At 32.7% G+C, this 144,179-nt stretch overlaps 6 protein-coding genes and 1 long non-coding RNA gene across 7 annotated transcripts; 3 read left to right on the forward strand and 4 right to left on the reverse strand.

Annotated features, from left to right (window-relative positions):
• Positions 1 to 2,839: 2,839 nt before the first annotated feature.
• LOC127724668 (transcription intermediary factor 1-beta-like) lies at positions 2,840 to 4,806 on the reverse strand. The gene has a single exon (XM_052231705.1). It carries the CDS (start codon positions 4,770 to 4,772, stop codon positions 2,853 to 2,855), a length of 1,920 nt encoding a protein of 639 aa, XP_052087665.1. The 5' UTR covers positions 4,773 to 4,806; the 3' UTR covers positions 2,840 to 2,852.
• Positions 4,807 to 6,564: 1,758 nt separating this feature from the next.
• Positions 6,565 to 25,152, forward strand: LOC127724720 (retinol dehydrogenase 12-like). Its single transcript, XM_052231812.1, has 8 exons — positions 6,565 to 6,920; positions 15,800 to 15,885; positions 16,367 to 16,574; positions 17,740 to 17,774; positions 21,131 to 21,334; positions 22,281 to 22,431; positions 23,706 to 23,832; positions 24,790 to 25,152. The coding sequence occupies exons 1-8, from the start codon at positions 6,845 to 6,847 to the stop codon at positions 24,893 to 24,895; spliced, it is 993 nt and encodes a 330-aa protein (XP_052087772.1). The 5' UTR covers positions 6,565 to 6,844; the 3' UTR covers positions 24,896 to 25,152.
• A 2,963-nt stretch (positions 25,153 to 28,115) lies between these two features.
• On the reverse strand, positions 28,116 to 50,916 carry LOC127724718 (WW domain-containing oxidoreductase-like). The gene is made up of 8 exons (XM_052231810.1): positions 50,646 to 50,916; positions 39,450 to 39,535; positions 36,466 to 36,673; positions 35,701 to 35,735; positions 34,536 to 34,733; positions 31,648 to 31,798; positions 30,469 to 30,601; positions 28,116 to 28,441 (listed from the first exon to the last, which is right to left on the reverse strand). Exons 1-8 carry the CDS (start codon positions 50,719 to 50,721, stop codon positions 28,321 to 28,323), a joined length of 1,008 nt encoding a protein of 335 aa, XP_052087770.1. The 5' UTR covers positions 50,722 to 50,916; the 3' UTR covers positions 28,116 to 28,320.
• A 12,873-nt stretch (positions 50,917 to 63,789) lies between these two features.
• LOC127724729 (microfibril-associated glycoprotein 4-like) lies at positions 63,790 to 70,102 on the reverse strand. Its single transcript, XM_052231825.1, has 6 exons — positions 70,016 to 70,102; positions 68,799 to 68,882; positions 68,186 to 68,322; positions 67,504 to 67,600; positions 65,621 to 65,785; positions 63,790 to 64,086 (listed from the first exon to the last, which is right to left on the reverse strand). The coding sequence occupies exons 1-6, from the start codon at positions 70,086 to 70,088 to the stop codon at positions 63,845 to 63,847; spliced, it is 798 nt and encodes a 265-aa protein (XP_052087785.1). The 5' UTR covers positions 70,089 to 70,102; the 3' UTR covers positions 63,790 to 63,844.
• Positions 70,103 to 81,190: 11,088 nt separating this feature from the next.
• On the reverse strand, positions 81,191 to 87,975 carry LOC127724744 (fibroleukin-like). The gene is made up of 6 exons (XM_052231839.1): positions 87,864 to 87,975; positions 87,273 to 87,356; positions 86,432 to 86,568; positions 84,994 to 85,090; positions 83,381 to 83,545; positions 81,191 to 81,486 (listed from the first exon to the last, which is right to left on the reverse strand). The coding sequence occupies exons 1-6, from the start codon at positions 87,934 to 87,936 to the stop codon at positions 81,476 to 81,478; spliced, it is 567 nt and encodes a 188-aa protein (XP_052087799.1). The 5' UTR covers positions 87,937 to 87,975; the 3' UTR covers positions 81,191 to 81,475.
• Positions 87,976 to 94,611: 6,636 nt separating this feature from the next.
• LOC127724717 (uncharacterized) lies at positions 94,612 to 106,870 on the forward strand. Its single transcript, XM_052231809.1, has 2 exons — positions 94,612 to 96,648; positions 106,731 to 106,870. The coding sequence occupies exon 1, from the start codon at positions 94,764 to 94,766 to the stop codon at positions 95,790 to 95,792; it is 1,029 nt and encodes a 342-aa protein (XP_052087769.1). The 5' UTR covers positions 94,612 to 94,763; the 3' UTR covers positions 95,793 to 96,648; positions 106,731 to 106,870.
• An 8,685-nt stretch (positions 106,871 to 115,555) lies between these two features.
• Positions 115,556 to 119,620, forward strand: LOC127724826 (uncharacterized). Its single transcript, XR_007992739.1, has 2 exons — positions 115,556 to 115,861; positions 119,546 to 119,620. It is a non-coding gene; the product is annotated as an uncharacterized LOC127724826 (long non-coding RNA).
• The last annotated feature ends 24,559 nt before the right edge of the window (positions 119,621 to 144,179 follow it).

A 144,179-nucleotide genomic window follows, 5' to 3' on the forward strand; every position in this document is an offset into this window, starting at 1 on the left:
CGTTGAGCCGCAACTCCTCTGAAACTATACAAGGTCGGAAATATTTGTGATATGACGTATAAATGTAGTGTTTTGTACTTCCTAAGTTTGTCTTTGAAACAATCTTTTTTCCACAGAAAACGCCAATTTTTGAGAAAATATCCAAATTCGGAGAGACCGTTATCGATCCGTGTCTTATACCTACGCGCATGCTCAGTCGACGTACTGCCCGACAACTCGGTCCAACTTGCATCACTCAAACACTCTCACTAATTATTACAACTTGCTTCACTTTATCAAACTCGCACCACACAAAAAAAAAAAGAAGTATAACAAACTCGAAGAAATGTGTTTAATCATTAGATTGTTTTCTTCGTCTCTTAGTAAATTCCTCCTTTCTTGGAGCACCCGCATCACTCGACAAAAAATAATACAACAAACTCGCACCACTGAAGAAATATTTTATATCATCAGAGAGTTCTAGATTGTATTCTTCTTCTCGGAGTTATTTCTTCCATTCAAGGAACACCGGTGTAACACCGAGACAGAAGCTACTAATTGGACATTCAAACTCCTATGGAAGAACTGACAAACTAATAAAAACATAATGCATCAGTGCATAAAAAGAGTTTTTCATTTACCTGTGTATAATATGACTCAGGTTTCTTCAAAAGTGATGATTTTCTATAAATTGTTTGAAATTTCACAATGATATCATACTTTAACCTTTGTTTAAACCTGTTTATTTACTTTTGACTTTAATTATTTATCCCTTGTAATTTTTATTAACTGTGTATTTGCATTCAGGTGTCACAGGTCAAATTTATTCGTTCATTGTGTGTTAATTTACGTTTTTTGATTGAGTTAAGCCTTCCAAATTGATATTTTATAGTGTGTTTTTCTATGTTGTGATGTTAAACTATTGTTTCAGAAAAGGGAGAAGGTTTGGTACCATTAAAACGTTTAATCCCGCTGCAAATGTTTGCACCTGTCCTAAGTCAGGAATCTGATTACAGTAGTTGTCGTCTGTTTATGTAGTTCATACGTGTTTCTCGTTTCTCGTTTTTATATAGATTAGACCGTTGGTTTTTCCGTTTGAATGGTTTTACACTAGTAATTTTTTGGGGCCCTTTATAGCTTGCTGTTCGGTGTGAGCCAATGCTCCGTGTTGAAGGCCGTACCTTGACCTATAATGGTTTACTTTTATAAATTGTAACTTGGATGGAGAGTTGTCTCATTGGCACTCATACCACATCTTCCTATATCTATTTGAGAAACACCAACCCAAGCTGTGTATCACCATAAACATTTCAAGTAGTCTCCAAGCCGCTTGCGCGGGTTTTTTTCTAGGAAAGGACAAATTAAACACATGAAATAGATAAACATGAATACAGCCGATCGAGCCATTCGTAATATTTTCTCATTTTTTGTTCAAATGAATTAACCAGTATATAATTCTAATAATAATAAAAATAAACAAGCATTCTGAGAGTATTGCATGGCAATACATAGTCCCCTACCGGTTAAAAATTCATTGTTCTGGAACAAAATGCTATCGTGATCTATAACTTGTCATGGTGTAAACTATATACCAATTATCAAATCAATATCTTCAAACATGACGAAATAAAGTGCGGAAAAATGATTATTTGAGTGAATTTTCTAAGTCCAAGGACCATAACTCTGCACAAAATCATCAGACCGGAACAAAATTTGACCTTGATCTGTAACGTCATGATAAAACTATATACCAATTATCAAATCAATATCTTCAAGCATGAAGAAAAAAAGTGTGGAAAACTGATTTGTCGGACTGACGGATGGACAGACAGACAGACAGACAGACAGACGGAATGCAAACCTAAAGTCCCCTTCGACTTCGTCGGTAGGGGACTAAAAACCATCGTTAGCGTTTGTTAATTACCATTGAAAGATCGAAATATTTTTTTCGGCCAGTCCACAATATTTGTAAGAACCTTGGTCGATACAAAGGGACACAACACCAATAATATTAGGTATTGAAATTTGTTTTAAATTGTTTATAAAATGTATTGATTACACGGAATACAAACAGTTTGCCGACTAAACAAAGGCAGAACACAACTGGATACGTATTAACAACTAAATAGCTAGTATTGATACTTGTGACATCAAGAATTCTAGCATTTGTTAACTAATGCAAAAAAGGTTAATTCTTGAAAGAATATATACTAATGCGAGAGCAACCTGTACTATATAAATTTATGTTGATCAGTTGTTGTTGGCTTCGAACTAACTTTCAGTAATTGCGAGTACTCTCAAAGTCTGTACTTTGTGTCTTTTGTGTTTTTGTTAGTTATGTTTGTGCTTTGTATATCGATCTATTAAATGAGTTATGCCAGTTTTAACTTTTTAAGGTTGTGAAGTTACACCACTGTCCCTGTTTAAGGGAGGGTTGGTGCGACGCAAACATGTTAACCCAGCCGCATTCTGTAAGTGCCTGTCCCAAGTCAGTAGCCTGTAATTCAGTGGTTGTCGTTTGTTGCCGTTTATCCTTTTGTTTTTCGTTTATTATTTGTACATAAATCCGGTTAGTTTAGTTTTCTGGTTTGAATTGTTTAACATTTGTTATTTCGGGGCCTTTTAAAGCTTGCTATGCGGTCTGGGGTTTGCTCATTGTTGAAGGCCGTACGGTAGCCTATAGTTGATAACCATCTACGTCATCTGGTGGAGCCTTAGTTGTCTCATTGACACTGGATCATACCACATCTTCTTATTTTTATATCATCTCTTTTAATTCAAGCTACGCGTTTTCATCTGAAGGCTCAGCAAATTCGTTCTTTTAGTATTATAGATGAATGAATACACGACTGACATTGTCTCAATTGGTTTATTCAATCAATCTCATAAATCTCTATATATCCGTTACCACCAACAAAAAGTCTGTTTTTAGCCGCATTCGTCCAGATGCAATCAATGTCTTGAATCTTTTCAAACTTAGATAGAATGGTTCGAAATCTCTTCTCATCTTGTGAGATGACATATACAACAGACTTCCCCGCGACGAATAACTTCCCCGATAAACCAAAGGTTATACTTCTCGGTTCCCATATTTTATCGTTTTGCAGGAACGTTCGCGGTTTTGCTTCTTGAAAAGTCATAAAATTAAGTTGCTTGCTTTGGTAGTTTATGATTGCAAACCGAGCAGATTTCGTGTGAACAGCAATGTCATCTCTATAACCATCTATAATATGATTTGAGATCAGCACTCTGTGATTTTCAAATGTTTCTGATTGAAGAATGCCCCCGCTCATTGCAATATATATAACGTCATCACTTTTATCAATACCGCAAACCTTATTTTGAAAAGTATGACTTTGAACATTTTTTATTACGTCATTTTGAAGGTTGCATGTATATCCAATTTTTGAATTACATGTTATAAAAAATGTTGTAATGGATGATTTGAAACATACTTTCTTCGGATTATTCTCTATGGCAGCATATGCAAGTTTTATACCGCTGACGATACTGAAAAGTTCAAGTCTTCCATGAACTAGTATAGCGCATCGGTTCTCATCAATACTTACACCACATTTTATCGGTCCACATTTCAATTCTTTAAAAGAGAGATTCTTCAAATTAATTGATTCAAAACTATTTTCTAGCTTAAAGATTTTGCTCAATGCTCTAAAGCAAATAGATTCTTTTCCCCGTCGTGAAATCGATATTCTCCCGAAAGCGTCTATCTGACATAGTGTATCTGTAAGTTTTTCGAATCCAGCTTGTAATTTAACATCTGGAGCCTCATCCAAAGTAGATTCAATATGTTTAAAATTCTCGTCAGCGTTTGTTTTAATTTTCTGAATCGCTAAGAAAGTTTGTTGCTTAGAACCAAAGTTTTTCATTAACTGTAAATGTTCCAGCCATTTGTCAATGGCTTCCGATTCTTCATCTATTTGTTTAATGGTAGTACCGAATTCTTGCAGCATATCGCTTTGCATTAGTTTTGAATTTTTGATAAATTCCTGATGTAAATCATCTATTCTTTTCTTAACACTTGTCAAAACCGAATCTGCTTCCTCTTGAATTGCTTCAAACGAGGATAACAACTTCTGTCTACTTTCCCGTTTTTTCTCTGCTATTTTTTTCAATTTATTTCTCAAGGTTAGCAGTTCCGATTCTAAATTTTCTATATTTTCCGGCTCTAAATCCTCAATGTCGTCAATGTTTTGCACGTTTTCACATTTTCTGTGATCTAAATTAAGACATGATACACAGCAAGGTTTTGAATGATCAAAACAATACACTTCCAAACGCTTAGTCTCGTGAATCGAGCAATAATCGTCAGTTTCTTGCAACAAACTGAAACTTGCGTAGTTTTGTTCTTCTATAGCCACGGTTTTATGCGTCAAAGATTGTTTCAACCGACTATGCGCACTAGAACAATTCTGACAAAGAGCTTCAAGGCATTCGCAGCACCAGACAATAGCCTCTTTGTTGCTACCAAATCGTTTACATGCATGACAATCTTGTGTTCTAGTTGTGTTTTGTGTGTTTGATCCTGTCAAACATTCTGGAAAATCATATACCCAGTATGACTTGTTTTTTGTTGAATTCTTTGTTTGAATACACATCCTACAGACTGGACAATTGAATGTCTTTTGTTCTGGGTCGTCAACAGTTGAAACGATATATTCGGAAATGCATACTTCACAGAATATATGAGAACAAGGAAGTCTTCGAGGCGATTTTATGATTTCTAAACAAATAGCACAATCCGACAGAGTATTGGAATTGTCAGCCTCTGCCATGGTGTCGAAATGGAAAACGAAAGTAAAAAGTCAAGTTTAGGTAATATGGGAAACATAAATTGGTTTCGACTTAAACATGTTAAATTTCCGGAAATTTTATTTACATTTAAGGATCATATAAATACAGAATAAATACAATATTCTTTTTTAGTTAGAAATATAAACTAACGGTGCTGTGAATTGCTATTTTATCCGTAACTTTAAAACCACGTTCAAACCTATGATTGCGTTGGATAAAAACCGCAATTTTTATACGTGTGCTTGCAAAACAAATTTCTTGATAGAGGGGTCTAAATACAGCACTAACAACATTTTCCAAAAGACCAAACAAGTGAAACAGTATATCTTAACAAAACGCATTTGACTAACAGGTCGAACAACAGATGTTCTTAAACCCTGCTGACCGATTGCCAAATAAACGGATCACAAGATGTTACAAAATGGATCTTTTAAAATTATTAATTTAATACCAAACAGAAAACAATAAATTTGTAGATATATATATATTTATATATATGCAACTGGAAAATCATTTATTCATCGCAGAAAAAGAGAACAAAATACAAATCTTAAATGTCTTTGGGCTGACGAGACCAGAGATATACCCACAACTCTTCAACTTCGTACTTTATTTGGCATTTTTAACTTTTTGATTTGAGCGTCCTGATGAGTCTTTTGTTGACTAAACACGCGTCTGGCGTACACAATTTTAATCCTGGTATCTACGATGAGTTTATCAACAACCTCCAAATCTTGAAGCGAGCACACTATCGAGGGACTACAGAGGCGATACCCACAAAAGGAGTCAAGAGGTCAACACACAGTCTTGACTGAATAATAAAATGAGTTTTACTGTGCGTTTTGCTGTGTGTTTGTTTATTCCACATTGGCTGTAGGTATTAGGGAGGATTAAGATCTAAAAAAAAACATGTTTAACCCCACCGCAATTTTGCGCCTGTCCCAAGTCAGGAAACTCTAGCCTTTGTTAGTCCGGTTTGTGTGTTTTTTTTTTTTAAATTTTGGTTCATTTGAAGGTTTCGGAGCTAAGTGTGGGGTTCATTGCGCTGAACTAGTATAAATTATTGTTTATATAGGGGCTAGCTGAAGCCCGCCTCCGGTTGAGTTGCTTTGAAGACCCATTGATGGCCTTGGGCTGTTATCTGCTCTTTGGTATGGTTGTATTCTCTTTGAAACATTCCCCATTTCCATTCTATTGAACAATACACAGTTGTTTAAATAATATTGCAAGTTGGTCATCGTCCCGAGTATAGAATTGAACAGAGACTATGAAAGATCTGCCATTAACATCAAGTTCCCCAAAATAACACACATATAACAAATACAATCAAATTATTATATGTGAAAAAAAACCAATAACGCGGTTCTGGACTTGGGACAGGCACATAGACATGATAAACGTGATGGAGTAACGAGTTTTTTGTTATAGGTCTCTACACCCAACCCCACCCCTACCACCATTTAATTTTGAACAGATATAACAAATGTACATAAGAAATTATACAATATAAATGATACTTTCTCTTTTTATCATGATTTTTAACATTTTTTTTTTGTATCTAAAAGTTCCTATCAGCTCGCCGATGATTGATTATGATTTACTGTCATACTGATCAGATTTGTTTTAAGTATTTATTCATTCGTCATCTTTTTTCTGTTGACTAATAAATTAACACGATTTTCAGTTAAAAAAAATGAAATGTTTATTTCAAACAAAATGGTCTTTCTCATAAAATGTCAGAAATGAATAGTTAAAGGGAGGTAATACAAAAACACAAAATGAAGACAAGAAAAACTTCCTCGTCAAAACGTAACTCAAATAAAATGAGAAGTAGATTTGATCCATTACAAAGTGCGGCTTTTTACAATACTTGTATAACATATAGTCCTAAAATAAACAACCGTCAATGAGGATTTACCAAAGTACACACTGCCATGGATTTAAAGCTTAATTTAATATAATATACACATCATCCGTTGCGTAAGTCACGCGACATCTGTTATCTCCCTTTGATATAGAAATGTAAGCAAACAGGGAGAAAACATTTTCTACCATGGGAGGAAAAGTATCATTCCCAAGGATAAACCTTGACAGGGATAAAACGGTTGTGGTGACCGGCGGTAATACAGGTAAGCAGTCAAAAGTTCATTATTTAGAACATATATGTTTACGGTGCAGAGATCACAGGAAAACATGCATAGGGTTTTGTCATGGACAAAACAATAATGATAAATTAAATATTATTAGATAACAATAATGAAACCATGTTTTCCTAGTAATCATTTCAAGCTACACTCCCTGAAGTTAGCAACGGGTCGTTATAATGAAATTTATTTCCCATACAAGACCATTTCAATTTCTATTTTTAAATAATTACACACATATATATATTGAGCTAAACAGACGAGCATAGTAAATCTAGTCTTGAAAAATCATCGTTAGAGCAAAAAACTCTATTAAAATTTACGATGCCATTTTTTATTAATTTATTTTACTATGTCAGTTTTGAAAACAACGTGCCGTACAATTTGTCAAATATCATATCCACACACTAAACGCACAAGTAACTGTAGAAATGTTATGGAAAACTAAGTATTATTTGAAACAGGAATTTATCCTCGCTCTCAGTCCTCGCTAAATCGCTTAGTTCTTGGTCGTGCAGTTAAAGTCTTCCTTTGATTACATTTATGGGTGGTAGGTGTTCCAGAGGACAGGTAATGTTCGACAAAAGAGATGATTTCAGCTTCTCAGTTGCGAACTTTATTTTTCTATGTACCAACATTCCAGCAGCGCCTGCATATGGAGTATATATATCTCCTAGTTGATACGATATTCAAAAACTTGCTTTTCCTACCATGATTTCCTTGCTCACAAGGAAGCTATCAAACCAAGAGTTCCAAGAGATGAAATTAAAACCATTCCTTCGAAAATTTTACATACGCCACCAATAGTTTTGAAATATCTGTTTCACAAATGACGACGGATGTGTCGTAGCCACAATCCCGTCCTCTTTCCTCGAATTTGACCTACCGAATTATATTTATCACCGGGTTTGTACTTACATGAGCAACACGACATGCGCCACATGTGGAAAAGGATCTGCTTATCCTTTGGGAACACTAAGATCACATGTAGTTTTGTTTAAAAGAGGTCTGTGTTGCTCTTGGCTTTAGTTTTTAGTGTTGGTTTTCAGGTTTAAATGCTTTATACTTTTTGAATGTATGTCATGTTTATACCGGTATCTTGTCTATCTTTTGTTATGGAAAAGTCGTTTCAATTTCAAAATTTCACTTTCGGTCAAGTTCCAGAGTTAGAAAATTTACACGACCGATGGTTTATGAATTTGGTGATGTCTTGGTGTAAGATAAGAATAAACTACCAATCCGCTATTGCGTGATGCCTAATCACTTTATATAACGAGCACCTGGGATCACACTCTGTTTTTGGTGGGGTTCGTGTTCTTCGTGGGGCTTAGTCTTTAGTTTTCTATGTTGTGTTTTTGTCTCGCCTTGACGGAGTCAAAAAGCGAGACATAGGTATGCTGTTTCTGGCGTCGACGGCTGCGGCGGCGTCATCAATGTATTAGTTTGTGATTAGGTCTAGTTCATGGTTGGTAGGTCAATGATATTTGGTATGCAGTTGTATTAGCATTGGCCCATCTCATTACCATGGAAATTATTTGGCCCCGCCCCCTCAGTCAAGGTCAATTGACTTTGAAACTTTGCTTAGTTTACATGTATTAGTTTGTGATTAGGTTAGTTTATGGGGAACCACAAGTGGTAAGTCAATGATACTTGGTATGCAGTTTTATAAGCATTGGCATATCTCATTTCCATGGAGATTATTTGGCCCCGCCCCCTCATTCATGGTCAATTGACTTTGAAACTTTTGCTTAGTTTTCATATATTAGTTTGTGAGTAGGTCAATTTAAGGGGAACCGTTAGTGGTAGGTCAATGATAATTGGTATGCAGTTGTATAAGCATTAACGCATCTCATTTTCATGGAGAATATTTGGTCCTTACCCCTCAGTCATGGTCTATTGACTTTGAAACTTTTGCTTAGTTTACATGTATTAGTTTGTGATTAGGTCAGTTTAAGATGAACCACTAATGTTAAGTCAATGATATTCGGTATGCAAATGTATTTGTATTTGCAAGTTCCATTTCCATGGAGATTATATAACCCCACCCCCTAATTATGGTTCATTGACTTTAAAACTTTTACATAATGAAAAATTTACAAGCTAATGTTTGTGTTTAAGTTTGTTTAAAGGGAACGACTTATGAAAAGTCAATGGTATTTGGTTTGCAGTTGTATTAGCATTGGCACATCTCATTTCCATGGAGATTGTTTAGCCCTGTACCTTCAGTCATGGTTCATTGACTTTGAATATTTGCATAACTTACATGTTAAAGTATTGCTATTTTAATTTCAACATTTGCATTATCAAAATAACAAATAGGCGAGACATATCTCTGTGTTAACAGTTTATTTATACTGTTGTTGTCTTTTTGTCTTATTTCGTTTTTTGCCGTGCATTGCATTGTCAGTGTGTTGTCGACTTATGAGTTTGAATGTCCCTTTGGTATCTTTTCCGCATCTCTTTTAATAAGTAATATATCAGACATAATAGATATTCTGAAATATAACAATTACCTCGTTATGATAAATGCAACATCGTGTTTTACCTTAAATATGGAAAAATCATAATTCCCTCTTCCGAATTGGCATATAATTATTCCTTGGCTATGTAAATGTATCTGCTTTCTCTGTATCCTTCTGTGTGTCTTTTTATCTTATGCATGCACAATTTTTTTAATAAGAATAAACTACAGCAGACATTATACTTTACCGTTTTTTTTTTCGTCATGTCATTTCTGTCTAACCATTTTGATGCCCTTAAAATGTCTCCAATAATTTTCAAATACGATTTTCATTACTTATATGTAGATTTTTCGATGCATATATAATTTTATTGAAGTATTGTATACTTGACTTTGATGAGATCAGAGATTGTATTATTTTAAACTCTTCATTTTTAGCTCACCTGGCCCAAAGGGCCAAGTGAGCTTTTCTCATCACTTGGCGTCCGTCGTCCGTCGTCCGGCGTCGTCCGGCGTCGTCCGTCGTCGTCCGTCGTCGGCGTAAACTTTTTACATTTTGAACTTCTTCTAGAGAACCACTGAATGGAATGAAACCAAACATGGAATGAATGTTCCTTATGAGGTGCTGACCAAGTGTTGTTACTTTGTAGCCGATCCATCATCCAAGATGGCCGCCAGCGGGGAACTTAGTTTAACATAGGACCCTATGGGAAATGCATACAAATGACTTCTTTTAGAGAACCACTGAATGGAATGAAACCAAACATGGCATGAATGTTCCTTATGAGGTGCTGACCAAGTGTTGTTACTTTGTAGCCGATCCATCATCCAAGATGGCCGCCAGCGGGGGACTTAGTTTAACATAGGACCCTATGGGAAATGCATACAAATGACTTCTTTTAGAGAACCACTGAATGGAATAAAACCAAACATGGCATGAATGTTCCTTATGAGGTGCTGACCATGTGTTGTTACTTTGTAGCCGATCCATCATCCAATATGGCCGCCATCGGGGAACTTAGTTTAACATAGGACCCTATGGGAAATACATACAAATGTCTTCTTTTAGAAAACCACTGAATGGAATGAAACCAAACATGGCATGAATGTTCCTTATGAGGTGCTGACCAAGTGTTGTTACTTTGTAGCCGATCCATTATCCAAGATGGCCGCCAGAAGGGGACTTAGTTTAACATAGGACCCTATGGGAAATACATACAAATGTCTTCTTTTAGAGAACCACTGAATGGAATGAAACCAAACATGGCATGAATGTTCCTTATGAGGTGCTCACCAAGTGTTGTTACTTTGTAGCCGATCCATCATCCAAGATGGCCGCCAGCGGGGGACTTAGTTTAACAACGGACCCTATGGGAAATGCATACAAATGACTTCTTTTAGAGAACCACTGAATGGAATAAAACCAAACATGGCATAAGTGTTCCTTATGAGGTGCTGACCATGTGTTGTTACTTTGTAGCCGATCCATCATCCAAGATGGCCGCCATCGGGGAACTTAGTTTAACATAGGACCCTATGGGAAATACATACAAATGTCTTCTTTTAGAAAACCACTGAATGGAATGAAACCAAACATGGCATGAATGTTCCTTATGAGGTGCTGACCAAGTGTTGTTACTTTGTAGCCGATCCATTATCCAAGATGGCCGCCAGCGGGGGACTTAGTTTAACATAGGACCCTATGGGAAATACATACAAATGTCTTCTTTTAGAGAACCACTGAATGGAATGAAACCAAACATGGCATGAATGTTTCTTATGAGGTTTTGACCAAGTGTTGTTACTTTGTAGCCGATCCATCATCCAAGATGGCCGCCAGCGGGGAACTTAGTTTAACATAGGACCCTATGGGAAATACATACAAATGTCTTCTTTTAGAGAACCACTGAATGGAATGAAACCAAACATGGCATGAATGTTCCTTATGAGGTGCTGACCAAGTGTTGTTACTTTGCAGTCGGTCCATCATCCAAGATGGCCGACAGCAGGGGACTTAGTTTAACATAGGACCTATGGGAAATACATATAAATGTCTTCTTTTAAAGAACCACTGAATGGAATGAAACCAAACATGGCATGAATGTTCCTTATGAGATGCTGACCAAGTGTTGTTACTTTGTAGCCAATCCATCATCCAAGATGGCCGCCAGCGGGGGACTTAGTTTTACATAGGACCCTTTGGGAAATACATAAAAATGTCTTCTTTTAGAGAACCAATAAATTGAATGGAACCAAACATGGCATGAATGTTCCTTATGAGATGTTGACCAAGTGTTGTTACTTTGCAGTCGGTCCATCATCCAAGATGGCCGCCAGCGGGGGACTTAGTTTAACATAGGACCCTATGGGAAATACATAGAAATGTCTTCTTTTAGAGAACAACTGAATGGAATGAAACAAAACATGGCATGAATGTTCCTTATAAGGTGCTGACCAAGTGTTGTAACTTTGCAGTCACTCCATCATCCAGGATGGCCGACAGCGGGTTACTTAGTTTAACATTGGACCCTATGGGAAATACATACAAATGTCTTCTCTTAGAGAACCAGTGAATGGAATGAAACCAAACATGGCATGAATGTTCCTTATAAGGTGCTGACCAAGTGTTGTTACTTTGCAGCCGATCCATCATCCAAGATGGCTGCCAGTGGGTGACTTAGTTTAACATAGGACCCTACTGGAAATACATACAAAATGTCTTCTTTTAGAGAACCTATGAATGGAATGGAACCAAACATGGCATGAATGTTCCTTATGAGGTGTTGACCAAGTGATGTTTCTTTGCAGCCAATCCATCATCCAAGATGGCCGCCAGCGAGGGACTTAGTTTAACATAGGACCCTATGGGAAATACATACAAATGTCTTCTTTTAGAGAACCACTGAATGGAATAAAACCAAACATGGCATGAATGTTCCTAATGAGGTGCTGACCAAGTGTTGTTACTTTGCAGTCGGTCCATCATCCAAGATGGCCGCCAGCGGGGGACTTAGTTTAACATAGGACCCTATGGGAAATACATACATTTGTCTTCTTTTAGAGAACCACTGAATGGAATGGAACCAAACATGGCATGAATGTTCCTTATGAGTTGCTGACCAAGTGTTGTTACTTTGCAGTCGATTTACTGTTCAAGATGGCCACCAGGATATTTTATTAAATAACGGGACCAATATTAATCAAAATTTGGCCTCAATCATTATTTGGGTATCTGTTATGATTTTTATCTATCTTTACATGATTTCTTAAACCAAAGTAGAGTCAGGTGAGCGACACAGGCTCTTGAGAGCCTCTAGTTTATATGTAAATATAAGAAGATGTGGTATGAGTGCCAATGAGACAACTCTCCATCCAAGTCAAAATTTATAAAAGTAAACCATTATAGGTCAAAGCACGGTCTTCAACACCGAACAGCAAGCTATAACGGGCCCCAAAAATTACTAGTGTAAAACCATTCAAAGGTCTAATCTATATAAAAAACGAGAAACGAGAAACACTTATGAACCACATCAACAAACGACAACTACTGAACATCAGATTCCTGACTGTGTGTATAGCATCAACTTTTCTTTTTTTGTACAACTAGCATGTTATTTATTTTGTTTATGATGCTTATAAAAAGCCAGTTTGACCATTTCTCTTTTATTCTTTTTTGATTTTTGGGTATTATTTCTTTTTTATCATCTCCCGAAGTTTTTGCAAGTGTTCTTATTGATGGTTCTTCCATCAAAAACATTTACATTAGACATTTAACTCTAAAGGTTCTGCTAGAGTATGCAACGATACTTTTAATTTGCTAATGTCATTTAAGGTTGTATCATCAAGGTTCTAAAATGAATACAGGGCCGGGTTTGCATCGATTTTTGTAAGAATCATCTGTTATTACAAAGATAACTATGATTAAGCACAACAAAAAACTAAAGGAAATACCAATAGAGACCAACAAGTTTATAGGCTGCATATTGTGAGGGGACAACAAAATAGAAACATTTGTAAATCATTAGCTTAGGTAGTTGACCGATATCTTTAAAAATATGGGAAATCGGTCATAAAGTAAAGTAAATTTGTTCTTCTGAAAAGGTGTCAGACTTCTTTTCATAGATTGACATTTTTATCAAAGACCAAAGAAACATATCAGGCAAAATGTTTACACAATAAATATATGTATTCAAAGGTCCGGTCCATATAGGACTAATAATGTAAAAATGTTAAAGATCATTACACGACATAAAAAGGTCACCTATCCTCTAGAGATCATTACATGACATAGAAGGTCCCTATCCTCGCAATACACAATTTTAATAATTACCAATTGGAAGCTGCAGCTGGTTAATGCGACTTCATTTCAACACTGATTCTGACAATTTGCATGCTCATTGTGTATCGAACTAAGGAGTCAGGAAAGATGAGAATGCATATTTCATATCCATGTATCCGCAACCACCAGAAGACGCCAGTTTGTAATCGCAGGCACGTGATTTGGAATATCAAGTCACCTTTTGAACGGATAAAGAATATGTATTATTTTGCTAATGTTGAAAGAATGAGGTGAACTTCTTTTTGTCAAGTATGATTGCTATATTTCGTTTGGAATGAATTTAATTTTGCCAGTCAAAATAAAAATAAGGAGATGATGTATGATTGCCAATGAGAGAACTATCAACCAGAGTTCAAATAAAGTGGATGCAAGCAATTATTGGCAACCGTACGGCCTTCAACAATGAGAAAAAACCCATACCGTATAGTCGTTTATAAAGGACCCCGACATGAAAAATATGAAACAATTCAATTGAGAAAACTAACGGCCCAATTTATAACAAAACAATTAACGAAGAACAAATATGACAGACATGAACCAACGACAACCACTGAACTACAGGCTCCTGACTTGGGACAGGCACATAAAGAATGTGGCGGGATTAAACATGTTTGTGAGCGCTCAACCCCCCTCCTAACCTGGGACAGTGGTGTAACAGCACAAAATAAGAACCAACTATAAAAATCAGTTGAAAAAGGCTTAACTCATCAGATCGATACAAAGCAGAAAAACATCAAACATAAACGCAGACTGGACGTGGCAGGGTATTTATCCATCCCTCATCCCTAACAACAAAAAGGACACTAAGTACAGATCTGTGATTACTCGCAGTTACTGACAGCTAGTTCAAAGCCAATAACAACTAATAAAAGAAATCGTGTATCTAAGACTAATATATCTATCAGTACACATCCAACATCCAATGGATTTAATGTAAAGACGTCATTATCAGTCAGAGAAAAACATGACCTTGTGCAATGCCAAAATAAAGGTATCGACAGATTGTAGTACCGTTAAAGTGCATATGTGTTTAACAGAACTATTTAGTATGATTTTAATTTACTGATAACAAAAACAATATTTATACCAATAAAAACAATGTTCAAAGATATAATTACAGTGTTGAATTAGTAACCTTTTAGAATAAGTTTATTTAAAGGATTGATAAGTTTACCCGGATCGTATATAAATTTCCTGGCTCGGTAAACAATATCACCGTAAAATTTAGGATGTGCTATTCCGTCTGACATAAGTTTTTTTTCAGGTACCGCCAAACTTGCAAACCAAATCTTTGTATCTATTGAAGAATTTCGTAAAGGTTTTAAGTAATTTAAGTAATAATTTACCAGTAATACATATATTACGCTCATTGAAATCCAAAACGCCACTACAGACACGGGCATAACGAACGAGTTGGGATATATAAACATCGCAAGAAGGTGCCAGAGGAACATCACCGTCCAGAAAGACCACTTCTATTTTCATCCACGATGCGTTATTGATTGAATGTTTTATTTGTCTTTTTGACCAATATTGTTTCATTTAAGAACGTTGTGATGTGTTCTTGCTTGGTTATGTTGATGTTTTTTTGTCATATCATTTCTGACTATATGCTGACATGGGAAATGGAAATATTGACATAAATGCGAATTAGAAGACAAGAAGCAAATTCAGAAATAATTTCTTTTTCAAACTATAATCCATTTAAATAATTAAAATTGAGGATAACAAACCAACTTACTCTAGCTACCTGCAAGACACAGAGTTATGCTGACTTATCTAATCTGGTAGTTAAAGAAATGAAAATAACATTTGATAACTTTTGTGCGTCCGAAGCGATGTTCTGGATTTAAATTCATTAGGACCACTCAAAACCAAACACACAAAACCAGGGTTGTATATTATTTAAAATACGTAGAATCATTAGGACTTTAGAGAACAGTAACATACACACCCAATGTCTCCTCATTTAGCACTAACGTGAATTGTGATATATGACCTCTAGAAAATTCATGTTTGATGTAACGAAAAGGATCATCAATAAATTGTCTTTTAATTATACAGGTATTGGATATGAAACAGCCAAATGGATAGCTTTTCTTGGTGCCAAAGTTATCATTGCTTGTCGTTCTGAAGAAAGAGCAAACGAGGTAGACATAACATAAACTAGTTCTCTGATACATATTTAAATTTTTTTTTGCAGTATTCATGGTAAAATGTTTATAATTAATTAAATAAAGTCCTAAACACTTCTCAAAGTGAATGAAGGATACACAATATACAAATGTTAATTGATTTGGTTTTGTTGAAGTGAGAAACCATAGTAAATTCAAAGCGTCATTAAATTTGTGTTTGTGATACAAAAATATTTGCCTAAAATATTGTGTAAATAACCTCGTCGTAGGTAATTATATTAAAATTTTGTACGCTAGACGAGCGTTTAGTCTACAAAAGACTCTTCACTGACGCTCGAGTCAAAAACGTTCAAAAGTCCAAATAAAGTATGAAGTTGATGAGCATTGAGGACCCAAAATTCCGAATGGTTTTGCTTAATACAGTTGAGAAAATCTAATCCTGGGGTAGAGTAAAGTTAACACTGTTTCGATGACCGCTTGTTACTTTGATTTCTAGGCCATTAAACAAATTAAAGCAGAATATCAAGCAGAGAAAGACAGAGGAACAGATGGAATAATCAAAGATGGGGATCTGAGTATAGAATTTATGCAGCTTGATCTTAGTTCATTAAAATCGACCAAACGTTTCATTGACGAGTACAAATCGTCAGGGAGAAAACTTCATGTTCTCATCTGTAATGCCGGTATAGCAATGCATGAGCAAGGTATGAACATGTAGCCTAAGAAATAACTTTGGAAACAAACAAATCATCAAGGTATAATAAACTAAAGAGCTTTATATCAAGCGAAAAGAACCTTAACAAAAATAGCAGAAAAAAACGAGTGAATGGGTTGAAGAAAAGAATATCCAGTGGATTTTCACAGTGACCTTATGATAATAGAAATATAGATTCCACCATTGTAACAAGTGTGTTACGATATTTCTCCACTCGAGACAGATAAATTTTAATATTTAAAGCGCGAGGCTTGCCGAGCTCTTTAAATATTAAAATTTAACTGTTGAGAGTGGAGAAATATCGTAATACACGAGTTATAGTGGTGGAATCTGTTTCTCTAATGATTTTTATCCTTCCTTTTCAAAGATTTGCAGAAAATTGTGTTCTTTATGTGTGACGTCATCAGGCATGGTCGCCTTTTTTAATGACGTCACAATCGGGAATTCAGAAGAAATCAAGAAAATTTAACGTCATAATTAAATTTCGACCAATCATTTGCCGAGAACAGATATTTCAGTAGTGAGGAGAACAATTTTTTCACAATCGATTGGGAAATGTGAAAATAGTGACAAAATTAGAGAAATAAGAGGAAACAGTAGTTTACCGATGTTCATATCTTGTAAATCCATTTTGAATATATGCAAATTAGAAGAACAAAAATCTGAGAGAATCATAATTCCACACGGTGCGAGACCGGGTGTGTCGAAAGAGTGAACGTCCTCTGCTAAACATGAACCACAGGACTGACATTGCCATATATTCATCATTCATTTCTTATATCTTTATATATTGTAAGGTAATTTTGTAAAGTTAACAACAACGGATTGATTATCAATTCCTCATGCAAATGTAATCTTTGTTCGGTTTGTCTTTTGGTTGAAAACTACTTTAAATAATATGGAAGTCGTGTATTTGGCTCTCTTTTCCTAACTGTTTCGATGTTAACGTTTCAAATAAAGGTTGTTACATAAATGAACAACAACATTCAGTTAAGCAATCATATCTGTTTTAATTAATAGTTTTTGAAGTTAAATGAAGTATAACAGTTTGCTACTTTATTTATTTGTTCATGACGTATTGTAGCCATTTTGTCACTGTATGCGCTATAATAAAAAAAAAATAGTTTTAAAAGGAATATTTTTTATTATTCCAGCATATACAGAAGATGAAAATGAACTTATGTTCCAGGTAATATTTTCTTGTGTACATTTAATTTGTACTTACAAAAAGGGGAGAAGATACTACAGGGGAAATAAAAAAAAACTGTACGTCGAAGAAAAAAAAGGAAAACAACACGTTTTAAATGTCGTGCGTCCGAAGCGCTTTTCTGGATATACCTTCACCAGATCAAGAACGCTAAAAACCGAATATTTGAAAGCCAAGGATCTAAAAGAACCGAAACAGTTGAAGAAAAATACAGACAAAAAATAACATCGACTAGACATAGATAAATACAACAATTTACAAAAAAATACACAGAAAACCAAATATTGAAAAAAAACGAAACGCCTCAAAAACCGGTGTGAACTAATTTGCCTAAAATGCTCATCAGATTTTGATCAGCTAGTCAAGCTACTATTTTCATAACCCGTAGTAATTGGTTACTGCCTAATAATTACCAAATGATTATAATTACACCATCGGTACAAGTAAATTCTGCATTCCTAGTACATAACAGGAAATGTATTTTTATAGACAAGACAAGCCAAAACAGACATTGAAAAATCAAATACAACAAATACAACAAATAAAACCAATGCAAATGCAACACGACATGTCAAGACATAGAAGTTGAAATGAAGTTTTGAAATACCTTGGTTGACTTCTAGATTCAAGAAGAAATATTTGACTAAAGTGTATCTTCAGTTTTAAACAGATTTTAACGAACGTAATCAATGCATCACGGGTAAATTATTAAGTCAGGGATTTCGTTACCATAAATTACGTAAAACTTTTACTAAATTCTTTCATAGATACAAAGATATGATTAGTAAATTTGACTGTACCTGTAGAAAACTGATTAAAACGGTATCTCACATCCTAAATTTTACGGTAATATTGTACTTAAAGCGCGGAAATCACTATGTGATCCGTGTAAACTCATCAAACCTTTAAACAAACTTATTAGTAAAGGTTATCTTACCAATGTTGTAATTAGATCTTTGAATATAGTTTACATTGGCACTGATATCGATTTTGTCATCAGCAAATTAAAACATAACTAAATTTGTATTCTTTTCAAACGGGATGTATAAAGACACACCCGCGTTCATTTTGATCTATAAAGAGGTTAACTCCTAACTAGCCTACTACCTGTCGATACATTTATTTTTGGCATTGCACAAGTCATGTCTTCTTTGACTGTCCATGACGTTAAAATACTAAATCCCTGGGATGTGTTTTGGTTGATTTTATTCTCTGATGCATGATTTTTTTATTATTAATTGTTTTTGGCTTTTAACTAGCTGTCAGTAACTGAGAGTACTCTCAAATTGTACTTTCTTGTTTATGACCTGTTAATACTAATTGTAATACTTTTTTGTTATTTAATGTTATTCAGGGTTATATCTGGTCTATATACCAGCTTTGATAAGTGTTTGGTATTACTATAATTTTTCACTTATTCGTACTATGAACATCAAAATTATTTATTTTGTAAAAATATTTCCTTTCTCTACTTGAACTGTACACGTATACCTAACAACAAAATTATTTTTATTTACCTGTGTTTAAAGTAATTGCAAATGGCTGATATTTTTGTTCAAGTATATTGGTTTTCTTAAATTGTTTAATATTGCACAGCGGTATTACATGTTACTTTAATTATTCTTCCCTTAGTTTATTTATTTTGTATTTGCATTGTATCATAGGTCAAATTTATTTGTTCAGTGTATGTTCACTGGTGTTAATATGTCTTTTGATTGAGTTAAGCTATTTCAATTGATATTTTATAGTGTGTTTTTCTATGTTGTGATGTTACACTATTGTTTCAGATAAGGGTGAAGGTTTGGTACCATTAAAACGCTTAAACCCGCTGCAGTTGTTTGCACCTGTCCTAAGTCAGGAATCTGATGTTCAGTTGTTGTCGTTTGTTGATGTGGTTCATAAGTGTTTCTCGTTTCTCGTTTTTTATATAGATTAGACCGTTGGTTTTCTCGTTTGAATGGTTTTACACTAGTAATTTTTGGGGCCCTTTATAGCTTGCTGTTCGGTGTGAGCCAAGGCTCCATGTTGAAGACCGTACTTTGACCTATAATGGTTTACTTTTATAAATTTTGACTTGAATGGAGAGTTGTCTCATTGGCACTCATACCACATCTTCTTATATCTATAAAACGATTTCTGTAATATCATAAACGGTACAAATATTACTTCACCAGATGCGCATTTCGACAAATTTTGTCTCTTCAGTGATACTCTCGGCCAAAATATTTGAAAATCCAAAACTTATACAATCGTTGAAGAGCTGATCAAACTTAAAAGGACCTAAGTATAGCAAAATCTGGACAAAGAATCAGAGTTTTGCGTGAGGGAGATATATTTCTGAATCTATAATAATTTCTAATTTTTTTAACGGCAAATTTCAATCAAACAACATCCATATTTAAATTATCATTAATATTTAACTTATTAGGTAACTGTGTTGCTGTATGAGGTAAGCTCTATAGTTTATCGTAGAGACCGCAGCAACTTTATGGATAAAAACCGCAATAATACCATATTTCCCTTGAAATATTTGATATTTCCTAAAATGTTCATTGGATTACTATCTAAAGGAGTACACCATATCCCTAAATCATAAATGGATATTGCAGTTTTATAACAAAAGCAAAATGATACACAGCGATTTCTTTTCCGATTTTTTTGAGAATTTTATGCCAGTATTAGAACTGTCAAAACAGAACATCAATGACTAAATGATAACCAACATGTGCTTTTAAAGAAGATTGAAATTTCTTAACAGTAGATTACATATTTATAAACTTCACAATGTGAGTTGCACATTAAGTAGTTTGTTTTTGTAGAGATTTATCATTCAAAACGACCAGTTGTCAGTATGGTAGATGTTTTGTTTTAAAGAATACCCATCTTTGATGTTTACCCTCGTATAAAAACAAGTTTGTATTCCGCATTAAAACCTCTGCTGGTAGACTGTTAGTCCCCGATGGTATCAGCAGCCCAGTAGGAATTACTTCCGTACTGGCATGAAGATACGGATATTGTTTGATTAAAATTTGCTGTTAAAAATTTTTTGAAAATCATTTTAAGGAAAATATCTCCCTCATGTAGAGCTCTGATTCCTTGTTCGGATTTGGCTATACATTAGGTCCTTTTTGGTTTGATCTGTTTTTCGACATTTGTATTAGATTTTGGATATTCAAATATTTTGGCCTCGATCATCACTGAAGATACATTAGTTGTCGAAATGCGCATCTGGTACCGTTTATGTTATAACATGAGTTTTAAAATTCAATGTAAGTAACCAAAATCAGTATGCCACGAAAAACAATGAACTCAATGGATTTCTTTTTATTTCGTTTTAGGTAAACTACTTAAGTCATCTTCTTATAGCTTTACATTTGATACCAATAATGAAAGAGAGCGGAAGTGACGATTGTCGGATTATTATGGTATCCAGTTCAGCCCACTTAATGGCAGCTTTTGATGTAGCTAAAATTCAGGGAAATCATTTGACTAAGGACACATTTGACAGACTTAAATACTATGGAAATTCCAAACTTTATCAGGTATGACATGTTTTATATCATGATTCCTAACAAGTGTATATACTCAGGATGATTCACCAGCACGACCTTTTCATGATTTACCTTTATACTGGCTTCTACAAAAAAATGTTATACCTTTTCAAAAAATTTATATAATAACCGGATGAACTGACAGAAAAAATATGAAAGATATTCCATTATTGATTCTTTATCGGCTATCGAATGTGATAACGGAAGGGTAGATAAACCAGAGCCTTGTTGGTCTAACTTTTTATTTACTCAACACCTTTATGATTCACAAATGATTAATTTCTATATGGAATTTATGCTAGTTCATACGTTAAGATAACATTGAGAATGGAAACGGGGAATACGTCAAAGAGACAACAACCCGATCAAAGAGCAGAAAACAGCCCAAGGCCACCAATGGGTCTTTAACACAGTGAGAAAATACCGCACCCGTAGGCGGGCTTCAGCTGGCCCCTAAACTAAAATAACCTAAAGAAACTGTTTACATCAATACTAAAATGATTAAAAATACGATAAATCTTGATTGATTGTCTACATAGTGATTTTTTTTAAATACTTGAGAAAGAATATGGGTCATTGGTGTTGGTGGTAGTCTACATTTTTCACTCAAAAAGTGAGGTAAAATACGATTTCATTGTAAAGAAATATGAATCCACAAATAAAGCAACTTTGCGCGTCAAAGAATGCGGAAAAAATAAATTCAAACACAATTTTCAAAGCACCCAAAACTAATTACCTCGCTCAAAATTCAATTCCGATCAGATATGTATTCATTTTAAGCGGCGCACACACATTCCTCGAATACTGATAGACTTTCTAACAATGCGATTAAGTTGAACGCATTTTGTTATTTAATGTATGAAGTACGAATTTTGCAAGGAACATGTTTTAATTTGACTTCATATACAGATGTTTTTGCATTGCTATAATGTTGCAGTTAATGCAGATGTACTACATGAACCGAAGATTAAAAGACACCAATGTTTCAGTTTTGAGTATACATCCTGGCATCGTAGAAACAGAAATTAATAGAAGTTTTCAAGATCTTGGTCGATGGAAAGTTTTCTTTAGAATGTCTAAATTGTTTGGTAAGATTTTAAGGTTTAATTTGTGTCTTGTGAACAATTTTTCCTTAAAAGGACCTTTTCATTTTCGAATAGCGATTTTGTGTAATCATAACAGTTGTCTTCAGTAATGAAAATCAATTCATTGTTGCCTGATGAACATTGTCACAAGACATTTCGGCACCCAGACAAATCGGCACCCAAGTCCGAAGACATTTCGGCATCAATTTTGGACATATCGGGATCCGGACATTTCGGGACCAAGACAATTCGGCACCTCATTTTTTTTAAATATATATATTAGGAAAAATAAAAGAATTGTTACAGTAATATTATAATTCGTATATAAAATATGCAATACAAAATTTGAAATCATCATGCTCCCTTAAAGTCAAGTTGCAAATTGAATGTTCATGTGTTATCAGGACGAGAACTAGTTAACAATTAATACAATAGGACGATTTGGAGAGGTTGGTCAGTCAGGATGAAATGCGGGAAATTTGAACAGCCACTGAGAAATGGTGGTTTGTTGCATATAGGCCAAAATTTCGACTTGCTATAAGCCAAAACAAAAATAGAAACGATGTTTTTTTACATGCTACAAGATTGTACACATTATGTTTCCAATGATGGTTTCTGCAGGTTGAAATGCAGACAACTTTGGCATGTTTCTAAAGACTTTATAAGATTTAAGAATAGTAATCAAAATCTTATAAATTTGTAAAATGTTTGTCACTTTATGGACAAACAAGTGAAATTTCAGAATTTTTATTTGGTGAAATTTTAATTAAGATATCATTAAATTCACCTTTCATCTGCACAAGGATATGTTCCGTCTATGTGAATTCATCAGGCATGATCAACTTTTTGGGTGACAAGAAATGAAGATGACAACAAGAAAATTTTACGTCATTTATAATTAAATTCTGACAAATGAAGACCTTAGATCAAACAAACCATACACGTCGATTATAAAAAAAAAATATATATCGGTTAAAAATAGAAAAATGTAGAGTCAAACACTGCATCCGTAGTGATACGATATTTCTCCACTCGATACAGTGAAATTTTCAAAATTTATAACGCGAGGCTTGCGTTAATTGCCTCCCGATTGGAGAAATATCGTATTGGACACGATTCGGATGATGGACTTTGTTTCTCAAATGATTTTTAGATGATATGTTTGCAAAGTTCATTTTTCTTTTCAATGATCTACAAAATGATGTATTCTTACTATGTGAGGTCATCGGGCATGATTGCCTTTTTCGTTGCGTGTTGTTAATAATCGATATTTGCAGGTGTTACAAAGAACCCCATAGAGGGGGCAGAGTCATCAATTAACGCAGCAATCAATCCAGATCTCAAAGGAACAAGAGATGTTTATTTTCAAAATTGTAAAGCATCATCAACAAATTCAACTGCTAGGTAAAATATCTAAAATTTGTAGTAAATAAAAACACTTTTATTCAGACAAAGCAGATAATGGAATACCGACAACCTTGAACAAGAAGAGACAAACCTGACACGAAACAACAACAAGAAAAGACAAACCTGTAATAAAACACCCTTAACAAAAAAAGACAAACCTGACACAAAACCTTCAAACTTCGAGTTTGTTGTCCGTTGCAGAAAAAAATATATTCATGTCTCATTTGTCATAATAGTCCAACATAACTGTTTTACAAATGGCACCAGATAAACCAGTCGTGGTCAATTTTTATGTCATATACTAGTAACCATTAGATTAGTAATTTGAATTGTATTTTGATAAAATGAATCAATGGTTTGTTGGGTTTATTGACATTTTCGATCCTTTGTATTATATAACAATTCTAGTTGTAATTGACCTCTCATTGCAACTTTTTCAATCAAGATTTAAATAAATGTTTTTGCCTTCTCTATTTTCATTATAAGATTCTTGTATTGCGTTTTTTCATTCTGGGGTGAAATGATATGCGTGACTTCTTACAGACTGTTACTTTTAAACTAAATGTTTCCATGTCAGTCTAGTTCATAGCAAAGTCCATATTCCTATCACATTACATGTAACATGTTTATTTTCTGAGTATTGGTTTGAATCGTAACCACTGAACGTTAAAAATCAATCACAATTCATAATTCCAGGAATTGGCAAATGTTAAACTTTTTTTTTGTCTTTCAAACCATTTTGAGATTTTTTTTGTTATACTTATAATAAATCGGAGGTATTTAGTTGATGGCTTTTCTTTTTCAATATTCTCCTTTTGAAATAAGATATGTATGGTAGATCTGTAGATTCGCAATTTATTTTTATGATATAGTTACACCTGGGACTATTATGCTATTAGAATAATAGTCCCAGGTTACACCAACATTTTAATCGGCATAATTATTTTTAAACAGGAATATTGTTAACCAGGAGACATTGCTGAAGTTTTCACTTGAACGTTTAAAAGATTATCTTACAGAAGATATAGCAAAAGATTGGATGCCAGAAATTCAGATTTGAGCATGAAGTAACACGTATTAACAATGATGCAAAGTGTATATTTTAGTCAAGATATGCGTTTCATTGAACTGTGAAGATATCATTCAATTTTCATTCTTTCTTTTCTTTTCTTTTCTTTTATTTGCAACATTTAAAAATATTTGTATTGTCTGATAGACTGATATCTTATGTGTCCATTGTCAGTTTTGTATATTTTTGATACCTGCCTCCAATTAATGTATACATTGTTCTTATTATATTAAAACTCATCAGAGATACCAGGCTTATATTTGTACGCCAGACGCGCATTTCGTCTACATAAGACTCATCACTGTCGCTCGAATAAAAATAGTTGGAAAGCAAAATCAAATGCGAAGTTGTAGAGCTTTAAAGTGCCAGTCTTTGTAAGAATCAGGCAATTTAGAACAATTTCAAAACATGGCCGAAAAAACCCACTGACCTAACCACCCTAATTCGAAGGTACCCTCATCCTGAGTTAACAATGGTAGGTCTTTCGTTTCTGCGTGTTAGGTAATTCGAAAAATATCTAGATAAATTTTTGTTAGAATGATAGCAAATTATGGAGTTATCTCCCCTTAATTGTTAATTTCTAGTGCATTTCAACCAAATGATATCTTGAATTACCAGGACAGGGAAGGAAAATGAATGTTATATTCATATACCATTATGCATTCTGAACTTAAATTAATGTAAAGCTGAGTGGGTTTTTGTTTGTCATGTGTTCACCACTGCCTGATTCTTAGGCAGATTGGCACTTAAAACTGAAAACTACAGCAAATGAACTTTAGTGTTTCGGATAATTCAACATTTTATATAAACAATATAAACCTATCAATGATATACTAGTATGTCAACATGAAAGTGCTGACTACTGGGTTTGGTGATACCCTCACGGACGAAACGTCCACCAGCAGTGTCATCGACCATGTGTTTAAACTCATCAAAGATACCAGGCTTATAATTTTGTTCCCCAAACACTACATTAGACTCATCAATTCCCCTCGAAAAAAGCCAAAGGCTGTTGTTCAGTGGTTGCGTTGGTTTCCTGTTTAAATTGATTTACACTATCATTTTGGACCCTTTATAGCTTGCTAAGTATTTATATTGGAAGATAAATCAAATACGAATTAGTAGAGCTTTGTAAACCTCATTTAATGATGACCTCCGAAAACTGCCACTTAATCCGATGGAAAAATAATACAAATACAAATAGACAGACAAGCACATGCATCGGAAACTGATGATTTTTCTAGGTCTTCTAGATTTTTATTTCATGTCATGGATTTAAAAAAAGGGTAAATCATAGTTTTTACCTGTGCAAGAAAGAATTTGTGTAGGCCTAATCATTCAACAGAATGGTTCTTCCTGATCACACCCTCGATTCACTTTTCAATGTTGACATTCTTTCCTTTATAATAACTGAAAATGCTTAGCATCTGCGTAACCTATCTACAGCTGCCAAGGGTAAAATTAAAGTTCGCATGCATACGGATTCAAATGAGGGTAAATAATTAACTATCAGCCATTTTTAAAAGCTTTTTTGATCAAATTGAACCAAACTGATTGATGATTGCAACATATTATTTCAATATTCCGCTTTTATAAATTTTTGAAAAAAAAAATAAACAAAAAAAAAAAAAAAACGTATATTGTGTTTTGGTCCAAACATATCTAATGCTTGTCACATAATTTTAAACGATCCTTCAATCACACAAGGACAAATCAAATCCATATCAGCAGCTATTTATTTAGGACGGTTCACTAAGTCAAATTCCATTCAGTATAGCCTGTGATTAATTTCAGTTAGAGGATATTTTGTATAAAGAGTAACAAAGCTTATTTTGGTTTCCTTGATGTTCTGAAATACTTCACTAAACTCATATCCAGGGCGGTATTGCGCATTATTGGACGGAACATGTATCAACTCACCGCTATATATTGAAATAAAATCGCATTATGTTAACCAATCGGCGCGTTTTATTGACGTACAATGAATGTAAAGCACAGACTCTGAGGGTGTAGAGACATGCAAGATAACAGTTCATTGAATTGCAATGATATATTCCAGTAGACCTTAATCAAAGGTTAGCAAAAATCATTTTTGCTATCATTGTAATAGTGCAATATCGCTTACAATGGAAAGTTAGACATGGTTTTATTTTTCATTTCTAAAGTTTTACCGAACAGTAGAGTTATTTTTTTGCAGAAGTTGGTGCATATTATCCCTCGAAAACATTTAACATGAGTTTGCTTCTTTTAAAGTATAATATTTGTTTTGCAACAATATAATCAATTATTAGTGAAATATCCCCAAAGGACGTTATTATATACAAACGACAATATATAAACAGCATAAGTACAATCCCATTGGCGGAACAGCTGCATTTATATCAACAGGGCAACACCATTGTTATCCCCATTCCGATCTAACCGTATGAGCATCGATTTGATCATATTTTTTTTTTATTAAAAATTGATGAAAACCAAATGGAACAATCTATGTTTCTCGAATAACATTCAAGTATAGATTTGAGACCAAAAATTTAAAAAGGCAAAAAATTTAAATTAAAGAAAGCACAAACAGAACAACCAAAACCATGTTCACGAGTTTTGCTCATTGTCGATAGGTCGTACAGTGGCATATACAATGTAGTTCCTTAAATCCATGCCATTTGGACTCTGGTGGGTATTTGTTTCATTTGCAAGCGTACCACAACTCCATATTCTTACAATGTCACTTTTTCCCCTAGTGAGCTGCAACCTTAATTTTGCACAATACCATACTTTTCATAAACTGGAAATTTTCAGACTAACTGTATCACTTAAATCATGCAATTACCGATGCATTGTCGACTGGGCGGATGATTCTACCGGTGACTGACAGCCCATTGTCGACTGGGCGGAAGATACTATCGGTGACTGACAGCCCACTGTCTACTGGGCGGATGATACTATCGGTGACTGACAGCCCACTGTCGACTGGGCGGATGATACTATCGGTAACTGACAGCCCAGTCGACTGGGCGCAAGATACTACCTGTGACTGACAGCCCACTGTCGACTGGACTGAATGTTCCCTCGGAGAATGACAGCCCACATCAGTGGTACCTATCAAGTGCATGGTATCTTTTTCTCTACCTGTCATAACGGTAAGTTTACTACACTGTTAGAAAAAAACAGAAATATGACTTAAAACCAGTCTTGCTGTAACAAAGCGACAGACAGTGGATATTGTTTGCTTTATTTTGGAGTTTTTGGCTAATCTATTGTCACGTTTAATTAACGATACTGTACAAAGAAACAAAGGGCAATAATCATGATAGAATAATACACTGAGCAGTTATCACAGGGCATTCAAATAAAAGTCAGGATTATTTAATATGAAAGAACCTTTAAAGTTAGGAGGATGACTATTTATTAATATTTTAATGTTCTGTTTTTGTAATTTTTGGCGTAAGTTCTAGTTCTCGCAAAATATCTGATGTGAGATAAGATTTTAAAAGTTCTTTTGTTGATTCAAACAAATAGGTTTGCATATCTTCGCTCCTGAAATAAATAAATAAAATATATTAAACATAATCAACATCATCTTCATCTTACTAATGTTTATTGTTGGATATGTATACTGATTTATATTTTATTCCTTAATACATGATTTTTTTATTAGTTGATATTGGCTTTGAACTAACTGTCGGTAACTGCGAGGACTCTCAGATCTGTACTTTGTGTCTTTTTTGTTGTGGTGGGGGTGTATAAACTCCCTGCCACATCCGGTCTGTGTTTTTGTTAGTTTTGTTTCTTTTGTGTATCAATCTGATGAGTTAAGCACTTTTCAACTGATTCTAATAGTTTGTTCTTATGTTGTACTGTTACACCACTATCCCATGTTAGAGGGAAGGTTTGGCGCAAACGAAATACGTTTAACCCCGCCACATTTTTTTATGTGGCTGTCCCAATTCAGGAACCTATAATTCAGTGCTTGCCATTTGTTGCTGTATATCATACTTGCTTTTCGTTAATATTTTTGTACATATATCAGGCCGATAGTTTTTTCGATTGAATTGTTTTACATTTGTCATTCCGGGGCCTTTTATAGCTTTCTATGCGTTATGGGTGTTGGACATTGTTGAAGACGCGTACGGTGACCTATAGTTGTTAACTCTACGTCATTTGGTCTCATTCGAAATCATACCACATCTTCTTATTTTTATTTTATAACAATGAATAAGCAATTGCAGAAACAGCTCATTGGTTCATTGTTACTGGTCGATAAATGAATGTTACAGTCACAATCATCCTTCTGCGGACGATATGTTGTTCAGAATGTATTTAAATGCCCTGAACATCCTTCTGCGGACGGTCTGTAGTTCAGAATGTATTTAAATGCTCTTAACATCCTTCTGCGGACGGTCTCTAGTTCAGAATGTATTTAATTGCTTTGAACATCCTTCTGCGGATGATATGTTGTTCAGAATGTATTTAAATGCCCTGAACATCCTTCTGCGGACGGTCTGTAGTTCAGAATGTATTTAAATGCTTTGAACATCCTTCTGCGGACGGTCTGTAGTTCAGAATTTATTTAAATGCTTTGAACATCCTTCTGCGGACGGTCTGTAGTTCAGAATGTATTTAAATGCTTTGAACATCCTTCTGCGGACGGTCTGTAGTTCAGAATGTATTTAAATGCTTTGAACATCCTTCTGCGGACGGCCTGTAGTTCAGAATGTATTTAAATGCTCTGAACATCCTTCGGCGGATGGTCTGTAGTTCAGAATGTATTTAAAAGCTTTGTGTTATCCTTGCAGTTCTGATTCCTTGTCTGATTTTGTCATTACTTTTGGGTGTTTTATGTTTTATCAGCTTTTAATTGTTCGAATTAAGACTCGGAACAGCATTTTCATATAGTTTGGCCTCGAGACATTGAAGAGACAAAAATTGTCCAAACGGTATATGGTGCAGTAAAATTTGTATCTTGAATATTATATTTTTATACCATTTTTAAAAATCAGATTTTCATTTGCAATAAAGTTTATAAAATTTCATGCAACTTTATAGCATAACAGCCTCTGGGTGGCTAATGCAAATCTCTAAGATTATATTGATTGATATTAACATTTATAAAATAAAAAGATTGCCCAAAGACGCAATTTTGAAATTGGTTTACCCTACTTCAAATTTTTATGGAGTGTTTGTGAAATGATAAGTTTTTTTTATATAATTACCTATTTGTCCACACAAAATATATAAGTAAATACATATGAATTGTGTTATTGTTGGTTAACAGCAAGTAGTTTTTAATTTGTTTTATTGATGTTGAATATAAAGAAGCAATAACGTTAACTTATGTGTGTTGGCATTATTCGATTTAAATGTTGTATATTTAATTTTACTTGGAAATTATTTCACCAATTTTCATTCAGTCTGATTATGGTTTATTTTGTTTTCTCAATTTAATTTTGTAGTATCAGTAATTATTTATTTTATAAAACGGTTAGCGCAAACATTTATTCTAAAAGTCTTAATTCCAGTCTCTTAAAGGTAAATAATAACATTTATTGAAAAATATTACGAACCTGGAATCAGAACTTGGCCATCTTGGAGCTGATTTTGACTGTGTATAATATGCTCTACTTATCCCTTCTAAATCAGGAGTAATTGCAGCATAAATAGAGGTTGCGGCTCCATCATGAGGTGCCTTCACTTGGCCTATAATTTATAAATGAGCAATAAATATTAACGTAATATTAAAAACATATCTCATTTTTAAAATCAACCTTCACGATTCATCTAACAGTGAGCAACTAACAAGCGATCAATCAAGTTACTGTTTTCAAATCCTCCTCCTCGTCGTGATCCTAATTTTTCTTTGGGCTTTCTTAGGTTTTAGGACGTTTAAATAAAATAATTGTTTCCAAACAGATCAATACGAATAAGAACAAATGTGTCAAGTGTTCAACTTTATATAAAAAACGTTTTTCAAATTTAAGAAGTAATATACGACATAAAAACAATTGCCTTATATAAAAACTGTATTTTATAAATTGTCATTTTTTGTTTAAAAATATGGTAACATTAATAGCACTCATATGGTAGCGCTACACATATCTCTGCATTAACATCCAGACACAGTCACAGTTTTTAATTTGACTTATCTCCTATGTTTCTCATATATTTAAACCGTTTGTTGAGAACTTTTTGTAAAAACAACAAACAGGAGCAACACAAATTGGACTGTGCATTTTACTGTTGTCTGGTTGTACATATGTATCCACGTTGCAGACGTTGTATAGGTTTCCAACTACGACAAAGTATAAATTATTTCTTTTAGGGAGCAACCATTTTTTTTAATAGTTTTTCGACGCTATCAATCATTTTTTTTTCAAAATTTAACACTATAAGGTATGGGGAAAATCTGGATTCAGAATATTTTTTGTCATCTGCTTGACAACAATATATTTTTTCATCAAATTTGGGATCAGAATAATTTTTTAGGAAAAAACCATATCCCCCACCTTTTGGAAGTTAAATGGTCGTTCCCTTAGTGAAAACAGCCGTCAGCCGATACGCAGATTACGTCTTCCCTCATACGCAAGCTGGTGTTTTTAAACATTGATAGATTTGTTCATTTAATCACGGTAATTTCAAATTTTAATCTAGAAACGCATCGAAACGTTGGGCATGTATATGAATAGATATTTGTGACTATGATTATTTATTCTTTTAATGGAAAGAAAAAACGTGGTATAACTTACACAAGCAGGTATAGCAGCATTTCAGACAACAAAAAGCACAGCTATCTTCCTCTTCCCAGAATTTAGTATTTACTAAAGAACCCGGATGAACGCAACAAATTTCAATTGATGTCTTCTCTATCACTTTGTCTATAGAATACATTTGCATAATCTATAACAAAAATTAATGGAAGAAAAGTTTAATAATAAAATTTAATATCACGACCTATAGTAAACTGAACAAAAAATAAACTGTATAAAATGACTACATGTAACACTGTCATAGTTAAAGTTCAATGGTTGAGATGATGTCATACATTGTGTTTTATGTTTTTTGTACTGATTAAAACAATCTTAAACTGCCACAATTCCATTGGTTGAAAATAATCGTAAATAGGTCCACTTTATGTCACCATCCTGACGCTGTGTGGGTCATATAAACGACATTGAAAAACAAACTTTGTGATGTTGAATGTTCAAATGTTCAATGAACGTTTTTTATATTGAGGTCTACTTTATGACAATATTCTAACACAAGAAGGGCTCTAGAAGAGATTAGCAAAATACTCAAATAGTCAATATACTTTTGAACTTGAACAACATATAAAAAAGGCTGTAGGTTAACCACCAAACGTACTGCTTTTTTTTTTTTATAATAATTCAATTTGATGCACCATTATTATTTAAATAATTATTTTGTTTGCAAAAATTTCCAAACATGTTCAAGTGAATTATTTCATTCTGTGGCAGAACAGACGTAAGACGATACTTTGACACCAAAAATTTCACCGACGGGATAAATTGTGTTGACAAAATAATTGATTGGCATTTGTACATAAACTATGATATTCATTGATATATATTGGTTCATACATTATGTTTGTTAACATTTGTGGATTGCCATCGTACCAAGGTTCTGGATCCGTTAATATTATTGGTCTTATTATATAAATGTATGTATAATATCATGTGTGAGAATAGTGAGAGTTTGTCATATTGCTATCATTTTGAATCATTCTATCTCGTTATATTTATATCATCCGTTTGCCCACAACGGCTCTGAATTTGAAAGAAGATGCTTAATGTTTAAAGGTACCCTAAAAAAAATCAGTAAACTATAGTATGAAAGCTGTGTGAACTACTAACGTTACTCTCGCAATGCAAAAGTATTCTCAACCAGAACTTAGTGTTTTGGGTATTATTTTTGGTTTAGTTTTGGTCCTACAACTGTTGATTTTTGGATTAGAATATTAACTTTGGTTTCGAACACTATTCGAACACCACTATTATAGAATTATTTTTTTAAATGCGCCTTTTGGTGCACGAAATTAAAACTCGGTATATCATGTACTAAAAGGTCATTAAAGATGTCATTTTTTTTTTAATTAATATTGATTCACTCATAGGGTCTTTGCATCGGAAATAAACACATTTATTCTAAAACCAGTTGTTGGCATGATACGGGCTTGATTTTCATATGATGAAGAAATAATCTTTCAATCAGTTTAATTGAGGTCTAGAGCTGCCATGTCAGTAACTGCTAGTAGTCCTTTGTTAATTTATGCTATCATTGTCATTTTGCTTAGTTTCTTCTGTTACCTATTCTAACATCGGACTCGGACTTCCTTTAAACTAAGTTTTACTGTGCGTATTAATATGTGTTTGTTTATTCTACATTGGATAGAGGTATAAGGGGAGGGTTGAGATCTCACAAAATGTTTAACCCCGCAGCATTTTTGCGCCTGTCCAAAGTGGGGAACCTCTGGCCTTTGTTAGTCTTGTATGTTTTTATTTTATTTTGGTTCATCTATATGTTCCGGAGTTTAGTGTGACGTCCATTTTCTCTGAACTAGTACACATTTTTATTAAGGGGTCAGCTGAAGCCTGCCTCCAGGTGCGGAATTTTCTCGTTCCTTGGGGTGTTTCCTGCTGTTTGGTCGGATTGCTGTCCCGTTTCCGATCTCAATTTTAATTGTTTAAAACATGATTCATATGTGAAATAATCAGTCCATATTGACCTCTTCAAGTCTTAAAAACAGGTTTTCACCTAGTAGCCTGTTGGAATAGACATACATACTTGATATTCAAAGGAAGATCAAGACTATTTTAATTTACATATGTGCCTAGTTTAAGATACATTTAATATTAAACATTTATATTTCCAATATTTGTTTTTTAGACCACTTACGAGTAATTAATTTTTAAAATGTGCGTATGTATAAAATGAGATTTGGGTTATACCTCAATGAAACAGCAACCCAACGATACGAATAACCAAATGACAAAATGGATTTTATAACCTATCCAAGGCTACTCGTTATTATTATTTTCTTAAAAACGTACAAAAAAGTCATGCATGGTAATATTTTCTAACTGGCGTAATTTTGGATTTCGTGAGGTGTGATACAAGCATGGGAGAAACTTCTTGTCTTGAATAATCAGGTCACTCTACATAACTGTCAATGTATAGACAATAACTGTTTAGTGTCTTTAAATATCAGCTGTATGTGTACTCGTCTCGAAACAGGAGTAATAGCTCGCTGAGGCGCACATTACACCTGTTTCTTAGCCTCGTACACATACAGCTGATATTTAAAGACACTAAACAGTTATTGTCTTTATCCTGCCATTAATTTTGTACATTTTTTTCCATCCCAATCGTTGAATTTGTTTTTGAAAGAAATCGACATGACTTAAACGCGGACCGCAATGAGGACCCCAAATTGAACTGTGACGTAAACAGTAATTTGACATAACCGTTCGGTCGCAACAGAAGCAGGATACCAAGAGACTATATACGTCTAGTATACGTATATCGCTTCGTGTTATCTGTACACCTGTATTAGAATAGTAGAAAGGTCGAATACAGGATAAAAAGTATTGTTTTTATTTTTTTAATGAATACTTACTTGATATAATTTTGTTTTTGCAAACATTCTATAACCATCGTAATGATGAGGAATTTTCCCAGCGGCATAGTCAGGATCGAAGCCTTTAGCTTTTTTGTGAGCCTCACCAGATACAAGTATAATACGACAGTCGTTTCCAGAGACTTTCATAATAGGAAGAAGATGCGCAACAATGAGGAAATGGGATAAATAATTAACCTATAAAATATAGATATTCAATACGTAATAAAACATATATAAAATTAGGAAGGGTTAACTAAAATTCATTATAAATGTTAAATATATATATATATATATATATATAATCTTTAGTTCTTATCCTTAAGATTATTTGGTCATTTTTAAACAAGCATTGCTAAAGTCTGACTGTTTTCCTTGATTGCACCAGTCAAAAACTTTTTGAAATTTTGAAAATGAAATGATTTGCTTACATACCGAACCTATTATGTAAGCGGAAACACTGGTATTTTTTCAGGCTTAAGGTGTTTCTAAGTCATTTAACCCTTCCGAAACACACTAATTCAATCCGAGGTTTGCATTGTGTTTTCATATGCTTGATATGTCTTTCTGTAATGCACTTTGCTATCATGTTTTATCGCTGTATAATTGCAGCCATTGTCTATTGTTTTGTCCATATATGATAATTGATTGTCTCATTCGCATTGTTAAACTTGTCGTCTCTTTTAATTCCAACCTTGGATTTGCGATGGATGTAAATCGTTACATACTTTTAACCATTAGTGGGGGAGTAACTGCTTACTGTCCTGGAGCATACTATTTCTTTGGTCGGGTTGTTGTCTCTTTGACATATTCCCCATTTCCATTCTCAATTTTATATTTCACCAAACGCTGGTTTTATCTTGCTCAGTCTGAAATGTCCGGTGTTGTGTTTTTAGACTTGCTCGTCATTTTTCATTCGTCTTTTTGTAATTAGTGGCTTGGTCATGGCGTTGTCTATTTGTCTTACTCTTATAGTTTTTGATAGGCCCTTGGCATCTTTCCCCTATTTTACTCACTGTCTCACAATAAACGACCTTGAAGTAATGGAAATGGTATTTTTGTTGTTCTACGTAACCATATGTAAAAAATCTTTCCGAAATTACTATCCATGAATGTTTGTTTTTTGATAAATTAACTGAAATAAAATTTGGAAAACATTAATTACCTGATAAGTCAAATCTAAATTATCTTCTGTTGTGACTGAAAACAAAGATATTCGAAATTATAGTTCATTAAAACGAATGTACAAGCAATAATGATTTTATTTATGAGATCAGTACAGATAGACCAGATTACAAGTAGAAACATAGGGATTTGCACAACTTTCAAAAGTGATAAAGGACGTGTGTGCGTAGACAGAGTAAACGTCTCCTGCTACAAACTCCTCAATTGTCGAACAATTTTAAACTCCTCTCCAGGAGTAAGGTTGAAGACGCGGCATCATAACATAAAGCCCTTCACCTGTTTCGGTTCTTATAAATCCTTGGCTTTCAAATGCTCGGCTTTGAAAGTTCCAGATGAAGGTAAATCTAGAATAGCTAAAGGCTCATTTTCATTTTTGTAATTAACCAATGTTGGCACTATAATAAGTTGGTATATAGGGAGTAAATATGTCTCAAGTAAACTTGTTTTCACTGAAACACATTACGATCAGCCAATTCGTTAGTTAAACTATATAATTTTAAAGTTGCGATGTCCGGAATAAGACAGCTGTCTCTCACCTGTAGTTTGAGATGTTACTATATGATTGATTGCTCTGTTTTTTTAAACGTAGACAAGCAAATGCAAGTTTTACATGAATAACATTGTTCTCTCTTTTTTAACGTAGCTTCCTCATTGATCGACCTATGAACACACGATCCTTATGTTGCTGTTTATAAATAGGAAGCATCATGCCACGAAGGTTCTTACATCTCATATCAATACGTACCTTGATGTGGAGAATAAATTCCGGCATTACATATCAGCAAATTCAACTTTTTATGTTTTGCTTTGAAATTGTCTATAAATGCTTTGGTTGACTTCAGAGATGCTAAATCTAGTTTCATAAATTCTATATCTAACTCATCATCGGTTATTACATTGTCTATCCGTAATTGTTTTTCTGTTTGAAATTCGTCATTCATTCTTCTCATTGCCTGAAGGAAAAGTAATTTTTTCAATAAAGTCAAATCATACGTATAAACTCACTTGCATACTTTAAGCAGGGATTTCGCGATAAAGATCAAATCGGAAAAATACTCCTTCGCATAAATTTAATCTAAGAAAGATAAGTAAAGGTATGGTCATAGAAGTCGCTAAAAAAACATCTGCGAGAATATAACACTTACAGTAAAACTTTTCCACTACCGCGAAATACGACGGGTGTCACAAAAAACTGTGATGAAACAGGATATGGTTATCCTTCCGAAAACCTGATATCACTTCCGGTTTTAATTGGAGTTGTTACCACCTTTTGTAGTTCTAAGTGTTTGCAGTTTATGAACGTTCTTTCTTGTGTTTTCTATCCGAACAGAGTTGAGCGTGACTGTTTTCTTTTTCTTTTTATCATTTTTTGCATGTTACGCGCAACATTCAAATATTTAAATGGCATGCTGAACCTTCATCCTTCCGGCCAAAAAGGTGTGGGTTGTTACATTAATTTGTACAAAATGTTTTCCTAATATATAAATATAAGAAGATAAGACTTGAGGTCAATGAGACAGCAACAAAACGACACAAGTTAATCAAATTTTATATCTAGAGGTCATCATACGGTCTCTCACTATAGACAGGCCAAAATAAAACGACAAACTCTGAATTAACCAGAGTGTCGTCTATTATGCCTGTGTAACATTAACTATATAGATAAGATGTGGTATGAGTGCCAATGAGACAACTCTCCATCCAAGTCACAATTTGTAAAAGTAAACCATTATAGGTCAAAGTACGGCCTTCAACACGGAGCTTTGGAGTACGGAAATAATTTTTACAAAATAAATAATTTTGCTGTTCCTAGTATACCCATATATCTGATAAAAAAGATACAAGACTGTCCATACATAAAATCAGCAATAACCATTGACATTTCCGGCTTGAAATATGCACATCGCCTTTTTTTTTATACATACAATATGATACGGGTTGCTTATCATTGAAGACCTAACGGTAACATGTGTCAATAACAATCATACCCCAACTCTTTATTTTTTTTTAAATAATCATACGTGTTGTGGGTGGATTTAACTTAAATCTTAAGTTATAGATTCTGTGTCAAATGGTGAGAGGGTGTGGGTTTACCAAAATAGTCTGCCCCGTAACTTTCGTGATAATTTTTAGTCCTACAGTGAAAACAAATATTCCTCAAAATTTTACTCATTACTTCACTCAATATACTTTTTACAAAGCAGTTTTACAAAATATATTTTAACGCAAGATTGCAAAAAAAAAAAAAAATAATAATTACGCCTGAGATTTCAGCACTTCTTTCATTTGAATGGTGCTTAAAATGATAGGAGTTATTAAACAACTATCAGAGTAAATTGATAAAATAATAGCACAATCTATTTGGAACGTGCGAACCTGCAATAAATCATTTAATGCAAGTACTAAATAGAATTATAAGAAAAGCATGCACAAAACTACAAACAATATGTCCTTTGCTTAAATGTTAGCATCTGTAATATGTTCATGTGATCTGTTTTGTTTATCTGTATCTAACAAATAGTGACCTTTTTTTATAAAAATCATACTAAAACTTCTTAAACCAGGCTATTTTGTTTACCAACAGCGGACTGTACAAGCTGGTACAAAGACAAATTATGAACTACATTGTTTTAATATTTAGCTATGGAAGCCAATTCCGAACGTTACATAGATTTATTAATCTTCTGCTTGCGTGTTCCTTTTAAATAAATCTAAATCTATTCAATCTTTTAATAAATAAAAAAGATTACGAATAGTACTAGACGTGTGAAATTATCATGACATTATTTTTAAATAGCAAACTAAACAAATAATTTTGAGATCTGATATTGCGTCAGGTTCGTAACCATTGCAATTAGATATTATCTCCAAAGACTGTAGGTTGATATTAACATCAAATATGGAATAATGCTTTGTGTTTTATTACCCGCTGTGGTATGACCGACGACCTTTCATCTTAATTGAATTTTCGAATCAATTTGACTGAACATTTACGAGTTTTAAATGTGCTCCTAAAACATACTGCTGTTAGTATACGCATCATTCGTCTACGCAGTGATGGATAAATAATTCGGAATCTTGCTCTCCTGGAAAAATAACTTTAAAATGACGTAGACTGGTAATAATTTTACGGTCTTCATTGTGAAATATTTTACTTTAAGTAGCAACTCAACATTTTCAATGAAATTACGCAATTAACAAAGTTTCTATTTTTGATGGAAAACGTTTTTACTTCCTTTTTCAGCTAAAAATGGGAATAAACAAGAGGTATTTAAAGTACGTTAGGATATACCGAATCGACTTTGTTAAAAAAAAGATAAGAAAGTCTGCCCATGTGGTCAATACAAAAAAGAAAAAAATAATAATAGCAATAACACATGTGAACAGGTCTTCATTTATGTCGCGAAAAACGAGAAATACACTTAGCGATCCTAGATTATGTCGTCGTCTGCATCAACATTTAGTTACAGTCCAAGATTAAAGTTTTTCAGTCATCAATTACTTTATCAAATCCTTATTTATGAGATTCGGACAGAACTTTTTTTATAACCAAAGACAGTATCTTGAGCAAAATGCTTAAAATAGTTATTTTCTTTATTCCGCCAGTAAGCTCAATTTGCGACAATCAAATCGCCAACTGATGCCTGCAAATCTTCAAGTATAATATGTTATCTCCTAAATATTTTGACAAAATGATAACGATTGTAAACAAGAGTAATATGCACTCACATCTCTAGCCTTTTCTTCTGATCTACATGCTAAAACAACATGGGCTCCCATCATTGCTATAAATTTGGCAGTTTCATATCCAACACCTACAATAAAAATGACAATGCGATTTGAATTGTGTACGAACCAATTAGTGTATCAAATATTGAGTTACAACTTGCTTATATACAATACTTGTACACAATATATGTAAAGGAGAAGGAACCAACACTACAGTGTGGATGAAAAGAAAGACACACTTGCAAAACAGTAGGTCACACTAAAAACTATCGCTTAGACCAATTCGAAAGTTCACCAGACTTGAAGAGTAACGTATGTTTGCTGTTCAACATCATATTCCAAATCCACGCATTAAATAATAATTTTACTCATTTTGTATAGGGGCCCTCGGTGTCCGGGTGGTCCGGGATTTCCAGCTTCCTCCACAAATACAAACTGGTCGCCATGATATAGCCAAGTGAACAGAAAGTTGCGTATAACACCAACGATCAATCTATCATTATTTGGATAGTGTTTTGGCGATTATTCTTATCACAGATTTTTAAATAAGCTTAGACTGATATGTACTGGAAAAATGACATAGAACGTTGCTGAACTTCAAGAAAATTAGCAAACGGATAATTGATTTAACAAGAATTTACAATTACCTTAATCTATAATGAATTCGTTTCAGGTATGTATGTTATCAACATGAAATGCATACCAGCAGGAAAATCCTTATAAAACAACGAAGGATCAATAAAAACCGAATGGATATCAATAGTGTTATACGTAAAGTTGACACAGAGAAAGCATATCGATACATGAGGGTCTGGAAAGGGGAGGGGGGGGGTCTTCATTTCTGTATTCTTTAAAAATGGTAAAGCTATTTTTGTCTATTCTTTACTTTTTGGCTATGCTCACAATCCCTCTATTCATTATATTTTAGTTCCCCATTATTCTCTGTTTTGTTACTTTGAGTCCGTTTTTCTCTATTCGTTTTTCTACCATTATGCCTTATTCGATAATTCCCATGCACACATCCTCATCAAAGGAGAAATGAAGCTCACTTTTTACTCAATTCCAGTTGAGAAGGAAGTGATTTGTGCGTATTACAACATAAGCACAACCTATAAGGAAACATTTTTTTGTAGTTAAGGCGATCAATCACATAAAAATGTCATGAGTATTCTTTTAATAATGGTTAAGTAAAGATAAAGTCTGGTAATTATTATAACATTGTTAAACTAGACCAATGAATAATGCAAGCAGATTACTTTTTTTTTATCAAAGAATATAGACCAATTATCAATATTGCTTTTGATAATATTCTTGTTTGTGTAATGGTTTTCTTTGTGTATAGGAATGTACATATGTTATTACCACCTAAATAGTTATTATATACAATACTTTACGTCATCTTTTAAAACAGTACATACTACCATACGGTATGGGTTTTTCTCATTGCTGAAGGTCGTACGGTTGCCTATAATTGCTTACATCCACTTCATTTGAACTTTGGTGGATAGCTGTCTCATTGGCAATCATACCACGTCTCCTTATTTTTTTACTAGATATATTTAAGATTCAAATTATATCATCAGATATATATCAATAAGAAATGTATTCTTCGACATAAAGTATTAAAGCAGGTTTTAGCGGCAACTAACTGACAAAGTTTTTCATTTCTAAATGAAGATACAAACTTTTTGTCATTACACAAGTTATAAAATTAATCCTATGTTTTACTGCTACAATGTACAATATATATATTTCGATGGTGCGTGAAATATTTGCCGCTTGACGTTAAGCAAAATGCAATCAATTAATCATATGATTTTAGTTAAAATTTGAAATTTTTATTCATATGAACTTATGTACGTACATTTACTCTCTTATTAAAAAAATCATTATTGTTTACTTATATAAAAATTAAGTGGTATGATTGCCAAAGAGATATCTATCCATTAGAGTTCAAATAACTTGTATATAAGCAAATATAGGCCACCTTACGGCCTTCAACAACGAGAAACCCCATACCGAATAGTCAGTTTTAAAAGGCCCCGATATGTGTAATGTGAAACAATTCAAACGAGAAATATAACAGCCTAATTTATACAGGCGGAAACCCAGTTGAAATAGAACAAAAGAATCGAAGCTCTTTGTTAGAGAAGGCGATAAATGCTTACTGTAATGTTTACTGTAGTAACACAAATTTTAAAAGTTAATAGAAACAAATAAAATGACAGTTTTTTGCTAAATTACGAAATATTTTATCATAAAAACACAATTTGCATAAGTTTTCAATTTATCTATTACATAATTAAGCAGAACAATTAGATATCAAGTCGACGACATGGGTGTCTATTAAGTTGGATCTAAAAAATGCATAACCTCCGATTTTTCAAAAAATTTTACCACGGACGGAAAACATATCAATCTATTTGTTCCTTAATTTTCGTTTCTGCCCTTCCATTATGTGACTCAAGAAAAAATTCCAAAAAATGGGCAACAATTGCATCGAAAAGAGAAAATCGAGTGCACCTTTTTATGTTAGGGCGTGTTTGAGTTGAATATTTTGTCTTGAAAACGTAAAAAGCAAAAGTATTTGATACATCATCTCGCTTCAGATTCTATCATTTTTATATATCAAGGCTACAGGTTGACTTTATAACATCGAAAATTCACAGTACTAAAAAAATGAAATATATAGGTCAAGTGAAATACCTTTCTAATGAATCATAATAGCAGAGTAGGTGTGTTCGAATAGCAAATTTTTACTAAAAGTACTTGACGACAGACTTTTAAGTTGGATCTTAAAAATGCATATCTTCGAAAAAACTTCATTTTTTGTGTGTGATATCTAGGGTTTATAGTCTTCAACCACTGAAAATTTTTAGTCTGCCCTTCCACGAAATATTGAATTAGAATTTTTTTAAATGTTTATGAATTTTCGAAAATTCCACCTGACAACCGATCAGACAATAGTTATAAGTAGACTGAATGCAGACACTAACTGATGTTCGTTAGCTAGTAGATACATTTGTCTTTTAAAATACAACTGGCATATAAGGATCGTAATGGTGCTATGCGGATAAATTTATCGGTTTTCAAGAGCTAAATTGGCAGCGCGTCATCCCTACAATGGCTTCCATTTTTACGATTGTAAAAATGAACTGGCGTAATGGGGAGATAATTTTGACGAAGTAGAATCCTGACTGTATAACAGTACAATATACAAAAACTATTATGATAGGCATTCAACAACGACAACCATTGAATAACAGGCTCCTGACATAAAGAATGTGGCGGATTTAAACATGTCTGTGAGCCTTCAACCCCCATCCCCACTAGCCTAGGACAGTAGTGTACATGTAACAGCACATCATAAGAACAATCTGTAAATTTTTTTTAGTTACAAATGGATTTTTATGTCTTGTTTTATTCTTATAAGACATAGAGAAATATTTCAGAAAAATAGGACAGAGTCGTGTTCGCGTGTATTTTTAATGTTAATATAATATTTATTTTCTACCAGATATTTAATTACCATCACGTGGTATTTAAAATCCAGAAGGCAAAGATAACAAATGTTATGAATTTAGCATTTATGACGTTTATAAGGGATAATTAAATATTTTATAGTCATTGAAACTTCTCATCTTAATGGATTGTATAAAACCCTAGAACCATGCCAATCAGGACTCTAATGATTTTTTAATCCAGTTCTAACAGGATTCCCAATACATTTACATTACAGTTGATAAGTCTTATACTGAACATTCACAAGAAAACGAAACTTTTTTTTAGAATTATCAAGAATTTCTTTTTGGAACTTTTTCAAGAATGAAAAAGAATTTCCTTTCGGAACTTTTTGAGAATGAAAAAAAATTCTGCACAAGATTTTTTACCAGAAAAAATTATCCTAGTGTGTATGTACCACCTTTAATAAGTTGAATCAAGTTTAAATTTCATAACTGGTGTGATTTTTAATGACCCCTCTGTGATCCGTCGTCAACAATCAGTAGTTAAAACATTTTAATATTTATACTATTACAGGTTCAAAAGTGGGATGAATAATTGAAAGATTTTAAATGTCTACATTGATGTAAAGGTTAACTACCATTTTATTTGTATAAACTACATATTTGGATGGATATAACTTTCATTTAATTTTAAATTTGATTTAATAATAGGAAGACGTAATTCAATCGTGCATATATATATATATATATATAAAACTCAATATAAAAGAAGCCCCCTGGCCATTGAATACATAAAACGTATCTGCAACATGCTTTTGGTGGGGTTTATGTCGCTAAATCTTTAGTTTCTATAGCCATACTGTAGTGTTTTGTGGATATGTTCGTCTTTTCGTCGTTTTTCATTGTTAGCCATGGCGTTTTCTGCTTCCGAATGTCCCCTTGGTATCGTCCGCCTCTTTTTTACGAGGAATACATAGAAAGAATAAGAATACAATGAAAGCTGATTCGGCATATTCCGAAACTCAAACAGCTGTTTCTCATGTCAACGTTTTTATTTAACAGAATAGGTGCTGTCCTTGCAATCCGATATGCAAATTGATACCATTCACTTTTATAAAATCGATTTGACAAAGTGTGTCAAATTCGAAAGTGACAGGTAAAAATACTAATCCAAGATACCAAGCTTATAATTTTGTCCGCCAGACGCGCGTTTCGTCTATACAAATGACTCATCAGTGACGCTCGAATAAAAAAAGTTAAAAGAACAGACAACCAAACATTGAATCAACCGTGTGCTTCCTCAACATTTCACACAAGACAAACTTTCTGAGACTAATACTAGTAGCCTACTGTCTTTGATTCTGTGGGTTGAGGAGCATTAAATCATTAGTTTGATATAAAATACTATCGTTGAAATTCCATATTAAACTACTTAGGGGCGATCCTCTTAAAGTTAGCCCTCTTAGAGAGACCGTTGCAGACATACTTACAGAGCTTCTTATAACATTTAATTGACCTTTCTTGAGTTTTTCGAAATAAACATACGCTCTTTGTCATTTGATTGATTTTACTGATAATTAGTATATTTATCTTGATTTGAATTCCTTGCAAAAAAATTTAGTTACAATATTAAAAATAAGTTTTTTTTTTCTTTTTTGTTTTTTTTTTTCAATACATGTTATGGAGTTATGATTTTTTTAAATTAGTTACGGTTATCTTTGATAGCTGATCTAATTTATTAATGATCATGTACGGCATATTTGATAGCCATCTTAAAAATATACTATAAATCAATTTCTGTTGAATAAATTAATCTGTTAAGTTCAGAAAAATATTTAAAAGGTGTGACGTCATTAACATTGTTAGCTCAAGTGTCGGACAATGATTTAGTTGCTAGCCCCAAAGTTAAAATCTGTGATTGGTATTTTGAAGTCAATATTAGAAATAAAGATTAACACAATCCATTCGATCCTCCTTGAATGGTTTTAACGTATAAGACTCTAAGACATATGAAGATCTAAGGCATGCCATGTTTATTGATATATTGTGTTAAAATTATCAGTTTTAAGCTTGTTTAGTGAAAAAAAATTTATATATTTATTTTGTAATACCAATGTTTGAAATATTGTTGCAAAAACATGCCATACCAGTTTAACAAGAAGAAACAGTATTTTACATCCTTAATGGCAATCATGTTTTATATGTTTATTGATTGATATACATTCTCATTGTTGAGTTGCTATAACAGTGAAAGCTGATTCGGCATGTTCTACGGTTGCCTATAATTGCTTACATCTATGACCACTTAATATGAACTCTGGTGGATAGTTGTCTCACTGGCAATAATTCCACATATTTTTATATATATATTTAGGGAGCAACCATTTAACTTCAAGGGGGGGGGGGGGGGGGTATGGTTTTTTTTTGAGTCAGAAAATTTTCGATGCTATCAATCAAATTATTTTTTTTTTCAAAATTGAACACTATAAGGTATGGGGAAAATCTGGATTCAGAATATTTTTTTTTTGTCATCTGCTTGACCAGAATATTTTTTTCATCAAATTGGGGATCAGAATATTTTTTTAGGAAAAACCATACCCCCCCCCCCCCCCCCCTCCCCTTTTGAAGTTAAATGGTCGTTCCCTTATAGTCTTTCATAGTTCTTTAAAGAATGGCACCTTCAAATATTTTACATGTTTTATATATGATTGCTGTATATATAAGTATCTTGTTATAAATGTTTGTTGAAAGTGGTGAGACTTTAATAAACTATTGAATCTGAATCTATTGAATCTATAAATTGTAATGAAACTGGTCTGTCAATTGAAACGTCACAAATGACAAGATAATTTATTTTCCTATTTAACTAAATGAAAAAAGAAGAATTATTGTATAAAGCATTAAAAAGTTTTTAAAACATACTTGTGCACATGATAAAATTAATAAATAATTTTTTCATGTCAGGCTATACATTTTAACATGGGTTGGCATATAATGAAAAAAATATTTCGTTTCTAATAGGAAAATTCAGAACCTTTTTCTTTCGAAGCGGTCCTATACATTCGTAGCGACCCTATACGACACGTTTGAAGAGACCCTAAGACACTTTCGTGGCGGCTATACGTATAAGACACTTTCGAGGCGGCCCTGTAAGACACTTTCGTAGCGGACCTATAAGACACTTTCGAAGCTGCTCTATAAGACATTTTGATAGGGGCCCGATAAGACACTTTCGAAAGGCAGTCATTTTAATTTGATAAAGCGAAAACTAACCGTTTCACAATAAAAAATGTACAAACACACAAAGATTTACTTTTTAGAAGTATTATTGAAACTAGCGAGCAACATCCACACCGATGCTCATTTGATTTTCCCGTGTCGTTCAAATACAACAGATGTATCAATTTTCAACTGGGACGCAACTCACGCGTACCAAGATTGTTATTGCAATTAAAACTTGAATATCTATACTACATTTGTACTAAAAGAAGAGACCGATTTCATTGAGCCGCAACTCCTCTGAAACCATACAAAGTCGGAAAAATTTGTGATATGACGTATAAATGTAGTGTTTTGTACTTCTTAAATTTGTCGTTCAAACAAAAATATTGTCCTGCCTATTTATTTTTCCCTCTATTCGGTCCTGCCTTTTTATTTTCCCCTCTATTCGGTCCTGCCTTTTTATTTTTCACTCTATTCGGTCCTGCTTTTTTTTTTAAAGTTCATCCTGACTTTTTTTTTACATACATTGTCATCCTGCCTTTTTTTTTTGCAAATAATCCCATCCTGCCTTTTTTTTACTCAAAACTCCTGTCCTGCCTATTTTTTTCAAATTTCATCCTAGCCCCCCCCCCCCCCCCCCTAAAAATCAAATGGTAGCTCCCTTATACGCTTTCGCGCATGATCAGTTGATCCCTTTCGGTAATGTCAACGGATTTTTATGAGTTAAAAGGGTAAAAAACTACTGAAAATCACACTTTGCCACACTTTTCTTAGGGTATTTAATATTTTTATTTTCCAACCGAGAGGAATGGGGTCTTTGCATTATGTTCTTCATTTTCATCTCTTTAAAGAAATAGAATTAACTGCATTAACCGTGTCCAAATCCTTACTGTGTCTACCTTATTACTAAGTCCACACTCTTTGTTTCAACACTTGCCCAATTGTACCGCGATTTCGCGGGCATCTTCTAGTGTTTACTACGCTAAAGAAATCGTCATATTAGAATATAATATAAAAGGAAGATAGATTTATTCGTATGACGTGTTTTTGCAATGTACCTTTTCAATATAAGTATAAAAGACATTTTCGATCTCTTCAATATTTATTTTATCCGATTTTGAAGTAATAATTATCATGAATAATCTTTGTAACAACTCTTTGGAAATTCCTATTTCATCGATTAAACAATGGCCTTTCAACGTTACTCGCTTTAAACATACTGTAAACATGGAAGTCTTTTGTCTAAAATTGATATCAAATATGCATACCGTCTAGAGTAAACTAGCGTAAAAATTAGAAAGTATAATTTTAAGTACAATTTAAATTTTACAACAATCTAGGATAATAAGGTTTGCAGAAACTTTAAAATGGCGTTTAGATGTCAACTCTTTGTAGGAGAAGGCAATAACAAAAGAAATTTTTGTTTTTAGATGTTTTGCGTTTCTATATTTTTATGTTCGACGGGCGATGATAAAGCGAAGCTAAATTCGAAGAATTAAGGAAGAATAAAATTGAGAATGGAAATGGGGAATATGTCAAAGAGACAACAACCCGACCAAAGAGCAGACAACAGCCGAAGGCCACCAATGGGTCTTCAATGCAGCGAGAAAATCCCGCATCCGGAGGTGGTCCTCAGCTAGCCCCTAAATAAAATTGTGTGCTATCTAAGTCTATCTAAATGAATAATAGTAATAAAAAAACCAATACAAGATTACACAGAAAGTTCAAAAGATTTCTTGCAAATGATATATTCCTCACCACTATGGATGTTTTGTGGCATATTTTTGTGGGAAAAAAATTATACTGTCATCACCCTGAAATCTTTCGATATCAAGATAAAACAAACAAAACCTTAAGTCTAAAATTTCAATGACAATAGAGGAAATATGTGTGTTAGAGTTGTGTGAACACTTAACAACAATATCATGCTTAATGAAGTTATTGTCTTGTCTTACCTACCAAACAAAACAATAATTTCAAAAGAACGATGATTTCGTTTCATTTCTTCATGTAGAACCGGATCTGCTTACCCTTCCGCAGCACCTGAGATCACTCCGGTTTTTGGTGGGGTTCGTGTTGCTTAGTCTTTAGTTTTCTATGTTGTGTTTTGCATACTGTTGTTTGCCTTTCGTTCATTTTTTGTTTTTTTGGCTACGGCATTGTCAGTTTGTTTTCGACTTATGACTTACAACAAGGTCAACTCAACACCTAATGTCGACGTATGAAGGTAGACAATCGTGACAAGGGGTTTTCTGACTTTATCTGCCAGTAAGTAAATTATGCTTAGTTCTGCTAACGCCTGACAACACTGAAACTCCAACCTGTTTCAATGTACAGCAGCTGACCTATGATGAGATCCGTAATACTGTTTTCAATCTAAGTCAATTGTCTATAAATTCCACAATAAATACACCTGTTGCCAGGATACAAACCCAATACATTTAGCGATGTTATCTTAATTAATGCAGCAATAGAGTTCAATCGAACAGGTTGTGTCATTGTACGATGCAGGCTTTAACTCAAGACCCAAACTTCAGTACACAATCTAATAATTGATATTGTTTTGATTATTGTTTCTTAAGATAATAAACTCCGTGCTGAAGGTTGTACTTTGACCTATAATTGTTTACTTTTTACACATTGTGACTTGGATGGATTGTTGTTTCATTGGCACTCATACCACATCTTATTTATATATATATAGAATGCTAATAGTACTGTTATATATTGAATGTTTGATTTTAAAGCCACTTTCAGGACTCTTGGCATAACGTGTTCGTCAGTTTTTATTGGTGTGGGAAACCAGTGTGAACCACTCACCTTCGGCGACTGTTATATAGATAATCACTTAAAATAGGATTTAATTCATTTTCCAAACAGATGATTTATTATCACACTTCTTGTCAATTCTTAAAAGAAGATTTTGCAAAAACACGTAACCTAAACATTTAAATTTACCACTTAGTATGATTAGTGTAATAAATATAAACTTTTAAGTTACGAATGTCAAATATTAAATTGACTTCTAAATCAGTATAAACTACAAATTAGAAATGTTAGCTCTGTCAAACATCGATAAGGGACATTATACATTTATTTCCCGTGCCTGATGGATATATGAGAATTTGTTCACCATAAAAAAATTCTTATTTCCCGAGGGTTTTGCTGTACCTACTTTTTAACCCAATGGTACGTTAGTGCCATTTTAAAAACATATTCTTAACAGATTATTTTCATTGTGCGTCACACTACTGATTTACCGAGTTGTCTCCCTTAACCATATTCTTTCCCACCAAAGTAACCCGAATAATGTCAGTCGTTATATTCCGCCGATCTCCGTCTAATCTCCGATTGCTACATTAACGATAGGCTATAGGCCGCTAGAGGGCGCAGAATTATTCGAGTTACCACCAAAGAAGACATATATATATAAAATACAATCTTCATCGATAATCGCTACGTATGTAAAAACATATATATGCGAGACAATAACTAATAACAAAAACGGTTCGTTGTATTGCATGAATAATTTTGATTGATTTATTAATATAAAAATAAGGAGATGTGATATGACTGCCAATGAGACAACTATCCACCCAAGTTCAAATGAAGTGCATAGTGGAGTTCAGAAAAATGACAGTTATCGATAGATTTATATGAAAATGTATATGGTTGCTTATGTAGAGATTGAGTGTCTTATTAAATGGTTTATTGTTTCATAGCATGTTTAATATTTCAGACCCTGGTCTCAATAGAGTTATTTATGTCAATAGTTACTTTAAAATTCAAAACTTTTGAATAATGTAGGTAAACAAGTAAATTTAAATCTCTGATGAAGAGACGTAAACACGTTAATATGATAGATATATATACCAAAGTTGAACATTTTTCATATTCGATTTCGCATCGGTGTCATTGTTCCGTTTCAGTGTTTAAAGTTCTCTTGTTTCCAGGTAGTTATTTATTTTTGACCCCCGTATCTTTTGAAAGAAACATCTTTAATTCACGTTATTACAATTAAATTTTGATTGTACACCCCTATATATATATATATATATATATATATATACAGCACAAACAACATTTTCCAAAAGACCAAAAAGTGAAAAAGTATATTTTAACAAAACGCATTTGACTAGCAGGTCGAACAACGGATGTTCTTAAACCCTGCTGACTGTCATGGCGATTGCCAAATAATTTCACTTTTTGGTCTTTTGGAAAATGTTGTTTGTGCTGTAATTAGACCCCTCTACCAAGAAATTTGTTTTGCATGCACACGTATAAAAATTGCGGTTTTTATCCAACGCAATCATAGGTTTGAACGTTGTTTTCAATTTAGACTTGTATATATATATATATATATATATATGTAATTATGCATTTCATTAAAGTTGAATGAAAGAAGATATTCATATGATATATAATTTTAAGATTTGACTGAATACTTCGACCTATTTTAATTGTATATTTCTTCACGTGTTATCTATACTAATATCGTAAAGGAACTTACCTGAATTTGAACCTGTAACGATAACAATTTTGTCGCGTGGTTGACTAACCATTGGAATACTCTTCGAAGTTCCCATATTAGAAGAAAATTTTGTATAACAACATTAGTAAAATAAACTACGTGCACTTGATCTTAATCCACTGCATATTACTACAGGTTTCTAAGTCAAATATATTAGACAATTCCGAATAAACCTATCAATTCTTTAAGAGAAAAACATTCTGTCAAAACACTACAATCGATCTGAACACCAGAATAAAAATGCTATAATTAGCTTTAAATAGCTAACCGCCTGAATGGCTATTTTCAATACCAAATATGATTACAAGTATGTATATAGATTTTAAATTCCTTTGACTGTTGTTCGAGCATGTTTGACTGACATGCTGGAAAGAATCTGATAAATCACTTGGATATTTTAATTAATTTGTAATATTGATTAGGTATTGTTTCCGTATTACGGATATTTCACAGAATGTCGTTTGCAATAATTTATTGCAGGTGTATGAAGCTGTATATATGGTGTCTAAGATATATATAAGAATTCAATACTAAACTGCAGGTGTTACGTGTAAACGGAAACTAAGATAATAAACACTTTCAATGCAATCAAATTGCATTTCTCTAAGAGTGCTACTTTTTAATCTAAGGAAACATCATATTATGTATCTGAAAGAATTTTAGTTGATATACCAGCTAAAGGTCCGCTTAACCAAAAACTCTTTTTAAAGCATTATCTACTCACCTTGATAGATGAGAGAGGGTTGCCTCCCCTGACTTACTGCGACATAAGATGATGCATAATTGAATTAGTAAATTATTATTTAACCCATCTTGTATGGTCAAGGATTTATATAATCAAATCCCTTAAACTTGATTAAAAATAAAAATTGAATTGAAGAAAAATACCTGTTTACTGTATATTTGTTGTAAAATAATCATAACTGAAAATTTTTGGATACATGATGTAATTTCAAAATTTTTTATTTTTGTTTGTCACAAGCAGTACTTCATATACTTTACGACAATAAAGATTGCTATTAATATAATCATAATAACCTATTACTAATTGACAGGAATCATTTTGTGAAAACTTCATGCTATCATTATTATCAAAATAAAATAAAAAAAACATGCGTTAATTCATCTATGAATGAATACATTGTTTTACCTAACAATGAATAAAGTCAAAAGAATAAAGTAATTTGAGCAATATGTTCTATTCGTTCTCTTTCAAAGAAATCAGTCACAATAAAAAGTAATTTTACTCTTGTGTAAGTCATAGTTCTAGGAATTCAAGTTCCGACAACATGCTTGTAGAATATGTATGAAAACTTTAATATCGATCAAAGATCAGACAACGTAGATATCTTGAATTCACCATACAGATCTTAGAAAAAGATTAGGCATACACTCCTTTATTAGATTTCGGACGTTTGGGAAATATTTATCTAAGGAAATTCCCATCATTGTTTAATTTCAAAAGTGCTTTATATTTATTCAGATTAATGTACAAACATTCCATCTGTTATTTTTATCGACAAGTGCCGAGAAAGGGAGAACAAACATTGTTTTGTATATTTTTGCTGGTTTCCCCGTCTTAATCTCCTCTTTTCAACAAACAGTTAAAGCATCTTGTTCACGATGAACACAAACAACGAAATCTTCGTTTTATTTGATTATGATAGGTACGAATACTGTATGGACTGATTACTAATAGCTCAATAATATATGTTTTAAATTTGCTGGTTGGTCTTTTTCATATCAAGTGAGGAAAACGCAAAATAGATATTATAAGTTCAAACAAAAATTGATTAGATAAATGAGCTACAAAACAGTGGATCGCATTCGTTAGACACCAAATCTCTTGAAAAGATTAAATGACATAAAATTGAGAATGGAAATGGGGAATGTGTCAAAGAGACAACGACCCGACCATAGAGCAGACAACAGCCGAAGGCCACCAATGGGTCTTCAATGCAGCGAGAAACTCCGCACCCGGAGGCGTCCTTCAGCTGGCCCCTAAACAAATATGTATACTAGTTCAGTGATAATGGACGTCATACTAAACTCCAAATTATACACAGGAAACTAAAATTAAAAATGATACAAGACTAACAAAGGCCAGAGGCTCCTGACTTGGGACAGGCGCAAAAATGCGGCGGGGTTAAACATGTTTTTTGAGATCTCAACCCTCCCCCTATACCTCTAGCCAATGTAGTAAAAACAAACGCACAACAGTACGCACAGTAAAACTCAGTATAAGAGAAGTCCGAGACCGATGTCAGAATAGGAAACAAAAGAAAATAAACAAAATGACAATAATACATAAATAACAACAGACTACTAGCAGTTACTGACATGCCAGCTCCAGACCTCAATTAAACTGATTGAAAGATTATGTCTTCATCATATGAATATCAGGCACAATCCCTCCTGTTAGGGGTTTAGTGTTATACCGTCATAAAATATACGAGAAGAACATAACCCGTGTCATGCCAACAACTGGTTTTAGAACAAATGTGTTTAATTCCGATGCAAAGACCCTATAAGTGAATCAATGTTAAAGCCAAAATATGCAATCTTTAATGACCTGACAACAGTTTCGTAACTATATCCCCTCTTAATAAGTCTGTTTAAAGGTTTTGTTAGCTTTTGAGGTGAATACTGACATTTTTGTGCTTTGTAAAGAATATTACCATAAAAGATTGGATGTGAAATACCCGAACGTATAAGATGTCTGCATGTTGAGTTATATTTACGAATGATGTCCTTGTACCGATGATAAAATTTAGTAAATGTTTTGACTAGTTTATGATATCGAAAACTCTGGTGTAATAATTTTTCAGTAATACATAAATTTCTCTCGCTAAAATCTAATACGTTGTTACATACACGAGCGAATCGTACAAGTTGAGATATATAAACACCATAAGATGGTGACAAGGGAACGTCACCATCTAAAAATGGATAATTAACGATAGGAAATGAAAAATCATCTCTTTTATCATAAATTTTTGTATTAAGCTTCCCGTTAATGATATAGATATCAAGATCGAGGAAAGGACAGTGGTCATTGTTAGTATTAGCTTTATTTAAAGTAAGTTCAACAGGATAAATTTCTTTAGTATACATACTGAAGTCGTCATTATTGAGAGCCAATATATCATCCAAATATCTAAAAGTATTGTTAAATTTTTGTATCAGATGTTGTTTCGATGGGTCTTTGCTGATTTTAGTCATAAATTGTAACTCATAACAATACAAAAACAGGTCCGCATACTTGTATTGATCATGACGTCTGTTTGAGAGAGGGGCCAATATCCTTTTAATGTACCTCAAAGTGAACTTGAAATATCATTGATATTTAATAAAATAATTGACTTAGCTTAATCATTTGTGCTGTTTTGAACCACAGAGGACCATAGAATAAAGATGTGAAAACTATGGAGTTATTAAATGTTTCCAAAAAACTTAATTTCCAGCATGATGTCAAAATAGGGATTTTTCATTCGAAGAAGCACCTTCATAAAGAGCCCGACATTATGTAATGTATGTAAAAACGGTGCTGTAGAAAATAGAAGTAAAGCTATGTTCGCATTACTTTTTTCCTGTTTCGTAGCGAGTACAAAAACATCTTAAACATTCAGAGATCGACATTGCTGGAACGAAGATTGCGGAAAGGATATCTACACAGTCATATAAATACATCATTCTATCATATCATGTTGCTTATGAATGTAATAGAAAATGATTCTATTTGCAGGTTAATCTTAGAAAAACATAGAAATTATAACACTAATCTAGAAAACTGTAGACATTTAGTCTTTTCACATTGTCTTAATACACATACTACATCTCTAAATATTCAGATTTTGGACTCATGTTGTGCTACTATACAATGTCTAATGTATTTATAGTTGTAATTCTTGTAGAATTTGTTTTTATCAAACGGCATGGTAATATTGTAGCTACATTCAAGTAATCAAAATTAATATTTAAATATTAAGTAGGTTTTTAATTTCACGGACAACTTAACATTTGCGATGATGGAATAATTGATGAAAAAAGAAAAATGAACAAATTAAATACTGTTTATAAATTAGGAGATAACTGTATTGTATTTCAAAGCTTGGTCTATATAAAACGTAGGTTTTACTGTCGCAAATTGAGACGTCCTGGCGTGGCCTATGCAAATGCCACATTGCAAACTGCACATACACATACATCATACAAAGCCTATGATATTGCGTTGACAGAACTAGAACCTAGTACAATCTAAACTAAAAAGATGTATAAAGAATCTAAAGAATCAAGGAAATGAATTCAATGTAAATGTGATTATAATGAGAGAAAAAGGTGTTTTTGCAAAGGACGTTGAACAACTGGAACCCTATTCTTTGTAACTCTTTCACAAAATAAATTCTAGCAGCTTAACTAATTTGATTTGGTTTGATGACTTAACCTAAAAGAAAAATAAATTAAAAAAGAGATCATCGCTCTTAATATTTATGAAATACTTGTCACTGAACGTTGAGCAAAAACCTATAATCAATCAACCCAAATCTTATGATAATAATGTAACATAAAATATTTGGAAATTCTGAAAGCTTTAACCAATGACGGGCATATATGGCTAGTCTACGCTACTAAAAGGGCAAATCATATGAAACGGTCAACCAATATTCGACTCATGTGTCTTTGAAGAAAGATCCAGTGAATAATTCGCGATGTATCGGAATGGTGTTTTGAATTAAATACAGTGTAATGTTACAAATGCCACCGAAGGCACAAGAGGGGGCCGGGATACATGGATATGTAAAGTTTATAGAGCATCAGTATATACATTTCATGGTTTATTTGAATTCACACTTCCTGAGTTTCCGTTCCCAGTTTTGTATGCTTGTGTACGTCGCATTTGCGCATGGTTTCGGAATTTTAATAATTGCAGGCCTTTGGAATTTTCGAAAAAAAAATATTTGGTAAAAGGTGGGAAAGGGGGTTGCCTCGACGTTTTATGAACCATAGATTTTTTAATTTTCAATTTTTTCTCATGAAATCTCATGAAAAAAAAAACCTTAAAAAAGTTTTTGTAACTTTTTGAAATAGTGAATTTTACCTTGATAAATGTCACAGTCTACGGTATTGCAAAAATAAATGTAGAAAAGAGCATTATATTTCAGGGAAATTAAATCAATTACAAAGGTTGAATGAACTAAACTTGGGCATTGTTTCATATTGCTTCATCCGAATAATTCAGTCTTTTTATACAACTGCTATACGATAGCTACATTAACGCCTGAATACACAGACAATTAAAAAATCGTTAATTAATCATTCGGAATTAGCTCTGGGTTTACCTATCTCGATAAAATTTCCTGCAGGACATTAATCAAAATCCAGGATTCGTGAAGAGTTTTAAGTCGAATAGGAAATCAAGCCCCCGCAAGTAGGAAAGATCGATTACGGGGAGGGACTGAATTATTCATTTTACATATTCCTAAAAGGGGAAATGTTTTTATTTCAACTTGGCAAAATGCGTCCGATAAATCAGAAACACATATTGATCTTCTCTCTTAAAAATTAATATTCATGATCATTTTCTGCCATTAAACATATTTGAAGCACAAACTAATTGAGTTTCTATTTATTCAAAATCTTCTAACATTTTATGCCAACATATACATGCATAACTATTTACAATGAACATTAGTCCATTTACCACACAAAAAAGATATAATGGGCAAACATTTTATTATGGTTTGCAACATAATATATCCCACAGAGCGTAACAGAAATATAAGCGTGCAATATTATTTGATAATCACTAGTGCAAACATACTATTAGTTTCAAATTACCGATGCCATTCGTGACAAAAATATGATATCAACAGTTTTTCCAGCTGTCTCGCTCCTTTCGGAGTTCCATCAGTTTATGTTTTTTTTTACCTTGATTTGTCTCTTTAACTACTCAATCAATTTACGAGATTTGAACATCGATAAACTTCTGCAGCCTTAATTGGACACTTACACTTTACAAGATTCTGTCAGGTTTACCAAACTTCTGCAGCTTTAATTGGACATTTGCACCTTACAAGATTCTGTCAGGTTTACCCTTTAACAGATTCTGACAATCCTGCCCTAAAAAAATTTTGTAAAGTTTGACCCAAGAACAGTTTTAGAGAATTCTAGCTTTGAACTGATTCCAGATTTATAATTTATTGAAAATTCAAACATTTTTGCGTGCATTTATCATTGCAATTACCAAAATGATAGATTGATTATTGGGATTTCAGGAAATGCTACACAAATAAAGCTTTTAAAATTTAATGTTCGAAATTTTATTTTTGCGAAACCAATCTAATGACGTCGCTTCTCACAATATTAAAAAAACATCGCAAACATTATGAATTAAAAATGGCTTGCCGGGAGCGTTTTGTCTAAACAAAACTCCGCGGTGAGTGCTGGAATCATTAATAGTTGAAACGCCAAATCAGAAAGGAAGCTGCAGAGCATTGAAAACCACAAATTCCAAAAATAAATTGTACTAAATCTGTCATTATAAATCATCTCTGCCTTGGCGTAAAAAACCTTAGCATTACGAATGATTTTGCGCAAAGGGGTTTTGTTTTCATGCTTCAAATGCTTTATATAAAAAAAATATAAAAACCATTATGTCAAGATTTCTTTTGTTTTATGTAAAAGCATCGCTTTGTATTTAAACTGTTTAGGCTTCAGTGAACAACACTGAATGAGGAAGAACACTGTACAAGTTGAACTCGTTGTTTTGCACTTGGAATCTCCTCTTTAAATAGAGGTTTTCACATTTCTAAATAATTTTATTTTGGATGTAACACGTCTTCTGATTGGCTGAAAGTGTAATCAGCTCATAGACATAATTTTGTGATGTGACCGTGACGTCACCAAGGTTTTATTCAAAACTTACTACTTAAAAATGGAATTTAAAATTAAATTATAAGGAATGACTGTAATATTTTTTCTGTCTATTCGAAATAACCTAAAAAATGTGATGCACACTTATAAATAAGCTGTTACGCGGGTTATTCAATGTGCACCACATTTTTAAGGTTATTTCTTCATAGACAGAAAAAAATATTACAGTTATTCCTTAAATGCATTTTGAATGTGCTTTTGAATGGGGAAGTCTCCCAACACTAGACTATTCTGAAATTCCGTGACGTCACAAAATTTGTGATTAATTCAGAAACACATATTAATTTAATGTCATACAGGGTGTTTAAGTAATCCATGTTCTATCGTAGTATAACATTGTCTAATAGACATTTGCGGAAACTGGTCTTTACCTAGGATTACACTTAGACTTACGATTACAGTTGACGAAAACCAAGGGGCTCTCTCAAAATAAAAAAAAAAAAAAATAAACCCATACATCTTTTCGACGACACATGAATGTTTTTAATTCTCCGAATGCGTGTTCAACCTCTACTTTATAGTGTGTAATATTCTATTTAATTTTCTACACTTCCTCTGCATATTCTGGGGTTTGTCTCATGTAAGGTGTCAATACTGGATATCTGTTCGAATACATTTTGTCGCCTAGCAAAAACAACTCAGTCGGGAAAGGTAATTCTTGTACTATATTTCAACATATATTGCTTATGCCAAAGGAATTCGCACTCAACATAACATATCTTGTCTTCGTTCAATATTACAACTTGAGTGTGAATGCAGTGACAATGTCTGTGTCCTGGGAAATACTGTTCTTGTAGTTCCGTTATCGGCAACAAACTTTCTGTCGATAGCACTTCTGCAAACGGAATTTGTGGTCAACCACCTTGTAAGTTCTGCCAATAATCCAAAGAAGGCCAATATATAAGACAGTTATATGTTTCTTGAAATTGGTATACATGTATGTGTTTCATCTTTGGTAGTCGAAACACTAAGGTCAACTATTTCAGAAATCATATGATAAGACGGGTACAATTGTAACCATAACATAAAGGAAGAATTCTGTTTCCCGGGGAAAGCTTATGATCCCGACCGGTTCTCTGTCTGAAGAGACCATTAGAGACGGAGTTTCACCGGTAAAAGGAAAATCGTTTACCTGCAAAACAAGTGAACACATTTCTCCCATTCCAAAAGTATACCAGATCATGGCCTATAATATTTTCCTGATTGTATAAATTTTGGTTTGTCGGTGGTCAAGCTAGGACTACCAGAGTTAGAATCAGATGATAAATGAAATGTGTACCTTACATTTGGTGGAGTCTGCATCAGGGCTGGCAGCTAATGCTGCCATGGTAAATCTGTGTCCCTCATCCATAACGGGAAAAAATAAAATAAATGCACGAAATACACTTATCATTTATTAATTTTTCCGTATTAATAGTTCCACTCGCTTTACTAAAGCGGGTGGTAGGGTGGTATATAGTACTTGGGAATCATACATCTTTTATACGATTACACTTTTGTATCCGCAAATGCTCCCTAACCGACTTAAATAGTGTGTATTTTTTTTTAAATAAGTTTAGATCTTGCCAAATAATATAAACGTTATTTTTCTACTGTTTTTTGACGTTAACGATACATGTAAAATTAAAAGATGCGTTGGAGATTTTTTCAAAATATCAGCTTATAATTTATTCTTAATGAAATATAAAAAAGATCTCGTTATAAATGATGTGTCATGTGTTTGATTAAGATGAGGATCCATTTAATATTCGTGTGCATTCATATATCTATACAAGCAAAGAGCATTTAAGTCAAGAATGATGTAATATAGTTTTATTTGATAACATATATTAACTACTTTATTTCTAAAGAAATAAAAAAAAAAAAATCATCGTTTAAAAAACTTGTTTGACTTTTATTAAATCTAAAATTGGGTTCACAGACATCCGTGTACGTTAAAAGACAACCTAAGTGCTTTAAGAATATTTAAACGAAGTTCTTGGGAGTCTATACTTTGAAATTCTTGATTTAATTTAAAATGTAATGCGTGTATATGTTTAATGCAACTTAAATTACTTTTAAACGAAGAAATGATGCAAAGGGGCATTTAGAACCCATAAGTCGAAGAAAAAAGACTCCACGATGGCAAAAAGAACAAGAGGCTCATGAGAGCCTGATATCGCTCACCTGTAATTTCAGTTTCAGGCATTTGACTTATTTGTAGATCTTACTTTGCTGAACAATTTTGTCATTAACTCTTTCTCTCTTTCTATAATAATATCAAAGATGATACATAACCCAAAACTGTAAAATTTCATAAAAATTAACTATTTCTGGACAGTAACCCAACAATAAGTTGTCCTATTAGTCTAAAAATTACTTGACAGGTAGATCGAAACCTGTTTATCACTTTCAGTTTCGCTATTACTGCTTTAGTTTTTGAGATGAAAGCCAAAAACTTCATTTGACCCCTATGTTCTTTTTTTAGAAACTGCCGCCATGTTTTTGAATGGATCAAATCCCCGAATACAATCTATAAACTAGATACCCTAAGGAACATTCATTTAAAGTTTTTAAGTATTTGGCCAAGTAGTTTCAGAGAAGAAGTTTTTTGAAAAAGTAATTAGACTTTCACAAAAAATGTAAAAAAAAGACGTTTTAATAACTCCTTAAGGGGTCAATTGACTCTTTTGATCATGTTGACTTATTTGTAGATCTTACTTAGCTGAACATTTATTGCCATTTATACTTTCTCTCTATCTATAATAATATTAAAAAAATTAACCTTAAACAGTAAAATTTAATAAAAATAAACAATTCCAACAGTAAACCAACAATGGGTTGTCGCACTTGTCTGAAAATTTCATAACAGATAGATCATGACCCATTTATCACTTAAACTCCCTTTCACTTTTGCTCTAACTGTTGTAGTTTTTGAGATATAAGCTAAAACTGCTTTTGTCCCCTATGTTCCATTTTTAGCCATTACGACCATGTTTGTTGATGGATCAAAACTTCGGATACAATTTATAAACTAGATACCCTAAGGAACATTCAGTTAAAGTTTGGAAGTATTTGGCCGAGTAGTTTCAGAGAAGAAGATTTTTGAAAAAGTAATAGACTTGCACGAAAAAATGCAAAAAAAAATTAAACGTTTCAAGGGCAATAACTCCTTAAGGAGTCAATTGACTATTTTGATCATTTGACTTATTTGTAGATCCTACCTAGCTGAACATTTTTGCCTTTTACACTTTCTCTCTATCTATTATAATATTAAAGATAATAACCAAAACAGTAAAATTTCATAAAAATGAACTATTTCCGACAGTAACCCTACAATGGGTGACTTATTCATCACTTTAACTCCTTTCACTTTTGCTCTAACTGCTATAGTTTTTGAGATATAAGTCAAAAACTGCATTTGACCCCTATGTTCTATTTCTAGCCATGGTGGCCATGTTTGTTAATGGATCAAAACTTAGGATACAATTTATAAACCATTTACACTAAGGAACATTCAGTTAAAGTTTAGAAGTATTAGGCCCAGTAGTTTCAGAGGAGAAGATTTTTAAATGTTAGCAAACCTGATGAACAAATTGTGTAAAGTTGTCTTTAAAGGGCAATAACTCCTTAAGGGGTCAATTGACAATTTTGGTCAAATTAACTATTTTGTAGATCTTACTTTGCTGAACATTTTTGCAGTTTACAGTTTATCTTTATCTTCAATAATATTCAAGATAATAACCAAAAACTGCAAAATTTCCTTAAAATTACTTATTTAGTGGCAGCAACCCAAAAATGGGTTGTTCGGTTCGTCTGAAAAGTTTCTGAAAAAGGGATGATAGATCTTGACCTATAGAACATTACTACCTCTTGTCAGATTTGCTCTAAATGCTTGTTTTTGAGATATAAGCCAAAAACGGCATTTGACCCCTATGTTCTATTTTTAGCCATGGCGGCCACGTTTGTTGATGGATCAAAACTTCGGATACAATTTATAGACTAGATACACTAAGGAACATTCAGTTAAAGTTTGAAGGTATTTGGTCCAGTAGTTTCAGAGGAGAAAATTCTTGGAATTGTTTACGACGACGACGACGGACGACGACGGACGCCAAGTGATGGCATAAGCTCACATGGGGCACTTCGGGCCCAGGTGAGCTAAAAACGTCCAGATTCTACCTCAAGCTCCCAATATGCCATTTTGTATCGAAATCCCGTTGTTCAACTAGAAAAACGTCATAGGTGTTAGTCTTTTTTTTTAAACCGAAGGTTTATATTTACACTTTGAAACGACCCAAGATTTAAATGCTGCCTGTAAGTGTAATTGTAATCCTAATCGTAGGTGTATGACATTTCCCGCAAATGTCTATTAAGAACATCATATCAACACACAATTTTATAAAAAGACCAAAATAGTCACTACAACGTCCAACAACAATACAAAATTAATACAGTAAGCTCATTTTTAGATGCTTGAAGGAAATAATATATGAAAATGCTTAGTCAAAACGTTTTCCTGCATTATAGATAAGAAAAATAAAATGAAGAAAACTTCGACTAACAAACTAAACGAAAGACAAAAAGTGAAGTGGAACACATTAGGAAATTATCTCAAGAATATATACACATTTACTGTAAAACTCAAATGTATACGTCATTACTCCTGTGCGGGTTACTATCCATTAACGACACAAACAAACTGAAAACTTCGTTGACTAAAGCTTTTGACAATAGTAAATAGGTGACAAAAAACAAGACTTAACCACACCGAATACAAATTTAACTAAATACCTAGACTAAATCGGTTTTGATAACAATAAAAAAGCGGTAAGCATATTCTGCTTAGACTGCGACAAAAATAATATTTAGTGATTCAAATCGATAATATTTCCATTTTGTCATGCAAAGATCAAATCCATAGAAACTTCAGCACTTGGAAAAAGAAGTTTGAGATTAGAACAAGAGGCTCTCAAGAGCCTGAATCGCTCACCTGTATATCACAGAGGAGAAGATTTTTAAATGTTAGCAAACTTGATGAACAAATTGTGTAAAATTGTCTTTAAAGGGCAATAACTCCTTAAGGGGTCAATTGACAATTTTGGTCATATTAACTTTTTTGTAGATCTTACTTTGCTGAACATTATTGCTGCTTACAGTTTATGTATATATCTATGATAATATTCAAAATAATAACAAAAAACTGCAAAATTTTGTTAAAACTACCAATTCGGTGGCAGCAACCCAACAATGGGTTGTTCTATTCGTCTGATAATTTCAGGGCCGATAGATCTTGACCAATTCAACAATTTTACCCCATGTCACATTTGCTCTAAATGATGTAGTTTTTGAGATATAAGCCAAAAACTGCATTTGACCCTTATGTTCTATTTTTAGCCATGGCGGCCATGTTTGTCGATGGATACAAACTTCGGATACACTTTATAAACAAAATACCCTAAGGAATATTTATTTAAAGTTTGAAGGTAATTGGCCCAGTAGTTTCAGAGGAGAAGATTTTTAAATGTTAGCAAACTTGATGAACAAATTGTGTAAAATTGTCTTTAAAGGGCAATAACTCCTTAAGGGGTCAACTGACAATTATGGTCATATTAACTTTTTTGTAGATCTTACTTTGCTGAACATTATTGCTGCTTACAGTTTATATATATCTATAATAATATTCAAAATAATAACAAAAAACTGCAAAATTTTGTTAAAACTACCAATTCAGTAGCAGCAACCCAACAATGGGTTGTTCGATTCGTCTGAAAATTTCATAGATGATAGATCTTGACCAATGGAACAATTTTACCTCATGTCAGATTTGCTCTAAAAGCTTTAGTTTTTGAGATATAAGCCAAAAACTGCATTTGACCCCTATATTCTATTTTTAGCCATGGCGGCCATGTTTGTCGATGGATCAAAACTTCGGAAACAATTTATAAACTAGATACCATAAGGAACATTTAGTTAAAGGTTGAAGGTATTTGGCCAGTAGTTTCAGAGGAGAAGCTTTTTTTACGACGACAGACGACGACGACAGACGACGGACGACGACGACAGACGACGGACGACGACGGACGCCAAGTGATGGCATAAGCTCACATGGGGCTCTTCGGGCCCGGGTGAGCTAAAAAGGGAAGTAAAAATTCCTTTGTGTTACTCTATTTTTCCGTAGATGATAAGTTGTCATGGTAGAGAAAAGTAGTTAAATGGCTTATATTTTTATTGATTATTTTTTGTTCATAAAAAATAAACTTCGTTTAGGCTCTCCGTATCATCATACGGGTTGCCTTCAGTGAATAGTAGTATCCTTTCCACGGTTTCCAATTAATACCGTCTCCATAAGTTCTGTGTGTTCCCTTAAGGTAATTTCCATTTAGATTGCCGTGATGACAACCACGATACCACCATCCTCCATTACACTTCGTAGCACATTTCCGAGAAGTTAAATCTTTGTCCCTCGTAGAAAATCTATATCCATTATGATAAGACAATGCATCCCCTGCATATAAAAAAGACAGTATACAAATAATGGAACTAACAAGTAGAAAAAAATGAAAGGTCCGTGTCCTTGTTTTTGAGATATAAGCCATTAAAAATTTGTCAGGGAATGTATCTCTTTAGATTTTCCATACATTAAACATTGGCACCTTTTTTCTTTCAAACACTATGAAAAAAATAACAAGGATTTTATAAGATTTAAAAAATGGTTTTTCAAACTATATGTAATAAAATTATGAAAAGAAAAGTAGGGGTTAGCGGACAAGCTTTTCATCACACTTCTTGGATTCCGAATATCTGATAAAAAAAAAATCAAAAACAAGACTAGCGAACATCCTTAAATATACCAGTAAGTATCAGACAAAGAAGGAATGACTTTTTGTTATTTGTTATTTGATATTATACCTAAACTAAATATTTAGCAACTGTTCACTTTATATCAATAAGTGTTACACATTTTTGTTTAAAAAGCACTGATATTAAATTTAAATTTGTAACTATTCGATTTAAATGTGCCTGTTTATGAGTACAGATGAGTAATTGTGAATAAATGTAAAAAAAGAGAGGTTCTGTAGCTATAACTATTTGACCACCAAAATAAAAAAAACTGTTAATGTAAATACTAGTATTGTGTTTTGAATGGCCAAATAGTAAAGATCGCAAACATTTGTCCACTAGTTGAGTATATCACAGACGTCCCCGTAAACATTTTGAATTCACAAGACAGGAGGGACACATATATAGATATAAGAAGATGTGGTATGAGTGCCAATGAGACAACTCTCCATCCAAGTCAAAATGTCCATATCTTTTTTTTTTGCAGTTACCTGTTAAATACTGTAAACACCGAAGATCATATTCGAGAATATTAAAGAGCTATATTTTTCTTCCACGGGCATCGAATGTAACGTCTTTAGGACGTGACTTCATATATCGCATGCCGTCAAAATCGCGAATTGTGACGTCACAGACATCCAGTTGCTGTATTTCTTTGCAAACGATGTAACCACAATATGTATGCCAACCTCGCAATGTATTTTGGTCAGTTAGTGTTGTTAGGTGCTGTTTAGGCTCGTATACATAGGCCTACTTCGCTTCAGAGGCAACAGGTTTTTAAAGTGTTATTTTCCTGTTTTGTAACTATAATTTCTGTAACGAGTCTAACGACTGTATTGGATAGCATTAGATTTTAGTTCGTAGTATAAAGTTATATTATGATATTTATAGTCTATTTAATTCCATTTACAGCCGATTGCATTGCGTGTGTAGGTAAAGGTAATATCTTTGGTTAGCTTGCTTGCTAGCTGAACTGTGAAGTCATTATTAGGTAAGGTATACTACCCTCCTTTCGAAGTAGCCTAGTCCTACAGACAGATCGATTGGTTATCTGTCGGACTAGTCTACTCTTAAAGGAGGGTAGTTTACCTAACCTAATAATGACTTCAGGGTTCAGCTAGCAAGCAAGCTAACAAAAAGACATTACCTTTTCCTACACACTCAATGCAATCGGCTGTAAATTATTCTGATTTTATTACCTGCATTACCAACATAACCAGCTACCTCCAGTTTGTACCCTGACCTCTCGTTGTTAACAATAAATTTCTCGTAGATGGCATATTTTTGGTTATTTGCAAAGTCCCACATGTCTATCCGCAGTATGTAATATCCTTGTTCGGTCAGTTTGTTCAGGTATTCATTCCCTAGAGTACGTATAAACACATTTACATTAAAGTATTTTGTATAGTATTTTTTTATTTGCAAAACTTACGTACAATACGTATTGACCTCAACCAAAGGCTACAATTGTTATATTATTAATCAAAAACTATTACACGAACAATGTAAAATTGGGGATTTCCAGAATGTTTAGTAACATGCTGTATGCTCTGTACAATATGCTGTTTTTTACCTACGAAAAGCTAAACACAACAGTATTGGCATGCAAACGGAGTATATACAAATGTACATGTGATTAGGTGTTAACGAATCACAAATCCTTAAAATATTCGATTAATAGTATATTGGAATATCATTTCTACTGAAAAAACGAGAATACACGCGCTTGCTTGTGATACGCATACCCGTGTCCGACAGACCACAAAAGAGCTCACACGTTATGATTTATCACTGTCAAGTGCTGACTAAATATAAATAAGTTCTGTTCAGTACTTCTTGAGAAAAGGATGTTCAAAAAATATTTGTTAGACGAAGCAGCGGGTGGACATACAAGGCGATGCAATATAGTCTACACTATCCTATTGGTTTCTGATGAAGATATAGAGACAAGTGTAAAAGAATTGTTCATAACAAAGTTTACATAGCATTTTTTGTAAGGTGGAACAAATATGCATGAACATTCTCACTCTGGGTAACCACATTTTAGGATTAAATATATAAACATATAAACGATTAAGCATTTCCGGGTTGGTAAAATGATTGGTAAAAATGAATATAAAAATATGAGGATGTAGTATGATTGCCAAACTCCACCAGAGACCAAATGACGTAGAGGTTAGCAACTATAGGTAACCGTATGGCGTTCAACAAAAACTCACTGCTTGATTTATGTACAAAGCAATTACGAAAAACAAATATGATATACAGCAACAAACGACAACCACTGAATTGCAAGTGACTTGCATGCTTTAAAAAAGACGCTTCCTTAGGTCCCCAAAAAGGGCTGAATTGATGCACTTATAAAAATACACGGGAAGATAACCATAGCGGAACGATAAATGAAATAGAAATTATTCAAAGCAGTCTGGCAGGTATGAGGAATTGATCTATCGTAATGGTTTAAAATCAGATTGTAATAGGATAGTATTGTAAAATTCAATTAAAAGATACTCCTTTTACTTGATCCAGAATGAAATAATATTTTGTACCATACAATGAGAGGCCTATTGCTCAAATAATACGGAATATTGTCAGGTGTACTACTAGTATATCATATTACACTCTTAACCTCGCGCAAAATGATGACTTTTTGGTACGATAAAATATTTGTTTCATTACCATTTCTAAATGTTTAAATTCCTGTAATTCTAAACCATTTGTTTAAAAACGTCATTAACCAACAACCTTGTCTGAACCAGCAGTCATTGACATATAAAAAAATCTATCTGGACGGAAATTGATGATAAACACTATAAACACTAACGGTGGCTGTTTGAATCATGAGAATATTTCGTATACTGGTAATTCTATTTTATCTGAAATTGAGAAAAAAATAAAGAAAGACTTGACTGTATATATGAATATACTTTGAATGTATTCTTTATATCCGAGATTTCTAGTGTAAATATAAAAAGGAGGTATAGGATTCAACTGCACATTTGTAGTATGTTTAAAATGAATTTAAGAAGAATTGAGAAATATTTCTTTCGATGCCTAATCTCATTAGAAGATATAACCTCACCTAACCAGAAATCTGTTTGGAGATCTCCAAATCCATCCTTGTAAGACTCCCAGTCTCTATAGAAACCAACATAACCATTTGTCCTTTTTTGAATCACCTGTGGAATTGTAACTTTTATTTGTTAACAAACGAGAGAGAGAGAGAGAGAGAGAGAGAGAGAGAGAGAGAATTCAATATGATCAAGGAATAAGGAATACTATTCTATTATAATAACTTATTTTGAAGAACATTCAGTAAGTCCCTTTAGACCTCCATCGTGGTCGACTCACTTTGTCAAAATAATTTGTTCTTGTCCTGATTATACACGTTAAGCAGATGATAATATATTATAATAAATCAATCTATTTTCAAAACGGGTTGCGTGTATGGCCTTCCATACTATTTGCATCTAGTTAAACACGTCACACGATCTGTAAAACACGCCATGGAGGTAAATTCTATTTAGTATCGGTTTAGTTGTATATATTGAAAATTCTAAATTTGAATTACCGAATTAAAGTTGTATTTGACATTATAATACACCATGAGCCAAAGATATGTCGTATTTAAACAGTGATCTTCGATACTCTACATTCAACCAAGTTTTTGAAAAATGAAAGTCATTGAGTCAATATCAAAAATTTTAATAGTCTTCCAAAAAAACAAAAAAAATAAAGTTAACATGTATATTTACTATACTTACCGTCCAACCACCTTCGTAGTTCTCCATATCACAAAAAACTTGAAAACTGGTAGTTCTATCAGGGTATATCTTATAGACTCCACTTTTGTGTTCTGTCTTCTTCAAATCTCCACAATCGGAAGGTCGGAAGTCTAAATCTATATTGTATAAAACAGGTAATGGTGTAATTTAAAATACATGATCGTTATTTAATTAATTAAAAGTAAAACTTTATAAAGTTGAGTACGAAGCGCCGTTCTTGATTTACCTTCACCAGAAACGCCTAAACCCGTTGAAAACCAATGATTCATAAACACCTGCATGGGCAACGTTATGATAAAGAGGAACGCCAAATGGATCGGCGGTCGATTTAAGATTATCTAGGGATCAAATAATAGTTTCAAGATAATTTGATGTGTAGTTACGTACGTTTCGCGATATTTTTTTTCCAGAAAGAGACTTACTTTAAACCATCACCTGTGATAATCTGTTTATAATAATGAGTACAATGCGAATTACAATAATTAGCTTCTTCAAAAGTTTAAGGTACGGCATTTTCAATATACACGAGTTTGAAACATTAAAATAACATCTTAGCGAGATTGGATTTTTAAAATTTATTTAAGCATATTACCATCAGGAGGTGTCAACGTGCATTCACTCCTGGTTTCGGTGATAAGATTGGCAACTTTGTCTGCTACGTCTCTGACACATTTATCTACAATAAACATTGGAAAGTTATTGTTCATGTTAGTTTATTGGTTTCCATCTGAAACAGTCATTTAATAGACCCTTTCTGAATAGACTTAACCGTGAATTACCTAGTCCTTGCCTGTCGTTTAGTATGTTTTCAGACATGTCCTCCGCGATGAATTAAGTACACCTCTAGTCAAATTGGATTCGTTCACTCTATTTTTAGACTGTTCGTTGATTTTTATTTCTCTTTGCAAAAAGTAAAATAACAAAAATACCGAGCTCTAAGTAAAAATTCAAAACAGAAAGCCTTTAACAAATGGCAAAATCAAAAGCTCACATAAAACGAATAGAAAACAACTGTCATATTCTTGACTTGGTACAGGCATTTCCTTATAACAGGGAATTATTTGAATCTAGAATAATTTTGAATTCTGGAAAATTACTTCGAAATTTATTATGAAAACTAACCCAACTAAATAGGGTTAGCCATGCACCCATGGCTAAGGTTCATTTTACTTTCACTAATATTTCAGTATGAACTAACTAACCCCCCTTAGCCATGCATGCATGGCTAACCCTCCTTAATTAGGTTAGTTTTCATCAAGCATTTCTTATCTATTTTCTAGAATCCAAAATTATTCCAGATTCAAATAATTCCTTGTTTTATGTAGAAAATATAATAAATTCAAAAAAAAAGCACTGGATGCAATCATAAAAACAATCTTGTCTTATACACTTCAAATCTTAATCAAATAGACTTGACATTTTACATTGCTGATGTATTAAGATAGAAATGACCATGGAAGACCAAAACTCGTTGAAGTGGACCATAAATCAAAGACTGTAAACATCGAACATAAGGAAAATAACTTCCTTTCGGTAAATATGATGAATTATAATAACATAGCAGTGCCGCTATTTTAAATATTTAAGCATATATTTTCAATTTGCCAATTCAAAATGTCCTTTTCAACGTATGAGAAGAGGTTTTTTTTAAAAAAGAGTTGGTTTTATTTAAGTATATGGGACAGCTACGAACTATACGTTAGAAATGCATTTCAAATTTATAAATGTTGCATTATATTTTGTACTTGTCCATATGTGTACCATTTGATAACTATATGTCCCAAAATTTGGACATTATATGCACCCTACCTTTGTTTATTCTATGGCAATTGATTTTTCCAAATACGAGAAGAAAAGCAGTGAACATCCATTCCCAATACATTGTGTTCCGATGAATTCTGTAATCTTGACTACATATGTCGCCCTATATCTATGAACTTTTAAATAGGTGTTAGCGTGATACATGCGATTTCAGTGGGAGTGTTTTTTGTGATCATAATTTTAACTCAACTTAATTCTGCAAAGTTACTCAGCTTGTTTTTAAAAAAAAAGGAAACAAAAAGAAAGCGAAAGAAGAATATTGCAAGGGCTAATTAAACCTGTTAAGGATGTTCGTTTGTCATGTTTTGGAATTTTTGTCAGATTTTCGGAATCCTCTGGCTTTTATCTCGAAAACAAGCACACGGACCCTTCATTTTTTTCTGCTTTTTTAGTTCCTTTATTTATATACTATCATTTTAGAACAGTCTTTTAAAAAGCTTGTTATTTTGAAATAGAGTAGCGAACATCCTTAAGTGGTAAAAAAGACCTTCATCACCATGGCTAAAGGAAAAGAATCAAACATATAAGCCGTAGTACACAATACACAGAACACTGTATATAACCAAAGAATTTGTTAAGCGCTCAAATCAATTGGCTAAGTCATACAATTTTTGTGTCATTAACTAACTTAAAGCAATACAAACCCATCCTAATTCAAACACTTAATTAATTGAATAAGCTTTATAATTCTAATGTTGTATGTTCTATCTAATGTCATAGGTAAGTTTCATAGCCGTCAAAAGTTTATACATGTATAAACCTACCTTATGACATCAAGTGTATGAATTTCTCACTATACAGGCAAAAAAGTTGAGTATTAATTTTATTATGATATGATAAACATCTTCAACACTTAGAGAACGTATTCGCATACACCGATTTGACTTACTAAGGCATTCATACTACTGTGGATTCATTTTAATTCGTGGTATACCAATTTTCGTGGGTTTCGTGGGTCACAGCGAACCACGAATTTAGGAATTCAACGAAGAATAATCCCGAGAAATGTGTATAAATTCGGATTTTTATTTCCGGTTATGTTATGCAGTTCTAGTATAGTGTTGACTAGCGATACACATTGTAACATAGCACGTGTTTTTATTGAATGAAGATACAAGTATTTTGATTAAATCAATCATAAAAATATCGAATATCAGTGATAATTTACTTTTTAAAATTGATTAAAACTGTTCATGGAAAATAACTGCAAGTTGTTAATTACCGTGTCATAGTTTGGTTTACTGGTGACAGGAACATTTATTTTCACACCTTTTACTTATACGACTGTTTATTATATCGTGATTAGGGAAATGAGCTTTCAATCATAGAGTTTTGAATGTCTTATATAATTCCGACAAGAAATTATATATTGTAAAACAAACAAATAATTAGCTGTCTCTGTTCATTATTGTAATAGAAGTTTTCAATGAACACTTTAACCTAGAATGACCAAACGAGGATTTTGACAATTCAAAACTTTTTCAATGAATTCCTTTTTTTTGGTTTGTTTTATTATTGATCAAACCAAGGAGATTATATGATCTCCTAAATCAAAAAGAAATCCACGAATTATGTATCTGATTTTTTTTTTGTAATCAGCGGTCCACGAATTTACGTATACATACCACGAAACGTCTTTTTTTCTCTATCCACGAAAATTCATACCCACGAAAATAAATGAATCCACAGTACTTAATTTTATTATAAAAACAAGAAGATGTGGTATGATTGCCAATGAGACATCTTTATCCAGAGACCAAATGACATAGAAGTTATCAACTTTAGGTCACCGTACGGGTTTCAACAATGAGCAAAACCCATACCACAGAGTCAGATGTAAAAGGCCCCGAAATAACAAATACAAAACAATCCAAACGAGAAAACTAACGGCCTGATTTATGTACAAAACAATAAAATAAAAAAACAAATATGATAAACAGCAACAAACGACAACCACTGAATTACAGGCTCCTGACTTGGGACAGGCACATACATAATGTGTCGGGTTTAATCATGTTTGCGGGTGACAACCCTCCCTTAACCGGGCACTGTGGTGTAACAGCACAACATATGAGCACACTTCATAAAATCAGTCGAAAAGGGCTTAACTCATCAGATCGATACAAAGCAGAAAAATAGTAACAAAAATTATAGACCGGAGTAGGCGGGGTATTTATACATCACAACAACAAAAAAGACACTAAGTACAGATGTGAGAGTACTCGCAGTAACTGACAGCTATTTCAAAGCCAATAACAACAAATAAGGAAAAATGTATTTAAGACTAAAATATCAATCAGTACTAATCCTTACTCAATTCATGTATTATTCCAATAAAATATGTCAAACATGTTAAGTTCAACATATTTCTATACTCATAAGTAGTACAGAATATTTTTACGGAGTCTATTGATGGGTTTACTCCGCCTCTCACTCACATACTTCGGAATTTATCTAGTTTGTGAGTTAATCGGCCGAGTTTACCTATCTATAAACTCGTTCAAAATCACCTTCTACATAAATCTATAGACTTTTCAACATGAACCCCGTGAAAATATAAACACTAAAATAAATTGAGTAGGATTTAATATTATCTTACCTCCTATACGTTTCTAGGAATATGATTGGCTAAAAGTGTCCGCGAGGAGACCGTGTATATTCCATATTAGGTTAGTAGGGAGGCGGGGCTTATTTCAATACACGGTTAGTAGTGGAGTTACGACTTTTGCACTATTAGATTATTTAAATGTATTGAAAGTTTTGTTTAATATTGTTATACCAAGGTTGTTCATATTAAATTGTTATTGTTGACATTATTTTTTTTGTGCAGACCAATGGAAGAAGTTCTTAAAATTGAACACTTGAACACTTTAATATAAAAATAAAATGTGGTATGATTGCAAATGAGACAACTCTAATCTAAAATCAACAAATAAAGATAGTCGGTAAGATAAATTCGTTACATAGTGTGCTAGTGACCCAGTATATATCGTATTAGGTCACTAACACACTATGTAACTAATAGTTCAGGTATATCTATAAACTTGATGATTGAGCAATTCGATCCTTGCAAAATTCATACGCTACATTGAGTAGGTTTTAATAGTTTGTTTATAAATTCACCTATTTATTTACCAACACGAACCCTGTCAAACAATCTGACTGAAATACAGACCCTGTGTCTGAGCTCCGTCTATAGCACATAATCTGTATGTTAATCAGATCGCCCGTGAAAATATGAAGTCAAAAATTGAGAACGTTAATATTATAGTTTTAGCCTTTACGTATTCAAATTATCTTATTTAAAAGAACCAAAACTTTCACAATAAATTACTATCTGCAAAAACTACGTTTCTTAATTGTACACAAACATCGTATATAGCTGAAGAGAAAGTTCCTCAGCAATTACTCATCTAAGTAATAGTATATGTTTGGAAGTCCTAACTCCATGCATATCAAGTCCACATTTAACAGCAAACTTTATTACACATATAAAAATACCATTCATAGATCAAAAAAGGTACATTAATTAAATGTATCATATTTGAACAAAAAAATAATATATAGATATCATTAGATTTTTAATGTCGAACATAGTTAAAAAAAAAGAGTATAATTTTGTTTCAAAAATCATTTGTAAACTACCACATATTTTTTCTATTGTGAATGGTAAATCCTGCCACACCTTGATTGTAGAGGAATACGAAGATTTCTTTTAAAATCATAATTTGTTGTTTTTAGTAAAAATAAATTTGTAAACAATCAGTGGAAAGTCCATTTACAATGCTATACATTAGAATAGATTTATTTTTTTATTTCAATCTTTATGTAAATAATAAGCCTTTAAAAAATTAAAAAATAAAAGTTGATGGAACCAGAACATCAATTCAAGATAGAACAATTATAATTCTTGTTTCTTTTTTCTGGAGTTTTGTAATTCTGCCCCCCCCCCCCCCCCCCCCCCCCCCCAAACTGAACTACGATATATAGTCAGTGTGTCTGGTCTCACTATTTTTAATATGTACCACCTTTGATAATTATTTATTATGACGATTAATTTTCACTTCTGTATTCGTACTGTGAACAACAAATTTATCAATTTGTAGAAAATGTTTCCGTTCTCCTAACAACAAAATTATTATATTTAAATTTAACTGTGTACGTTATTTTATTTTACGCCATTTTATCCCAGGTTAAAGTTTTCTTTTTGACACTGTTGCCACATCTTTTTTTATTAATATTGTATTTATATTGTGTCATAGATCAAACTTATTCGTTCAGTGTATGTTGACTTGTTTTTGTTTATTTGTCTTTTTGATCGAGTTAAGCCATTTCAATTGACATTTTATAGTGTGTCTTTTTATATTGAAATGTTACACTACTATCTCAGGTTAGGGTGAAGGTTGGCGCCTGTTAAAACGTTTAACCCGTTGCATTTGTATGCACCTGTCCTAAGTCAGGAGCATGTTGTTCAGTGGTTGTCGTTTGTTGGTGTGGGTCATAAGTGTTTCTCGTTTCTCGTTTTTGTGTATAGACAAATATTTTTCAAGTGACATTTTTTTATGAGACAATCTTACATATATTTGATCAACATGTTCTCCCCTGCTGTAACTTAATCAATGTCACTTCCAAGTACTTCAAACGACTGAATATTCTTAATACAGATTTCATTAATGGTAAAAGCGTATCTGATAGTTTTGGAAGTAGTTAGAATTAGATCATTCGAAAAACCTACCGTCAAAGCATAACCTCGTTGTCTACCTGTTTCTGTGACTACCAATGCATTATATAATATTTTGCGACAATGTATAGTTTGTTTGAATATATCCCGGTCCTCTTATGACCACGTTGTCAAATATGGTATGTAAAGATTTATCTAATAAAACATGGTCTTTATCATTTCTGTATGTAATTGGTAGGTACCAATTAAGTTTCGTATTATTACAGTTATGATAGTAATCACAGATGACCACCGATATGATAAACTTGTTGTAGCCACATTCTCGTCTTTCGTCATCGATTGTGACAGCACCTACTGCAACTTATCACCGGATGTTTACTGAAATACCTTGAGTAACATAACAGACAGGAATCGGAACTGTTTATCTTTCCATTCCGGGCACTTTATAAAACAAGAAGATGAGGTATGATTGCTTACGAGACAACCCTCTATCACTGGACCAAATGAAGAAAAAGGTTAGCAACTTTAGTTCACTCCCCGGTTTTTTCATGAAACTCGTGTTGCTTTATCATTATTTTTTATGTAGTATTATTTAGACTCTTATTTTTGTTTCGTCTTGTTTTTGCAATGGTGTTTTTCTTCAACTTTATGCTTTATGATTGTTCTTGTTGCAAAACATGAACTATGAATCTTCTTCATTTGGGGTTAAGGTAATCCTCTTCCTCGATTACCCGTTTGTCAGTGAATCGTTTCCAAGAAAATGTTTAGTATCTTATGAACATTAACTGCAAAAACATAACGACGAAGTCCTTGTTTCTTAATGTTTTTAGCTGAAAGCCTAACAAGGAAAGTATTTCATTATACATCGGTATTAAGTATGGTAAATGTTATTTGCTTTTCCTACCTGTCCACATTTTTAACCATTGTTATTAGAATTAAAACCAATTGTTCAGAGATCAATTGAAGGTCTTTCTACCTCAAATGCACATGATTGATTGATTGAAAAATTAACTTCTAGTTTTGAATATCTTTCGTTGTCAGATAATAGCTTTTTTTATGCTGATTGCAAAAATATATGGTTCTAGTAACTTTTACGTGAATATAGTACACGAAATGGCTACTTCCGATTTACAAAAGGTCTCATATGGTTGACATTTTTCAAGGTTTAACTTTGACCTTGACATCAATTTCATGGTTATGAAACAAGGACCTCAAAATTAAAAATACAAAAACACTAGGTCTTTACTAATGTAAATTCAGAAATTAATGCGTGTATTTATTATTGCGATTTTTGGAGAGAGGGCAAACATTCGAGAATCTGCATACTGATATATGTATCTTATATCAGAATTTGAGTTCTTGTTATTGCGACATCACCCAGTCACATTATTGGCATTAATAAAAACCTTGAAATAATTCGAATTTACAGTATATATAGTAAAAAAAAAATGAGTCATATCACCATGCAGCTAATTTTTAATATTAGAGGGAAGAAACCACCCATTTAATGTCAATGTATGCTTTGAACCGTTCTGTCATGTCACAACTAATAATTAAGTAAATATATCTTGTCGATATCTTATACGGTTTCTCAGGAGAAGCGATAATAAGGAAAAGTCAAAATTCAGAAAATAAACTGTGATCTTGTCCTCATTTTCTTTTTAGTGGACCAAGGATCTCAAATCAAAACACCCTAGGTATGTATCACTTATAGTTTGCCAGTTACAAATACATATCATTTAAATAAAAAAAACAAGAGAAATTACTCTCATATAGAATCATAAAGAGTCTCCGTATCACTTTAGTCAAAATCTTTTATAACATGCTGAGGAGCAATTTGGAAAAATAAATTTGTCGGTTTCTTTTACGGTTGCGAAGAAGTAGCGATAACAAGAAACACTGTGTTCTGGAAGGTAACTCTTACAAAAACAGTATTGTGGTTAAAAGGTTTAAAAAGCAGAGTTTCAAAATCACAATAACTGTTCGATATCATATACTAAGCAACATCTTTCGAAACCAAAATACTACGCAAGAAATAAAAAGCGGCGGAAGGAAAATAATAATTCGAACAAACAATATAAGTCTTTTCACTGAATAGTGGGAAGACCTTGATATGCATGTAATATATTTCACTGGACAAAAAACATATAAATGCTGCTTTAAATTCAATAGGAGAAAATTGTACCTTGCTTAAAAATACAAGAATATCCTCATAATTTAAATTCAGTACAATATTTTTGGTCGTTTTTTCGGGTCATTTCAATCCGCACTGTAATCACAGTTGACAAAGCTATAGAAAAAAATCCATATTGAAAGAGGTGATGACTTCGCATTTCGTCAAAACAAACACTAAAATATCAGCCTAAAACACAGATCACTGAAATTAAAATAAAAAGTCCAATTACATAGACCAAATAAAGAGCGAATTTACCTGCCCTGATAACTTTGATCGAAAAAAAAAAATCCACAAAATTTTTGCAATCACAACAAAAAAGTTGCATACTTATGGGTTACATTTGAGAAATATAATCTTTATCTACATCTTTCTAGTTCTACACTTGATGATCTTTTATCTATACTTAAAAAACAATAGTAGGCATCAATTATTATGCAAACCGGGTCAAAAGCCAGTTAGTAAATTACATAATATATATTACGAGTATAAGTAATATAGTTTTTGTATTGTTCAATAAGACAAATTTCCAACTCTGTTGTGGTTTATTGCTATAAATCATGTTTTTTGTTTGTTTGTTGTTTTGCACATAGATCGGGCTGTTTATTTTCTTGTTTGAATTGATTAACATTTTGACATGGGGATTTTTGTGGCTTCCTTTGTGGTATGGGTATTGCTCGTTGATGAATGCCGTCTGGTGATCTATTGCTGCTTTCATTTCCATCGTTTCTGGTGGACAGTTGTGACATTGACAATCATACCACATATTTATATTTTTATATGTAACAATGATATCAATGACTACTCGTTTGGTAATAACCTCGAGGACGAAATGTCTATCACCATTGGCATCGACCTAGTTGTTGTAAAAACTAATGAGATAAATATTAAATTGTCTCCACTGTGAAACATAGGACCAATAACCATTTTGGAAAAAATACTGGCACATTTGTGAGAGAGCTGTCTACCGTTAGTTTTTATTGTTACAATTGTTTTATTTCCCTAAATATGTAAGTTTATTATATTTGTCCCCTTCAATGGTTTTGATAAGAATTCTTATATTTTCTGTATATGCCCTGTATTTGTTATATGTTTGTTATATTTTGCTCATGTGTTAACGTCGGGCATTTAACTACAGTTTTTATTAGAACTTTTCGACTGCAGTACCTATTGTCTCTCATTCCGTAATTTGGATCCTAATTCAAAGCTTTCACTGTATGCTTCATTAACCTATCTACTGTTATATAATAGTGATAACCATAATATGAAGAAATGGAAAAAAATACAAAAATCTCTCCACAATTCAAATATCCGCGTGCTTAAAAAAACGCATTTCTACTATATATTCAACTGCCGCTAATCGAAATTCTGCCATATCTTTAAAATTTCTATACAGATATTATTGAAATTGTTTTATTAGAGCGCACAGCTTTTCACAATAAATGTATATTTCTAGGTAGAATTAGACAAAAATAACGACGATCCCTACACATACGAAGTTTTTCTGCAAGACCTGATGAGATTTTTATCTTGATATATTTTTAGTACGGTGTATTGAACTTGTAAGTGCAGTAAAGGTTATTTTTTATGGATTGTATAAATTGTGAAAATAAACTCTTCATAGATACCAGGATTAGAATTGTGAAAACTCCGCCTTTCACTCATAAACTTAACCAAAAGTCTTTCGGCTGCAGTTTGTGAACCCTTTTTTTTATTACTAAAATTGGAATCAGTTCTAACCTCTTGAAATGTGTCATTATTTGTGAGGAGAACAGTTCTCCTCAATCATTTAGAAAATTGTTAAACAGAATTTGTTCTACCTTAGAACAGTTATTTCAGTTAAATAATACTTTAACCTCATGCATGTTTGCACTGTACGGCATTTGTACGGAATTTTCATATAACAGGTGTGTGCTCCTTACACACAAAGTGCTCCAACAAATGTAAGAAGGGAGGACGACTGAAATCGACACGTCATAAGTTTTACAGTCACCATCACGAATTGGTTGACCGATGCGATGTGTCGATGTCTCAACTCACCAGCAACATGTTTTCGGGGTCCTAGATCTTTAGATACCAGTATAACCATCTGATCTGGAATTTTACCGATTGATTCATATTCCCGACTGTGATATTCTTGCTGAGTGTGAATTTGCATGGTAAATGATGCATGCATAGATGTAGACGTTTATCATCCTGTCGACGCATCCTATCTCGCTTCTTTTGAATTTCATACGATTACCTCAGTTTCTGTTTTTACGTTGATTTGTCTCTTAAGCTACCTAATCTTTTTACGAGATTTGAACTTCGGCAAACTACTATTGCCTTAATTAGACACATACACTTTATAAAAGATTCTGGCAGATTTGTCCTAGAACAGATCTGCACTTCGGTGTTGACATGAATATCAATTATATGGTCATTTTCATAAATTTCCTGTTTACAAAAGTATGAATTTTTCGAAATACTAAGGATTTTCTTATCCCATGCACAGATTACCTTAGCCGTATTTGGCACCATTTTTGGGAATTTTGGGTCCTCAATGCTCTTCAACTTTGTACTTGTTTGGCTTTATAACTATTTTGATCTGAGCGTCACTGATGAGTCTTATGTAGACGAAACGCGCGTCTGGCGTATTAAATTATAAGCATGGTACCTTTGATAACTATCTGACAGTTCAACTTTTGAACAGATTTGTAAAGTTTGACCCTTGAACAGTTTTAGACAGTTCTACCTTTAAACAGATTTCATTATAATTTACTGTTAATTCAGAAATTTTTGCGTGCATTTATCATTACAAGGAACAAAAGTGAGAGATAAATTATTGGGAAGAAAGGAAATTCTATACAAATAAAGCCCAATAAAAATTTAAAAAGACGTATTTTACGAAACCTACCAACTGACGTTACACATTTCACAATATTTAAAACATCGAACTTTATGAATAAACAATCTTGTTTTCACAAGGTTTCCCGGTGAAGCTAGAATCATAGCAGTCAAAATGCTTAATCAATACGGAAGCTGAAAAACATTGAAAACCACAAATTTCGAAAATAATATATACCAAATCTGACAAGGGCAATCTTTGTCTTGGCGTAGAAAACCTTAGCATTTCGATATATTTTACCCATATGGAATTTATTATATACTTTAAGACCGTCGAAAGATACCAAAGGGACATTCCAACTCATAAGATGAAAATAACCTGACAACGCCATGGTAAAAAAAAGAAATAGACCACCAGACAAATAACAGTACACAAAACACAACATAAAAAACTGAAGACTGCGCAACACGATCCCCACCAAAAACTTGGGGTGATTCCAGGTGCGCCGGACGGGAAAGCAGATCCTGCTCTACATGTGGAACCCATCGTGTAGCTCATGTTAGTACAAACCAGGTGATAAGTCTAATTCGGTAGGTCAAATTCGGAGGAAAGAGGACGGGATTATAGTTACGACAATTGGAACATATCCGTTGTCATCTGTTAAACGGAGATTCCTTAACGGTCAACCAACTCCTGATGTCGTCCGTAAAACTTACGAAGGGATGACGTAACTCATTTCTATAATGTTTAATAGTACAAACTTGTAACTGATGCTATAGATTCTAAAACTTGGGAGCAAAAATTCTACCCATATTTTTTTATACGACCTTTTGGAATCACAACTACGAAATGTGATACGGGGTACTTCAGGAATCCATGTTCCATCGTATTATAACATTGTTCATTATAAATATCATATCAACTCAAAACTTCATGAAATTACAAACACAGTCACTGCAACAAATAAAAACAATACAAATTAATACAGCAAGATAATTGTAAGATGCTTGAATATTCTATAAAGTTATTTTGTTAATTATGGTAAGCCATCAAGTCATATTAAAAAACAAAAATAAAGGTAATTTCGATTTACAAACTGACAGAAAGAAACAAAATAAAAAAGAACACATCAGGAAATTATCTCATGAATAAATACACCTTTACAGTAAAAACTCAAATGTATACGCCATCATTCATGATAAAAAAAAAAGACTTATCCACACCGAAAAGAGATACGAGCAAAGCCCTGGACATAATAGAGTTAAATAAAAAAGGGGTTCAAAAGGGTTAGCATTTCCTGCATAGAATTATTATAGTGATTCAAAATTGCTAATGTGTCCAGTTTGCTATGCAAATATCAATCCATAAAAACGTATGCACTTGGAAAAAGAAGTTTGAGATTAGAAAATGGGAAGAAAAATGCCTTCATGTTACTTTTATTTTTCCGTAGATGATGATTTGTCATGGTAAAGAGAAAAATAGTTAAATGGTTTATATTTTTATTGAATATTGTTTGTTCATAAAAATAAACTTCGTTTAGGCTCTCCGTATCATCATACGTGTTGCCTTTAGTGAGTAGTAGTATCCTTTCCACTGACGCCAATTAATACCGTCAGCATAAGTTTTATGTGTTCCCTTTAGGTATCTTCCATTAAGATTGGCATGATGACAACCATTATACCACCATCCTCCTTTATAATTCGCAGCACATTTATTAGAAGTTGATTCTTTGTCCCTCGTAGAAAATCTATGTCCATTATGATGAGCTTATGCATCGCCTGTATATTAAAACATTACAATGTTTTAATTAAATATACCCGTAGGTGTCAGAAATAGAGAAGGATTGACTATTTCTTATCTAATGTAATAAAATATAAATACCAAGAAACCTACCGTCACCTGTGAGTAGAGCTGTAGCTATTATTGTTTGATCACTAAGATCAACAAAACTGTTACTTTAAATATCGTATGCGAGGGTCTGGTTTGGGGTGGTGTGTCGGGAGTGGTGTCTTCATTTCTGTATTCTTTAATTTTCTAAACCATTTTTCTATATTCTTTAATTAATTTGCCCATTATTCCATATTCTTTACATTTTAGCACACCAATATACTCTATTCTTTATTTTAGTAGCCTATTTTTCTCCATTCCTTTATTTTTCGCCCTTTATTCTGCACCTTTTGACCATTATTCTCTATTCTATATACTCCATCCAGACCCTCGTATGTTGTATGGCCGAATGAAAACGATCGCAAAACAACATATCTCCATTTGTTCACTAGTATAGTGTAACACAGACGTTCCTGTTAAAGTTTTGACGTAACACAAGACAAAAACCTGACACAATGCGCCAAACGATTGTTGTATGAAGTCAGTAGGTTAAATAAACGGAAAATAAGCATTTTTGACAAAAATAGAACTTTATAATGTTGTAGGTCTTTATTTCAATGATTATGTAAAGATGTTGTTATGATGACAGTTTATTCTAAAATGCAGAAAGTAAGAAGCTCAAAAGAAAAACTCTTTAAGAAATTTGATTACAAAGATATTATATGTGACTGGAAAGTATCATCTCTGATTGAAATGCAGATCATGTGTCCGTGATTCCAATAAAAGGATCAAACAACAACAGGTTCTACTTGGGTTTTAGAATTATAAGCTTGCACAATAAATGTGTTTTTTATGTAGGTGCTTGACATAAGGTTTTTCGAATTTTGAGTTGTTGCCTGCATGGTGCGGTGGTCAAAATAAAGAAAGAACGTCGTAATTTCGTGAATATTTGAACATTGTTTTGTTATTTGACGTCATCAATACTCACAATATAAAATTGAGAATGGAAATGGGGAATGTGTCAAAGAGACAACAACCCGACCATAGAGCAGACAACAGCCGAAGGTCACCAACAGGTCTTCAATGCAGCGAGAAATTCCCGCACCCGGAGGCGTCCTTCAGCTGGCCCCTAAACAAATATATATACTAGTTCAGTGAAAATGAACGCCATATATACTGACCCCTCAATTTTTTATGGTCAGATTTTGTCGTTGTGCCAAATTGTCTTCTATTGACATACACGTATAAATGGGCCGGGTTAAGATAGCCAAGTAAATAAAAAGAGAGGCGAAAGATACACAAAGAACATTCAAACTCATCGAATAAAACAAAAAAAGTCGAAAATAAACTGACAACGTAATGGCAAAAAAAAGGAGTAAAAGACCAAAAAGACAAACAACAGTATACAAAACACATCATAGAAAAAGACTGAGAAACACAATCCCCACCAAAAACCAGGGGTGATTTAGAAATGTCCTTGTGTAAATTCCAGTGTTTCCCTGGTTTACCTAATCCGACTTATGCCACCCAATTCAATAGAACATTTATCGGTCAACTTTGACGGATTTGGATGTTGTTTGTAGGTCACATTTAGTCAAACGGTTCTGCACGTGTTTTGGTTCGTTAAAATGCTTGGCTTTCAAGTATTTGAGCGTTCTTGATAAAGGTAAATACAGAAAAGCGCTTCGGACGCAGCAGGTTTTTAAAGTGTTCTTTACCTTTTTTGTTAGTTTGATTTCTGTAACGATTGTATTGCATAGCATTAGATTCAAGTTTGCAGTATAATGTTATGCTCTGATATTTCTGTTGTATTCTATTCCATTTTAATTATTCTAATTTTATTACCTGCATTTCCAGCATAACCAGCTACCTCCAGTGTGTATCCTGACTCCTCGTTGTTAACGACAAATGTGTCGTAGATGGCATATTTGTGATTACTTTCGAAGTCCCACATGTCTATCCGCAGTATGTAATATCCTTGTTCGGTCAGTTTGTTCAAGTATTCATTCCCTAGAGTATAAACCACATTTATATTAAAGTTTTTTTATATCTCCAGAAACAAAGTTTTGGTTTTACAAAACGTAGGTACAATACTAAGCGATATTTTGATATTAGTTTTATAGAATAGAAATTCCTTATAATATAAGTAAAAATTGAAGAAATAATCTAGAATATATCTACTGAAAAAAAGAGAATACAAACGTCCTTGGGTTAAATATACCCCCCTCGTAATTCAAAGTATCTGAAAAACAGGAAGAAGGTGTCTGACAGATCCTAAAAGAACTCACACGTTATGATTTATCACTGTCAAGCTGCTGAATAAGTATATGAAGAAGTTCTGTTCAGTGGTTCGTGAGAAAAGTGTGACGAAAATATTTGTTAGACGAAGGACCGGAAGGACGAAGAGATAGACGGACATACAGACGGACAGACATACAAGGTGATGATATATAATCTACACGATCCCACTATTTGTTCCTGATGACGAGAAAGAGACAAATATAATAGAATTGTTCATTACAAAGTTTCCATAGCAATTTGGAAAAAATATGCTTGCACATTCTCATTCTGGGTAACCACATTTTTGGATTATATATATAAAAAAAAAATTAAGCATTTCCGAGTTGGTCAAATGATAAGTAAAAATGATTATATAAATAAGAAGATGTGGTATGATTGCCATTCTCGACCAAAGATCAAATGATGTATAATTTACCAAATATAGTTCACTATATGGCTTTCACCAATCCGTAATAGACATACCGCATAACAAGCTATAAAAGGTCCCGATATGACAAATGTAAAACAATTCAAACGAGAAAACTAGAGGCCTAATGTTAAGAATAGGTTGGAATGTTGCACTGATAATAAATACACGAAAGAAAACAAAAGCGGAACGAGATATGAAATTGCTATTTTGCAATGCAGTCTGGCAGGTCTGAGGAATTGATCTATCGTAATGGTTTAAAATCAAATTATAATAGGATACTATAAAATAATATTTGGTGCTATATAATGCGAGAGTAATTGCTCGAATAATAAGGAATATTGTCAGTTTTCACTTTATCATATTACACTCTTAATCTCGCGCAATATGATGACTTTTCGGTACGATAGAATATTTGTTTCATTACCATTTCTAAACATTTAGACTCTTGTTATTCTAACTATTTATTTAAAAACGTCATTAACCAACATCATCGTCTGAACTAACAATGATTAGCATATAACAAAATACATCTTAACGGAATTTGCTGATCTATAAACACTATAACGATGGCTGTTTGAATCCTGAGAATATTTCCATATATGGTATTGTATTTTTTACTTTCTAGTATAATTATAAAAAGAAGGTGAGGGATTCAACTGTAACTGCTGTAGTATGTTTGAAATGAATGCATGAAGAATTGACAAATATGTCTTTCGGTGCCTAATCCTACTAGAAGATATAACCTCACCTAACCAGAAATCTGTTTGAAGATCTCCAAATCCATCCTTATAAGCATCCCAGTCTCTGTAGAAACCAACATAACCATTTGTCCTTTTCTGAATGACCTGTGGAATTTTAACCTTCATTTGTTAATTTATTGTGGATAACTATACATATATATATATGAGTTCGAATCCCGGCGAGGGAAGAACAAAAATTTGCAGATTTAACATTGTTGTGCTGATATTTAGAGTAATTATTTATATATATATATATATATATAGAGAGAGAGAGAGAGAGAGAGAGAGAGAGAGAGAGAGAGAGAGGGTACAATCGTGCAAGACCCTCACGACCTATAATTGCAAACATCTTGAAGACAACAGCATCATATTCGTTTTCATTGGTACCTATTTTTATGGCAGTCTTTCAAACACAATACTTCTTTAGGAAAGATACAGATATGAAGCAAACTGCCAGGAACCTATGGCCTTTGTAAGTCTGGTATGTTATTTTTTAATTTCGTTTCATTTATATGTTTTGAGTTTAGTGTGACGTCCATTTTTTCTGAACTAGTACACAATTTTGTTAAAGGGCCAGCTGAAGCCCGCCTCCAGGTGCGGGATTTTCTCACTGTGTTGAATACCCATTGGTGGCCATGGGCTGTTTTATGCTCTTTGGTCGGGTTGTTGTCTCTTTGACACATTTCCCGTTTTCATTCTGAATTTTATGCACTAACATTTCGTATACATCACGCATATAAGTTTCCATTTAAAGTTCCAGTACACTTTTAAACTAGCTTATGAGCATCTGTTTCCAACTGGTCTAAATTGAACATGTCAACACCAAGGCTGTAAGTACAAACCCCGCTTCTGCAAAGTTAGTTCGACACCGACCTTAAATAACAAGAATTGCCAGTTTTACTGTTGGAGGTCGGTTCCTCCACCTTGACTTTGTTTTTATGTACATGATAAAATATATTCAAATGATTGATTTAGGACCACCATCGTGGTCCACTCACAAATCTATTGTATTTTGTAATAAGTTGTTCTCGTCCTGAATATGCATGATATATTTGCAACACGACGTTAGCCAGATAACAATATGTAATAACAAATCGATATGTTTTAACAACGGTTTCTGTGTATGGCCTTCCATATTATTTGAATCTAGTATACCTGGAAAATATGCCATGTAGGTGTATCCTATTTAGTATTGGTTAAGTTATATGTTTATGTGTATAAATTTGTAACATTCTGGGTTTAAAAAATGATAATGTCTATTTTCATAACCGTATTAAAGTTATATTTGTCATTTTAACACAACGTGTACCTGTCTTATGCCCTCAATTAAACAGTGATATTCAATATTTGCGACATTTTTGCAACATAATCCTTAAGACTGTGTTACCCATATATTAAACATTCTGATCTAAATCCTTAGTTTACATGTTTATTTATTATACTTACCGTCCAACCACCTTCGTAGCTCTTCATATCACAAAAAACTTGAAAACCGGAAGTTCTAGAAGGGTAGATTTTATAGACTCCACTTTTGTGTTTTCCTTTCCTCAAATCTCCACAATCAGAAGGTTGGAAGTCTAAATCTATATTGTAAAATACAGGAAATGGTGCAATTTACAATACATGCTCTTTATTTAATTTAATGAAAATAAGACTTTATAAATTTTGATGGTCTGAGGGGCTTTTTTGATTTACCTTTATGATGAACGGTCAAACACATGCATTGGAAACAATTGAAACCAATGATGTTTAATTACATGAATACATGTACGGTGTGGCGTATATGGCGTTAGACCACCAAGTCACCAACTATAATTTAGAACATCTGCAAAAGTAGCCCTTCCCTGACAAAAATAGTGCTTTCGATGTCATTGATTATTTAAACTAACAAACACATTTGCAGAAATGACACTTTTGGTGAAAGTGAAATATATGTAGACCATTTTGAGTCAAAATTTACTTGTCCATGATTTTAAATTAACAATATAGGATCAATGCGCTCCATAGTATACTTATTTAAGATTTCCAGAAAACCAGGGATTATTAGTTCAGAATATACCTTGTTTCTATGAAGATAAACATAAGATAAAATATAAAGAAAAGTGCGAATTTTATTTTGCTGATATGAATCTATGTTCACCTATCAGCTGTGATATAGTCTGTTCAGAATGATGAGTACACCGCGATATGCAATAATTAGTTTCTTAAAAAATTTGAAAATACGGCATTTTTAGCATAAACGAGCTTAGCACATTCAAATAACATATAAGTAAGATTTTCATATTACCATTTAGAGGGGTCAAAGTGCATTCACTCCTTGTTTCGGTGATAAGATTGGCAACTTTGTCTGCTACGTCTCTGACACATTTCTTTACAATAAACACATGAAAGTTATTATTTATGTTAGTTTATTGATTTTCATCTGAAACAGTCATTTTGATAGACGCTTTCTCAATAGATTGAATCGTGAATAATCAAGTCCTGCTCAGTCGTTTAGTCCATTTTCAGACAAGTCCGTCAAGATGTAATCAGTACGGTTACACTTCCGGTAAATTATGATTCGTTCAGTCTATTGTTAGAATGTTCGTTGATTGATATTTATCTTCCAAAAGCAACAAATACCGAAAAGCAGCAGACTGGACTGAATAATTCTGAATAGACTTATTTTAACTGTCGTTTTTAAACGTATGAGATGAATTATACCTAAAAAGTTGTTGGTTTAATTAGACATATTGGACAGTACGAACTCATGCATAAATATATAAAGATCATCAAAGACTTGTTACTCATTATACGGTTATCATGTATTTCAAATTTGTAAATTCTACATTTTGTACTTGTCAATATGTTCATTATTCAAAAATTATATGCACCGTACCTTTGTTTATTCTATGGCAATTGATTTGTCCAAAACCGAGAAGAAAAGCAGTGAACAGCCATTCTCCATACATGGTATTCTGATGAATTTTGCAATGTTGACTACATATGTCACCCTATATCTACTAGTATAATCATTTAAATAGGTTTTAGCGTGATAGGTGTAATTTGAGTGGCAGTGTTTTTCCTGATCATAATTTAAGTTTGATTTATTTCTGCAGTGTTACTAAGCTTGGATTTCGATAAAAAAAAAATAAGAAAAAAGAAAAAGTAAAAAAAAAAAGAAAAAAAAAAGTAGATTGCAGGAGCTTAATAAACTTTTATAGTCGTTATAAATACATTTAAGACCATGGCTAAAAGAAAAGAGCCAAACAAATAAGCAAAGTAAACAAAACACAGACAACTATATAGAACCAAAAGAATTTTTAAACACACATTTTAATTGGATTAGTTGTAATATTTAGTGTGTAATTAACCTAAAGCGATACAAACCCGACATAAATTGAGTTATTTCAATGTTGCTAATGTTGTATGTTCAGACTTATCTAATATCTAAGTTTCATAGCAGCCAAAAGTTACTACATGTATAAACACTTCATGACGTCACTTGCATGAATTCCTAACTATACAAGCGAATACCGTCCATCAGTGTTTAGTATTTTTTTTATCTTGAAATGATAAAAACATTTTTTTTAACTCTTACAGAAATTATTTACAAATATATACCGACAAAAATGACTAAGGAATTCTTCAGACGAATAAAAGTTATAATGTATTGTTTTCATTTTTTAATATTCAGCAACAATGGCAAATTATTTTGTACGAGATTTCAGATTTATTGTATTATTCCTGCTTGAATTGTTTTACATTTCTCATGTGAGAGCATTTTCAAGCATACCATACGGTATGAATTTAGCACAATATTGAAGGCCGTATGGTGAAAAGTAAAATAGTAAAAATGCCAAACTCCAAGGAAAATTCAAAACGGAAAGTCCTTTATCAAATGGCAAAATCAAAAGCTCAAACACATCAAACGAATGGAAAACAACTGTCATATTGCTTACTTGGTTCAGACATTTCCGTATGTAGAAAATGGTTGATTAAACCTGGTTTTATAGCTACAGTTGGTAACATTAACGTCATTTGGGCTCTGGTGGATAGTTGTCACATTCACAATCATTACATAGCTTCTTATTTTTCTTTAGCTGTACAGGCAATTATACACCAGACCAAAATATCATTACACATAATATTATCTATGACGTTAAATGGTACAAATCTGATTATTTTGAAATGACCAGACCACAGGCATACAAAAAAAAAAAGGTTAAAAAACAACGCATTTAACTAACAACATTTTTTGTTAAAATAAGAGGATGTCCTAGTTATTTAAAATGAATGATGTTCAACTTTGAATGCTTACAAGTAGAAAAGTCCAATAGCACAATTCTTTTGTTAGGACAATTATCATATATGTAAGAGGTTAAAAATGACACAACAATCTCCAATACATAGTGAAACCGTGGGCACCGTTCAACATATTACTGATGGTAACTGTTTTGTAAATCGATGGATTAAACACTAAATCTGTTGTTGTGGTAGACGTCTTTGCTATTTATGGGGCAAAGCTTTATACAAATTACTGTGATTTTTAACATTACTTATTGTACTCTTTCACGTAAACGACGACCAATTAGGCCATAGATATGTTCAATAGATGATTTATTTTAAGCGTCTCACTATGAATTGTATAGACTTATAAAATAACAAGTTCGACGTTTGATTCATAGAATGAGACTGTGGCATCTGTGATTGATGTGAACCGCAGTTCTACTTTCTACGATTTTTGTTCTTGTTTGACAGAATTTGTACTTCATTATAGATGTAACTTTCTTCAACTTAAAAAAAAACAACAACATTTTTTTTGCATAGTTTATATAATTCAAGCTGCCGCTGCCATAAAAGATATTACATGTTATACAATGTTATATTAATAATAATATTTTTTTTTAGAAAAATCAGGGTGGTACGACACTTTTTCCAGGTTTATGTATTTCCCTGTTGATACAATATGCAAGGGCTTGTGTCATCACGATTTCCTAACTTAATGATTGCGGCATACAAGAAAATGTTTTGTCAAGAGAGTAGACTATGAAAAAGTTAGTGTCAATCTTAAAGACGCTATCATGAATGGTTGACCGTTATGAAATACCATTTACAAAATGATATGTTTTACTTCTAGTAGTCACGTGCACAATCTCGCCCTCTTTTCCTGGTTAAGGCCATCAACGCATACAATTTTATTTTGCAGAAAGTTACCATGAAAGTAGTAAAACGTCAGATGACACTTGTGGATAAGGAACTGGTTATTCTTCTGAAGCAATTAAATATTCTCCCATTAATTGCGAGGTTCAAGTCACTTAAACTTTTTGTTTTCTGTGAAGTGTTTTGTCTAATTTATGTTTTCTTTAAATTTTCGTCCCTTTTTTCCAGCAGTTGCGTTGGTCTCTGTTTAGCTGACCTCACCCGAAAGTTAAATTGAGCTAATCTCAGAACAGAACTTGGTGTCAGTCGTCAGCTAACTTTTCCAAAAAGCGTTAAACTACATGGCCAATATGGAACCAAACTTGGCCATTATATACGATCTTTGGGCTATCTAGTTGTGTTGGGCTATCTAGTTGTGTCCGATGACCCTCGCCTACCAACCAACATGGCCAACATTGCTAAATATAGAACTTAGAAGTAAAAGTTTTGTCTACAATTTTGAAAACCACTTCAGACAGAGAAAAATCAGACAAAGGCGTATAATTAAGAATGCTGAGATCTACCTACTGTCCAACATTATAAAAACTGTTAGACGATTTCATTAATGAGTTATTGCCCTTAAATAACAAATTTTCTCTTTTTTTCAGGAATAGCAAAAATATGCAGCCAGATATACACTTAAGTAGAAAAATGAATTCGTCAACTGACTCCTTATAGAAGTTATTGTCCTTGATGACATTTTTATCAATTATTTGCCCATTACTTTGAAAACTATATTATAAAAGACGAGAAAGAATTTTTCAAAGGCAAACATTACATGCAGGACAAAATCTACATGTAAATGGCCAATATTGTCAGTCAACTTTATATTGAGTTTTTCTCTGAGGATTTTTATCCATTTTTGCATTTCAGTAGGGAAACATAATGTAAATAAAGAAAAAAAAAACTACAAACAACAAAAATTATAAATGAATTTACTATGCTTTTCGAAAACTAGAAATAATTTGCAACTATATATCAATAAATGCCGAAGTTGATATTTAGAGCTACACCCCTAGTTTTTTTAAACTGTGAATATTTGAGGCATGATAAATATGAATCTTAATGTCTCATTGTTATAGAAGACCTTAAAAATAACGGGAGTTTATGGATATTTTGAAAAAGAACCTAGAAAATATTCCAACATCTAGAATAAGCATGACGTATAAGCAATTCATTTCGAAATAGTTTAATTCGCTCAAGTCGCCAATATAAAAAGGTAAATCCCCTACTTGAAATTTCCCATTTCTGCCAAACCATTGACATGATTGATGCAGTCGATAAACATTTCTTTTATCCCTTGGTAACATTTATGTCCAGCGAATGACGAGAATTCAATTCTAATTTCTTTAATAAATTTTCAACAAATATTAAATGAATACAAAAAATGAAATAAATATTACATCGTTCAACAAAGAAGCTTCCATTTTCTTCTAGGGTCTAATTATATAAACAATCAAAAGTTAATGTGGCAATTGATGGAAACAAAATGTAAATAAAAAAAAAAATATGAAAATGCATGTTAGAACTATCTGTCTTAGAAAATGGCAAACAATAGACTAGTTTCAAAAGTAAAATCTGACTGGTCAATTTCATGATGCAGGTCTTATAGAAATTGTTAGTCAGCGTGCGACCGTTATCATACGCAACGACCGTTTTCACTGCTACTAGTGATAATTGTTAAACCTTTACGAACCAATGGGTGACCGTTGTGACTACAAGCAGCATACTGATATTTTTGACAATTTACTAATATTAGTAGGTGATAATATAAAACAGTAAAAACTAAAAATATGCCAAAAAAATTTCAATGTTAAACTGTTGTTGTTTACATTTTTCGTACGTTTTTCAAGTTTTTAACACCATTCGATTTCTTTCTAAAAATAGAAGTTTTATATGATACAGCTCCAACTTGTTATTAATAAACTACGGATTTGCGCTACAAATACCGGACTCGATAAAATCACGTGACTGTTAAAACATTCAAGATAAAAATTACAACCGCGATTTCACAGATAGAAGCCGAAAGGGTCTTGCCGCTGAGACAATGATTCGATAAATCCTATGACTTATGTACAGAGTTCTGCAGGTCATTGATATATGCTAATTAATCGTTGTTATTCCTTTTAAACAATGGGTCGAGAAAGGGATAAATTGTCAATAAATAAGAAAAATATTATTTCACCAATTCGGCTGATCTCCTCATACAACAGATATTTAATATGAAAAAAATACAAATATATTGTCAATTAAAAATGATCAAGATATATTAAAAAAACAGTTCTTGCTATTTATAAAATTTTGTTGTTCGCTTTAATTCTTTGACAGAAAGTTAATAAAATCATGACTACTTGTCTAGACAGTTGTTGTGTTAAGTTACAGAGAGAGAGAGACGAGATATACTAAATGGATATTAAAACTCAAACTGACAACACCATGGCACAGATATAAAATTGAATCAATCAGAGCAAGAATTATATAACGGAAAGGAAGTAAACAACCTAAATCTCCGACCCAGATCTCTCCGTTTAAACTAAATTCCTACCATAATGACAAAAACGACCATAGCATAAATGACAACTTACCTTAAAATTGTGTGAAATGCCGAAGCAAATTGCACAAGAGAAAAATAATAGATGTATACTGTGTCGTTTCAAAGTATATACTACGTTCCTCTACTATTTTTTGGAAAATGATTTTCCAATTTATCTTTTCCTTTTTATTAGAATTATTTCATATAAATATATTTAAAATCTCTGTTCCGTTCATCAAGCTTAAATGAAGTTCCAAAATATCACGACATGAATCAGTTATCAGCCATTTGTAGCTTGAACCTAACGTATTACATGTATATATATTTTAAATACAGAATTTTGCCTTTTAAATTTGATGGTCGTATCAAAAGCGAGGTATTATCCTCATTTGTCTACATTACGCTACATTACTTTTCCAACAGCGTCTGGAAAATCCCATATTATAAAAATCATCTGCCAAACAACTTTTGTCAACTAGAACCAAGCTCTGCAGGAATCTTTGTCTGTAAATACCTGAATGCATTTGGATTGTTTGTGTGTATCTTGATATCAAAATGAATACCATGGCCAAAATGTATTCCGATTGGCTGAAATTGCAAAGATATTCTGACGAATGTCCTGGCATATCGTTAGAACGATTCACAAAAAGTGCTTTAATTATTTAAAGGTGTTGATGCCAATTCAAATTCACATAACCACCATCATTGATCATAGTTTAAAATAGAACCGCATGAACAGTTAATACAGTAACACTTAGTTTCTTCTCAGAAACTCTCTCACACATTGAAACCAAATCTTGCAAACAGAAATCCGACTGATCCGTTTTTGTTGCCAAACAATTTAAGAAATGACCACTACGGTAAAGCATAATACAACCATACAGAAAATGCGTACAAACAGAAAACGTTTCAAACATCGTTGTATCAAATCATGTAAAAAGACACGTAAGGTGTTCACATACAAATTTCGATGCCTATCTGAAATCTAAATACTTATCAAAATTACCACGTTTATCAATTGACACTCCAGACGCGTGTGTCGTCTACATCAGAATTATCAGTGGTGCTCGAATCAAAAAGTTAGCAGACCAAGTCAAATACGAAATTGAAAACCAAAAGTTTTGAATAATTGTTAAAAAACGGCTAAGTGTATATAAGCTTGTGAAAAAATCTTAGTGTTTAGAATGTTTCTACATTTTATAAACAATCAATCTACAGAAACGGCACGTTTCAATGATAGTTCATGTCAGTACAAAAGTGTTGAACATTTGGCTGCTTACGTCCATCAGCAGTTGCATCAACCCAGTGGTTGAAAAAAATCTATAAAAGATACATATATTGTCGCCACTGTAAAGCATAGTTTAACATTGGACCATATTTGAAATACATACAACAATTTTAATTTAAAACCGTCTCAAACATTGTCAAATCGTGAGCAATTGATACTATACTAGTTTTCATTTTTTCTGTGATCTGAAATTAAAGAAGGCATTCAACATGAAACAAAGTTTAACATTTATACCAGGAGATTTATACAGGAGATTATATTTCCATATATTACTATCTAAATCATATGAAATACAGTATGAGAGTCCCCATGTACCATGACTCAAACATACTAATATAATTCCAACAATTACTATCCACATTTATATGTGTCCACACTGCTTCATGTTATAAGATAAATTAAGTACGGTTTCATTTAGACAAACTGTTTTGAGTTTAAGAAATCAGAGCTACTTAACCTGTTTCATAATTGCAAAATTGGAAAATCCGAATCATGTGATATAGAAGTGCTTTCAAGTAGAAAAGTCCGTAGAAATGTATACTTCTTAACGATTAACCAATTAAAGAGGGCGTTTGCTCAAAAGTAATGAATACACTTCTGGTTAAATTACATTCAGTAATAAATGACAGATCTTCAAAATTATGCAATGTCAAGGACATAAGCAAATATAATTCATTGATCAAAACTGAAGGCAAACACAAAATTTCTTTACTTATGCAGGAATGCTGTAATCAGTGAAGTTCGGACAAAATTAGCACAAGGATACAAAGAACACAATGAAAAAAATACTCGTTTGTTTTACTTTGATGTTTTTGTTGGAGGTACAATGTAAATGCCAGTGGAATTCATTTGGCCCTGGTGATAAAAGCTGGTACGAACAAGCGGATGGAAGATGGTCAGAATTTAGCTACAATCGTAACATGAAAACTTTTGACCATATACATACAGTATATTCTAGTGAAAAAGCCGTTGTCATACAACAAGATGGGTTACTTCCTTTGATTTTAAATTCAAATGCAGCATACTATGGCAAGAACAAGTTTGCTTCTGGAAGATGGACTTCAACTGGGCGTTGGGAGGGTAATTGGTTTCCACAATATGGAGGCGGATCCGGATATTACTTACAATCGAATGACGATTGGAAGGAATACAGAAATGGATATTATGAGAAAACATTTCGACATATACAAACAATTAACGTTTCTGAATTTGCAGTTATTTTACATCAGCGTTTTATCTGGGCGTTCGTTTTGACTGATGACTGTGCCTATTACAATGGAATTCAGCAATTCTATGGAGAATGGAGACATTCTTGCCATTGGAAAGGTAAACGTAGTAATGGCATTGAACTATCAGAGTTCAGAAGAATTTCACCTAATTCATGGCACGAATATACAAATGGGGACTACCTTAAAACATTCAATCACATTCAAACTGTTCAGAATGAAGGAGTTGTGGTGGTTATTCAACAAAATTTTCAATGTTTGAAACCCTTGATTTTGAGCCAAACGTCTGCTTATTATGATAATGTAAAATTTGCAAACGGACATTGGGACGATCAAAACACTCGATGGGTTGGATACCGTTTTAGTGGAGGGTCAGTTAAATTTGAAAAATTTGGGACAAATTGGAAAGAATATGAAAACGAAAATTATTTAAAAACTTTCAATCATGTCAAACAGATTCGAAGTGATCGTGCAGTCGTTATTATGCAACAATACTGTTTTTGGCCGCTTATCTTAGATGAATTTGGCGCATCCTATAATGGTCTCGAATTTGCCTTGGGGAACTGGATCAATCAATAAAAAAAAAATTAAATGCACAAAGAAAACTCTGACGAGTAAGGCATGCAAAACAAAACATTTATAAGTGCCAATTTTATTTACAAACATTTTATCATTATATTCATATAGTGACATTAACCATAACATTTTATTTTTTTAATGCACCTACCTAACATACGGCTAAATCATATACCATTCGAAAGCACATCATCTGTACTATCTTTTTTGCCCGGTGTCAAATATTCGTGTATGGTGCAGTTTTCGTCAAATCACGATGAAAATTCTTTAAGTTTGTCCGTTTTAGAAATCAATGAAACCAAAACGAACTTAAATTATCATACCTTTGACGAGATTTGTGATCTCCTATAATTTTTGTTATAGTGATATACATGTAATTAAAACTTACGATTGGGGTCATTTATTCAAAACTCAATAATTAACTACTTTTAAAGTTTTCAAACATTTAAAGTGGTCTTTAGTATTATGTTTACTAAAAAAGAGTTTTTAATGTTACAAAATGGTCTCATTCCTCATTTCATAATTTCTCACCGATTCTCTACATCCCCATCCCAAACACCCGACAAAAAAAGAAATGTGATTGACAATAATATAGGAATTCATAAAATTTCGAACAAGTTGATAATATATAATTATGTTAGCACATTGTGCTCGTATGCATGTGTGTTTGTGTGTGTTGGGAGGGTTCTTCGTTTATTTCTTGAGCCAGACTTTTTTCAATACATATCTGACAATTGTTATAATTTTTAAAATTTAAATAAATCTTCTAAATTTTTATGGCTCTTGACTCAAGAAAATGTAACTCTTATGGAAAAACTGGGCTGTTATATTTGTGACTGTTTTGAATTAAGGAGATCAGGTATGCATATTGACACTAAGTCAAGTAAATGATTTGAGAATGAATGCTCATAATGTAATTTTATTCTTTTATTCACAATATATATGTGGTTTTTGGCTCTGATTCTGACCAATGCTAATATACTAAATATATATATATATTCAAGTGATTATTATTGTTGTTGTTACCAATTATGTAAATCAATTGTATCTGATTTTATGCCCTTTATGGGCCCTGTAATTTGGGAAATAAAAATATTCTATTCTATTCTATTCTAATTTGATTCCTATCTTCATAATGGACTAATGAGATATTTGACAATTTCGAGTTCAGCGAATATTAAATGGCAAAAGCGTACCTGATAAATACATATATACATATCTCCATAAGTGAAAACAAACTGACAACGCCATGGCCAAAAATAAAAAGACAAACAGACAAATAATAGTACAGATGACACAACATAGAAAACCAAAGACTAAGCAACACGAACCCCACCAAAAACTGGGGGTGATCTCAGGTGCTTCGGAAGGGTAAGCAGATCCTGCTCCACATGTGGCACTCGTCGTGTTGCTTATGTTATTACAAATCCGGTAAATAGTCTAATTCGGTAAGTCACATTCATGAAAAGGGAGGGTAGTGTAGTTACGACATAAGGAACATATCCGATATCATCTGTGAAACGGTTATTCCATAACGGTCAACCAACTTATAAACATGTATCTAGAATAAGAGTTTATATTCCAATAGGTCTGCATGCAGACAGACCTGAATGAAAAGTGCAAAAAAAAAATAAACAACTTAGGTCTACATACAACAGGTTTGTATGCAGGCATACAGACCTGAAGTATTGCCAAAATAAATTATTTTGAAGGTTCTACATATACCAGATTTGTATGCAGGCATACAGATTTGACAAATTCTAGTATACGCATAGAGTGAAAGTTTAGCATACGCCAGGTCGGTATGCATGCATACAGACTAAGAAATGCCATTTATTATCTCAAATTAAAGTTCGGCATACACCAGATTAGTATGCAAGCATACAGACGTAAGATATGTAAATTTATTAGGTAGATGAGATTTCAACATACACCAGGTCCGTATGCAGGAATAAAGACCTGACAAATACAAGTAAGTGAAAAAATACTTAATTTAGCATAACATTCACTTAAACATCTATAATAAAGATGGGTAATTGATATGTTATATATATGTTCCAGACCATATGAGTATTTGAACCGTACGCGTACGGTCCGACCAAACGCGTACGGTCGGACCGTATGAGTATACTCATATGGTCTAGAACGAGCTGTACCATACATGTATTTAGACCGTATGGGCTAATTTTAGACAGATATTTATCAAAAATCTTTTATTGAGTTTTACAAATGAATATAATTACAATTAGATGAATAAAGTGAATAAATCAACATGTTTTGTTAAGGCATGTTCCTTTGCATTTCCATCTCTTGCTAGCAAGAGAAAAACTTGAGGCAATGAAATTCCTTCTGTTTTTGAATGTGCAGTTTCAATTTTGCGTGTCAAAAGTTCTATATCACCCATATCGTAACAAGAGTTTAATATGCCAAATTCACATGATAGTTTGATCAAAGTTGCATCTTGACCAATAATATCATCAACCCTACATAATAATCGGGGAAAATCCTATAAACAACTGGTATTCTTACAGTAACAAAGCAACCTTTCAATTTCATGTATTACTGACATGTTAAATACAGGAGATTAACAAATTAAATTAACGTGACTTTTTCACATAGTTAAAATATTAAGTTTTTATTTCAATTACAATTGGACTATTTATAATAATTCGAGATTTCTGTTATGTTGATCCGTAATATACATTGTATCTTATAAACTTGTCCGACTTCTTAAAATTAGGCAGACCGTACGCGTAACAGTCCGACCGTATGCGTATTTTGAAAAAGTACGCAAACGGTCCAGATCGTACGCGTACGGTCCAAATACTCATATGGTCTGGAACATATATATTTCAAAGATGACATAAAAGTATAACAAAAATGCAGAATAAGTAATGTATGAAGGTTTTATTGTCTCAACTTTTTTCTGATTGTTGAAATAGTTTATTCTAGCATCATATGAAAAAGGGTAATGCTAAAATGATGTGGTTTTGAATTTGCATTAACGAAAAAAGACCCAAAATCTTGCAAAAAAATGACAAGCAAATATAAATAATGCAATACAGAGACTTTTTAACGCGAATTATGACAATCAAGCCAAAAGATGTAGCTTTTCACACAAAAATGAGTTAAGTGGCATATGAGAATTTCTAATTTTAGATGAGAAAGTATTTGTTATAATCTTAATCACTATGAAAACAATCATTTATGTCAACAAAGAAAAACAAAATTGCATATAGACATTCTATAGACAAAGCACATAAGCAAAAATGACGGAAATTAAAGAATATCAAACCTGACCATTGCACAAAAACGCAAAAGCGGGATATATAAATACAAAGCCACGTCAAAAGAATAACACTCAAAATAGACTTAACGGTAAACATGTTATATTTATAATATTTTTTTTTTTTTAAAAAACCAGGGTGGTACGACACTTTTTCCAGGTTTATGTATTTTCCTGTTGATACAATATGCAAGGGCTTGTGTCATCACGATTTCCTAACTAAATGATTGCGGCATACAAGAAAATGTTTAGTCAAGAGAGTAGACTATGAAAAAGTTAGTGTCAATCTTAAAGACGCTATCATGAATGGTTGACCGTTATGAAATACCATTTACAAAATGATATGTTTTACTTCTAGTAGTCACGTGCACAATCTCGCCCTCTTTTCCTGGTTAAGGCCATCAACGCATACAATTTTATTTTGCAGAAAGTTACCATGAAAGTAGTAAAACGTCAGATGACACTTGTGGATAAGGACCTGGTTATTTTTCTGAAGCAATTAAATATTCTCCCATTAACTGCGAGGTTCAAGTCACTTAAACTTTTTGTTTTCTGTGAAGTGTTTTGTCTAATTTATGTTTTCTTTAAGTTTTCGTCCCTTTTTTCCAGCAGTTGCGTTGCTCTCTGTTTAGCTGACCTCACTCGAAAGTTAAATTGAGCTAATCTCAGAACAGAACTTGGTGTCAGTCGTCAGCTAACTTTTCCAAAAAGCGTTAAACTACATGGCCAATATGGAACCAAACTTGGCCATTATATACGATCTTTGGGCTATCTAGTTGTGTCCGATGACCCTCGCCTACCAACCAACATGACCAACATTGCTAAATATAGAACTTAGAAATAAAAATTGTGTCTACAATTTTGAAAACCACTTTAGACAGAGAAAAATCAGACAAAGGCGTACATTTAAGAATGCTGAGATCTACCTACTGTCCAACATTATAAAAACTGTTAGACGACTTCATTAATGAGTTATTGCCCTTAAATAACAAATTTTCTCTTTTTTCAGGAATAGCAAAAATATGCAGCCAGATATACACTTAAGTAGAAAAATGAATTCGTCAATTGACTCCTTATAGAAGTTATTGTCCTTGAAAACATTTTTATCAATTATTTGCCCATTACTTTGAAAACTATATTATAAATGACGAGAAAGAATTTTTCAAAGGCAAACATTATATGCAGGACAAAATCTACATGTAAATGGCCAAAATTGTCAGTCAACTTTATATTGAGTTTTTCTCTGAGGATTTTTATCCATTTTTGCATTTTAGTAGGGAAACATAATGTAAATAAAGAAAAAAAAACTACAAACAACAAAATTTATCAATGAATTTACTATGCTTTTCGAAAACAAGAAATAATTTGCAACTATATATCAATAAATGCCGAAGTTGATATTTAGAGCTACACCCCTAGTTTTTTTAAACTGTGAATATTAGAGGCATGATAAATATGAATCTTAATGTCTCATTGTTATAGAAGACCTTAAAAATAACGGGAGTTTACGGATATTTTGAAAAAGAACCTAGAAAATATTCCAACATCTAGAATTAGCATGACGTATAAGCAATTCATTTCGAAATAGTTTAATTCGTTCAAGTCGCCAATATAAAAAGGTAAATCCCCTACTTGAAATTTCCCATTTCTGCCAAACCATTGACATGATTGATGCAGTCGATAAACATTTCTTTTATCCCTTGGTAACATTTATGTCCAGCGAATGACGAGAATTCAATTCTAATTTCTTTAATAAATTTTCAACAAATATTAAATGAATACAAAAAATGAAATAAATATTACATCGTTCAACAAAGAAGCTTCCATTTTCTTCTAGGGTCTAATTATATAAACAATCAAAAGTTAATGTGGCAATTGATGGAAAAAAATGTAAATATGAAAAATATGAAAATGCATGTTAGAACTATCTGTCTTAGCAAATGGCAAACAATAGACTAATTTCAAAAGTAAAATCTGACTGGTCAATTTCATGACGCAGGTCTTATAGAAATTGTTAGTCAGCGGGCGACCGTTATCATACGCAACGACCGTTTTCACTGCTACTAGTGATAATTGTTAAACCTTTACGAACCAATGGGTGACCGTTGTGACTACAAGCAGCATACTGATATTTTTGACAATTTACTAATATTAGTAGGTGATAATATAAAACAGTAAAAACTAAAAATATGCCAAAAAAATTTCAATGTTAAACTGTTGTTGTTTACATTTTTCGTACGTTTTTCAAGTTTTTAACACCATTCGATTTCTTTCTAAAAATAAAAGTATTATATGATACAGCTCCAACTTGTTATTAATATAAACTACGGATTTCCCATAGGTGCGCTACAAATACTGGACTCGATAAAATCACGTGACTGTTAAAACATTCAAGATACCAATTACAACCGCGATTTCACAGATAGAAGCCGAAAGGGTCTTGCCGCTGAGAGAATGATTGGATAAATCCTATGACTTATGTACAGAGTTCTGCAGGTCATTGATATATGCTAATTAATCGTTGTTATTCCTTTTAAACAATGGGTCCAGAAAAGGATAAATTGTCAATAAATAAGAAAAATATTATTTCACCAATTCGGCTGATCTCCTCATACAACAGATATTTAATATGAAAAAAATACAAATATATTGTCAATTAAAAATGATCAAGATATATTAAAAAAAACCAGTTCTTGCTATTTATAAAATTTTGTTGTTCGCTTTAATTCTTTGACAGGAAGTTAATAAAATCATGACTACTTGTCTAGACAGTTGTTGTGTTAAGTTACAGAGAAAGAGACGAGAGATACTAAATGGATATTAAAACTCAAACTGACAACACCATGGCACAGGTATAGAAATTGAATCAATCAGAGCAAGAATTATATAACGGAAAGGAAGTAAACAACCTAAATCTCCGACCCAGATCTCTCCGTTTAAACTAAATTCCTACCATTATGACAAAAACGACCATAGCACAAATGACAACTTACCTTAAAATTGTGTGAAATGCCGAAGCAAATTGCACAAGAGAAAACTAATAGATGTATACTGTATCGTTTCAAACTATATACTACGTTCCTCTACTATTTTTTGGAAAATGATTTTCCAATTTATCTTTTCCTTTTTATTAGAATTATTTCATATAAATATATTTAAAATCTCTGTTCCGTTTATCACCCTTAAATGAAGTTCCAAAATATCACGACATGAACCAGTTATCAGCCATTTGTAGCTTGAACCTAACGTATTACATGTATATATTCTAAATACAGAATTTTGCTTCTCAAATTTGATGGTCGTATCAAAAGCGAGGTATTATCCTCATTTGTCTACATAACGCTACATTACTTTTCCAACAGCGTCTGGAAAATCCCATATTATAAAAATCATCTGCCAAACAACTTTTGTCAACTAGAACCAAGCTCTGCAGGAATCTTTGTCTGTAAATACCTGAACGCATTTGGATTGTTTGTGTGTATCTTGATATCAAAATGAATACCATGGCCAAAATGTATCCGATTGGCTGAAATTGCAAAGATATTCTGACGAATGTCCTGGCATATCGTTAGAATGATTCACAAAAAGTGCTATAATTATTGAAAGGTGTTGATGCCAATTCAAATCCACATGACCGCCATCATTGATCATAGTTTAAAATAGAACCCCATAAACAGTTAATACAGTAACACGTAGTTTCTTCTCAGAAACTCTCTCACACATTGAAACCAAATTTTGCAAACAGAAATCCGACTGATCCGTTTTTGTTGCCAAACAATATAAGAAATGACCACTACGGTAAAGCATAATACAACCATACAGAAAATGCGTACAAACAGGTTCCCAAAAAACGTTTCAAACATCGTTGTATCAAATCATGTAAAAATACTCGTAAGGTGTTCACATACAAATTTTGATGCCTATCTGAAATCTAAATACTTATCAAAGTTACCACGTTTATCAATTGACACTCCAGACGCGTGTGTCGTCTACATCAGAATTATCAGTGGTGCTCGAATCAAAAAGTTAGCAGACCAAGTCAAATACGAAATTGAAAACAAAACGTTTTGAATAATTGTTAAAAAACGGCTAAGTGTATATATGCTTGTGAGAAAAATCTTAGTGTTTAGAATGTTTCTACATTTTATAAACAATCAATCTACAGAAACGGCACGTATCAATGATAGTTCATGTCAGTACAAAAGAGTTGAACATTTGGCTGCTTACGTCCATCAGCAGTTGCATCAACCCAGTGGTTGAAAAAAATCTATCAAAGATAGATATATTTTCGCCACTGTAAAGCATAGTTTAACATTGGACCATATTTGAAATACATACAACAATTTTAATTTAAAACCGTCTCAAACATTGTCAAATCGTGAGCAATTGATAATATACTAGTTTTCATTTTTTCTGTGATCTGAAATTAAAGAAGGAATTCAACATGAAACAAAGTTTAACATTTATACCATGAATTCCAACGAGGAACAAATACAGGAGATTATATTTCCATATATTACTATCTAAATCATATGAAATACAGTATGACAGTCCCCTTGTACCATGACTCAAACATACTAATATAATTCCAACAATTACTATCCACACTTATATGTGTCCACACTGCTACATTTTATAAGATAAATTATGTACGGTTACATTTAGACAAACTGTTTTGAGTTTAAGAAATCAGAGCTACTTAACCTGTTTCATAATTGCAAAATTGGAAAATCCGAATCATGTGATATAGAAGTGCTTTCAAGTAGAAAAGTCCGTAGAAATGTATACTTCTTAACGATTAACCAATTAAAGAGGGCGTTTGCTCAAAAGTAATAAATACACTTCTGGTTAAATTACATTCAGTAATAAATGACAGATCTTCAAAATTATGCAATGTCAAGGACATAAGCAATTTTAATTCATTGATCAAAACTGAAGGTGGCACGGTAGTATTTCCTGGCCCATAAGGGATAATGATAGCCTTTTTAGAATTTTCACCACTTTCTAACACTGCCAAAAATTCTACATTCACAGTTAACTGAAGAACTTTCATTTTACTATCAGAAATGAATTTGAATATGTATCATGACCGTTTACTTTTTTTGCTATCTTTAAGAACATAAGGCCACTAGTGCTTTTAGGTCTTTTATCGTGCAGTGAATACAAAAATAAAAAAAATTCTCAAATATTCATTTTCATCTGTATGTATAATTATTTCATGTTTTCTACACCTGATTCATCCCTCAGTTTGGGAAAGTAGGTTCAGTTGATACTGTATTTTTTGTCCAATCATAATGTTCAGATACATTGACTTAAGTAGGGTACACAAAAGAGCAACCTAAATTCTGGAATGCAAATACTACCGTGCTACCTGAAGGCAAATACAAAATCTCTTTACTTATGCACTAATGCTGTAATGAGTGAAGTTCGGACAAAATCAGCACAAGGATACGAAGAACACACTGAAAAAAATACTCGTTTGTTTTACTTTTTACTTTTTACTTTTGTTTTTGTTGGAGGTACAATGTAAATGCCAGTGGAATTCATTTGGCCCTGGTGATAAAAGCTGGTACGAACAAGCGGATGGAAGATGGTCAGAATTTAGCTACAATCGTCACATGAAAACGTTTGACCATATACATACAGTATATCCTAGTGAAAAAGCCGTTGTCATACAACAAGATGGGTTACTTCCTTTGATTTTAAATTCAAATGCAGCATACTATGGCAAGAACAAGTTTGCTTCTGGAAGATGGACTTCAACTCGGCGTTGGGAGGGTAATTGGTTTCCACAATATGGAGGCGGATCCGGATATTACTTACAATCGAATGACGGTTGGAAGGAATACAGAAATGGATATTATGAAAAAACATTTCGACATATACAAACAATTCACGTTTCTGAATTTGCAGTTATTTTACATCAGCGTTTTATGTGGGCGTTCGTTTTGACTGATGACTGTGCCTATTACAATGGAATTCAACAATTCTATGGAGAATGGAGCCATTCTTGCCATTGGAAAGGTAAACGTAGTAATGGCATTGAACTATCAGAGTTCAGAAGAATTTCACCTAATTCATGGCACGAATATACAAATGGGAACTACCTTAAAACATTCAATCACATTCAAACTGTTCAGAATGATGGAGTTGTGGTGGTTATTCAACAAAATTTTCAATGTTTGAAACCCTTGATTTTGAGCCAAACGTCTGCTTACTATGATAATGTAAAATTGCAAACGGACGTTGGGACGATCAAAACACTCGATGGGTTGGATACCGTTTTAGTGGAGGGTCAGTTAAATTTGAAAAATTTGGGACAAATTGGAAAGAATATGAAAACGAAAATTATTTAAAAACTTTCAATCATGTCAAACAGATTCGAAGTGATCGTGCAGTCGTTATTATGCAACAATACTGTTTTTGGCCGCTTATCTTAAATTAATTTGGCGCATCCTATAATGGTCTCGAATTTGCCTTGGGGAACTGGACCAATCAATAAAAAAAAAATTAAATGCACAAAGAAAACTCTGACGAGTAAGGCATGCAAAACAAAACATTTATAAGTGCCAATTTTATTTACAAACAATTTATCGTTATATTCATATAGTGACATTAACCATAACATTTTAATTTTTAATGCACCCACCTATACGGCTAAATCATATACCATTCGAAAGCACATCATCTGTACTATCTTTTTTGCCCGGTGTCAAATATTCGTGTATGGTGCAGTTTTCGTCAAATCACGATGAAAATTCTTTAAGTTTGTCCGTTTTAGAAATCAATGAAACCAAAACGAACTTAAATTATCATACCTTTGACGAGATTTGTGATCTCCTAGAATTTTTGTTATAGTGATATACATGTAATTGAAACTTACGATTGGGATCATTTATTCAAAACTCAATAATTAACTACTTTTAAAGTTTTCAAACATTTAAAGTGGTTTTTAGTTTAGTATTATGTTTACTAAAAAAGAGTTTTTAATGTTACAAAATGGTCTCATTCCTCATTTCATAATTTCTCACCGATTCTCTACTGCTTGTTTAAACATATTTTAATGATTTTTTTTTAAATTATGAAAGGTTTATATAGAACGAATTCGCACGGCTGGTAATTCATGCATAATAGGATACCATTTCCCTGTTTACGTACCCAGTTCAGCTTTATTTGGAGTCAATGCAAAGCCCTGAGTTGTTTTTATATTTGGAATAGACTGAAGTATCAAACAATTAACTCTGAAAAAGGGAAGCTTGGTACTTATTTTTCTATAAAAAATTGTTTTAAAAAAGAAAAATATTTAGAACTACAGGATTTTAAAAAAAGACAGTCAATTTGTAAATTAAGAATAAGTGCTCACTTTTTAAAAATTGAGACAGACAGATATTCAAAAAAATATATAGAAAGATCTGAGCGTCTTTGTTCAAATTGCTCACTTGGTAAAGTTGAAGATGAGCTTCATGTTTTGTTAGAATGTTCTCTTTATGATACTCAAAGGGAAGACTTTTTTCAATACATATCTGACAATTGTTATAATTTTAAAAATTTAAATAAATCTTCTAAATTTTTATGGCTCTTGACTCAAGAAAATGTAACTCTTATGGAAAAACTGGGCTGTTGTATTTGTGACTGTTTTGAATTAAGGAGATCAGGTATGCATATTGACACTAAGTCAAGTAAATGATTTGAGAATGAATGCTTATAATGTAATTTTATTCTTTTATTCACAATATATATGTGGTTTTTGGCTCTGATTCTGACCAATGCTAATATACTAAATATATATATTCAAGTGACTATTATTGTTGTTGTTACCAATAATGTAAACCAATTGTATCTGATTTTATGTCCTTTATGGGCCCTGTAATTTGGGAAATAAAAATATTCTATTCTATTCTATTCTATTTTGATTCGTATCTTCATAATGGACTAATGAGGTATTTGACAATTTCGAGTTCAGCGAATATTAAATGGCAAAAGTGTACCTGATAAATATATATATACATATCTCCATCGTACATAAGTGTATCCAATCTTCCTTACAAGTGAATTTACGACACCTTTACACATAATCCGTTCGATGTGTACGAATATGTATTTTAGTCTGGGTAAACCATAATTTATTGTTTGTTGCTTCTAACATTGATTTTCTTTTAAAAATAAAAAAAAAAACCAAAAAACAATCTAGATGATTAATTCAAAGTGAGGAAAACATACGATTCTACACCTTGTCGACATATTATACGTTTACTTTGGCACTCCACAATAATATGTAGTACAGTTGAATCCGGTTCGATGTCGTATTATTTCAGGTTATTAGGGTGTAAGGTCAGACTGGTAGTACTGTTTTTGTTCGATTTTGTAAGCTGATTTAAGAATAAAGATGTACAGTTCATGTTTGTTATGACTTGTCTCATGTTATTTAGTTCCCGTCAAGGCTAGACAATCTCATGGTGGAGGACTTCAAACAGATTAAAACATTTTATTCAGGAGCCGATTATGATGGGAACGTTTTAAGGTCGTCAGATTGATGTGCATCACATTGTGATGATGGGTTTCTTGCTGGTGAAGGACAAAGTACGTGGTCATAGGAGGCAGTCATCCAAAAGGCCAAGTCAGCTTTTCTCATTACTCTTAGTCCGTCGTTTATCGTCATCCATCGTCGTCTGTTATCTTTGACAAAAATATTCTCCTCTGAAACTACTGAGCCAAAATATAACCAAACAGCCAAATCATGATTTAGGTATCTAGTTTAATAATTGCTAACCAAGTTGGCCAACAGGGCTAAAAATAGAACATAGGGATAAAATGCAAGTTTTGTCTACTATTTGAAAACCGCTATGAACAAGGAAAATCTGACAGGGACAGAAATGTTCAGAAAAAGAGAGGCAAAAGATACTTAAGGTACAATCAAACTCATTAGTCGAGAATAAACTGACAACGCAATTGCAAAAAACCAAAGAAAAGACCAAAAAGACCAACAACAGTATACAAAAAATAACATTGAAATCTGAAGACTGAGCAACACGATCTTTAAATTGTAAAAAGTGACCATTAAGAAAGGCCTACCACTAAATTACAAGGTAAAGATCGTCATTCAACTCCTTTTCAGAGTTGTGCCCTTAACTTGCAATTTTTTTAATTTTTTCTGCGTTTTTGCCTAATATCTTAAAAACTTATTGATAGATAGAAACTTTAAGTAGCAAAAAGTGATTTGAAAGGCCAAACCTATAAACAAAATTAATAATTGGAATCTTCATTCGAATCGTTATACAAGTTATTGATCTTAGATAACTATCTTTACCAATTTCTAATCTTGCAAACTATAATAGATAGATAGACGCTTTAATCGAGAAAAATGATCAGCAAGACAACAAGTCTGATTTTGCCTAAACATTTATAGACTCTTCAGAGGAGTGATTGCCGTTAAATGACAATGTGTTGACCCTTTTGTGTTTTTGGCAAAAACTAAAGAAGACAGAGAGAAACTGTAAACAGAAAAAAGGATCTGTTTTGTCATGAATGTATTCGAGTCCACAATGTCGGAGAACATCCGTTGTTGAAGATGTACATAGACTTAGGTGACCGACACAGGCTCCTCAAATCCTCAAGTTTATGTATATCCCATATGCAGGTGAAGTTGGTATGTTGCTGCTAAGGTGAAAAATTATAGTTATACAATTTAAAATATGAAAACAACATACGGCTGGTTAGAATGCAAACCGTTCAGCTTGCTAAATATGCGTAAATAAGTTCCACCAAATATGCAGACATTTTGGTCTGGAGTCAAACCTTACACAATTACACTAGGTACATTGTAAAATCAAAGCTCATTGAACCTCATTGGCCTGGTTTGCCAATACTAAAATGTATGTAAAACTATAATTCAATCGAGTTCAGGTCGGTATGCAGGCAATTATATCTGGTATATCCAAGTAAATAAAATTAAGAGTTCACCGAACACCAGTTTTGTATGCAAGAATACCGTGAACTGAAAAGGTGAAGCAAATAAGCAAGCTGTTTATATTCAAAAATGTATAGGTCGGTATTCTGACAAACAGACCTATGTATTCCAATTTTTTTTTGTTCAGAAGTGTTTATCGCAAAGTGGGTCACTATACAGGAATAAACCCCTGAGTGTTGCAGCTAACAATTGAGAGCTTTCTTTCAAAATAAAACGGAGTAGAAGGCTGTGCATGAGTAATTGTCATTCGGCCTTTGATGGAGAGATGTCTCTTTCGAGATCATAAACAGTTTCCTTATTTTGATTCAGGTTGGTTATGCCGACATAAAGAAATGAGAAATGTCACTACATATCAAATGCGCAGCATTTAGGCATACAAACTTGCCACTATAAACATGTATCTAGAAAAAGAGTTTATATTCCAATAGGTCTGCATGCAGACAGACTTGAATGAAAAATGCAACAAAAATAAATAATTTAGGTCTACATACAACAGGTTTGTTTGCAGGTATACAGACCTGAAGTATTGCCAAAATAAATTATTTTGAAGGTTCTACATATACCAGATTTGTATGCAGGCATACAGATTTGACAAATTCTAGTATACGCATAGAGTGAAAGTTTAGCATACGCCAGGTCGGTATGCATGCATACAGACTAAGAAATGCCATTTATTATCTCAAATTAAAGTTCGGCATACACCAGATTAGTATGCAAGCATACAGACGTAAGATATGTAAATTTATTAGGTAGATGAGATTTCAACATACACCAGGTCCGTATGCAGGAATAAAGACCTGACAAATACAAGTAAGAGAAAAAATACTGAATTTAGCATACCATTCACTTAAACATCTATAATAAAGATGGGTAATTGATATGTTATGTATATGTTCCAGACCATATGAGTATTTGAACCGTACGCGTACGGTCCGACCAAACGCGTACGGTCGGACCGTATGAGTATACTCATATGGTCTAGAACGAGCTGTACCATACATGTATTTAGACCGTATGGGCTAATTTTAGACAGATATTTCAAGTATCAGAATCTTTTATTGAGTTTTACAAATCAATATAATTACAATTAGATGAATAAAGTGAATAAGTGAACATGTTTTGTTCATGCATGTTCCTTTGCATTTCCATCTCTTGCTAGCAAGAGAAAAGCTTGATGCAATGAAATTCCTCCTGTTTTTCAATGTGCAGTTTCAGTTTTGCGTGTCAAAAGTTCTATATCACCCATATCGTAACAAGAGTTTAATATGCCAAATTCACATGATAGTTTGAACAAAGTTGCATCTTGACCAATAATATCATCAACCCTACATAATAATCGTGGAAAATCCTATCAACAACTGGTATTCTTACAGTAACAAAGCAACCTTTCAATTACATGTATTACATGTACTGACATGCTAAATACAGGAGATTAATAAATTAAATTAACGTGACTTTTTCACATAGTTAAAATATTAAGTTTTTATTTCAACTACAATTGGACTTTTTATAATAATTCGAGATTTCTGTTATGTTGATCCGTAATATACATTGTATCATATAAACTTGTCCGACTTCTTAAAATTAGGCAGACCGTACGCGTACAGTCCGACCGTATGTGTATTTTGAAAAAGTACGCAAACGGTCCAGACCGTACGCGTACGGTCCAAATACTCATATGGTCTGGAACATATATATTTCAAAGATGGCATAAAAGTATAACAAAAATGCAGAATAAGTAATGTATGAAGGTTTTATTGTCTCAACTTTTTTCTGATTGTTGAAATAGTTTATTCTAGCATCATATGAAAAAGGGTAATGCTAAAATGATGTGGTTTTGAATTTGCATTAACGAAAAAAGACCCAAAATCTTGCCAAAAAATGACAAGCAAATATAAATAATGCAATACAGAGACTTTTTAACGCGAATTATGACAATCAAGCCAAAAGATGTAGCTTTTCACAAAAAAACGAGTTGAGTGGCATATGAGAATTTCTAATTTTAGATGAGAACGTAATTGTTATAATCTTAATCACTATGAAAACAATCATTTATGTCAACAAAGAAAAACAAAATAGCAAGTCTATTTCACAGTTACCCATAATACAGCGCGCGCTGGCGGAGTTCCGGTTAAATGTAAACAAGGCGGCAAGGATGTAAAAAAATAATATATTATATAGTGTAAAATGTCTTCAATCAGCAAAAAAAGCGTGGCAACATTAATTCAACCTCTTCCTTTAACACCTCAAACTTATAAAGATGTAAAAAATTTAAATTTAACGGATTTAAAACGCCTTTGTATTGATGCAAACATAAAAACTGATGGTGTTGGCCGCAACTCGTTGGAGATATTATTATGCTTTGAGCTGAATATATTGACATGTGGTACCAGTGAAAAAAACGACTTTTGTATTAAAGAACCAAAGATTGAAAATCATTTATTAGATAGGAAGCAGCTAATAGAATTTCAGCAGTTATCCCCCAATTACCTTCTGAAATTACCAGGATGGACAAAAGAGGTGCCAGATATAGACCTTGACATGTCTATGGTAAAGACGGTAGGTCTTTTCACCGCCGAACACCACCGAACACCCCAAAAAATCATTTGTTTGTCTTTTATCGTTATAAATGTGACCTAAATATAATATTTAAGTTATCAATTCAATAAATCATAAGATTAAGAGACCAAATATCTACATAGAACAGAAAAGGAGAGTCTATAACACCACACTTTTTGAAGTCCGCAGACCACCATGGACACCTCAAATATGTTTTTTTTCTTCATTTTTTCCTTCTTCTATGTCTTATATAAAATTGTTGTACCAATAACAAGAAAAGAGAAAAATATCAAAATCTAACCGAGAAACAGAGATCGAGGATACTTGAACTGATTACTTATTATGAATATAATTTATATACACACACAATGTAATCTGGAAAAATAGTGATGAATCAGGAGACGTTTTTCTTGATATTGATTATATTGATTATCGACTTTAACACAAAAATGATGCTCATATATTGACAAAAAAATCTAAAAATTGATTTAACTATACGTAATTTAATGTATTTTATCGTTTTATTGTATAATATCACCATGATCACTGTTTTTCATAGTGGTTGGTGTTTTTTTTGGGGTGTTCGGTGGTGTGCGGTGGTGTTCGGTGGTGAAAAGACCCACCTATGGTAAAGAAGTACCTACTAAACTGTCAAGTGTCTGAATACAATCAAACATCGCTAAGGCAGTATAAACTTACCAGAGCATATCAGCACCTGGATGCTAAACATCTTAATAATGTCTCCTACTGTCCAATTGTTAACAGTGACACATTTTGTGCTGTAAAAGCCAGCTGTTTGCCATCACAGAGTGGTGAAGAAGCAAAAACAAAGTACATGCACATAATTTTAGACCAGCACACATCAGAACCATATGGTGCATTTTGCACTTGTACAGTTGGGTAAGCTAAATTATTCAGTGAACATGGTCAACTAAATACTTGTACTTAGTATAAGTCCAAATAATTATGACGTCTTGAAAGGCTATTTTAATTTTTTCTGTGACGTAGGCGTCACAGAAAAAAATTAAAATAGCCTTTTCAATTATTTGGACTAATGTAGTATACAATGCAACTACATGTGTATTTCCTGATACATCTTTGAAAAAAATAGGGTAGGTAGGTATTTTTTTTTTTTTATTTTAATAATTTTTTTTACCTTGAGTCTATGGGAGGGATATTCTGACTTAAACAGTGCTTATTGAAAAATGACTAAAAAAACTTTAGGGTACATATAGGCTATCTTTGAGCTTAACAAATAGGGAGGGTGCGGTAATAGGAAACAAATTTGGCCTAACCTTAACTCATTATTTATTGTACCAAAAAGCTGTGCTTGATAGCAGTATTTATGCTTTGCATGATGAGCTTTCTGTTTTATGTGTTTTGATAAAACACAAATCCTGGGGCTGATATATATACATTACCTTATTCTCCCAGCAAAATTGAAATGGTTTGTGCTTTCCTTTTATAATCATTTATTTGAAGTGTTTAAATTTCATAGTTCAAGTGCAATAACCTTTGATAAAACAATTATGTTCTCCAAGAATAATTACAATGCCTTTATTAATTAAGTGCAACTGAAAAGATATAAGCAGATACAGATACATTTGAACAGAATGCACATTTATAAAATTTGATTAATTATAAACTGAATTGATGACTATTTTAATGTTAGTACATGAACTGATAAAACAATATTCAAAGATCTTACGATGGTGTTAAATTGGTATCTTAATTAAATAATAAGTAAAAATTGATATCCACATCATGAGTGAAAAATCTATGTAATATGTTCTTTAATTTTTCAGACTGACTCAAGCATGTTCCCATATTGGGGCACTTCTGTTTTTATTGGCAGAAGTAGTGTCAAGGGGGGAGAATTTACCAGAAGATAAGGCTGTTACAGAAAATTTATGCAGTTGGACAAATTCCGAAAGGTTTTATTATGAGTTCCAAAGACATTGACATTATTCCTATATTATTTATTTTTACTGTGTGAAAAGATGCATGACGTTATTGTTTCTTTGTTTTTTCAATGTTGATCTTTTTAAATATTGTTTTTCATGAAAAGTTCCTCATGATTGGTTGGGTTTTTAAGCAGACATGCACTAGTGCAGTTGTTTCGCCCAGATATACCATTAACTCTCGCTGGCAATTTTTCATGAAGCTCAGTTATGTAAATTAAACGGAAGGAAAATTATTTAAAATTTCTTTATTACCTTTAACTCATGCATCTCTTCCACGCAGTTACAAGTAAATGAGACCTTTCATTGTTCATTTGCCAATAAAATAAATTTTAAACAGAATTGATCTTCATATCAGATTTTGATATCCAGATTTATGATAGTTATTTCTTTTTCCAACAATTATATATAAACATCCAAACATTTCTCTTTTTTTAATGTTGCATTCATAATAAGGCTGGCATTTACAACGTTCCATACTGAGCAACAGGTTCTCCAGCTCAGACTTATGAAAAATATAAATCTACTCTCTATATTTACAGCTTTGATAACAGCTCAGTCTATAGCTAGAGCATGTAAATATACATTTAGATGTAAATTTGTGATTGAATTTAGTATACAAATAGGTATACTAGTATTCCAAAAAGCTTTGATATTGATTCCTCTTTTCATTACTATTAACTATCAGACATGCATTTATTGCAAATGTTTGACTATGATCACACAGACTGATTAATTTTAACTATTTTTTCAATCATATAATGGTATATAGCTGCTTTTGTCTGTTTATAGCTCTTTGTTCATGCATCTGTTTTCCTGTTGAAATTTGATATAGTGTTAATTTGTTTTGTTGTATGTGTATTCTGGTCAGTTTCACAGTCTGCAAGTGTTTACATCATATTCTGTCTGCACATAAAGAAAAAAAAATATACATGATATCTCTACTTAGTGAAGGGGAGACAACTCCTGGTCAAATGGTGCATGGAGTTTTTAAGTTCTTCATCATGCCGTGTATAGTATACATCTATCAAAAAGGGGATGTGGTAAGATTTGCCAATGGGACAATTATCCACCAGAGTACATGAACTGTGGAGAAGTATGAGTAATTATAATTCCCTCTCATTTCAATTTGATCTTTAAAATGAGAATTCTAATTATCCGTAAATTGTATTCCTGCATCGAAATTTGCTGACCTATTTAAAATTCTTGACCTATTATGTTTTGCTATCCTCCTTTATCAATGGAGTCTTCATAGAGAGAATTCAAATTTAGCAGATTTTACAAAAAAAATTCCTTAATACATGTACATGTATATACATATTTATAATTTTAAATATTTTTTTTTGGTACTAGGGTTTATCTTTAATGGCAGTACTATTTATATTAAGGTGCCAAGGTTGAACCTAAAAAAGGTGAAGAAATTGATATCAGGAACAAGCCTTCCAGTATAAAAACCTATATAAACGACATTGCACCGAAACTGTCGAAAGAGAGGCAATACCAAAGAACTCTTCAACTGCTATATGACATCAGGAATGCTAATTCAAAAGATGCTATGCCTCCAATCGTCAACATTGTTGACTTAGCAAGATTAAGACCTGTGAAACAACCAGAAGTTTAAGGACCAGAGTCCCTGCCAGAGACATGTACTGAATTTCATTATGGTATTTGCTACGTGGAAAGTATCACTGTGGAAACAACACCACCCTCATTAACAGAAATACCCCATCAACATTTTCAATCCATTGACGATGATGGTTACCAGGAGGGATTGAATAAATACATCAACTTAATTCAGAAAACTTACAATCAAACTGATAGAAGCAAAATAGAAACCCTGACAAGAGGTCAATCTGCTAATGAAGAATGGTTTCGTCAAAGAATAGGGGCAATAACAGCAAGTAAGGTTGTCCGGGTACTAGGTAAAAAGAAGAATCAAAATAATTTTTTGATGGATATTATGAAATACAAACCAACTGATCTTTCAAGAGTAAAACCCATTCAGTGGGGTCTGAAACACGAAATTACTGCTTTGAAACAAGTGACAAAATTATTGTAAAGAGAATAATGCAAAATTAGTTGTTTGGACAACAAAAGGATTGCTTACGATAGATGTTCCATTTGATGAAAAATATTGGACAACCATTATGTTACCAGCTATAAGAAGTTTCTTTGAGACGCATATAGCACCTGAAATTCTAACAGGCAGACTTAAAAAAATCTTTGGACTCTCAGGACAATGTCAAAGACAAAGAGAAGTCTGAGAGCAGTGAAGATTCTACAAATGAATCTTTCTCAGGTAAGTACATTTTCTTTGCTCTTTCCTTAGTTTATCTGCGTTTGAACTTAATCACTGTTAGTAGGCCTTTTTGTGCAAGTTTTTGTCATCACTTGGTGTTTGTCATAAATTACCTTCATTGAAATTCTTCTCTGAAACAGAATGAGGATTTATAGCAACGAAATTTGTCCTTCATTGTGTCCTTGAAGTAATTCCTTAATTTTTTTGAAAAATTGTGACAAGAAAGGATTTGTTAAACACTTTTTTAATCTATATCATATAAAATTATTTGTCTTGTGCATTCCCGAAATGGCAATATTCAATTTCCCATTTATATCCATTTTTCCTTTGAATTGTTTTACATTTATCATGCAGGTCTGGGTTTTTATACGCCCGTTTACGGAACGTATTATGGTATACCGTTGTCAGTCTGTCCGTCTGTCCGTCGTCAACATGTCGGACATTAACTCAAAAATGCTTTAACCAATTTGCATAAAACTTTGGTGAATTGTTTATATCTATTGACGTGAGCTCCCTTTCGTTTTTTATAAAATTTAGATTTTACGTTTCCGAGTAATGGGGTTTTATTCATTAAAAAAAGGGGTGATTTTCCAGTTTTCGGTCAATAACTCAAAAATGCTTTCAACAATTCTTATCAAACTTTGGTGAATTGTTTGTATATATTGATGTAAGCTCCCTTTAAAATTTTCATAAATTTCTAATATGACATTGAGAATTAATTGAACTTTATTTGTTTATAGTCTGACAACAGATTTACTAAGTATTGCACAACAGCAAGAAATCTTTAATTGAATATAAATTCAATTCATATAACCAATTTCAAGTTCTTTGACTACATTTATTCAGAAACCTATAATATGTCAAATATTTAATTACAATCCAAATTCAGACCTGAATCAAGCTTGAATATTGAGTCCATTTTTGCTCCAACTGTTCAGGGTTGGACCTCTGCGGGCGTATCTAGCTGTGCTCAGCGGAGCAGTTTATTTGTACATAAATTAGGCTGTCAGTTTTCTCGTTTGAATTGTTTAACATTTGTCATTTCGGGGCCTTTTATAGCTGACTATGCGGTATGAGCTTTGCTCATTGTTGAAGGCCGTACGGTGACCTATATTTGTTAATTTCTGTGTCATTTGGTCTCTTGTGGAGAGTTGTCTAATTGGCAATCATACCACATCTTATTTTTAAAATTTGCTCATTATTGGAGGTTATATCTGTAAACTTCTATGTCATTTGGTCTCTAGTTGTCTCGTTGGCAATCATACCACATCTTCTTATTTTTATATTATTTGATATTTTCAAAAGTTACTAATTAGACAAATTTGGCAAGAGAATTAATGCCCAGGACATCAATATCTACAGTATGTTCAGTTAAGAAAATCAGTATCTTCAATGTACTGTCAATTTTGATATAAATTGTCAGAAAATACATTGATGAGATATTGCCCTGTAACTAATTTTACCATTTTTATACGACCGTAAAAAAATTTTGCGGTCGTATATTGGTATTACATCGTCGTCGTCATCCAAAGACACTTAGTTTCCGGACAATAACTTTAGTTTAAGTGAATGGATCTCTATGAAATTTAAACTCAAGGTTTGAAACCACAAAAGGAAGGTTGGGATTGATTTTGGGGGTTATGGTCCGAACAGTTTAGGAATTAAGGGCCTAAAAAGGGGTCCAAATAAACATTTTTCTAGTTTCCAGACAATAACTTGTGTATAAGTGAATGGATCTCTATGAAATTTAAACACAAGGTTTGAAACCAAAAAAGGAAGGTTGGGATTGATTTTGGGGGTTATGGCCCTAACTGTTTAGGAAGTAGGGGCCAGAAACAATACTTTTCTAATACTTTGTATAAATTGCTTATTTCTTGACCAATTTCAATGGGGTTTTATTCTTGAATTATTGGGGTTCTTTAATATGCTGAATCTAACCGTGTATTTAGATTTTTAATTTTTGGTCCTGTTTTCAAATTGGTCTACATTAAGGTCAAAAGGGTCCAAAATTAATTATATATAAACTGAGTGTGATTTTAACAAAAATTGAATTCTTGGGGTTCTTTGATATGCTGAATCTAAACATGTATTTAGATTTTGGATTATGGGCAAAGTTTTCAAGTTGGTCCAAATCGGGGTCCAAAATTAAACTTTGTTTGATTTCATTAAAAATTTGATTCTTGGGGTTCTTTGATAGGCTGAATCTAACCATGTATTTAGATTTTGGATATTGGACCATAATAGGTAAATGTCCAATTTATAATTTTTCAGTTCTTAGACCACATTCATTCTGTGTCAGAAACCTATGCTGTGTCAAATATGTAATCACAATCCAAATTCAGAGCTGTACAATGTATCAAGCTTGAATGTTGTGTCCTTACTTGCCCCAACTGTTCAGGATTCGACCTCTGCGGTCGTATCAAGCTGCGCCCTGCGGAGCATTTTATTTAATGATAGATCAAAAACAATGTACACAACAAAAATGGTAATCAAGACATAAAAAAACAAGAGAACAAAGTATGAAGATATTTATAGAAGGAGATGTTTTCGTATACAACACCATAATTCTGACAATTGATTACTTTTAATGGACAATGATGGACATCATTAAAATATTCTATATACAGTCTTACAACTAAGCTCAAGAATTTGCATCAAAATGATATTGAATAAAAAGTGAACTTATCTCCTGCACCACTAAGAAAACACCATATCTTCAAATTAATCTGTCACATCAATTATATTATGTTAGTTCACAGATACCACATGGTTTCTTTCTCAATCTAAAGGTGACAATTGTTGCAAGAAGTGATAAAATGAAATACAAAATACCAATCAAGAAATATATTGTTTTTTCATTATATGTGATTTTGATTTTTTCAATAAATTGCAAGATGAGAATACTTTTAAAAATCATATTTCAAAATAATAAGGTTTTCAAATAAATCTTGAAAGTCAGGATAATCAACATCAAAGAATATTTCCAAAATAAGAATTTAACACACACGAAAAAAGGGGAAGGGGGAGGGGGGGGCAACCCCACATGTGCCTGTGCATTTTCTTAAAATTTTTAAAGTTTAACAATTTTGTGTTTTAAACATCTGTTTGTTAAGTAATATTATCTGTCGCCTTATCAGTATGAAATAACAGATTTATAGCCCTTCTTAACCATTTTATAATTGAGAGAAGATATGAAATTATCACTTTCTTGTGCATGGATGTAGGACTGTATAATGAATCAACAACCATTCTACTTTGAGGGGGTATTTTCAATGTTTTGCAAGCATCAAAGTATGGGTGTTTTTTAATTTTTGCTGTGTGAATCAAAATTTTTTCAGCCCTCGATTAACATTTTAATCAAAATATTTTTTTCCATCTGCTTGATCAAAAGATTTCTTTCTTCAAAGCCAAAGGGTTGGGAATAACAATATATTTTTAGAGAAAAAAAAGACCCTACTTACAGTCAATTGGTTGTTCCTATAAACAAGGTGCAGTTTATGAAATAAAAAAGATTTTAATTGCAAGTTAAGTATCGGTAATCATGAAATTACCTCAAGAAAAAACTGAATAATAATAATACCCCAAGTATATATGTATGGGTGTGTGCTTAATAGTTTTTTAGTCCAAACCAATTTATAAATTTCAGTTGGAAAATGTATTTATAATTATTTTATCAAATTTCAGAAGAACAAGACAAGAATATTCACCTCGAGTGCACTAATGATGATGATGATGATGATGAAGAAAATGATGATGCTGCTGATGATGTTAATGACAAACCCATTGACCAAAATTTGGCTGGAAAAGAATGTCAGGGATTAAAAGACTGTCATGATCAGAGTATAAAAAATGATTCTAGTCAGAACTGGAACTTAGGCTGTGCTTCTTACTGTAGAGACCACAAGGCACCTATTTATTCCACAATTAAAGGAGAACTTATTGCATGTGACTCAAATATAGCATGTTCCTCCAATACATGGTACCATTTTTTCTGTGAAGGTTTTCGGAGGTTAAACATTGAACTTTATAAATGTTTATAGGGTCAAGAAGTATGTTTGTCAAAAATGTAGACCTTTGCATGATCAGAGCGAGAATTTAAAAATGACAAATGGTTTTTTTTAATTGTCTGTGTGACAATTAAAATTTAGATTTCATACCATTTTAAAGTATGATGGATAAGAATATACATGTATATGGTGCTTTTTAAAATCTGTTTACTTTTTGACACTTTATGTAACTCAAAACACTATTTTAGGACACAAACTATAACAACTGATAGAATCTGAAATTCAAGATCTTTAAAAATTGCCTGATAATCATTAAAAAATTATAACCTGTTTATTAAATTATGGTTTTTAAAAGAGAGTATTATCTTGGTATTTTTTTTAATTCATTATTCAATAAAATGCTCCGCTGGGCGCAGCTTGATACGACCGCAGAGGTCGAACCCTGAACAGTTGGGGCAAGTATGGACACAACATTCAAGCTTGATACAGCTCTGAATTTGGATTGTGATTAAATATTTGACACAGCATAGGTTTCTGACACAGAATGAATGTGGTCTAAGAACTTAAATTTTTTTAATTTACCTATTATGGTCCAATATCCAAAATCTAAATACATGGTTAGATTCAGCATATCAAAGAATCCAAAGAATTCAATTTTTAATGAAATCAAACAAAGTTTAATTTTGGACCCTTTTGACCTCAATGTGGACCAATTTGATAACAGGGCCCAAAAATCAAAATACATGGTTAGATTCAGCATATCAAAGAACCCCATATATTCAATTTTTGTTGAAATCAAACAAAGTTTAATTTTGGACCCCAACTTGGACCAACTTGAAAACTGGGCCCATAATCAAAAATCTAAACACATGTTTAGATTCAGCATATCAAAGAACCCCAAGAATTCAATTTTTGTTAAAATCAAACTTAGTTGAATTTTGGACCCTTTGGACCTTAATTTAGACCAATTTAAAAAACAGGACCCAAAATTAAAAATCTTAATACACGGTTAGATTTGGCATATCAAAGAACCCCAATAATTCAATTTTTGATGAAATAAAACAAAGTTTAATTTTGGACCCTTTTGACCTCAATATGAACCAATTTGATAGCGGGGACCAATAATAAAAAATCTAAATACATGGTTAGATTCAGCATATCAAAGAACCCCATATATTCAATTTTTGTTGAAATCAAACAAAGTTTAATTTTGGACCCCTATTTAGACCAACTTGAAAACTGGGCCCAAAATCAAAAATCTAAATACACGGTTAGATTTGGCATATCAAAGAACCCCAATAATTCAATTTTTGACGAAATAAAACAAAGTTTAATTTTGGACCATTTAGACCTCAATATGAACCAATTTGATAGCTGGACCCACAATTAAAAATCTAAATACACGGTCAGATTTGGCATAACAAATAAATAAATGTGGTCAAAGATTTTACAAATCTAATGCGCCATACTGTGCAATTAAAGACTACTTCTTGAAATTTTTCAATATTTGAAATTTGAAAAAAAAAATTATTTGAAGAATAATTCTTTTTAATTTCTGAAATCTGAAATGAGAAAAAATTGACCCCCCACAATTTCTTTTTACCCCCCATAAAAAAGATTTTTTAAAATAATTACCCATTTAAATTTACCATAGTGCTAACTTAATCTATTTTATAATAGAATTTAAAATATGGTGTCAAATCTTTCATACGGATTTTTTGGTAAAAAAAAAAAGATGCAACATTTGCTAAAATTTTTACTGGTCTTCCTTTATAAATATGCATTTCTTTAAACATAATTTAAAAGCAGTGTAAGGGAAGTAATCAAAACGTTGTATGTGGATTACCTCCCTTACACTGTTTTAAATTGTCTTAATTGTTCATTAACCATTACTTTATACATAATTTAAAAGCAGTGTAAGGGAGGTAATTCAAATGATGTAGACTGCTTTAAATTATGTTTTGTACTAAAGTATTTGTCCATATAAAAATGCTTATTTTTTGCCCCTTTTTTGGCCCCTTATTCCTAAAATTTTGAGGTAATTACCCCCAAAATCAATCCCAGCATTCCCTTTGTGATATGGAACCTTGTGGTACAATGTCAGAGAGATCCATACACTAACACACAAGTTATGTCTGGAAGTTACAAAAAAATTTTTGCGGTCGTATAAAAACCAACAAAAATTTTCAAGAAAAAACATCAATAACAATACATGCAGATCTACAACTTGGAATAAATAAATATTAAATGAATACAAAACATCTATCTTAATCTACATGTAAAGGTAATAGCCCAATGGTCGTTTTTATTTTGAAATACACACACATGTATAACAAATAAACCAAGAAATCTAACTACTTCTTCAAAATTGGGGATTGAAAATTCACCAAGTAAGCACATACGGTAAATATTTGTTCTGCCAAATCTTTCATGGATAACTTTACCTCGCCATCTAGAATATGGAAAGTTTTCACTCTCTGAATGGCACGTTCGACATGAATTCTGACCTTTGAGATATCTTCAGACGTTTTGGCTTCTGAACTTTTCAACTGTGCTCTTTCTGTACCCTTGAAAGACGGCATGTGCAGCTTAACACCCATGTCATTCAATATTCCACTTATCAAAAAACCCCTATCAGCCATTACAGAACCTTTATTGACTTCTAAGTTATGAAGAAGGTCAACTGAGTCGCATGTAATAAATTTATCTGATGCTCGACCACCATACATCCTGCTTACATAAGTTATCGCCATCTGTGGACTAACACCAATCAAAAACTTGAAAGTGTTGTGGTGCTTATAATTTGAGAAAACTTGTTTTCTTGCATCAAGTTTGCTAGGATTTTGAACAAATATTTCAGTACAATCTATTATCACCCTTACATCTTCAAAATCCTTCAAAGCGTGTGATTGATTTTCATTCAATACCTCTTTTGAAGGTACTTCACATAGCTCCTTTAGATCAACATACATAAGATTTATCCAAGAGCTGAAGATTTGTGAAACCAAACCAACACTGAGTGAAAACCTGATTGCCAAATCTTCAACCAATAAGCCAACTTTCAAACGCACCATAGTTAAAAAGAATTCATCAAGTAATGAAAGCTTCCTCTCGGGACCTTTTTTCCTATCAGAAAATGTATCAGGCATGCCTGCATCACCTTTCCAATATCTCATGTTTGTAGTCCTTGGTTCAAAATATTGAAATAAAGCAAAGAAATTCTCATAATTTGAGAATCCTGTCCAAAAAAGCATGCGTTTTGGATTTTCCTTGATGTTTTCTAAGCTCAAAATCTGCTTAGCTTGGCTTTCATTAATTTTTTTCAGACGATCAAGTTCATTCATTTTTTTCAGACGATCAAGTTCATTCATTTTTTTCAGACGATCAAGTTCATTCATTTTTTTCAGACGATCAAGTTCATTCATTTTTTTCAGACGATCAAGTTCATTCATTTTTTCTTTAATTTCAGGTACATATTCTTTAATTAACCAATAATTTCCTTTCTCAGTTTCAGTATTTATATAATCATGATTATTAATCTGAGGTATTATCGGTTCATATGGCTTCTTATCTAATGGACGCCCTACTTGATTATTGGCAACTGTGATATCTTGAAATAATCTTTTTTTTCTCTGTCTGGTCTTGTTTTCTAACTTCCCTGTACATGCTGTAGGACAAGATGTATGTGTATTTGCTAATGTTATATTATGGTATAGAATAAATAAGTGTAGATTATAAGGTTTTCTGCACATCTTTATTAGAAATATCAGATATGATCCAAAATGTGAACTTTTTTAAACAAGTGATAACGATATTAAACTACCAAAAAAGAAAGCTTAATATCGTGTCCTATATTATCAACATTATTTATGACTGTTTTTATATTTTGCATAAGTCTTACATTGTATCGAGATTAAAATACTTTCTCTAAATTTTTGAAGAAGTGGTTTAAAAATCTGAGTTTTTGTTTTTTAACCTAAAATATTGAATTCTTTCTTTATATTGGAGATGAAAATCTGGAAATATTTGAATTTTTCTACTGTAACTTATTATTTATTAAGTAACAACACTTTTTGCTCACTTGACCCAAAGGGCCAGTTGAATTTTTACTATCACTTGGTGTCGATGATGTTAATGTTGTTTTAAAACTTGTTAATTTGATAGGATGTACATGTATGTCATGTATGCATTTCATCAATGTGCTTCACATTTTGTTTCTGCTGTCTTGATATAGAATGTCCAATAAGGACTCTGGTGCATTCATGTCAGTTAGCACAGTTTTTGTATGAAATAATTATGCATTTTAAGCCTCACTGACACAAAAGTGGGTGAGGGGTGTATATGAGTATCTTGTGAAATAATTGCCATCTGTCTATTTTTTATTTGTTCTTCAGTCACATTGTTTTTATACATTTAGTTGTAAAATACCCATTAAAACATTTTTTTTCATATTTACATGTAAACACTAATTATATAAGTCTGAACCATATAAGGGAGCTACCATTTGATTTTTATGGGGGCTAGGATGAAAAATTTTGTCCTGCTTTTTTTTAGTTGTAATCTGTGTCCTGCCTTTTTATTTCTTACTCTATTCGGTCCTGCCTTTTTTTTTTACTAGTTTATCCTGACTTTTTTTTACATAAATTGTCATCCTGCCTTTTTTTTTTGCAAAGTGTCTCATCCTACCTTTTTTTTTACTCAAAACTCCTGTCCTGCCTATTTTTTTCAAATTTCATCCTAGCCCCCCATAAAAATCAAATGGTAGCTCCCTAAATCAAGTCAATTGTGATTTTGACAGTTTTTGACAATTACAGCTCAAGAGTTATGCCATTAGCTTAATTATTTTTAAATTTTAAAAGATGTTTGATTTTTTGCAATGATGAATTGACACCTTTGACAAAATCTTCTTAGATTTAAGCACATTGATAGTAAACCATATAATATATGTCAAGTTTGATTTTGATGGGTTTGGTATCTACTGAATAAACCTAATCAGGTAATGTCACCCAATATTCTTGATAATTGGATTTTTTTATTTTTTTTCAAATAACAATTAAAGTCTTACTTGACTATGTATTTCTAGAGTTCAGCATATTGTCATGAACCCTGTTATACCATGTATACAGATCAAGTACCATTTTGAAGGTTTCGGCATTTGCCATTCAAGAAATATGCTGCTGATGGAAATATTGTTCATCACTAGATAATATTATTGTATTTTTTGCTGTGTTGTAGTTGATATATTTGGCCGAATATTATATGTCTACATGTATTAAATTGTACTAACCATCAATTACTTGTATTTCTTGTTTAGTTGAATTACTTGTTTTTCTGGCTGGTGTTTTCTTTTGATATGGGAACAGAGTAGGTGTGTAACCTTTGTCTGTTGGTGATGTCTGTTTTATGCCTATAAGATATGCAACAATCGGTACTTTAGAAACAAATAAATAACCTCCTGTCAGACTTGAAATGACATCCCTTGATGAAATGGTATCATCAAGTGTACTTCCTTGTACTAAGAAGGTTTTCTTAAAAAAACAAGTACTTTATTGATGCAATCTCTAGTTAAGTGCAAAATATTTGGTATCTGTCCTCCACAAGTTACAAAGCAATCTGGTATGGCATTTCACTGACCCATCTAACTGTTCAATGATCATGATGATATATATCATGATGAAAGGTAATGGGTAATCAATCAACTTTAAAAGATTTCATTAATATACATGCATGCAGCCTATGAAATGTAGAAGACAACACAAGATAGTCACAGATGGTTATCTCTTCAACTTTGACTTCACAAAAAAAAAAAAAAAAATACAAAAATCACTAGATTATAATAATGTCAGATCACACCACACCAAAGCATTATTATCATTTAAACAATATTATTATACATATGCATGTTCATGTATATCAATTATCATGATATCAAAACCTAATAAAAATAGTGTTAGAGTTGACCTGGCTAAAAAATATCATAATCAATTTAACAAGACTATATTACACCTATCTACTGATTTTTTACCTGTCAATAAGTTAACAAGCTGGCTGTACATGTGGTCCTATAGTTTTGTTATTATTAAAGTGATAAGTGCACTTAAAAAACAATAAACCAACCAATTGACAAATATCAATAAGAAAATAATTCATCATTTAGTTGTGTCACTCAGATCTCATTTTGTTATAAGATAACTGCCCATATTAGCAAATGGTCAACAGGTTTGGCTCCAGTCAGGAAAAGTTGGGTATTCCCTGTTTTCAGGGTACACCCCAGTTTTTTGGTGTTAAAAAAACCCATTATACTGGGACTTCTTTTTTCCTATTCAATTTATGGTATGAAATCTACAAAAGCGCTTATTCTACATGTCATAACAATGCTTTATGATAGCAAGACATTACTGTTCATATTAGTTCAAAAATCAAGCTAATTTCAAGTCTAATTTCATGCTCAACTCACAACAAAACAATTCCTTTCTTTGTTCATCAATTCATACCTTGATCATCAATTATGAGATGACAAAAAATTAAGTTAATCAGCTTGGGCATTTAAATTTAATGAATAGAAATTTTCAATAGAAGTGAATATAATTCAGTTATGGTCAGTTACACCAGGAGCATGCAACTTAGTCAATTGACTCCTAAACAAAAGATTTGTATGTTTTTGAGTTTTAGAAAAAAAACAAGGCATCCCTTATTCATGTTTTGTTGTTCCTGAAATACTTTAAGTATTTACAAATACTACTGATGCAGTTAAAATGTGCGCTTTTGTAGATTTCATGCTTTAAATTGAAATAGAAAAAGGAAGTCCCTGTAAACTGGATTTTTTTTAACACCAAAAAACTGGGGTGTTCCCTGAAAACAGGGAATACCTCATGTTTCCTGACTTGTCCCCAACCTGGTCAAGACTATTTGTGTCTACATTCAATCACTCGTCAGCTATGCCTATGACACCCTGTCTTAAAAAACTATTTTCGCTGCAATGAATTTTATATTGTTATTATTCAAATGTAACTTGCCTCCTTCAAAATGATCGGAACAAACCCGATCAAAGGGTCTTGGTTGCCAATGATCTCTCCTTGTCATTTTGGTCCATGTACTTTTCTGTTTCTCATCTTTGGGAAACCTGTAGTACGATCTTTTGATGTCACTGTCCTCGTCTTTCCCCCTTTGATTGCTGCATCCAGGGACACAACAATAGTCTCCGTACGTCTTTTTCTTCCCACATAATTTGGGTTGCAAATTTTCTGAGAACTGGGCGTTTTGAGTTTGTTTCAGAACTTCTAATCAAACAGACCTAGATGCATAAGGTCCTTCACAATATTCATCCGGTAAATGTTCATTTTTTTTTTGTAATTTTTTTACATTACGTTATATGAGAATGCAAAATAATTAGTGCTGTCTGTTCAGTCCAATTAATTAATAGATCTTGCTTTATTTGTTTTTTTTTTAAATAAAAACTATGCATGCAAACCTCAATGAATAAAATCGTATTAAACTAGGTTTCACTGGCCCGATCAAAACGTGTTTAGGTGAGATATTTTCGCAAGTTCAATGTATTATGTATATGAAAACAAACTTTTAATTTGATCGTCCTTTATTCCCTTTTCGTGTCTAAATGAAGCAAAACACTGGAAAAAACGTTTACCTTTCTTAGTTTTATCCTTGCCTGACAAAAAAATCATATATTTAAACAGTAGACAAGAATCATATAAAAAAATATTTAAAACTTTTTCATAAGCAGTCAGTTATGGAATAAATTGAAGAAAAAAAAAACGCAAAAAACATAAAAGTTTAAATTGAAATTGTACATTATAGCATTTTACAAGATCTTGTCTTTGTGTGCTAAGTACTAGTACATGGAACAATTTATGAAGTTGATTGTTGTTTGCTTTACGTCCAGTGGCAAAAATTTCATGCATGTTCATGACTATAACACATAAATTTTAAATACAGTAGGTAGGTCGTGAAATAGGTCGACAGTGAGGTTGGACGTGAATCTTTCAAATATCACTGGAAAATGGGGGTATATTGAATGAAGACAGAAATTTAGACTTGCAACAGCTGGCCACATTCGGACCACTCAAATAATAGGTGCAAGAGTTTTTAATTTGCAGATAACGTTGCTCCATGAAATCTAATCTGAAGTCGTTCATCGATGTTTACGTGTATTTTACAATATTATTTCACGCATCCAATTTAGGTTAGATACTTTTAGCTCGCTTTAGTAACTGTGAGAATTCTGTGAAAATGTATTGTTCGTTGTACTTGAGTTTTTGGTATGATATTCTGTACTGCCGCTCTCCTGGTTTGTCTCATGTGAGGGTGTTCTCCTCGAGAGCGGGAGGTCATTTGTTCGAATCCCGACCGGGTCAAACAAAGACGTTAAAATTGGCATTACTTTTTCAGCGCTAAACTCGTGGCATCATAGAGTAAGAGTACAGACTGGTCGGCGCAGGGTCAGAAATGTGTCCGGGTCGGGTGACTTTTCTTCCTGCAAACTAATATTTTGTGAACTTACACGTTAAAAAATCGACTCAGCGTATCATTCTAGTAAAAAGTGGGGTTAATACTCATATTATATTTACATGTTATCGTCCTGAATATTCATTTTATTTGCCGCTGGTCGTCATCCATTAATATCATCATTTATTTTACCGTTATATTATACAGTGAAGTGTTTTTCTTTTACTGGTTTACATTACAACTTATTAAATTTTCACCGATCAAAATTAAAATAAGGCAGGTGAAATTTTTCAACCAAACACTTGTGATTGTTGGAATATCTTTGACGGTAAATAATATTAAAACAAATGTGCCTTTTGGGATATATAATAATTGAAGATAAATATTATTGAATTAACTCCGTATAACTATTATTTAGTGATGGGGCGGTTTTGAGCTTATTACTCTGTATACGCATCTTTCAATAAAAATGACTGAATGTGTACTCTAAATATTTTGATTTGTCTGTGTCTTTGGGTTGCTGTCGCATTAATATATACCTTTATCTACTTTTATTCAAAACCAAATGATTCACTTGGGTATAGAAAAATTTGCTCTTACGAAGTAAATAGACGCAGATATATAAACCATGAGACGACTGGATGCAAAACAATACTAATTAAATGCTAAGAAATGATTAAAGCGAATTAAAATAAAACATTTAATTTTGGCAAATTATTACAATTTCATATGAAAAAACAATAATAGACGTTAAAGTTAATTCAATCAATGTTCAGCACCATTTATCAACAACACTTTGCTCACACGTCTATATCCAGCGGGTAACAATAAATCTGAAATGTCTGAATCCATTGCGAATTAATCCGAATCCAAATTATCAGGTATAAACTAAGTTGCTCGATCGTCCTTTAATCATTCAATTACATCACGGCCGTCACTCGGCTAACCGAGAGATTGGTCGGTTAATCTATATTGAGTATGCGGCTATATCGGCGGTTGGTCTGTTTATTGGGTTGGCTAAAGTCTGTTAATCAGGTGTTATCGAGAAACTACTTGCAAGTTCAGTATGTTTCCTTGTATAACTTTTTAAATACATTTTTTTATCATAAAAATTATTTATGTCTGACAAAACAATTCAATGTACTGAATCCAGTGGTGTAATTATTTTTTTTCTAGCTTCGATAAACAATCAATTAAATGAAAAGTCGGGTTACTCATCAATAAATTTATACACATTTTACACACACAAAATGTACACAAAATGACAACTTGGCTGAATTTACTTGCATGCAATATTTTGAACATCGAAAAAAGACAGGCATTATGTTTGTTAACCATATTAATATCATTGTGTGAAAAATCTACACGAAAATCTGTATTTTGGTGATATTAATCAATTTATATTAAAAACCTGGTCTGTTAATGGGTCGGATGTATAAAACCCGGTCTGTTATTTGGTCTGTTAAGAGTTATGAATGGCAATGCAAATATAATTTGATTGCTTTATGGAGAGTTATCGGATCAAATGGGTAGGCTCAAGACGAGTGGCTAAAATATACGGAAAAAAACACATGAACAATGAAACATAAATTTATACAATGGAAATTGGAAATTGATAAAAATGGTTTCAAAAAGTGTAATATTAAAGTAATATTAATTTCATTCAAGAATGGTCGCATATATCATGTGAATTCTGTTTCGTTGTTATGAATGACACCAATTTGTCATCTACATTGGTAACCAGTATATACATCATTTTTATAGTTCGTTCTTATGTTGTACTGTTATACCACTGTCCCAGGTAAGGGGAGGGTTGGGATCCCACTAACATGTTTAACCCCGCCACATTATGTATGTATGTGCCTGTCCCAAGTCAGGAGCCTGTAAATCAGTGGTTGTCGTTTGTTTATGAGTTACATATTTGTTTTTCGTTCATTTTTTTTATATATATAAATAAGTCCGTTAGTTTTCTCGTTTGAATTGTTTTACATTGTCATTTCGGGGCCTTTTATAGCTGAATATGCGGTATGGGCTTTTCTCATTGTTGAAGGCCGTACGGTGACCTATAGTTGTTAATTTCTGTGTCATTTTGGTCTCTTGTGGAGAGTTGTCTCATTGGCAATCATACCACATCTGCTTTTTTTTATATCAGAGATAAACGTCGTAATGTAACTAAACATCATTAAGTAAAATATATTGGGATGCTAAAATATAAAGAATAGAGAAAGAATAATGAGGAAAATAAATAAAATGTAGAGAAAAGTGACATAACAATTTAAAGAATACAGAAATAAACAACACCCCCAATCCGGACCCTCATGGTATACACTAGAATCTGGATGGAGACGCAGAATATAGAATAATAGATAAGGACAGTAGAGAGTGATGCATTGCTAAAAAAGAGAGAAAAATAACAATTGTTTAAGAATACAGACATGAAACACCCCTTTTAACTATTTAGACCCTCCAAGATGATTGTTGAAACAATTTTGACATTTATTCCACATCTCCTTATTTTTAAATTAATAGTATAGACAACGATATCTATATAGATGCTTTGCAATTTTTTTACTGTATATCACTTTATGTTATTTGAGACTGGAGTCCGATAAACATTGGCCTCCTGTCAACCGCTGAATCTGATAGCTCAGTATATATTGTAAAGTGCAAACAAAACAAAATTTCAGGGGGAGGGGGTGGTTGAAACAGTAACGGATTGCGATGTACTCAAATTGGTGACAATGCTAGAATTTTACAAGCGCACAACTGCAGTTCTCCTCTGCACTTATGTAGAAAGGAACTAAACGGAATAAAATGAATTAAAACTTAAGATAATCAAATGTAGCTGCATTCGCTTCTTTCCATTTACTTCTTTAGAATGTTTTGTAAAAACATATGATTAAGTAATAGAACAAAAGAACCAATTGGATGATGCTGACGAATTAGGGTTTAACGTCCAGTGGCAAATATCATGTCCATATGAGAACGACAACACGTTATATGTACCCGGTGTTGTATAAGACAGACACTTTCAGTCGGATTTTTGAACGTGCTTCTTTGAAGAGACACAAAAATCAAGGCTGATTGAAAACGTTAATAATAAATTCATGCATATTCCAGCGGCCAATCCATATCACGCTATATTACAGTGACACACCTTTCAATAAAATGCAAAGAAAGTCAAAATAAAAATGCTCTTACTACAAGGATACTGTATTGGCATTTTTTTACTCAAGTACATCTCATTCTTAACTTTTTTAATGGGAAATTATAAAGGTAGCAAAACTATTGTCGTGGCTAAATAACTCTTAACTGACACAATTTTAATTGTCCAACCCATTAACAGACTTTATTCCCCTAATAGTCACTAAAACGTGATACTACTCACGTTATATTACAATTATGAAATATTTACTAATGTCAATTTATTTTTTAGAACCAAAGTACTATTTTGTGTCCTTTAAATGATATCTAAAATTGTTTGTTTCGCCTTTTATTAAAACAATTGCTGTGCGTATAAGCATAAATACCACATACTTGCGCGACGCCTTTTAGTTTTACTGAAGTTTGCGCAGACTATGAAATGATTTTACAGGTGGAAAATGTTCTATGATAGATATCATTTTGTCAGACACTTTTCTTTTTTTTATTTGGTTCTTATAATATGCCAAAAAATCTGTATATTTAACAGAGTTGAACATTTAAATTGTGCGTTTTACTCTTAACAGACGTATAACCGACCCGATTAACAGACCAACCGCCCATATAGCCGCATACTCAATATAGATTAACCGACCAATCTCTCGGTTAGCCGAGTGTCGGCCGTGTACATTGTAAATTCGTCTATCCACAATAACAAATCAGCAAGGAACATACGCTGAAAAATAAAACTTCCACAGAAAATGAGAATGAAACTACTGATCATAAATATTGGGTGGGATAAATAATGGGAGGGTTAGTTTTCGGCTATCAACGGCAGAATGAAAAACTTTAATTCCTTTAAATCACAAGTCTATAAAGGAACCAATCAAAATGCATTGTTGTGTTATAAAATTCATAACAAGTTGTATCATTAGCTAAAAGTAAAGAACCGAAATAATTCGAACAGTATAAAGTCTATTTCTTTCCTCTCCAGTCGCCAATTATATATTTTTAATTAGGTAAAAATAGCACTATAATTGACATCTCTGGACCTCTCCCGTCCCACAGTATACCTTTGCTATATGGATGCATTATTTTGGCTTATCGGATATATAAATACGCAGCTTTGTCCGATCGAAATAGGAATGTATATCCGAGGCCTGGTGTAGTGAGAATTTGACGCTATCAGGGTCAGTATGCATAAAGCTACTTAAGTTAAGATTTGTTCCGAACGGACGGACTTTTCGTCATGTGCAACGATAACTTAGTACTGCGATTGGATTTCTTAACTTCAGTGGTTTTATGCATACGGGCCCTGTAGGTTAAAAAAAAACAACATTAGAGTGAAATACGATCTACGCACGAGGTGAATGATTGAAATGTGTAAACAACAAAAACGTCAGCTAAATCTTTTCAAATAAGTCGCATGGCTGATTTAAACACATTTTTTGAGACTTTTGCTACATGTAGGACAATAGTAGATGAAAAAAAAATTAACAAAACCGATCAACAAGACAATATCTAAAAAATAAATAAATGAAACGCCCAAAATAAGTTGAATCCTTATATATAAATTGTTGTCAACATTTTTTTTTATCCATTTTTGCTTTTATGACAACTATTATACCAGTCTGAGATATAAACAAACTTGAAACAGCAAATGTTGTCACCTAGACGAAACAGCAGTCATTGTACGCTTCAACATATGAGTTATTGCCACTCAATGAAGATTGTTTTTCTGTTCTAATCCCCTCTCCTATTAGTTTTGCTGGATAGAATACAATGTAACCTCTTATGTGTACTACGACAATATTTTTTAATGTTAAAAAAAGATTAAATGCAAAGAGGAAAATGATGGAAGAAATGACGCTAAGATTTACGCTTAAAAATTCAAATGTAAATAAAAATGAAATAAATAAAAATTGGAAAACTGTATGAGACAATTATCTACTGAAGTTAAATGATTATACATCACTAAATGAAGCTGATTAATTAATTGCTCCTTTATGTCCAGTGGCAAATATGTCATGCATATTCTCGACCAGATGCAAAGTGGATCAACCTGAAGCAAATGATGACAATTTTACAATAAGGCCAATCATATATATATTAACCAGTCTAAATTGAAAACAACGTACTAACCTATGATTGCGTTGGATAAAAACCGCAATTTTTATACGTGTGCATGTAAAACAAATTTCTTGGTAGAGGGGTCTAAATACAGCACAAACAACAATTTCCAAAAGACCAAAAAAAGTGAAAAAGTCTATTTTAACAAAACGCATTTGACTAACAGGTCGAACAACTGATGTTCTTAAACCCTGCTGACTGCCATTGGCGATTGCCAAATAAATTGATCACCAGATCTAACAAAATGGATCTTAATATTAATTTAATACCAAACAGAAAACAATAAACTTGTGGAAAAGATGGTATACCACAAACATGAGGTGCAAAAATTTTTACACCATATCCGGATTTCGACAATTAATGTCTCTTCAGTGATGTTAGGGATCGAAACGGTATTTGGAAGGCCATATAATTTACCTCAATTTAGGAGAGACTCTTGAATTTTAAAGAGTCGAAATAGGATGAACGGATCATATAAACCCGAAGGAAAATATAATACAAGCCCAAACGAAAAAATATATAAAAGTCTAAATTGAAAACAACGTTCAAACCTATGATTGCGTTGGATAAAAACCGCAATTTTTATACGTGTGCATGCAAAACAAATTTCTTGGTAGAGGGGTCTAAATATAGCACAAACAACATTTTCCAAAAGACCAAAAAAGTGAAAAAGTATATTTTAACAAAACGCATTTGACTAACAGGTCGAACAACGGATGTTCTTAAACCCTGCTGACTGCCATTGGCGATTGCCAAATAAACGGATCACAAGATGTAACAAAATGGATCATTATTATTAATTTAATACCAAACATAAAACAATAAACTTGCGGAAAAGATGGTATACCGCAAACATGAGGTGCAAAAATTTGTACACCATATCCGGATTTCGACAAATAATGTCTCTTCAGTGATGATAGGAATCGAAACGGTATTTGGAAAGCGCAACAATTTACCTCAATTTTGGATAGACTCTTGAATTTTGAGGAGTCAAAATAGGATGAACGGATCATATAAACCGTAAGGAAAATATAATACAAGCCCAAACGAAAAAATATAAACAAGTCTAAATTGAAAACAACGTTCAAAGCTATGATTGCGTTGGATAAAAACCGCAATTTTTATACGTGTGCATGCAAAACAAATTTCTTGTTAGAGGGGTCTAAATACAGCACAAACAACATTTTCAAAAAGACCAAAAAAGTGAAAAAGTGTATTTTAACAAAACGCATTTGACTAACAGGTCGAACAACAAATGTTCTTAAACCCTGCTGACTGCCATTGGCGATTGCCAAAATAAACGGATCACCGATGTAATAAATGGATCTTAATTTTAAATTTAATACTAAACAGAAAACAATAAACTTGCGGAAAGGTGGTATACCGTAAACAAAAAGGGCAAAGGTTTTTGTAAACCATATCCGGATTTCGACAAATAATGTCTCTTCAGTGATGTTAAGAATCGAAAAGGTATTATATATATATATATAAATTTTTGATTTTATTTAAGGTAAATTGAAGATTGTCAAGATTGTATTCTTTCTTTCTTTCTTTCTTTCTTTCTACAGGTATGAATCGCCGTTCTATATCGGCGCACTCCCACATAGTAGGATGGCTAATGCGCTTTGTACAAATATACACCCGCACCCACTAAATACTCATATCAACAAAAAAAAGAACGTGCCACTAATCCAACAATTCATGCATATGTATATAACGGTAACGGTAAAAGCGTGCTGAACACATACTGTGTATACATCGTCCATTACAGTGCGATCGGTTGAAGACGGATGATAATTTATGCGTGTAATGATCATCAGTGCTCCATTCCTAAAATACTTGTTTCTATTATATGCTAGCTGCGCTGATGTATACATTAGCTTTATAGTAGTCTATAGGTTAGCACTAAACGTTGATGTCTTATACTGTTTATACTGGATAGATCCGTTCATCTGCATTTTATGTAGAATACGTTCAACATTTAGGGCACATTAAAGCACTATGCGGTAAATACGCAGGGAAAGAAAAAAAGTTAAAGCACTATTTAGTAAGATGTCCAAATAAATAATAGGCAGATAGCCCTTAAAATCTAGATAGAGACATGTTCTATATATTTATATGAGCACTTCTCAAGCGGATTGCCGTTATTTTAGAGAAGATAAAATGCTTCTAGATATGCCTTCACTACGCCCTCACCTCATACCCTGCAATCTGTCTCATTCTGCTGGTATGCATATTATAGCAGAACAGCCGTGTGAGGTTTTCTAGATCTATGTAGTGTTGTTTTTTCATATGGAATCCATAGTTAATGCTTTTGTGCGTACAGCCCATCACACTTTGTATAAGCATGTCACAGTCAACCAAGTTCTGATAGAGCCCATTCGTCAAGTTTTCACGGTAATATTTTATTTTTTGGAGGTGCTTTTCACGTGTATGCTTGTGTCTACTGCATGAAGGTATGAAGTGTTCTAGATCTTCATCTGCTGTATTACACAATGTACATATTGGGGATATATTCTTATTGTGTCTAGACCTAACTGTCTGTAGCATATATGTTTGTGTTACTAGTCTGTTCTTTATTTTTCCTGTTTTCATATTAGTTGGGTTGTTTCCTGTACACAGATATAATGCGGCATAACGGATGAGTTGTCCTGTATTTGAAGGTATTTCAATGTCTTTTTATTGGAGTGGTCTTCTAAGCATACTGCATGCCAGTATTATACCTATACATGTTATAAAAATTATCTAAGTTACATTTCTGTCGATGTGTATTTATTTCGTGTACTCTTAAGTCCCGGCTCACATAAGATTCTTGGCGTAAAAAAAATATAGGTCAGTCCGGGCTGTGAACTGAAGTGACCTGGACTTAGGAGTATATGATTCTCTTACTTATGAAAAAACTTGAAGTCCGGGGTCGTTTTAGGTTACAACCTGGACTCGCTTATTCAATATTAGATAATTTCGTTTATACTGAAAGAAATGGTTTAATCAAATAATTATTTTCATTTATGGAAACTCGGTGGCGTCTTCGGAGAAGTTTTTTTTATGTGTTTTCCAAATTTATCTTGCAAATATGTATACAATCTTCAATTTACCATAAATAAAATTAAATATATAATTATATATATATATAATGTGCCTAGAAAATCAACCTAACGATATAAGAGTAGATCTGTTTCTTTACTTCCTTTCCGAGCGGGGATGGAACCTGTACTTTTTATTTCTAACTTCTACGACACGCCTAGCATTGCGCAGACACCTTATCCCCTCCTCTAACTATAGCTGATATATATACATATATAATTCGTCTAAATAACAGCCCAACAATGTTAGATCGTTTCCGCAATTTTTTTGTTTTTCCCTGGCCGGGATTTGAACTCATGCTACTGAGATATCGTGGCACCAAATCGCCTTGCACTATGCCCGACGCGCTAGACCACTCGACCACCTAGGCTCGACAAAATCAAGCTTTCGGTGGCAGGGTGTTACCTTTCCTCGTCAGTTTTTATCTAGCGTCGTAACACAGTACATGATATATAAGGCATGAAGATGGAATTTTACAGATCAGCTGAATTATCTGTCGTAGAGGATCATACAAATTAATGTAGGATGCAGTCATAGAAATAATTATATCATAAGTACGTCTGAACCAGTGACAACTCTACGACAGATTTTATCCATCGGATCACCAGTGATGGTGATACAAGGCTGAAAACACATTCTTTACACATAATTCGTCTAAATAACAGCCCAATAACGTGGCTGCGTACAATTACTTAACCTTTGTCAAAATTTATTATTATTGTTTTCATCATTATCAACTGCTATTTATTTGGATGTTTAAATACGCAGCCTCTTTTGTAATAAATTTACCGTTGTCAAATTTGAAATATTATACCAGCTTAGATCGGTCAGTGCTGTTCATTGGGAATGTATTTCCACGTAGTCTTTGTTGTAACATCTTAACTGTCGTCACCTTTGAAATTTTAGAAATGTACCAGTTCATATCGCACATTACTATCTTTATTAGAAGCATATCCATGCAGTCTCTGTTGTAAATACCTATATAACCTACGTCATTTTTGAAATTTTACAATTGTACAAGCGTTTTTGTGTTCGGTTTTTAATTGTATAACATTCAAGATCGTTATACTTAAATCAGGATAGATTGATATATGATTCAATTTACATCATAATCATACTGATGAAGGATATCTGTTCTCCGAAATATTTATAGATAATTACATTTAATTTTTCCTTTTTATAATATTGGTGTTGTTTTGTACACTTTCTAGGCGTTTATATAATTATTTATTGTGTACATGTATCGTTACTCGTGACGATCCAGCGTGACGATATATTTATATATATATAAACAAGTCTAAATTGAAAACAACGTCCAAACCTATGATTGCGTTGGATAAAAACCGCTATTTTTATACGCGTGCATGCAAAACAAATTTGTTGGTAGAGGGGTCTAAATACAGCACAAACAACATTTTCCAAAAGACCAAAAAAAGTGAAAAAGTATATTTTAACAAAACGCATTTGACTAGCAGGTCGAACAAGTTGTTCGACCTGCTAGTCAAATGCGTTTTGTTAAAATGATGGTCAACGGATGTTCTTAAACCCTGCTGACTGCCATTGGCGATTGCCAAATAAACGGATCATCAGATGTAACAAAATCGATCTTAACTATTAATTTAATACCAAACAGAAAACAATAAACTTGCGGAAAAGATGGTATACCGCAAACATGAGGTGCTTAAATTTGTACACCATATCCGGATTTCGACAATTAATGTCTCTTCAGTGAAAGGCCATATAATTTACCTCAATTTAGGATTGACTCTTGAATTTTGAAGAGTCGAAATAGGATGAACGGATTATATAAACCCGAAGGCAAATATAATACAAGCCCAAACGAAAAAAATATAAACAAGTCTAAATTGAAAACAACGTTCAAACCTATGATTGCGTTGGATAAAAACCGCAATTTTTATACGTGTGCATGCAAAACAAATTTCTTGGTAGAGGGGTCTAAATACAGCACAAACAACATTTTCCAATATATCATCAATAAATTAAAAATATTGACACTGACGAACGCTATTCATTCAGTCGAAATATTTGTCAATACGATTTTATAACATCATCATCGTCTTATATTAGTATCGTTGCGCAAATCTTTAGACTTTAAAAATGTTCCTTATCTGCGCAGTATACGGTCTATTCTATAGACGATCCGGTACATATTGAATTTGCTGGTTGGTCCTTTTTGTAGACTTCTATATATATCAATAGAAAGCCTCAGCTGTCATATATTAGAGATTTACAAAACGTTATGCTGCAGCTTAAAATGTAAAGTTAAAACAGTGTGATGTTGAATTGAGTCATCAAAATGCTAACTCTAAATTACAATATGCTAAGTTGAATTTGCTCAATGTTGACTTGCAATGACAAGTGCTTTAGTCGTGATATTATAATGATAAGTCACGATGTTGTGATGATATGCCAAACACACTTAACGTTGGGTTTAAAGTACATGATGTGAAGTTGACGTTGCCTGATGTTACCTTGCAGATGTATACTGCTCAGTCATCCACTTCGATAGCTATAATAACAAATAAAATGAATAGCTAAAATGTATGGTGCTGACTTGTTATTGATAAGTGTTGAGCTGAGATAGTACGATGTTATATCATTGTGATATTACGATTGGTCTATCATGCAATCTGTTGATTTAAAACACCACGATGCACAGTTGAAAGTACATGATGTTAAGTTAAAATAACACGATGCTACACCACTATATTGAAACGAAAGGCTTACCATACAATGTGTTGACTTAAAACAACACGATGCAACGTGTTAAGCTAAGATGCTCACTTGAAACTACACGACGTAAAGTTGAAATTTTTGTAATGTTAAGCTACGATAGCACGATGTTATATCATTATAATGTCACGATAGGCTTGTTATACAATTTGCTCATTTAAAATTACACCACGTACAGCTGAAAGTACGTGATGTTCAGCTAAGACAGCACGATGTTATATCATTATAATGTCACGATAGGCTTGTTATACAATTTGCTCATTTAAAATTACACCACGTACAGCTGAAAGTACGTGATGTTAAGCTAAGATAGCACGTTGTTATATCATTAGAATGTCACGATAGGCTTACCACACGATATGCACATTTAAAACTACATGACTTTCAGTTGAAACTAGGTGATGTTAATCTTAGATAGCATGTTGTTATATCATTTGAATGTCACGATAGGCTTACCATACAATATGCTCATTTAAAACTACACAACGTACAGTTGAAAGTATGTGATGTTGAGCTATGATAGCACGACGTTATATCATAATAATATCACGATAGGCTTGTCATACAATATGCTCATTCAAAACTACACGACGTACAGTTGAAAGTACGTGTTGTTGAGCTAAGATAGCACGATGTTATATCATTATGACGTTAAGAGAGGCTTATCATACAATGTGTTGACTTGAAACTACACGATGTAAATTTGAAGTAGTTTGGTCTTGACTTGAAACAGTAAAATGTTAAGTTATAAAAACAGAACGTAAAGTCAAAATAAAACAATGATAGGATGACATATACTTGTGCAGAATTGAAGATTTTTGGTGTTGACTTCGAATATAGTACAAATATTAGATCGTTTTATGTTAAATTGAAAGACAATAATGATGCGTAAAATATTACAGAATTATGTGAATTGAACTGCAATTCTATGGAAAAGAATGAGGGACAAATCCCCAGGATTTTTTCTTCTTCATTTGCAAGTTGATGAATATTAATAAAATTTAACTCTGGAGGCAAAATGATATACAAAGAAAGTTTTCCATAAATTCATAAAGCAAAAGAATTACCCATCGCTATATATTACACTTGAATACAGTTTTGCCGTATATTTTACATGTTTTGTTTGGATTTTTTTTTTTATGATTAAAAACTAGATTTTTTTTTATGAACAATATTTTAGAAAATATTTATCTATGGTGTGTGTTAATATATACAACACAATATTGTGCTTATAAGACTTATGACTGTGAGGATCAAATTTTACTCATATAAAATCACATCTATGTAAGAGTTAGCGGAGAATTTGTATTTACCACTCCCGTTTTCCACGAAATAGTACATAAGAATCTGGAATCTTAATCTTAAAAAACAAAGATCAACTGATATGACAAATAATACGCTTAGCGTAGGACTGAGAGGGTCAGAGCTATATCAGAATGTGACCCCCCCCCCCCCCCCCCCCCCGGTCTTGTTAGAGGTATCTGAAAATTTGAATTTTCTTTTCCACTAAATAAAACAAACAAAAGAATCTGGACTTAATCAAAAGCGATGCGAGTACGATTTCCATAGAATGTCAGAGACAGTTTGTCGACTAGTTCGTTGAAAATTCGGCTAGGCAAGTAAAGCATGTCTTGTAACAAAGCAGGGTTTATTCATATTCATATCACACTTACATATTCTCATCCTGATATGCATGTAATGTTTGCCACTGTACTTAAAACGCACCCCTTTTCCCCGAAATAAAACCAAAAAATCTGGACTTAATCAAAACCGATGCTATTTGGATTTCCATAGATTGTCAGAGACGGTTTGTCAACTAGTTTGTTAAAAATTCGGCTAAGCAAGCAAAATATGTCTTGTACAGAGCCAAGATTTATTCATATTCATATTACACTTACATATTCTCGTCCTTATATGCATGTAATATTTGCCACTGTACACTAAATACAAATACATTTTCATCAATACTTTTTTATGAAAAGGAGCCTATTTTAAGCACGTTCATCGATTTGACATCCTGTAATTCATGTTTTTTGGGAGTTCCTCGAAAATTATAACACATTCCTTCTTTATTTGCAAAATCGCCTGGTGACGGGTGCCACATATGAAACAGGATCTGCTTACCCTTCTGGAGCACCTGAGATCACCCCTTTTTTGAGGGTTTCGTGTTGCTCAGTTTTTGGTTTTCTATATGTTGCGCTTAATATACTGTTGTTTGGCTTTTGATCTTTTTTCTCTCGTTTATTTCGGCTGGTGAGTTTTTGTCATGACATTGTCAGTTTGGTTAATATTTTTACTATCCCTTTTGTATCTTTCGCCTTCTTTTATCCATTTTTGTGTATTTTTTTTTCGATTCTCCCATACCCCTGAACAGTATAATAGATAGATAAATGAAAACAGAAACATTTTTCAACAAAAGGAGATCTACAAGTAACTCGACGTGACCGAAATTGTAAATTTCTTCCTCATTAGATATATTAGGGTAGATCGGGTGTCTTCCGCCATCTTAGGGAGCTACCATTTGATTTTTATTAGGGGGCTAGGATGAAATTTGAAAAAAAGGCAGGACAGGAGTTTTGAGTAAAAAAAAGGCAGGATGAGCAACTTGGCAAAAAAAAGACAGGATGACAATTTATGTAAAAAAAAGTCAGAATAAACTTATAAAAAAAATGCAGGACCGAATAGAGTGAAAAATAAAAAGGCAGGACAGAGATTACAACTAAAAAAGGCAGAATGTTATTCATATGTAGTACTTTTCATCTTGATGAAGAAAATTATGAGATTTATCTGATTAAAACGACTATTTGTTTTTGAATACAGAACGTTTTTTGCATATGTTTTTCAACTTCTCCATATAGGGGAGATAACTCGGATAACATTATTTTTTTGTCGTTTTTTATTTTTTTTATTTTTTTGCCATGGCATTGTCAGTCTGTTTTCGACTTATGAGTTTGAAATCCCTTTGGCATATTTCGTCTCTAATGATGGAATGTATAGGGACTTTATCTATTTTGTTTTATAGACAGAAAACGAGTCTCGTGATCCCAATTTTTATTTTTATTTTCTAACATTGAGTTTTCCATGTATAGTTTATACAAAATCTGACAATACTGCATAACCTGTAGCTTGCAAAATACTCTGTGGCCCAAACTTTTTATTATGTATTTCAAAAAAGAATAAACTACATTTTGGCAAATAATTAAAAAAAATCTACCGATTTTAATTTAGACCACACTCATGAAAACTATAAGAGGGAGAGAGAGAAACTGTTGACATCAAAAAACATATCTATATATATACAAATTTATCAAAGCAATACCAAAATAATTCATGGACTTTAACAATTTTTACAGATTTTTGATTTTTTTTCTTTTTCTTTAAAAACACATATAGATAGAGAGAAGCTGCAAACAACCAAGAAAATCACTATGGACAAGAAAATATATAAGTGACGGAAATCATTAATTGGCTTCTTATTATAAGTTATAGGGGTCATTGTCCATTAATGACTTTACCAATTTAAAAAAATTAAATATTCTCCGAGTGGATATATACATAAACCTGAGCACTATCTTACTTGGTGCTGGAAAAATGGTTGGCACTGCTGTAAATAATGTTTTTTTTTTTAAAGTTGACGATTTAGACTAGAGGCTCTAGGTCAAATTTCATTAGGTTTCATATATACTTCATGTATGAGCGAAAAGTATACAACAGAATCTACCATACTTTATGTTTGGGTTGGCCCCATGCAGTAGGATTCTTCCACCTATCAATTCTTTTTGTTTTATTTCGTGGAAAAGAAAATTCAAATTTTCAGATACCTCTAACAAGGCCGGGGGGGGGGGGGGGGGGGAGGTCACATTCTCATATAGCTCTGACCCTCTCAGTCCTACGCTTTAGCGTATTATTTGTCATATCAGTTGATCTTTGTTTTTTAAGATTAAGATTCCAGATTCATATGTTTTATTTCGAGGAAAACGGGAATGGTAAATACAAATTCTCCGATAACTCTTACATAGATGTGATTTTATATGAGTAAAATTTGACCCTCACAGTCATAAGTCTTATAAGCACACTATTATGTTGTAACCGACCCTCGGTGGTTAACGTCTCTCGCTGGTTAACTTTAAGTGCCGATGATATATAAACACACAACATAGATAAATATTTTCTTAAATATTGTTCATAAAAGTCTGGTTTTTAATCATAAAAAAAATCCAAACAAAACATGTTACTGAAATATACGGCAAAACTGTATTCAAGTGTAATATATAGCGATGGGTAATTCTTTTGCTTTATGAATTTATGGAAAAATTTCTTTGTATATCATTTTGCCTCCGATCTTGCAAATGAAGAAGAAAAAATCCTGGAGATTTGTCCCTCATTCATTTCCATAGAATTGCAGTTTCAATTCACCTAATTCTGTAATGTTTTACGCATCGTTATTGTCTTTCAATTCAACATAAAACGATCTAATATTTATACTATATTCGAAGTCAACACCAAAAATCTTCAATTCTGCACAAGTATATGTCATCCTATCATTGTTTTAATTTGACTTTACGTTCTGTTTTTATAACTTAACATTTTACTGTTTCAAGTCAAGACTAAACTACTTTTAATTTACATCGTGTAGTTTCAAGTCAACACATTGTATGATAAGCCTCTCGCGACGTCATAATGATAAAACATCGTGCTATCTTAGCTCAACAACACGTACTTTCAACTGTACGTCGTGT

The sequence above is a fragment of the Mytilus californianus genome, unplaced genomic scaffold (assembly GCF_021869535.1).
Source record: "Mytilus californianus isolate M0D057914Y unplaced genomic scaffold, xbMytCali1.0.p SCAF_14, whole genome shotgun sequence".
Taxonomy (NCBI): Eukaryota; Metazoa; Mollusca; class Bivalvia; order Mytilida; family Mytilidae; genus Mytilus; species Mytilus californianus.

What these genes read in the sequence shown, in the direction of transcription:
- LOC127724744 (XM_052231839.1), bottom strand. Translation starts at nt 87,936, where the DNA reads ATGTATGGAGAATGGCTGTTCACTGCTTTTCTTCTCGGTTTTGGACAA. An exon ending in TTGCCATAGAATAAACAAAG is followed by an intron (nt 87,357 to 87,863) that starts GTACGGTGCATA and finishes TGTTTATTGTAA; the next exon opens with AGAAATGTGTCAGAGACGTA. An exon ending in CACTTTGACCCCTCTAAATG is followed by an intron (nt 86,569 to 87,272) that starts GTAATATGAAAA and finishes TTTACAATATAG; the next exon opens with ATTTAGACTTCCAACCTTCT.
- LOC127724729 (XM_052231825.1), bottom strand. Translation starts at nt 70,088, where the DNA reads ATGTATTGGGAATGGATGTTCACTGCTTTTCTTCTCGTATTTGGAAAA. An exon ending in TTGCCATAGAATAAACAAAG is followed by an intron (nt 68,883 to 70,015) that starts GTAGGGTGCATA and finishes TGTTTATTGTAG; the next exon opens with ATAAATGTGTCAGAGACGTA. An exon ending in ACTACGAAGGTGGTTGGACG is followed by an intron (nt 67,601 to 68,185) that starts GTAAGTATAGTA and finishes ACAATTCCACAG; the next exon opens with GTGATTCAAAAAAGGACAAA.
- LOC127724718 (XM_052231810.1), bottom strand. Translation starts at nt 50,721, where the DNA reads ATGGGAACTTCGAAGAGTATTCCAATGGTTAGTCAACCACGCGACAAA. An exon ending in CAGAAGAAAAGGCTAGAGAT is followed by an intron (nt 36,674 to 39,449) that starts GTGAGTGCATAT and finishes CTTTTCCTTCAG; the next exon opens with GCAATGAGAAGAATGAATGA. An exon ending in AATTTATTCTCCACATCAAG is followed by an intron (nt 35,736 to 36,465) that starts GTACGTATTGAT and finishes CTTTGTTTTCAG; the next exon opens with TCACAACAGAAGATAATTTA.
- LOC127724717 (XM_052231809.1), top strand. Translation starts at nt 94,764, where the DNA reads ATGAAAAAAATACTCGTTTGTTTTACTTTGATGTTTTTGTTGGAGGTA.
- LOC127724720 (XM_052231812.1), top strand. Translation starts at nt 6,845, where the DNA reads ATGGGAGGAAAAGTATCATTCCCAAGGATAAACCTTGACAGGGATAAA. An exon ending in CTGAAGAAAGAGCAAACGAG is followed by an intron (nt 15,886 to 16,366) that starts GTAGACATAACA and finishes TTTGATTTCTAG; the next exon opens with GCCATTAAACAAATTAAAGC. An exon ending in AAAATGAACTTATGTTCCAG is followed by an intron (nt 17,775 to 21,130) that starts GTAATATTTTCT and finishes ATTTCGTTTTAG; the next exon opens with GTAAACTACTTAAGTCATCT.
- LOC127724668 (XM_052231705.1), bottom strand. Translation starts at nt 4,772, where the DNA reads ATGGCAGAGGCTGACAATTCCAATACTCTGTCGGATTGTGCTATTTGT.